The following is a 141018-nucleotide window of genomic DNA, read 5'->3' on the forward strand; positions in this document are numbered from 1 at the left end:
GAAGTGATGTTTGCTTTTATAAAAGAATTTTTTAATCATGTATGGTACAGCTTCCAAAACCCACCATTTACACAAAAAGGGAAACAACAAAGCCTTCTTATGCCATTTTCTCAGTTTCGCCAATATTGAAGAGAGTAGAGAAAACATAGGTACAATTGTTCTCTTCCCTCCTTCTACTCGTAGTTATATTTTTTTACTTGGAATCATTTTCCCTTTTGTCAAAAAGGCGCCCCTGTTGTTCTTATAAATCACCATCAATGATTTAAATTTTCTCTAATTTTTAGATTTGTCTGCATCAAGGTAGAGATTTAAGTTTCAAAGTGATTTAACAAGGTTTGTCTTATTGCATTAAATTTAAGTACTATTATGTGTATGATTTTATGCCTGAAAGAATAAGTGAGATGGTAGCTTTTTGGATTAGGTTATATCTATCTTTTAGATCAAGGATAACACTTACAATTCTTTTCTATACCTGATAGGAAAAAACTCATGCTTATCACTTTGTACAATGAATTTGAACATGATGAAGGAAGCAAAATAGCAAACATGTTTAACACTGCCCCCCTAATCATAGTTATGCACATCAAAGTAACTACATTCAATAGTAAAACTTTCTCTATGCATTATAATTGTTTACTAATAGACTTCTAAATGCTTCATATATTCTCTTACTAAAAATTTTCATGATATCTGTAGTTCTATCCTACTAAAAATTTTCATGATTTCTGCAGTTTTGTCATTCACTGCAAGATAGTCGTCTGATATTCTAATAAATCCTCTACTGCTAGGTGAACTCTTTTTGACGCAATGGTAAATTTAATCTTCTTTTTACTTTTGACTATAAAATATTAATGCACTCCCATGGTGATTTCTCTATCTGTATTCTGACTATAATCATTCAGGTGTACTTTGAACAAGAAAGAAATCAAGAATTTGCTTGTATATGTACAAGCAGAATAGTGAAAAGAAGCCATGGCTTTCTAGAAAGTCCATCTCGAAATGAAAATTTATCAGCAAAAACACCATGCAAACATCCAACAGAGACTACTCAGCAGTCTACTAAAGAAACAGCTCAATAGAACACTCCACCTAGCAATATCCAAGATAGTCCAACAAAGAAAGTTAAAGCCAAGCAGGTCTGAAATTGCCTAATTTTGTACTTTTGTTAAGTCTTCTGTTAACTAGCTGAATGACTGCCTCCATTGCTTAGACAATCTTTTTTGAATTATGTTACGATACGTTATTCTTTTCACTCAAGAAATAATAGATCCCAATATAATTATTAATAGTTTAGTTAGCAATGCAATACTTCCGTAAGCAATGAATCTTACTTAGAGCTGCTACTATGTAGTGGCTAGCACTGAAGTACATGTCCTGCTAAAACATGAATGGCTTGGTTAATGTAATCTATGGTTGTGATTTGCATATGATTTACCCTTTGAACTGACAAATACATTATGAAGTTTGAGCAAATTATCCTCATTATTACAGCAGATACAAACAACAAAAGAGTTAAATAGACAGCAAAAATTTTTTGGCCCACAATTTAGTTATTGATATTACTGGGCAGGCCGGTGCTTGGCACGGCCAGACCCATGCTAGTATATATATATATACACAAACACACAAACCTACAAGTGACATATAAAGGAGTGAGATAATATCAATTGACCCAACAAAAATAAAAAAATGTGGTTGCTTGCATTGGTGGATTTGGTACCATTTTTAGCCGCGGTAGAGATTTTGTCAACCAAGATGAGTCAGGCTGACTGGATTTTAGATTTCCATCTCTACTATTGAAGATTGAAGATCGCAATGAACTAGCATCTCTTAGCTTATCGGCTACCAAAGACCTTGCAAGAGTAGGTGCCATCCACTCACGAGTGGCCGGCCCAAGACCATTATGTCCGAGTCCACGACCCACATTGAAGTGTAAACTCAACCCGCCAGCCGCAACACTGACGTGTACATAAACCCACCGGCTCTTTTCTTTTCTTTAAAAAAAAAAAAAAAGAGATAAGGCCACCTTGAAATTTTCCTTTTCTTTTTTTCCTTTGGCACAATTGTCCCATTAATTAATGTTACTCACGTCATGAGATTTTTTTTTTTTTTTTTTCGTGTTGGTGCATCAGTAACATGATTTCTTCCACAATGGTTTCTCTGATTTATATCTGATTCAGCACTACAGGTTTTAAAGCTTGGGCATTGGATGGATGATGCTTAGCTTAAAAAAGCTTTCCACCTTAAAAGCAAATTAGTAAAACTATACTAGAATGAAAATACACTTCACATCACTGGCACCAATTTCATCAACTAGTAGCCTGTTATTTTTCATTTTCCACCAAAAATATGTTTGAATCAGAAAATTTTCTCACTCAGGGTTTCAGTTGCCCTTCTTGGCTTCTGTGTCCAGGCCATATCCAAATGGGTACAACGGGTCATAATGTCTGTCCCCGACGTTCATGGGCAGTTGATCAACCGTCTTGAACCATGTATGAGGAAGCTTGCCCGTGAAACCATAGTCACCAAATAAAACATCAGCAACCCCTTGGCCCTCAGTTCCTGGAAGCCAAGCAGCTACAAGTGCATCTATTCGATTCACGTATGGCTGAATGACGACAGGCCGGCCGGTGATCAGAACTACAACGCATTTCACAGACCCACAAACGTTAGTAATGGTACTAGGGCCTGGTTCAGGAATTGTCAAGTTTAAGCTGTCCCCGAATGTTTCAGCATATGGTGGCTCTCCCACCACAACAACCGCATAGGAGAACTTGTTGGACTTGACGAATTCTGCATCAGGTTTTTCGCTGTACACAACTTCTGTTGTTGGATCAACTGCATTTCTTATACCAGTCAGGATTGTGGTACCTGTTTACCAGAAAAGAATAAGTTGGAGTCAGTTACCAGTACGAATAAATGCCATCACTGCTACTGCTATCAGCTAAAATGATAACCAAAGAACCTTTTGTGATGTTGCCGCTGAGGCCTTGCCACTCAATTGTCCACCCACCACATTGGTTACCAATATTATCAGCGTGGGTTCCTGCAACTAGAATGCGTTTCGCTTTCTTGGGGAGGGGTAGCAATGGCTTGTCTGCGGATTCACCATTCTTCAACAGCACAAGAGATTTCCTCACTGCTTCTCTTGCCAGGTCTCTGTGCTCCTGTTAACGTTAAAAAAGTGTTTAAACCTGGGGTCAAATGATCTCTCAACTTCTCTTTCATCTTTTCTATTCAATCCGCTCTTTGTAAATCGACACCCACTTACCTGCAAACCAACGTATTTGGTCATGCTATAGTCGGCCAATGGGTGCTCAAAGATGCCCATCGTGAACTTCACCCTCAAAATCCTCTTCACTGCATCATCAATTCGGCTCATTGGAACAAAATTGTTCTTAACCAGGAAGGTTAGACCATCAATGAATTCTGTATAGTTGTATGGAATCATCATCTGCAATATCCGGAAAATAACACAAGTCCTTCAACATTTAGCAGAGTAGATTAATATTATAAGCTTGTTAAGCAAATCAGACTGACCATGTCAATTCCAGCGTTGACACCAGTGACAATTGAGTATGTGTAATTTGCATGAGGAGGAGAGGTAATCCTGTCAATGCCTTCCCAATCTGAGATGACAAATCCCTGAATAATAATTCAGAACTTAATTAATCCTGTGCTTGATTGAAGATGTCGAATGTGGAACTGGAAGCAGGAAGGAGTACTTTTTACTTTCGAAACAGATTAGTTTACCCGAAATCTGAGTGTGTTCTTAAGAAAACCAGTGATCATTTCACGATTAGCATGCATCTTTATTCCATTCCAGCTTGAATAGGAGATCATGACAGTCGATACACCCTTGATAATTGCATTATAATAGCCGGCCATATGGATGCTAAGCAAACCATGCCTGCTGATCACTGTATTATTCTCATTGATGCCTTCAGTCGTTCCTCCATCACCAACAAAGTGCTTAGCACATGCAGCAATGTTCTTTCTGCCAAAAAAAAAAAAAAAGATTAATCAAGAATGCAAACTCCGAAGGTACAGGGTATACAATTTCTGGGAAATTATTATCTATTCCTAGAATAATATTTTAAAAATTATACAGATTTTAGGTCGAATGGAGTAATTTTCATGTATCTTCTAATCGATACCGGGTAGAGCTAAACAACCTCCCAAGTCCAAGTTTTGAAGCTTTGAACGGTCAATTGCACTTTCTAACCTTTTTGTGGGCGTATGGTTAGATATCTTATTTACTAGTAGATGTTCTTTGTTACCCCTGTTTTAAAGTTCAATCTGGTCCACATCAGTTCTTGACAAAAAAAGCAAAAGCTAACATCCAACTGATGTTGCTTTCCCATGAATGCTAGCGTGCAATCTTCCATCAATATATCTCTTTCATCCCCTTGGAACAAGAAGATTTTAGCACCCAAAACTTGAATTGTAAGGATGGCAAATGTTGACTTTGGATTCTTGAAAAGTTTTAGCCCGGCAAGGACAATAAAGGCTCGCGTTCAAGTTGATTTAGATCGTCCAACACGACTTGAATGGCTTGAATAAGACGAAGGATATTTCCAATTATCCACAAAAGGGCAGCTAATTGAAGTTTATGATATATTACTAGTAATTTTCACACTGGATCCAGGATTTATATGTGCTTCAGAAAGAAAGACATCGTTGTTCATTACTTTATGAATGAATCAAGAAAATGATGGAATAAGAGGAATTTGTAATACTTACTGGCCAGCAAGATAAGGAACCCCTAAGCGGCCATTGGACGGGATTTCTCCTTGTAATCCCGGGATAATCTCAGTCATTGCTCTCACAATTTTGGGATCTTCACTATAGCTTTCATAACACCGGCCCCATCTGGGATCTCTGCAGACCTAATCACAGATCGGAAAGGGCACTTATTTTGATTGTTCAATGTACTCTGAGCTGCATAACAATTAATGGTTCATAGAAAGAGTTAAATTACCGCAACGCAAGGTGCAAAAGCATATTGAATGCCTGTAGCCCTCACTTCAAGGGCAGTTGCAGCTCCAATCTTCTTCGCCAGTGCAGGGTCCCTGCTCAAGCCGGTAACTCAAAGAGTTTAATTGCCACATTCAATTAAAGATTCAATATTGAAAAGATAGATATCAAATTATGCCAAAAAGAGCCGTATTCCTGCTAAATCCCTCCCCGTCCTTCCCCCCTAGACAAGAACTTCATCTGCAGCTTTTTCATAAAACAACAAACAAAATGGTGGACTTCAGCTACTACAATACAAGAGTGCGTTTTGGAGTACTGACCAAATTATAAGCAAATAACTCACGTCAAATAATTGTAATGCGAACTACTAGCCTCCTAAATAGTGGTCGTAATCAAAGGAGATGTGGATTAATCATCGTCATCTAGAAACTTAATCACAGCCAAATGGTCGTAATCAAATGAGATGGGGAGGTTGTTAGAATAGCTGGAAAGATCCATATACCGAGAATCTACCACGTACAAACTTACCTGGTGGCCCCAAGACCAATATTATGAGGAAAAACGGTAGCCTTGTAGACGGTGTTGTGGCCATGAACAGCGTCAATCCCATAAATCATTGGTATCCCAAGACGCGTAGACAATGAACCCTTTTGGAAATCGTTTACCATGTCCACCCATGTCTCCGGCGACGCCTGCTTAGCTGGAACACTCCCTCCGCCGCTCAGTACACTCCCTGCAAATAACTAACATTTTAATCCCAAAGAAAAAGAAAAACGACAACACATAACGAGCTCTTCTAATTAACTGTGACTAGTAGATAACAGAATCTAATCGCAAAAATCAGTTTTTTCAAACTGCAGATTATTGATGCATACCAATGTAGTACTTTTTCATGATCTCTCTGGAGGCGACACTACGATCTATCTGTACCATTTGGCCAATTTTCTCCTCTAAGGTCATCCTGCTCAATAAATCCTTAATTCTAGTATTTACGGGCTGTTTGGGATCCTTATAAGGTAAGTACTCTGCTTCTGCTTTCATGGTTGCACAGAAGCAGAACAATGCGATCCCAAAAGCCAGTAAGGAACCTTTCGCCATCTTGAGCCTCAGCATTACCTTCAACAGACAAAAGAGTTCAGAAAACTGTATTAGATTCCAAGCATCCCATCAATAAATCTCACTGATGTAAACCGTGGCTTTGGAAAACGTTTAGATAACTGAAGTACAGGGAAGCAGCATTTTCCCAAATTTTGCTGTTTTAAATCTGGAGATAAACTATTCAAGTATTTGGAAGAGCAATTATTGAACAGGAGAATATCTTGGACAGTGGACACACAAAACATGAAACGTGAACGTGTCCGTGCGTTTGTCTGACGAAATGGACTTGTTAAAAAAGCGAAGACGAGTAAAAATGGAAATCCTGGGAAAGTATAAAAAAATTATCCATGTAACACTATGATAGTTAGGAAAATCAAGAAACACTATCAAGAATCTTGAAAAAGGAACCAAGAAGTCCCTAAAAAAAGAATGGAACCAAAAGTTTTATCTGAACGTATGAGATGCCCAGGAACACAGTCCAATGCTATTATAGAATCAGAGCCTACTGTCACCGATAGCCACTGAGTGGTGGTCTATGGCTGCCGATTCAAGGAAGGGATGGAACTTACAGAGGATGCAGCCAAAATTGCACCCCAGCACACCAACCACTAATATGCTTTTAGTAGTACAGTGTTTCTTTGTCGCTGATATAGAGAGAGAGAGAGAGAGAGAGAGAATACACAGCTGCAGATGAAATGGGATGTAGAGGGATGCCATTTATAGAAAAAGGTTCTGTCATTTAATTGGCTTGGTTACCCATTGATGCGGAGATGCCCTCCATATTGTGCTGTAAAAGTCTGATAGTAAGTTTGATAATAGGGTACTGAAATGCTGGTCCACGTACACGGCAGCCCCAAGTTAAGACAGTAATGGAACTTTGACGTATTTGTAAGGTAGGGGATTTAAACTAGTAATAAATTAATGTAAAAATAATTCAAAACGTATCTCATATTTTATTAAATAAATTTTCTTTCTCAATTTTAATATGTTAATTTTGCATTTTTTATCAATTTAAATTAATAAAATTTAGTTTCAACCTAAATTTTCAATTACCTTTCAGTCTAAATTCATCACGTGATCCACATACAGTTATTTTTATGTACAAAAATGTTAGATCCCATTTTTTATAGCAAAAAAATATAGATTAGCTCATATCTCATTTTTTGAACAAAAAAAATAAATATGATTCAAGTCAAATCCTATTTTTTTGAAGCAAAAGTAAATATTGATTAGGTTATTTGTTTAATTATAAATGAGATCTAATCTTTTTACTCCTTAAAAAATAACTATGTGTGAGTCCTGTGATGAATTCAATATGAAAAATGGTTGAAAACTTAGGTTGGAATCAAATTTTATTGATTGATTCTGTAATGGATGTAAATTTAATATTTTTAAAATAAAAGATGAAAAAAATCATTTGATAAAATGTGAGAAACTATTTAAATAAGTTTTCCATGACTGATTTACTTCTCTCAGTAACTGCTCTATCTTGTACTCTCTCCTTTTTTTTTTTGGGACACATTTTTTTAGCTGATTTCCTTGGTTGTTTGAACAATAACAAAGCGTAATACTTGCGTGATTTTTTTTTTCTTCTTGGGAAATTTGGTCGAACACTCAACACGAATACAAATCAAGCTAACAACTTCTAGAAAGTTGAGATTTTGATTTTCCTAAAAATCAAACTTAAATAATGTACATAGATTGTAATTTTTTGTCAAAAAATATTTATTTATATCACAAACATATTTTTCAACACATTTTTTATTTTTCTAATTACCTTTTTATCTCACATATATCACATCATAAAAAGTATTACAATAATTATTATAAATAATATTTCAAATAGTTTCCTATCCAAACACGCCAAGAACTATTTGCTCTTTTGTTTTCTGTTTCATTAATCATATGTCAGTAGGCAAAACACTCTAAAATTCTCTCAGATCTCATTATTATTGCAATAAATACCAAAATCCAATATCCCAGATTATATTCCTAATATCAATTTGGATTCTTTACTTTGGGCCGAATAAAATTTTGTCAACACCCTAAGTGGTACTCATGTAGTTTTCTTTTTTATTTTCTCAGAGACAAAAAGAGTAGCCCCCAAAAAAAAAGAAGAAGAAAAGAAAAATATATAGTGGTATGAATCAACTCATGTCGGTGGCATTTCTTGTCATTTGAAAAATTAACGCGATATCTTTCGTACTTTTTTGTTTTGTTCTTTTTTTTTTACCAGAGTGGAGACTATGAATAAACTAATGAAGACGATCTCACGCAGCGCTTAAGGTCAAATTCGTACCATTACATTTGTCCAGTCCCATTCCTCCCGCTTAAACAATTGCGGGTAGCTGTTTAGTATTATCTTACGCTTGACGTGGGGATCGGATAAAGTATGAATTGGTCGCGTCGTCACTGTTTCGGTGTTTGCTTCTTAGTTTATTTAAAAAAAAATAAAAATTGGATAAACAGAAAAGCTGCTCTTTTGGAACATTTCTATGGAGTTTTCCTTCCTCCCCTTTATAATCTTTATTCTCTTTCCATTGCGTAAAGTGGACGGCATTTCATCTGGATCTCAGGCCCCGTCTCTTGGTCCAGTTTCACGATGGAGAACATTCTTTTTTAAATTCCTAAATTTGAACGATAAAAAAAATAATTTATAAAAAAATAACAATATGATTTCTAAAATCAAAAATCTACTAAAACAAGATACACAAATTACTTATATATTAGATGAAATCTCAAAGAATCCCACGATTCAATATATTAAATTTAAAAATACATGTCTATTTTATTAATTAATGAAAATTGTATCTTACCTCAAATTCAAATTTTTTATTTTTGAATCCTTTTATTCAAATTCGCGAGGAGCTAGATGAGAAGAAATTCTCACGTCTGGTTCTGTAGTAGAGATGTAATTCAGAAAGAACCATCAACTATAACCCCAAAAGAATCAGATTCCGTAAACAACATAGATGAAGAATGAAAGGAATATCTTATCGAGGGAATCGTATATGTTTCGGTAAATTTGAGCGGTGTTTTACTACAAATCACAAGTTTCATATTAGCCGCAGTATGAATACTGGAAATTATGATCAAGGATTCCTTTATCAACCGGCATCTACTTTTACTTCAGAAATACCTACTGAAACATTTTTCAAATACAAAAGTTCAGTCTCTTCCCATGAATTGGTGAATTAGACAGTATTTCTTTGTACAAAATAAAAAAAATCTTCATAAATTTCATCGTAAAGGTGAAATACTTAATACAAATAAAAATATGGGAGAAATAAAAAAGATGCAGGGTCGTTTGTCTGCTTGGCTAGTCAAGCATGGGGGTTTCCTATAGAAGATAGATATTTTTTCATAATGGTGTTGATGAAAATATAAATATATCAATCAATGATTACCATTTTCTTTTTCTGATTTTGTTTTCTCATTCCCTCTTGTCCGACCAATGAAAACTGTAGAGGCCCCGTCCTGGACCTGTACACGTGGCAGCCCAGGGCGATCCAAGCTGGACTTGGACCCCGGGCCCATGGGGAACCAGCCCCGGTCACGCGGCGGCTAGAGCTCTGTGGGGCTCCCGAGAGCTACCCCGCAGAGGGCGGGGAGAATCCCCCTCAGCGCGGGATTGGGAGCTATCCCCCTCAGCGCGGGGAGAATCCCCCAGTCCCGAAGCGTACGGAGGTCGGACTCCTAAGAAGGCATAAGTAGTAACGCACAATGACTGCGCAAGGTAAGCTCACTATTGGCAACTCACTCCCGACTGCTTTGCTGTTAGTACACTCCCCACTCACCGGAAAACTAACTTGACCGTCGGAGCGCCCTCGGGGACTACCTCGGCGCCCCTGTTAGTTCACTCTCTCGTTTTTCTTTCAGGCTTAGGACGCGCTCTTTCCATCAGCTCGCCGAGCTCATCAGGTCAACTCGGTCCGGGGAAGTTCCGTGCTTCTTCAAAAACTATTTTTTACTCATATCAAGGACATGAGTGACTTAGTACTATTCAGATAACCATTATTTGGCTTCAAATTATTTACTTGCATTACAAACACAATTTTTAACATATTTTTTTATCTTTTCAATCATTTTTTTATATCGTATATATCAAATCACAAAAAATATTACAATAATTATTTAAAATAATATTTAAATAATCACTTATCCAAACACGTATTTTTTGAAATTACGAGTTCGTTTGGATGACATGTTTATTAGGTGTTTATCTAAAATTTTATTATATTTATTTTTTAAAAAATACTGATATATGTCCAAAACACTATTTTTTCCAAATATCCCCCTTTTTACAAATATCCCCCTTTTTACCTCGGGTGCTACTCGCCATCCACCACTGCTACCGGCCTCCAACGTCATTACCATATTTAGCTTCTTTTTTTTTTCATTTTATTAGACCTTGTGGGTATTTTAGTGTATTACTAAATATGCTGTTTTGTAAACTTTTATTTCCTAAAAAGTTACCGAATAGACCCTATGTTTAATTTTATATGTAATCCTATTGGTGGTTCCCAATTCGCTTGAGAACAATTTAATTTAAAATTTTATTTGAATATGTTTGACATTGATCAATGTACACTCTTTGAGAGGAGTCTTATATGGTATTTGTTTGGATCAGTGTATTTGAATTGACTAAGTTTTATATACAAGTGAGTTTGATCCACTTTCACGAGAATGATAGTGTTTCCAAAATTCATTGTTGATGTAAGAACTATGTTGGTAAGCGCTCTGTAAACAAGTTATAGTTTTAAGGATGTACTTTGATATGTGGTTACTTCTTTGATATGTGATAGTAATCGGAATTGAATCCATCAATTTTATTTTAACATTTTACTACCAAAAAATATTATGACTTTGTTTTCTTTACCCAAAAAATATATATATTTTTAAAAAAAAAGACGACAAAGAGACAGAGAGACGGGGAAAAGACTGAACTGAAGAGAGTAGTACTACCTTAGTTAAAAATCGAGTAGCCACTGAAAAACTATACCAAATTTTCGATGATACCATTCATGTGAGTAAGAAACATCGATAATGGTTGGGTAAATTACCAATCACGATGCTTATCCACTTATTCCTCTTACCTCTGCAGTTATAAGTTATAACCAAATCAATATGTAATCAAAACCTTGTCCCTTGTTTTGCTTGAGTTGTCTTCTTTCGGCTCCAGAAATTTTTACTTTTCTCGGTATAACCCAGTATTCAAACAAGCCAGTTGGGCAGATTTTTTTTGGACTTCGGAGAACCAGAGTGCACGTGTTGTCATTAATTATGAGAATAAAATTTGTGCTATAAATCATATTAATTAAAACATATCAATTTTTAATATTTTCGCAACATTATTAATAAGTTTCGAAATGCCAGAAGCCTTATTTAACAATTAATTTAGAAGAAAGATGAATGTCCATTTGAAAAAGACACTCGCCTAACTAGTGTATAGTAACAGTTAATAGCTGTGGCTGAAAGATATAATTGTTTAAAATAAATACAACAAAATTGAAAAGTTGATTAGAAATATGATACACAGAGAATACGAGTCTATGCATGGTTAATAGCAAAGTATGTGAGGTCTAGTTGGAAAGGCCCTTTCTTTAAAAAATAAAAATAAAAATAAAAAAAATTAGACGCAACAAGCCAGAGGCGCCAATTGCCACCGTGCCCGTGAATCCGTTTCACCATCATGCTTATTCGTTTTTGTATCTTTTCTTACCTCGCATTAACTACGATCAACTTAAATTAAAACTCAACGGCTAAAACTTCCCACGTGACGCTGTATATCTTACCACATCATAATTCATTTGCATTATTGTCGAAACGATGCAAAAGCGGACCAATTAATCCGAGTTTTGGTCATAAGATCTTCCTGCTGAAGGACTAATCAATTGAGTTACCACTCTCCTCTTTGCGTCTAATTTAGATATACTAGAAGAGCAAACAATTCTCTCATTATAATATAACTAGGCATTCGACCCCGCGGCTGTCCCGGGGTGCCCATACTATGTAAAAGTCTCTGGAAAATTCGCAGATCATGAATATGAAAGCAAAAAGCATGTGCCTTTTTTATATATAGATGATCGCTATTCAATAGGCAAAGAGATAACAAACATGGTATGCAAAATCAAATAGAACAAAGCAGAATAGACTGAGCAGTAAGCAAAGGAGAAGCAATTAAGCGAATAAAGGATTGCTTTACCTGAATAATAAACGGCTAATAGGATCGCGGAAAACTTGGGCGCACTAAATGAACTGGTATGATCATGGAAAAGGCACACACAGTGAGCATGAGCAAAATACACCAAAATGGAAAAAGTAAGGAGATTTTTTAAATTTGTTAACAGTTTATGGAGTCAGCTAACGTAAAAAAATTCAGAGTTAATGTAGACTAAAAAGCTGCACCAAAGAAAAATGATTCTGCGCGAAGTACTGAGTTTTTTTGCAAAAATCATGGAAACAAAACAGATATTCTTAGGTAATTAATCGGGAGGAAAAAAATGATAGATAACATAAATTCAACCACAAGAAAAAGAAAATAAGTAACTGCAGATTAACTAAGAGCAAACGAGGAAAAGGTCAACCAGGAAATGCAGTAAAGAAAAACAATGACGTATCTGATTAAAGCCGGCGCGAAGCTGAGAATTCGACACAGGGATCAGGGAAAGCTAATAGAAAATAAAGAGCTAACAGAAAGGCGCAAGAGAGAAGAGAAACATCTCTAAAGCATTATAATAGCTGCTAGACTGTAGATGAAGAAAACCAAATGAAAGAAACTGAGAGCGAAAAGGTTAATGCAGACAGAATGCATAACCTTCAACAATACAAAGAGTTTGTGGCCTGGCAGAACGAAGCACGTGCATGCATTAAATGTGACTAACGATTGCAAGTCTACTATGACTGTATGTAATCTGTGAAAGAACCGAATGAAACAAGCATATCTCTAACTTTAAGTACACGACATGAGCTGTACCTACAGGTGTAACTTGTAATCTGTAACCACGTAAAATAAATTTTGCGCCATGTAACCTTTAATAACCAGAGAAGAGCCACGTAAAATTTGATAGCATGCGGTGGCATCATAGAGGAATTGCTATGTATTTTGCTAAACAGACGCAAAAACTTTAAATTAATAATTGAGAAGGTAAAAAATATTTATTAGATAAACAGGAAATTTAAATTTGTGTCCATATGTATACATATATATATAAACATTTATTAGATACAAACAAAATTTAAATTTGTGTCGATATATATACATATATATAAATTTCTGGAAATAAATATTCTTGTCAATATATATTTTTGGCTAAAAATCAGTTATATATAAAAAAAACACAGAAATAATCATCACTTTGCCAATATTAAAACTCAAAAGCTTTAAATCAATAGTATTAGATACATACATAATCTGTCTTGATGTGTACCTTTTTTAAAAAAATCCATATTTTTTTTGACATGTATATTTGGTTCATAATTGATTTATATTTTATATTTCTTAGATATGGAGATATGTTATTTTGCGATTTATATTTATTAGATATAGACATATTAGAAAATAAAACACGATCATAATAGCAAAAGGAAACAATTAACTTGTAACTGGAGCGTGAGGGGAAGCTTTAAACTAATATAATGCAGTATATATATATATTAATATTAAAACCAAATTTGTGGCGGTCACATATTGCGAGCAAAAGACACCTGGAGCTTTACGGGCACATATTGGGAGCAGAAGACATAGTATTCTATATTGGAACACGTGTAAAGATTTGTAATATAATAATTTTTGTAATGTAGTATGGATTTGTCATATTTTGTATTATTTTGAATGATTATGATTTTGATATGTTTTTCTATTGGTAGAGTAAGTAATTGTTTTGCAATTTTTTGGTATTTTTATTGTTTACGGTATATTTATGTTTTCTCTAATTGTGATTTGATTATTGGTTCTAATTAATTTTATGCTAGCGAAAGTTGCAAGAAACTTGTAAAGAGTAATTTGGCAGCCAAAGTTGGTGATTTGTTTGCCTATCTTTTTTTTTTTTTTTTGCTATATATGGATGGATATAGTAGCTATGGATGGATACAGTAGCATTTTTTTTTGTTTATGAAATCCAAACACAATGAACCAACATAATACGGCAGACCATAAAAGATTTCGCAAAAACCATGAGAGGTCCAAGAAATCTGGGCAGGCATATGCAGCAGGCAACGGGCCAACCACTACTTGCAATAAAAAGACGGAAAAGGCCAAAATCTGCAGAGAAACAACAACGAAACCAGTGTAAAAGGGTAAAATTGGAATAAGGCGACCAAAATTTAGAACCTGTGGCCGACAAGCATGAAACAGAGATGATCCCACAATGACTTCCATCACACCTACAAAGACAAATGAAGACAAAATCAACGCTCAAATTACAAAATAACCAGCGGAATCACTGTAGCAGGGCCTTCCGCGCCTTATGTAGTTAGAGATATTCGTCATTTTTATTAGATATGGTGTATTTGTGACATGTCTGGCGCGGCAACCAAACCATCGGCCCGCGGCCAGGACTAAAATTAGGGACATTTTTTTTTAAGGATATCATAACTAGTGCTGCAAACGAATCGAGTTGAATTTTGACTTAGTTTTATTAACCTCAAACTCGAATTCGAACTTGACGAATTGTCAATTCAAAGTTCAAGCTCCAAAAAATTAAAAATTAAAATTTTATTTTTTAAAAAATAAATAAAATAATATTTTTTAATAAATAATAAAATATTATGAATATATATGTAATTTTAGTGTTAAAATAATATATATATATATATATATATATATATATATATATACACACACTCAAGCTCACGAGCGAGCTTAATTTTTTTGAACTCGAATTTGATCAACTCAAACTCAAGTCGAGCTATGACTCAAGCGGGGTTCGATTCGTTTGTAATGCTAACATAACCATCCCAGGGAGGGCTACTTCTACTCCCTAAAATCAGGGATAAAAAGATGATAAGATGAGCTGGGACACATTAGTGGGAGGTGCATTTCTGGATGATGCTACGGGACAATGACAGGGAAATAAGAATCAAGATGGCGGCTAAGGGAACTCAACAACTGCTGCTGCCGCTGGTTATAGTCACTTAGCCAGTGCTATGATGCTGATCTTTGAATGCAACGAATAGCTTTTGGATAACAATTTAAGGCATTTCCACGCCTTCTCATCCCAGTGTCAATGACACATCATATTGATCCACGGCTTGGACTGATGAACTCGTAGTTGGACATAGATAGAAGGTAAACAACAATTCATATTCTGAAATTTGCTTACACAGTAGACAAATACTGCAGTATTTTAGGTTAGCGTTATCTGTATACCTCGCTTTTGCAAACTAATAATTGAATGAAGTTTGTTTGACCAAAAAAATCCCCTATAATAATTAGTAACTTACATGGGTACGGCAGAAGGCTTTCCTAGAATCACGACCCTTTCTATGGAAAATCTCATTGGAATGTAGTGGAAAATTATTTAAATAGACATTAGTACTGTGCTCTGAAGGAAAAAAAAAATCAGAAAAGACAGGAGAATTTATTACTACTTCAACAAATGGAATCGACACGTTAGAGACATATGACTCAAAACCAATCTTGGAGTAGATGTCGGCAGTTCAGAAAATGGAATTGTTTGTTGGAAGCTTCAATATCTTTAATGGTGCCTTTTTTTTTTTTTTTTGAAACGATAAGAATTTTTATTGATGAGTCGAAATGCTGGGCAACGGTTCAAAATGTACATAAGTATATCATGAGTGTATCATGACATTTAAGAAGAGATATAAATTTTCTCCTCATCTATTAGCATGCCCACTGCATGTTCACTAATACTTACGCATAAATTCGTATTAGCGGTATTTACTACACAAAAAGAGCAAAATTGAAATAAGTTAGCTAGGCTATTAATAATATTGTCTTCCAGATGGTGTCATTCGACAATCATTTTATTAATGTCCAATGCATGGAGTCATACGATGAGATTTTAAAATTCGTACTTTCAAGTTTGAACTCTACTATAAACAAGAAACTGATTTGCTTCGGAAAAATCTACTCCATTTGCATCCCTTGATACTCACCACGTGCATCATTTTCTTTATATCCTTTTGCTGCATTTTATTTTTATTTTTTCGTTGTATTTCGTGCGTTGACTTCCTCCCTACTACTATATATAGACTCTTTCCAACGGTCGATTTTTTTCTTCTTATAAACAATTAAAGGCATTTAAAGGAAGAAAATAACGAGTGCAATGAGATAATTATTAACTAAAAAGCTCTAGACAGCCGATCCAGCTAAATCGCATCTCTGCCTAGGACGGCAAACTTTTAATCTCAGATAATCAGCTAACAGTCTTGCAATAAATTGAGATCACGAGGGGCCGGTACTCTTCTTGTCTGATGACAGCCTAGACTAGCAGTCAACACAGAATATTTCTGAACTTCACATCACTCGTTCAACAGCAAAACGGATTAGTAAAATAAATATTCCATATGGGGCGCCGGCGATTTCTAATTTTTATTTTTTTTTGGAAATTTTGTTTTGGGTGGGGGAAGGAGAGTTGCGAAATCTCAGCTACTAGCTACTGAAGACGATCGAGTGAATGCGAACAATAATAATAATTATTTTTTCTTACATATATATATATATATATATATTCTTAATTAACTTAATTTTTTTAAAAAAAAAAAAAAAATTAACACCTAATAACCGACATCTTAAGAAGTACCAACACGAACACTAATTAAATTAGTCCAATAGCAAGCATCGTTTTGGTCGCAAGCCCCAGATTCATCATTCTGAAAACGGTCCGGATAAAGCTACTGTTAATTAGGATTAGCGGCAAAATTGGGTTGTGGTATTAGAATCTGCAACGGAGACCTGCGGCAATTGCGAAAAGTGAAGGTTGAGAAATGGACATTTCAATCAATGGAGGCTACTTGTAAAACAGGTGTGGAAGTGCCGTTTCAAAGCGCGATATGAAGTCCAACCACGACCGAGTAGTATTCATATGGGCTGGCTTGTTAGTTGTCTTGTAGGCCGGGCCCACAGGAGCAGCCTTACTTTTGGTTTTGTTCTTCACATTCAGGGAATTGTATTCCACCCGTCTAAGCGTTCCGCACGACCAGTGGATAGAATTGTGCAGTCCTTGAGTCGTTGTTACTCTATATTATTCTTTGCATGCTCCTATATATATATATAAAACATGTTCGAAAACAAAGTAGACGGAATCAAACAAAGAATCTGAATAATTTGATACTTGAAAACTCGTCAATATGTGAAGCAGTGGTAAGCGGACATGGATTATGGTTTCTCAAGTGGTAACCGGACAAACAAGGAAACAATTTGTCCTTTTTTGCTTTGTTGCAAGTTAACAAAAGGCTCATATGAGTAAGCAATTGACCTTACTCCAAGAGAAAATTTTGGTTTTAATTTTTGTCACGTAACTTGCCCCCTAGGAAACTTTTGGATATAGAGTAGGAATCCGCCGTCCTTTTACATTAAAGATAAGCCCGTTGGGCCTAACGTCAAACTTCAGAGCTTGCACCGCAGACTTTCGGCTCGATCTGCTCTGCTCTAAGGGATACCTTACATATCTGCTGTAACGGATAGGATACTTGTGTTCATCGATCGTTTCCGAAAAAAAAAAGCAAAAAAAAAAAGGATAGGATACTTGTGTGAATTTTTTTTTTTTTTTGGTTGTGCACTGGATGAATCTCACTCCGTGCAATAGGTAGATGTTCCAGAGAGATTCGAATCTGAATTGCTAGGAAGGCACAATACCACCCCTCCTCCTACATCTTCGCCACCTAACCACTCCTTGGACAAGAAGCAGCTTATTGCAATTCAGCTGAAATGAGAATAGACTTAGTGCTGGCATTCAAATTCTTCATTTAATGTAAGAATTTCTTCTCCAATAATTCAACTACTATCATATCCATAATCCAAGCCGTTCAGAATAAGCATGGCCAATTAACATGCCATTTGCCCAAATTAACTAGGTTTTAACAATAATATTATTAAGCTACAGCATGCGATCAGACAGCGAAGGCAGCCTTCTGAAGAAGTTCAAAGCTGGGGAAGGCATTCTGTCCCTGAATATCGGATGCCGCAGGTAATAAAACCCGAAGGCCATCGCTATCATTTTTGATGGCACCAAACACAGTATGAACGACACCCCGAAGCACAGCCCGATGAAGATCCCCGTGGCACGTGGGTCCCGCCACGTCACCAGAGCTTGCAGTCGCTCCCCTTGCGTGGCAAAATCACCCAGTACCGTCTGGACACGTGCCCCCAGCATCCGCAGCTTGTCGTACCTGGCCCGCACCACCTCATTCGCCCTCGCGCACGGCATCACATCGAACTCCTCGTCCACTTCGTCGCGATCGATGGACTCCGCCAGCGAGAGCTTTGGATCAAAATGGGGGAGCGTATCGCGCGATCGAACTCTATAGTTCCATGCACCCACCACGAAAATGTAGAATGCAAATGTTGGGACGATCAAGTCCGGAAACCACACCAGCATCACCAACAACGCATGTACGAGAATGGTGGCCGTCGGATTCTTCCAGGAACGCGTGTCGTCCAGCCATTTCACCACGTCAATCACTCCCGCAATCACGTTGATGATCCTAAACCAGTTTGCGCGCACCTTTCGCATGCTGAATGCATGTGAGTCTGCATCCAGCATGTAGGTCACCACTTCTCGCCGAAGCGGTGGCTCCGACCGGGATAAGTGTGCAGCCACTATCTTCACCGCCGTCGTCCTCAGCACCTCCTGCTGGACCATGCCGAGTGGCTTCATGTGGTGCATCATCGGCAACAATGGCTGAGAGTACACGTGTAAGAAATCCAGCGTGGGCGTTGCACGTGCAAACCTAACCGCCAATTCAATCTCGCCCATCTTCTTCAGGCCCGAATTATTAGACAACAGAAACAGAGGAAATGTGTTCCTGTACACCTTGCCCGTGCCCAAGGTAGATATACGAATGCGAACTTTCCCTATACGAAAATCCGGCCGCATCGACTCTTTGGAGCCATCGGATTCTAGTACTTCCCAGCTGTCAAATACTCCGATAGTCAACACAGTTGACGGATCATAGACTCTCCATGTATACTGCTCATTCCACTTGGGGTCTAGACTATCAGATATGGTACGTGTCCGCACCCATTTGCTGCCATATTTCGCCACCGCATAGGCATCTGTAGACCCCTTGCCCTTGATCGTCTTCATAGGGAGTAGATTTCTGCACCCAATGACTCCTAATTCAACAGTTCCAATAGGGGGCTTCCAAAGCTGCCTGGCGGTTGGACGATAGTCACTGCACACGTGAGCGGCTTCGTCCATCACGTGATACCCACCATCAAAACACAGCTTCAAGTGGACTCTGCCTTTGTAAACCCTTTTTGCTTCTATCGGGTCTTCAAGTGTGAGCCATCTGGAAACCACATTGCGATCATCAACACGTCGCTCTATGGACGCGAGCGGTATGCTAGCGACGCCTAGCATGACTTGCTCCTTAGGTTGCCGGTTTTCTATCAGGGAAAACATCAGAGGGTGCTCCGTGAACGGTTCAGCTGCTACAAATACCAAATCTTCGTTCCATGACGGAGATCCGTTACTGGGGACAGATGATTTCGTTTTCTGGACTTGAAACCCCAGTTGGACTTTAACTTGAAATGATGACTCTTTTGACGACATTAACGGAAAAATGTCTTGTGCTTCTATGATTGTTGATCTCAAATACCACAGCTTGGGGGACTGGTAGACTTTTGACTTGGAATTAGGATTACCTGCGGTGTCGGTCTTCCACGCCTCAGGAAACGACTCGTCAGCTTGTGTGCCAACCCACGTGGCAAGCATGAGGTCCCCCTTGTGGGCTCCGCCTCCTTCCAACCTGTACCATTGTGGGGCTAACGGACTGTCGGGTGGGTCCCGCAGTGGGATCTCACTCACGTCAAAGCAAATCCCACCTAGGAAGTTATGCCCCGCCACGTCAGCCGAGCCGCCTCCTGACATGGCGTGTATTGGGTCCCACACAGAGATCTCCAGGATGGAGGAACAATCTGCTGCGTCCCGACTGAAAGCAAATGTCTGGTCCCACTCGAACAAAGTGGTTTTCCGGGCTGGTTTTGAGATGATATGGCAGCCGGAAACAACAATCTTCACGACCGGCCTTCCCATGGTCGGAAGAGATCTAGCTTTGACTACTCTGACGAAGAGATAATGCATTTTCTCTACAAGATCAAACGAGGACCGTTCGATTGTAGATCTATCAGATGCATCAGACAAGAAACTACTGACTGATGAAACACGGCTGATTGGTTGAGGACCGTTGACATTGTTTATTTTGGCTTCAGGCATGGATCCTGAGGCTACCGATGCCATCATGTGATCAAGGCCATTATCAAGTTGTACTGGTTGCTGAGGACTCAGGTCCACAGGATCCGTCCCTTCTTGGGCGGGTAAATCAGGGGCCACTTCTTGCTTTTCGTGGTCAGCAACGTCCGAACTCACACTAACAGTTTCCGGTGGTGGTGCGGCTTCGGCAGGTGGCACTGGAGGCTGTTCTGTAGCGGGCTTTTCACCGTCAGATGCTGGCACCTTAGAGGGCTCTGGGTTAGTCTCCGATGCCGCATCGGGCTTTTCACACACCGGTTCAGTTGCCTCAGGGGGAGGTGGTGGTGAATCAGAAGCAGGTGCAGCTGCTGCCTCGGGTGAAGCTTCTTCTGCGGCTGCCGGTGTTTGTGGAGTTTGCTCGGGCTTGGCCTCCTCCGGTGGTGGAGTTGGTAAGGCTGGTGGTCCAGGTGGGGGTATAACTTCATCGGCAAAATAAATCTTCAGCCCAATCTCACCTTGAATCCAACTAAACAAAGTCTTCTTCTCCAGCGGATAATAAATCAACGCCTCCTCACCTTTCCTGACGAACTGCCTTGAGCTTAACTTTAATCTACCCAAGAAATTATTCCTGGTGGTAGGTCCGACTTTTCGATCGTGATACATCTCCAGTTCAAGCATGTCACCTAAAACATCGGATGGTTTGCCAACGTTGAACTCGAGAGTTTCGTTCCATGCTGGATTCAAGTCCCGGATCACTGTCCTTGTCTTCTTTCTCTGACCATAAAAATCAAGAATCACGTAAGGACTGCACGTCCCGTGACCGTCTTTTGGTGGAAGGTTACGTGCATCGACCACCTCAACAATGAGTTTCCTAACCGTGCCCATCGTGGAAAAAGAAGGGAGAACGAAGATGAATGAGCTTACTGGTTTAAATTAGCTGTCTGCTAGGTTGCCAGCAACGAGGAATGCTAGTTACATTGTTGCTTCTTGATGGGTTTTCTTTAACTTTTGGGATTGGAGAGAATTAAGGAGATGGGTGAGAGAAAAGAGACACCTGTGTTCATACTGGATGTACTTGATGGAAAAGATGGCGAATTTGGGAGACTGAGAGAAGCAGACTGTAGCAGTGGAAGTCTTAGCTGGATATCTCGAGGAGGAAAAAGTTCATTAGATTGAGGAAATCGGATGGGAAAATATGCTTAACTTCATGTGCAAGCGGCTGCAGCATTAGCCACTTTGCCCAGCATATCCCTACGGTCAAATTCTTCTTTTGCTTCCTTAATTTAACGAGTTTTCTTTTCCTCAGGATTTTGCTTTTACATGTCCCGCAGTGTTTATAAGTGAGTGGTATAAAGTAATTAACTTACCAAAACAAATTGATGTGGCCATCCACGATTCAGGGTTCACTTTTGCCTTCTGTTTTCTTTTGGTTTGGTTGGGCAGGATTAGGATATTGCATTTGCAGAAGATTCTTTGGCTAGCTCCCTTTTTCCGTCAGAGAGTCACAATTAGCCCACACACCTCGGGATGGCAAAGAGATTGAAAGGTAGATGGGGAATTTTGTTGAATAATATGGGCCTTACTGATGACTCAGGATGAGTGATTGGTTCGCTTTTTGACAAAGAGGAGTGCCCTTTTTGGTGGTTTGTTATCATCGCCGACCATGCTTTGGTCGGCCAAGCGCTTTCCACACTTTTGCCCATAGCCTGGAGATTTATCATTTTATTTGACAAATCAATCACTGATGAATCCCCGCTTTCTTTCATTTCTATGAGAATCATTTCTTGTCTCTTTTCCCTTTTCATGTCAAGTAGGAGCTCTGGATCGTTGAGCTATTACCGTGGAGATACATTCTGGCAAAGATTGGTATAGCAAGTTCAACACCAAACTATGAAGAGCATGAAGGGCAAAAAATACGTTCAAGCATATTTGCAGGTCACATCCAAGCGGACTACTAACGTGCATGCATGGTAAAGCAAATTGAAAAGAGTAATGTGAACAAGGTGATATAGCTAGCGCTTTTTGAACCATAATTTAGCGTATTATTATCCGAAATAATAGTGGAGTTATGACCATGCATATTTCCCCAACAATTAAATGACCCCAAAATCAATACATCTTTATGAGAACGTATTGCACTTACCCAATCTTGTGTGGCAAAAATCTAAACGTTTGAAACAATAAATTATAGTGCAGTGAGAATTTTCAACGCTCACAAGATAGGGAGATTTTCCACAAAACCAAAATTCCTTGAGTGACGACATTTGGAGTTAAGGACATTTAAAGGCCATAACTGACCCTTGTGTGTGAGCCTTCCGGTGGGAATATTAGGGTCGAACAGTCTAATTCTACTATAAAGATTTAGAGAACTTTGTTGAGTGGCTCAGATTACCTCCGCATTCCTCATAGCTCACAAGAAGATTGCATCATAGATAGAAAATATTCAATACATAAATACAAGTACAAGTTTTTTTTTTTTTTTAAATAATCACAAGTACATAGAAGAAACTTGAGGAACCAGAAATCTAAAGGTTACCCCTCTCTCTTCCTTTTTTTTTTTTCTTGGGTTTGTTTTGGGTGTCGAGTGATGCTAAAAGAGTGTATGAATCCCTCGTCAAAGCTCAGTAGACATTTCGTTATCTTTGAGACGCCATTTCCTGAAAAAAGGATTGACAATAGATTATAAGAATCAGGGGAATTATCAGGCACTACTACAACATGCTGTATGCATCAGTAATTATTTTCTTTAATTTAGGATGGGCTTATTTTCCTAAACGGGCTAAGGAAATCTGAGCGTATAGGGCAAGCCCATTTCAATTAAACTAGGCAGCACCCCAAAACTGCAGTAAAGTTCTGGGCTGGGTCCGCATGGACGAGGTTGTACCCAACCTAAAAAGCATGCAAGAACTGCAGTAAAGTTCTGGGCTGGGTCCAGATGGACGTGGTTGTACAGATATGCCTTGTTTCTCGTTTGTTGTAAAATGCAGTACGGAAGTAATTGGGCGTGGACACGAGCTGAACAGCTTGTATGGGCTGTACTGGAGTTATTAATGTACGGACTGCAGAAAGCAAGGCATTTGGCACTTGACCCCAACTGGAAAATCCCAATGCTTATAAGTTTTTCATCCAAATTCACTTTTACTTTGGGCAAAAAATTCCTAATGCTCAAGTTTTTCATCCAGATGCACATTTATTTTGGGGAATTTAACGTTTGGGTTGCTATTTTTTGGAGTTTTTTTGAGAAAAATTATTGTAACGATTTGATATATGTGAGGTGTAAAAGTGATTAAAACATGTCTTCACGCGGAGAGTCCAAACATGCTAAGTTTACAGGTGAGCTGCTTCCTAACAGCAAAAGGTTGAGAGAAACAAAACTCGGGTTCAGAACATCTGCAACAGTGCTCTCATTGACAGCAAATCATGGATGAAGTACAGTCAATAATTTCATTGCGGTGCTTACTCCAAAATGTTTATGTTCTAATCCAGACATCACAAGGAACAACAATTCGGTCAGGGCAAGACTCTTAGAACTCTCGCGACTGTCAGGTTTAGAGTTCGAGTCCTAGGTCTAACAATTCGGGATAGAAAGGATGTGAGTTGACAAGACTTTCATCTCAGAATCTAAACTTCGTTTGCGTAAAGGTAAAGGATTCAATTAGAATCTCTAGCATTCCAAGTTTGTTATTTTTTTCAGCTCTTTAAAAAGAAAGGCATAGAGCTATGTATTCTATTCTCCCCTCCGTTACGTACTTCCCACATTAATAATGTAATTGATCCAGACACACGCATTGATAGTTGTCACTTTTATATTTTAAGTAACAAAATTGCTATATTTCATTCACCTGGTATGTAAATCTGGCATCATTCAAAGATGTAACCCTCCAGATATAAACACCACTAGTTTAAGCCAACAACCGTCTAAAATGAAAGCCAATAATGTCTAACCAATAAAGCAATAATACAAAAGAGTCCCATATATATATCTTTTAGTATTTGCCCAAGAGGGGCGGAACACCAACAAATGAAATGCCCCAAGAAGAGCCAACAGGCATTTTGGATGAAATACAAATCATAAGTTCAAGAATGAGCATCAGTCAATGACCCAAGGAATAGTTGATATCTCAAGTTTTATATTAATCTCATGATATAGTTCCTCATAAAGATGCAAAATTCCTATATAGTTATTAACAAACTGGAGATTAGCAAAATACGAAGGCAACATACATAGTTAACACTGATGATTCATAGCTGCGCACTGGTATAGGTTAAAAACGATGCCCGACTACTGACTAAATACCTGCATAAATCTGCAAACTCGCCATCAAATATTACAGTCATTGACACATAAGAAGAACAAATCTGTCCTTGCAAAATTAGGGTACTAGCCTAATTCTTCGTGTTGTCATTTGCATAGCATCTCATCCCAAAATCTGCAAAAGAAAGAAAAAACAAGAAAGTAAAGGAGAAAACCTGAGACACAGAAACAAAGATGCTTAGCATTGCTAACAAGGCTGGTTTTGTCTGTTATGATGCTTCACTATCAAGAATATAAATTATGCTTTCAAAAGCTATTCACTTCTCTTACGTGAGCAGCGTTTATTACTAGTCGATCTGGTTTACACTGTAACTTTTATGTGGTGACTTTTTTTTTTCCGATCATTGCACCATTCTTTTGGGTGTGGGGAAAGGAGAGGGGGGGGCTCGTGGAGATGCGACAACCAACAGAAGGAAAACAAAGCAAACAAAACCCTACTTCTCAGTGAATGAACTGAAGCCACTAATTACGTATTCAATTATCCAAAAACAAGAGGCAATAAAACAAAGACATACTAGACAAAATAACAAGCATATACGTACAGAACTACTTTTATCATCAAAGAGTCCGTGAAAGTGGATTTTTGGTTCCTGGTTAGACCATTTTTTTGCTGAAAATTTTGAGCACTGATCTTGTAACAACTAACTAGTGTGAGTTTTTTGTGATATGAAAGGAAATGACCAATTGGTTACTTTGTTCTTCGTTCACTTTGTGAATCAGAGGGTAGAAGATGATATACCTGCAGTGATGTACCAGCAGTATAAGAGGGTTGTTCCTGACCTGAGGGGTGTGGGGCTGATGGAAACTTGGAAAAGTTGGGCGTGAGGAATGAAGCCTGGTCCGAGATCACTACAGATCGTTGAGCCTTTTATCACAAACTCTAACCTGAGTTGGGATCAAAGAAAAGAAAGGAGATCCTTAATAAGAATAAGTGTAGTAGTAGTAAGTCATCAAATTAAAGGATCTTGGATCAAACTTCATTCCAGACGCCCTCTTTCCCTTTTCCTCCTTCAAGAAATTAATCTGATTCTCTCGGCTTTCTCTCGCTTCTCTCTCTTCATGATTCAACAATGAATGCCTAGCTACCTAGCCACAAGGCTGCAAAATAAAAGCACTCGCAAGCTCTCAATCTTGTGATTCTAGTGTATATAATTCCTACTGCCTAGCCCACCTAACGACATCAAATAGTGGTTGGAGACTTGGAGGAGACTTGCTTATATAAAATAAGGGAAGGAAATACTGCTACATAAATATGTGCATGCACATGTGGACAATCACATGATAGACAGGTCATATTAGGAGTAAAATAATAAAAAGCTGGTTGATTTTGGAGGGATGGTCTTGTCTTATTCTTCTGAGTTCTGAGCCCTTTGTTTTTCTTCATCAAAGAAAGAGTGAAGAGAATGAAGAGAGCCTGATGACTGCGCCACGACATGAGGAGGACTTCCGTTTCTTTTCAATTTTACAGGCTAGCTTTTCTCTCCTCTCTCTGTTCAGTAGTAATATAGAGTAGTGGTAGTAAAAGTTCAGAGCAGTAAGAGTGTAAGCTTAGCACTGAAAATAACGAGGAGTAGATGGGTCATAGGAGAGGACATGGGCCTTCCCCTGTCGCTATTTAAAAAAGAGACAAAAGAGAGAGAAAACACTGTGGCCATAGTGAGGAGGGAGGAGGATTGACACAAGGATCAGGGCTCACAAGTCCTTAAAGTTGTGACAAGAACTCCAGATGAACAGTCCATCATATCCGTCATCATCTAAAAGCGTCACCGCCCATATTATAAAAGCTCCATTCCTATCAACACCACAGTTTTGTGTTTTGTATATTTGCGTGATATTTGCGTGTACTCTGTATTGATATGTGAATGAAAAGGATGGAGCCTGCTGTGATTGGGCAACCATGCATAGAAGATGGAAAGAAAACATAAAAATAAGAAAGAGAGAGAGAGACAGGAAGTAACGGGTTTGCTTGATTTATTTCAGCAGGGCGTTACAACAAAAAATAGTTGTTAATATGGAAATGAGGACATTACGATCCTGATTCTTATCAGTTATCTCCTACTCAAGAAATCTGGAACGAATGGATTATGACAAGCAAAAGGAATTTGATTGAACATCCATCCTGTGTTTTAGTTCTGACAGGGTAAATATCAGTAATTTACCGACTGTTATTCTGAACTTTGTCTTTGTGGAGTACAAGATTTTCTTGATCAATTTTTACGAATTATCCTCAAAAACCATAGCTGTGAGCTTCAAAGCAATCCTTCACTTTTAAGTCCAGTCTAATCAGTAAATTCTGCTTCTCATCAATGTAACTCTTCCTCCCTGTTATGACTGGTCAATTGGAGGGTTAGTGACCATTTATATAGTAATGGCACGATGATGGAAAGCACCCATAATTAATTTGGTTGTGAAATATATCTGGTTAAAATCACGGTTAATTTTGATACACCGTAGCGCATTATTCCCAAAAGTTAAATCTAGATTGATGTTAAATGGATGACATTCTAAAGATATCGTGATAAACTTGGTGGGTACAAACATAGAATGCATTGTTAGAAAAGCATAGTAATTATTTTTAGGGTTTTTCTAACAGGTGCCCTTAGAGCATTTGTTAATACACCTAACATTCACCTAATCTATCATATATATATATATATATATATATATATATATACATACTAATAATTATTATACACCCTTATATTTATGGATTAATCTTATATACAGTATATATACATTATCACCATTAGGTATATGACATGTGCAATATTTGAATTTTAAATTCAAAATTTGTTTATGCATCATCCATTCAACCGTGACAGTGTATATAAAATATACTCTATATCTACATACTTTTCCTATTTAATATTGCTTACTCTCATTTATATTTATTTACTTTCTCTAATTAATCTTATATTTCAAAAAATATAAATCTCAAATATAGCTTAACAAGTGCTATAGGGCACCCGTTAGACAGACCATTATTTTTATCCTAATTTGGGCCCTGTTTGGCACTCAAATTTTTTGCCAATTTTTTCTCTTACAAGTTTTTTTAACAACTTTAACTCAAATAATCTCAAAAAATTCTTGAAAATTTAAAAATATACGCCTTACAATACCCAAAAGACACACAAATCCATTCTTTATGTTCTTCTTTTTCCTCCCCCCGCCACTACCAAAGTCGCCGGCCACAAGCCGCCATTTTTTCTTTTCTCTCTCCTCCCCTCCGCTCTCCCCCTTTCCTCACTCTCCCTGGTACCTCATTGCAGTGACTAGATCGTGTATGAGAGAGGGGAAGGGCGGTAGGGGGAGGAGGTGGTGAGAAGAGTGGAGAGAGGTGGAGGAAGGACGAGAAGAGGGGGAGAGGGAAGGAAGAGAGGGAGGAGGAGAAGGGGAGGAGATGAGAGGGAGAGAGAGAGAAAAAAGAAAAAAAATAGAGAAGGTTGACAGCGCTAGTCGCCGACACTAGAGAAGAAGAATAGTGAGATGGGGGAGAAGGAGAGGAAAAGACAGAAAAAGAGAGAGAAAGAGAAAGAACCGGAAAAAAGGCAAGATTTTTTTTTGTTAAAAAGAAAAATTTTTACACAACTCAAAAAAATTTCCTACAAATTCTAAGTAAATTACACCAAAAAAATTCATTTACCAAACAGGACGTTAGACCTAATGTCTTGATTTTCTTGTTACGAACATGGATCAATATTCATCAATTAGAAAAGGCAAAAGAAAAGAAGATACTCATATTGCTGCTGCTGCTACTAATTATACTGCCTTCATCAATAGAGTCAGAGGAAATGAAAATAAGACAAAAGAGTTCGAGGTTTTAACACAATAGTTACTACTTACAAGGTTGACTGGTGCGTTGTTAGTTAGGGATGGAAATTTTGGGCTGTTACGTGTATGAGTGAGCTCTCCTTCTCATCATGCGAAGAAAAGGAGTTGTTAGTGATTTTTTTTTTTTTCTTGTCAAAGGTCAACTTCTATATAGGAGTTGTTAGTGAATGAGAAGCTAAAGAGTGTCTGTCAGCTACGCGTCAGAAGATCAGATCAATTAAGCTTCAAATAATTGAGATGGCAGCGCAGCGCCAACATTTTACCCCGAACGACTATTGGCATCAAAGTTGAGACCAACCAACCTTTTACTTTTCGTCCTTTCCAAACTCCCTACGATGTTGAATTTTTGATCCCACCACATCACGCCATTTCTAATCTTTTGTTTTTTTTTTTTTAATAAAGAGAGTATTTTAATTTTGTCAGACTAATTTTCCTGTGCCTGTGCATCACATTCCCAAAAATACACAAGCGATAGAGAAGGGATTCGAACACACGACCTCGAAATTTAATTAGACTACCCCGAAACCATTCGAACCAACCCCGAGAGGCAACCAGACTAATCTTTGTTATTTATATAAATTTTATACTGCAACTACTATGAAGAGAGAATCTAAAGAGCTCAAGAGAACTCTACACTAGAAAAAAAAAATTTAAAATTTCTTTGGTGACCAACTACTCTAGGAGTAGTTAGCAGTTGGTTCGCTCCATTTCTAATCGTTTCTTTCTTTTCGCTCCCTGTGCAAATCTTGTACGTAAGCCCCACGACACGACACGACACAACAATCAGGCTCAATGCAAAAGCTGAAAGGAGAAAGGAAAGGGCTTACTGTTTCTGTACTTGCGTCCTGGGGCCGAATTCATACGTTTGTTTTACGAGTCCAAGAATTGGAACTTGGAAGAGTATGTGATTGCTTTGAACGCAATAATTTTGCACCCTACAGCTTGCAATTTCACCAAATTGCTCAAACCTATAGACGACAAAATTCAGTAATTATTTGAACTAAGCAGGAAAAATTATTGGAATTTTGACTTAAGATTGCTACATCCAATATCTGATATGGCACCGTCATGCACAAAAGTCATCATAACATTTGCGAAGTCTGTAGTTAATGAATTCTTCCTCAGCTCAACAACATCAAGATCGTAAATAGGATAAAGAACTGTTAGGTCGAATTACTCCGTCAAATATCATTTTTCTTCGAGGAAGGATTGTGTTGGGTGATAAAATGAAAGATTCTAAATTCAAGATCTTCCATTTTCAAAAGAAAAAAAAAATCCTTTTTCTTCATGTGATTTTGTTTGATTACCTTGCACATGAATCTCGTTCCCCGCCTGGGGCTAAAATTTCAAGTCCTGCTTGATTTTTTCTCCTGCAACTAGTAGATACTTAAAAAAAAAAAAATCTCTTCTCCTGTTTTCAAGATTGGGTCCTAAACGAAAAATCGATTGCTAGATTGCGTTAAATTGGCATCATTCTCGCTTTTGAGGATGACTGATGCTTTATGTTTGCTGATGAATGAGATAAATGGCAATCACGTGCATATCTTAACCCATTTTACAGCTGCATGTTTGGTTGGGAGTCACCCGGTTGAGTTCAAGAGAGAGAGAGAGAGTGTAGAGGAAATGAACTTCTTAGCCCCCACAACGAAAGTGAGGTAGATTTTTAACGTTGCTACAGATAGGTATGTATGCATACCAAAAATTTGCCCAATTGACCGATCCTCCTCCCCCTTCTCTCCTCTCTTCAAGAACTGGAAACTTGCTTAGAATTTTAGAAATTGAAATAGGGGAAAACGAAAGGTTTTAACAGGAGACAACATAGAGATTGAAAAACGCTAAATCTACTTTGGAAGAAATGAAACATCCAAGTGATGATTATTGACTAGTCCTGATCAACAGTTACAAAGAGTTGATCAGCCAGCTTCCGTACTGAAGGAAGATGTATGCCAGGGATGGGGTAATTTGCTGCAATCCCTATGACAAAAACTGCTTCCTTATTCAAGTCAGGTGGTGAAGAAAATACAAAAAGACCACCGTCCATAACGAAGCACCTTGTTATTGCTGTTTTGAGCCTGCTCCGGATTATACTCAGGTTTCCAACAGCAGCAGACGAACCAAATGGGAGTGAGGACTAACCCATCAAAGGCGAACCGACCCATCAAAGGCGAACTGACATTTATAGCTTGAGTTTGAAGAAACCAAAACAATAAAAATGAAGATAAAAAACCATTGGCCAACTAGCAACACTGTTACAATGCCCTAGGTGGAGAATAAAATGATCTGTACAGTTAATTTACATTGAAATCCTGACTAAGAATAGATAAAAGGAATTTACAGTCAGAAAAGACATGATGGTCTTCTCATGATGGGTTCCTCATGATCTTCACGCTGCTGTAGAAGCGCTTAAGGTCTTTCATTGCCTTTTCCTCTATCTGAATCAAGCGAATAGATGAAGGTGTCTCGACCTCCTGCTTGAACCACCTGTTCAGACCACCGGAGTCTGATGGTGAACCTTGGCCACCTGCCACTGAAAAGCCAGTGGTTCTCGTTTTTGGACTGGAAAGAGATTGCTGATGTTTTCCCTGGGTTGAGAAAAACAAATTAACCAACTAAATAAACAAAAGAAGTTATTTGCAATATTGTTGGTCAGGTAGGCTGCTCAAGAAGGGGCTAATAATGGACACACAGTAACTCATTAAGGCACATCAAGATAAGAGAAAGCGTGTGTTCAGAAACCCCATACCTGTTGCAGTTGGATGTCCCTGAGAGACGGACGAGAAAGAGAAGGTGGAGTCCCTGATGCAGCCCAAGGTGGTGTGTTTCTTTCTCCATCAGAAGCTTGAGTCGTCTGTGTTGCAACAACAGGTATCGGATTGGAGGGCAGAAATGAACCTAACCGAATCTTGGTGCCACTGCTTCCATCAGTAATATGTTCCACAAGATCGTTGGACTTTGCGGGCTTTATTGCCTTTATTTTACTCTGCTCATCCTGTATCTCACGCAGAGAGGAGGAACCCTTAGAAATCTTAGCACCACCCCAAGCAGGACCCTCACATTTGAGCACTGATGGAGGAGGTGCAGTACATTTTGGAGCATCATCAAGACCACCACTCAAGAACATAGAAAGCCCGCCTTTTCTGTTCTTCTTCTTTGACACAGAATGCAATGAACGATTATTTCTTTCAACTTCTGCCAAATTTTTCGTAATGCTAGTAGAATCTTCAGGAAATTGTTTATCTGCAAATCCCTCAAGATCTCCACTTTCATCCTAAAAGCGCCAAATACAATGAGTAACAATCATCAAACACTATACTCCAGCTATAAACTGGATTTTCAGAACCCTTAACATATGAGATCAAATAATGAAATGACAAAGCTACAAAATCAGAGACTGCATGTCAACTTTGGCAATAAGAAGTAACATGGTTCATGTTCAAGCTTCACAAAATGCCTATAACCTAACGGGGATTTATCATAATAGAGTCAGAGATACTCAGAAAATTTTGACCAAGCAAAGTGGTAAATTCTGAAGAAAATAATTTAATCAATGAGCAACTGATATAAATAGCTTCCCACGAACATCCCTCGCTAAAACATGCTTCTCTTCTATTTTCACTAAATAAAATTAAAACACACTTTCTTACATATCAAAAATCTAACTACAGCAGAGACTACAAGGTTTTACCTTGTGCTTACTATGAGATGATTCAACTTCCACACAAGTCTTTGTGGGATCCAAGTGATCAATCTTTCCACAATTACCAGATGCCTCTTCAACTTTTCCTGCCCTGTTTTTGCTCTTTCTTCTTTGCTTTTTGGACACTACTTTTTTACAGCCTTTACCATCAACAGAAACAGAAGAAGAAGCTTTTGCCTGAAGAGTCTCCATAGGCACACCAAGTTCATCAAGCGAGCTCTGCAAATCTTTCCTGGTCTGGAGTTTCTTCATTTGCTGGTCATCCAGGGAATGACCTTTCAACAGCTTCTCTTCAAGCATCTCAATCTGCTGTAACTTCTTTTTCAAAGCTCGAACCTGTTTGGAAACTGCTTCCTTGGCATCATCATTACACTGCAAAAAGCCATCTAATCTTACAGCTCTCTCTGCCATGGAGGATGGTCTCTGTATACAGGTGTCACGTTTCCTAAGAAATTCATTGTCACTATCTTCTTCTTCTTCACTATAGATGATGGCAGGGAAGGTGGCTGTCGGGGTTGGAAGCCGACGATAACACCATGATTCAGTTGACTTCAAATCCAGCAGTTTTTCAAGGCTGAGCAATATGTCCAACGAAGTGTTGGTAAAAGTATGCGTTGAGACAGCAAGAATGTAATCAAGGTTGCGAATAGCAATCTCCTGCAGGAAAATAGTTTCATTTTTACAAGATTTCATCAATTAAATAGAAGTAGCAATTTTGGTCCTAGACAAGTACCAAACATCGCGAATACAAGTTTGATGAGTTTAAAGTGAAAGGATAATTACAGAAAATCACTCTCTCGAAATTTACTCAGGTGCTAATCAATCAAACAGGTCCAATGGCAACACACTAGATCAATGAGGGAACATGAAAAAATAGCACATTCCTTTAAAGGCATTCAGCCAGCTGTGGTCAGATAAAAGATATCACCCTGAACAGGAACATATTAACTTGAAAGAAGAAAAAAAATAAGAAAAAGAAACTCCAATTACCCCAAACAAAGAAACACATCGTGTGACAATGCCATTATACTCACAGAACAAAAAATTTCAGCTACTCTTTTGGTTACTATTAGACTGGTGAAGAATGGTTTTTACAAAATAAGAGCCATCCATGGCAATTTGTGGAAACAAAATCAGAATAACTGTTTAGGTGTTCAAGGGACTGACAATGTTTATCAAGTGATCTCTCCCTTCTGAGTTACCCACTTAGGTTACAAGCCAAGAATGCTTAAGCCCCTTAATAAGTTTAACAAAATGGTTGAGGCTAAAAAATCACTTGGATCAATACCATCTTTCATAGCATGGCATGCAACTGCATACTGCAAAACCAAAAAAAGTGCAAGTTGTCTCCCATATGGGGTAACCCAGCTTAAGGTGGCCTGTAAGTTAAACACCCTTTTTCAAGTAAAATTTCATTGCTCACAACCTTGAAAGTGACAGAAAAGAGCAAGTTGATGCCTCATTCACATTTCAAACAACCACAAAAGACAGAAACCAGGTATACCTATTAAGTTAAATCAGAAAAGTCATCAGTTATACCTCAGAATGCTTCCTTAGGTCATCTGCTCCAAGTGAATCTGCAATTTCTAGCAGCTGAATAGCACTTCGTGGCTCCAACAAGTACTCTATTGCGACTTTTTCACACAAAGTTTTTAAGCTTGGCACGGTCTTCACGATGCCTTCCTTTGGGTCAATGGATGAGACATCGTCAGACTCTAGATCATTAAAAATAAAACCTTCATCGAATTCATCTGTTTCAATCTTGACCTTTTGCTTGACCTTCTGAGAACCCTTGACAATTTTAGGATATGTAGGATGATAGAGAGAACTAATAATCAGTAGATGTGTCTCTCCTACTGAAATTGAAGTTGCCTTTTTCACACCATGTAACCTAGTTGCAATAGGTGGTTCATCTTTTCTGTTCTTTCCATCCCACATATAAACATCACCAGTGTCAGTAGCAGCAGCAGTCCAGTACTTCCCAGCTGAGATGCTAACAATGCTTCTCCCACATAGCGAATATAACTATACAACAAAGATGAATATTCAACATTCTTCAAAACAAAAGGTCACAGAGAAGGAGGAAGCAATAATTAGCTCAATTAAGTAAAACCTGCTGGCAACGGAGACTAGGATCTGATGACACCCAATAAAAAAGGGCCCCATCATCAGTTAGAGCCATGCTATGCGTCACCCCAGCAGCTATGGCACCAACATGAAGGCGCTCCTTCCTGTGAAACTTCAGAAGAGTGTTCCCAAGTTTCCTCGTATTTCTAGCAATAACAACACGTCTTGGGGTAACAAGTCGGTAACCCCAAGTGAATACCTGCCAAAGAATATGGAGCTGCAAAATGACTAACATATAACAGAAACTTGAGATCATTAATATCATCACTTTAACATCTTATTCTGTAAATACTATATGAACATCTGCAAGTTAAAGGGAAGTTACCATAAATGTCCAGGTCTCTGATCATTTGAATCAAGTCTATGACAATTAGATTTCGGGACTACCTAGTACAAACTTTGCCGTGTCCTAGTCATCAGCTAAACAACCCAGAATATTGAATATTGAACAATTCTCAGAATATTGAACAACTTCAGACATTACATTCCTGATGAAGAGATAGATTTGTTTCTGATAGGTCACAAGCAAATCAAAAAATGGAGATGGAAGTTGTAAAGATTCTGTGAACCTCAGGAAATCCAGCACAGTATCAAGTTTACTTGTCTTAAATTTAGATTAAGCAAATAAATACATTAGATTTGTCCCACAGAATATAAGATCTTTCATTAGGTGGCAAATAATTATCATTTACCAGCCAATCATAATTAATTATTCCTTGCATGTCAAAGTTAAGCATCACACACGTGCCAGGACATGTTAGGGGGGCAAAAAAAAATAAATCTACTCGTGTAAGCCATGACAATTGCTTAACTTTTCAATCAGGCAGTGTTAAAAAAAAAAGTGGCAACTACAACAAGAGGAAGGGCAGATAATATAAACATACCTCACCATCACTTCCCAAAACAATTGTGTGATACTTGGCAGCAGCAACTGCATTGAAAACCTTGCCCTTCAAGTATTCAACTAATCTTGGAGTGTAGTTTGAAGCAGAGTTAGAGGTGCCATAACCAAGCTGTCCCTCTTTATTGCAGCCCCAAGTGAACACCTCACCAGAATCGGAAATAACAGCAGTGTGCTTGTTTGCTGCGGCAACAGCAACTATTCTTGCCCTTAAAGAACTAACTCTCCTGGGTGTAGGTTGAGTATCAACAGATGTATAGCCAAGTTGACCCTCTGCAAAGTATTAAAGAAAGGTTAAAAGTGTCGAGACCCAAATTCTTCTCGTGTCAATCTAGAAATTTCAAAACTTTGAAGCGCACACACTATTAAAAACATTTGTCATAATCCATCCTTAACCTAATGAAATCTACTAGGGGAACAAAAAGAAATTGAGGAAAAAGAAAAACATCAATAAGGGATGCACAATAATATTATGAACAAAATCAACATAATAGATCTTTATTTTAGAGATAAAACACGGCAATGAAATAGACTGTATCTCAAATTCATAAGAAATATCAATAATTTCACCTCTATTGGAACCCCAAGTAAAAACCTCCCCAGCCTGTGTAGCAGCAACAGTGTGATGCTTAGCTGCAGAAATTGTTTTAACTCGGCGTGCCCCTAAACCGGAGCTCACTTGCCGAGGAGTAATAACTGCAGCTTGACCACTGTGCAAAAAAAAAAATCATGTAAATTATGTGCAGAATTTCAGATATCTTGAACAAAAGCACGAGAAAAAAAATCAAGAAATCTGACAGTAAGTGCTATCTTAACTGTTTCTCAAACAACTTAATAGGTAGACGATTATCTTCAAACAAATTATATTATGATTGAAAACAGCAAAAAGAAAAGAAGGAACAACCAGCTTTCACAGTAAAACATTGGTCAACAAACACATCAGCATGCATCAAATAACCCCACAAACCCATCGGTGAACAGAGACAGATGGACAACAAAGAACAATAATACAACATTCAAAGTGAAAAAGGCAGACTATAAAATCTAAAAGGTGCTAAAACTAAATAGAAGTACTTTTAGAATTAGAAAGACCTGAAATTATATGGAATTAGTTCAAAAGAGTGAAAACTATAATAAATCAAGTATCAATACTGGATTCTTGAACCTGCAAGGGGAAAAAGGGGGGGAGGGGCACGGGTTGAAGTTATTCTAGTTATTTACCTGTGTATATCAAATTCAGGATGCCCAAGACGGCCACCTCTCCCGAATCCCCAGCTATAGACTTCACCTCGATCAGTAACTGCTACACTATGGAATTTTGCAGCAGAAACCAATTTAACATAAGAACCATAGAGTGTGTCAACTTTGCATGGTAGCTTCTGAATATGTGCATTTCCAGTCCCCAGCTGATAATTCACACCACTCCCCCAGCTAAAGACCTCTGTAGCAACTATAACATACACAACAAACAAACCATATCAGCGTAAATATCATTTCCTATTGCTTAACATTCATCAGCATGAGACCTTCTATGTAATATGTTCCAAAACATTGCGTACCTAAATCGTCTCCATCCCCAACAACCTGAAGCACAGGTCCGGATACAAGATCTATAGGCGTTCGGGATTTAGAGTCCTCCAATGTGATAGAAGCACCAGACTGAAGAAGCACACTAGCAACTGTGAGGTGGCCGAAATGCATAGCTCTATGAAGGCTACTCCATCCTGATTCACTATCCTGAGAAGTAAAAGCTACACTTAGGTAATGATAGTAAACAAATTAGTTTGCTCTTTAACAGCTTAGACTTTCAAGTCAAGTGATAACTCAACATGGAGTCATGCAAATACTCTGAGTTCACGTGGCATTGCATCCAAATATTTCCTCTTTATTCTCATAGCCATTTATTTTAAACTGGCATGAAGATAGAAAGTAATATAACTCATTCTAATTGCATAACTCAATAGCAAGACGAGGCATTTAGAACAACATGCATGAAGAGAAATGTAGCAGCCATGTCATTTGTAATACTAAACAGGCATCAAAATTAAATTCCAACCTACAATACAAGCTACAAGCAACAGATTTGTAAAACTAATAATTTCTCTTAAAATATAACAGGTATAGCATATCAGACAAAAAATAATCATGTAGGATATCGATCATTAGTCAAAAAACATATCAAACGTCTTCCCCCTCCCACTAAGGAAAAAGGCAGCAACATACAAGAAATTTACTAATTTTTGAAAATTCACCTGGTTTTCTTCATAACAAATTCCTTGTCATCCAGACATTTACTTCAAGGATAACCAGATAGAAAACTGAACCCAAAAAAAATTATCTTCACAGCATGTGGTCCCTATTGAAAAATTTATTCCCAATTTGGATTCCTTCTTTTGCAACTGATCTTCACAAGCACTAAGACAGAGACATAGCCCAGTGCCTTGTCAACTTACCTTTTGATTTGCTGACTAACATTTTAATAAGCAACAAGTGATCATGCATAACATTACAAATTCTGGAAGATCTAAAGGATCAATAGATAAACACACCCTAGCATTAGGGTCTGCACCAGCTGCAAGTAGCCTTCTAACAATAGGAACGTGGTTTCTCCAGGTTGCAATATGAAGAGGTGTGAGGCCAAACGAATTCCTTGCATTGACATTTCCACCACTCTTCTTAAGCCATGCCAATGCCAAATCTACATCAGATAAAGATCCCTCCCTCGCCACAAGCCACAGATCTTTAGACAATCCACTAGGTAACCTTTTTCGAACAGGAGTTTGCATATTCTTCTTCTGACAAAAATGTGGTACCACTTCGTGCATCAGTATGTATCAAATCTGCTACGCCAGAACAGTAAACTTCAAATTTCCACAAAAAAAGCCCTTATCACAAAATGATGTAAACTTCAGCAAGAATATCTGTCACACCCTGCAGGGGTCCTCATAGCAAAGCATCAAGTCAAGCACCAATTTCCTAATTGATCATCCTGCAACTTCGACATCTTCATTTTACCATCTCAAAAGCAATAAAACTGAAGCAGCCACCTAAAGAGCCAATGACACATAAAAGGCAAACATAATCATCAAAAAAAGTGCAAGAACACTGCATTCCATTTTTTATCAGAAGAAGACCTTTCACATAATTGTTTGATCATTTCTAGAATGCAAGTGTGTAACTAAAACAAATAGATAAAAGACATGTATATCACATTTGGCTATACATATTTATTTTCACAACAAATATGCAATACTTCATAACAGGATGGAATGAATGTAATTTTCAGTAAAAGCCCTAGCCATCCCAAAACTATTGCTGAGGATTCAAAAAGCTACATCCCACTAACTTAGCTCTATCTACTGGTCAAGCTTCTTTTGCCTTCTTTTCTTAATTCCCAATTTCTACAATAAATGCCACAGATGTTGCTGAGTGAAACGACTTCATGCCTCCTATTCTTCACCTTCCACCTCCTGTCCCTAAGTTGTATTGTCATTTGACTAATTTCTTGCCCTTTTAAATTCCCAACCACCTAAATGGGTTCAAGTCCACGATTTCTCTATTACGGTGATGCTTTAACATCTAAGAAATGTGGTAATTGCCCATCTATTGCTTCTTATATCTCCATTGGTTCCTTCTCTGCTGCATCAATAAAAATGATGAGATGCTGCATGACTGGTCAAGGTTGAGCTATTAAGCTATTCTCATCTAATAAGATTTTTATTTGATCCTAATATTATATAATAATCAGCAAGTAACTTATGCCCCAATACATATCAATTGGACAAATAAACTAAAATATGTAGATTTCAGAACTCTTATCAAAAAGCTTTCATGTAGAAGAATGAGCCCATAATATTGTAAGTAACACTCTCACACCAAGCAAAACATAATAAATTGAAATATAAAATGAACTTATGAAAGAAGTATCTTCTTTTTCTTTTTCTTATTTTCATGTGGCCCCTTGGGAGAGGGATAAGTAGAGTAAGTACAATCCCAGCTAAGCAAGTCTAACATACATGTTTAAGAGGAAGAACCAAAAAGAACAAACGCAAACAAAAATAGTCCATGGAAGCAGGCCACCAAAGTAAACAACCATAAGAATTTGGAAAACAACGCAAATTTGTAACTTCTAACCAGCATAATTGGGACGCAATTGAGAAGCCAAAGAACATCGCACTCAGAAAATGAAGCGATGAACCTATAAGAATCAAAGTTCCACAAGACTCCGCACATTGGATCTTGTGATTTATCCAAGAGAGGGAAAAAATGCAACTGAAACGTCAAATTTAGTTAACAACACATGAAAATCACAGTCAATTACTTCAACGCTTAACCAATTCGACACACTTTGTCATAAAAAGACTACTTTTTGAAGAAACATGGAGCAGTCCACTCTCCAACGTGAAGGTTTACAAAATAAAAATCAAATTTTTAATCATCCAATGTCCTAACTCAGACTAGTAAAGATCAACCTAAAAGAAAGAAAAACGCTAAAAAATCATACCAAATTGGATCAAAATCAAGCAGCGCAGTTACAACTAATCACAGAGAAATAATGGGTGTTTAAAGAAAAAAAATTGTTATATACAGAAAGAAGAAAACGACCCACCCACCTAAAATCACCAATAAACCAGTTGAAAGAGCAGCACCCCAGATAATTAATGCTCAACAAAATTACATCACTTTCAATCTCAGAAAAAAAAAAATGGGGAAAAAATAAGGAGAAGCTATAGTAGAAGAAACCCAAAAAAGAATGAGAATCAAAAGGAGTAAATACATCACCTTGGAATCAACGAAAAAGTAGTAAAAGGAAGAACCCAATCTAGCAACTCTTCTAATCCCTCTCTATCTCTCTTGTTAAATGGTTTTTAATATCACGCAACAGGGGTGAGGAGTATTAAGTATGGAGGTTTTAAAGAGACGGAGAAAGCGGAGTTTGAGAATATACCCCCATAAGATGCAGTACTGAAGAGAGAGAAAGTGACTTGCAGAGAACTGGATGCCTCGATGGACATCTAAGGGCAATTTGGGAAATTCGTACCATACAGAAAACTTCCACGTACGTCGACGATGATACACGGTACAACGAAATGGCAATTTTTCATTCTAGCTCCAGTGGCATACTAATTTCTTAATTAGTGCCATCTCATGTCCCACACATACGTTATACATATAAAAAAATAAGTGCTATAATTAATATTTTTAAAAAAAATTTCCAAAAAAAAAGGTGTTTCAACCATACACGTGGCACGCCGTACTGGTGCTACATCACTTTCCTTTTCCTACCTGTTGGGATGTTTTAGAAAATTTTTTGGCCTTCCTTCCTTCTTGTTATATTTTGGGACGTCGTCCGGTAAAGAATTAATGGCATTGAACTGCTGGCTCATCTTATTTGGGCTTTTTCATTTATCAAATTCCAATGTCAGCCCAATCGTTTTGAAGAAGTGTTCATATTTGGTCATAGATTAGATTCAAGGTCTTTTCAATTGAAAAAAAAAAAAAAAAAAATCGTACTTGGTCAATTGATTGAAGATTCTACATAGGCTAATAAAACATGGCCGGTAGCACCCATAATATTGACTTTCGCCTGGTAATATCTTTAGATGTTTCAATTTCAAGAAACAATTTCTTTTTTGCAGTTACATTAGACTACGTACCACGCCTTGCTAGAACCTTGATTGTGAGAAGAGTCAAAGGTAAAATACGATTAAGAAAAAAAAAGAAAAAGAAAAGAACAGATAAGCACCATTAGTTTGCTCCAAAAGTGAGATCGTTGTTCCTTTCCTTGTCAACACTCAATACAATCCTACATCAACTGGAGATAGAAACAGCTACGACATTATCTAGAATGACCCATCATCTACATTAGAATAATAAATTATGAATTTAATTTTTATATACGCTAACATTATATGTTATGTCATCGTTAGATATATGATGCGTACACAAAATTTGAATTTCAAATTAACTACCGTGCATTCAATTGTCATAATATATTTGATAAAAGATTAATTTATAAGCTATTATTACATAATTTTAAAATATTTTCCAGTTGAAGAGTACGGAATTTGAACCCATAGTGCATGTTAATAGGCATTTTAAATTCCCCATCTCAAATCTTGGGGTTGGACTTGTGGTACAATCCATCCACGTAATTGATCCAATGGAGAGATAACTCGTCAGAAAGGAGCTCACAGCGAGACCATTAGCTGGAAGGTACTGACGGTTGACCCACTATTTATGACGGCCCGTATCTAAGAATGGCCCTGCGGTCCACCAGGCACCAACTAGGTCTGTCAAGTTTGTCTTTTTGAAACCAACAGCCACTTGAGATCCCTTTTTGAACTTGCATCTTTTGTTAGAATTGTTTGAGAGAGATTTATGGCCAAATATGTGAAGAAATTTGAGAGTAATTAAAAAAAAATTAAAAAAGGAAAATAAAAAAGGTAAAAAAGAAAAAGATGAAAAAAATCTGATTCTAAGCGGTTCTTTCGATTTTCGACTAAACCCAATCAAAAATTGGGTTTGATCGAGTTTTTGTTTGACGATTTTTTAGAACAAGTCGGACTGAATGCTTGTCTAGTTCCCAATTCAATCGATTGAACTGGTTAGTCTGATAGTCCGGTCCAAGTCTCAAAACACAGTTAGGACTTGGGACGACTAATGCCTTGAGATGATAAAAAAAAACATCGCAATTGCTTGCATTAAGCGCCGCTGCCCTGCTGCTGCTACTATATTTTTATTTAAGGTGAGAAAATAGAAAAGGAGGCCTCAAAGATATCTTTTACGTGAAATTTTTTAAACAAGAGGCCTTGGTCCACTTACAATTCCTTTCATCTCACCGCGATAAAAAAGCACTGCATAAAGCCATCCCTCGGCGTCTATCAGTTTTTACCTGATTTTATTGCCATACTGACTTTCTGCCAAAGATTAGGTAACATTCAATGGTCCAATAACACTGCCTATTAAACGGGAGGGCAGGACACCAACAAACAGGAACCCAAAACACAACCCATGACAACCTACACGGAGCATAGCAATTGCCCAAGTTTTTTGGACCACGCCTTACATTTTATATTAGTACCTTGGGAGTTTTTTTGGCTCGGCGGCGATTCGCTTGCCAAAGGAAAAACATAATAGTTAAAAAAGATGACAGTTCAAAGCCGGAGGAATGGAGATGCATAAAAGCGGAGAGGCCTAATTACCATTTGGATTCGCTTGAACATAACGTCTGTTTCAGAAGACTTTTTCCCGGATACGCGCAAGGCAAGGAGGTTTCTTAAGTTTCGGCGTAATTTACAGACAAAATCAATTTCAGTGCCTGGAGATTTTAAGGTATGCACTACGCACAGGACAGCCTCCAATGGCACATGGGAGCAGCTCGAAAAGAAATGTGTCAAGGAGGGCCGTCAAAGGGGCCAACGCTATTACGCTAGAATCTCTTACCGGGTTGGTCCAAATGTACTGGAGCCAAAGAGGTTGGAGACTAACACTTCTTAGCCAACGGAAATTGGAATACCACTGTACAGACTACACAGATTCGCATTTTGTTAACCTGCTAGTGTATTATATTCTGTTAAATCATCACTCCTTGTCACCTGTAATTTGTTTAATGGAAAAATGCACGTTCTTTCTGCTCAAACTCCTTGTAATTTTGTTCATGGTCAGTTGCTGTTGGATCCGGATTCTCGCCTGCAACTGCAGAGAATGGGGAATGAGTCTCGAGTCTACCAGCCAGGCGGACTAAACGTACCCATAAACAAAACAAGACCCACCATCACCCATAACATTTCAAATTGAACTAACTGGTGAAATTGACCGGAAAAGCGCCCGAGTTAGAATTTGTTAACTTTGACATTTCTTAAGTAAACGTTGACCTTAAAAACTCATTTCGATTGAATTATGCTTGTAGCCATACTTCCACATGGATAACTACAATTGGTGGCCGTAGAGGACGCCGAAACTTGTAACTTGCAAACGACTGCGAATTTATTTATATCCTATACTAATAATTATGCATCCTTTACAACCGCTGAGTGGTGTTATGGCTCTCATCTTCTTCTGTCAGTGCATTTGTACTCTGAAACCCAGCAGGGTCAGCTAAATGACAACATAGAATCAAAACACGATTTAGAATTTTTCCACCCTTGCCAAATGAACACTCTGTGCAAAAGCATTTGGCGTCTTAAGATAGATCTTCTTTGATGGGAGGGTTTGATTGAAAGCGCCCAGATTGGACAGAGCTGGTGGACAAAATGCTACTTGAAATAATTAGTTGTAATTTGTAAATGTGTTCGACTAAGACCGCGAGCTGTGCAAAAATGCTATGCGAATTTTCCTCGCACGTTATATCTAATATAAAGAATTGGGATGCTGAAGAATTATGAACGCATAACTCAGACGGCACCATCTGACACAATAGAGTACCACATAAACTAAGATGGATTACATTGCTAATGGCAAAATACCTCGACTCAAACGATATACCAATGAAAAAATGCACAAATTGCACACCAGGTTCGTATTCCTAGATCTCAGACCACATATACTTCTGAAGATCAAGATACCATCATCAAATGAAGAATCATAAAAGAACTCAGCAACCCTTCTTGCAACTCCAAGCAGATGAATTACGCAACAATAGCAGGATCCTGCAATCAAGCAAATAGAAAGAGAAGCTTGAATCTTTCCTTCCCATCATCCACAAGGAACTGAACTTGCAAAATGCAACTTAATCCATTTTATCTTATGTTTGTACAAGCCAAGTTTGTGCAGAAGAACATACACATCTTGTGTTTGTGTTTGCATTGACAGAAATCCAGTACCACAAATTCCAGATCTTGCCATAGCTTAATCTGTTGGATATTAGCCTTTTTAAGAAAGTGGAGGGTAGATAAATGCTTAACAAAATTTTGGATAAACCCAAGTGGGCTTGAAATAGCTTCCCAAATCCTTTCTGGAAAATTTTGTAACAGCATTCTTGTTAGCTTTAGCTTATATGAACTTCACCCTTTAGCATCCGTCATCCTATTTAGACCCAAGAACTTTAAAAATAGAAGCACCAAAAGTACAGATAGAAATTGCACATACACGGCAGGTGGGAGGGGGTGGTGGGCGGATGGGGAAGTGGTAATATTCTGGAAGTTTTTTCATGGCAATTTTTAAGAATCTTCAGCTTTAAAGCTTCTCCCTCTCTCCAGGATTTCACATTAGACATTCTGCAGCCTTACAAATCACACAAGGCATAATGAGTAACGAGGAAGAAACTACATGCACCTTTGCAGTCAAATTTGACAATGCAACGTTCCACTTCTCTCTAGTTTTTGTACCAGCAACTTGCCCTGCCCTTGCTACTTTACTGAAGGCACCATTCAGCCAAGTCGTTCCAGCTGTAACATACCTGATCACCTCAAAAAGAGTCAACTACAAATTTTCCTGCCTGTGATTATGGAATCATACAAATAGCATAAAATGGCAACTGAAGTTGATATCTTTGCACCAATTATAATCACAGCAGCCAATTTCAGCAAGTACAATAACCAGCACGCTTAATGGAACAAGAGTGCAATAGCCACCCAAGGGCCAAAGGAATGTGGAAATATTGTTAAATAAGGGTCTGTTTGATAACATAAAAAAGTGTTGAATCTGAATTTTTTCAGACATTCAGATGTCTTGAGTGTTTGATAAATGAAAATCTATTTGCTGAACTTGTTAAGTAATGCTGAACCTGTGTGTATTTTTTTTAGCACAAGAATCCTAACTGAATGCTTAATTCTGATAAGAATCACTAGAATTACTTCAGTTACCTTATCTTATCTACCAAATCTACCCTTGTTTGTTAATTATATTCAAAATTCTTATCTAATTAAACAACATAATATTCTCTATCTAACGATTTTTAGTTTTTCTTTTCTCCCTTTTTAATGACTTTCACATATTCTCCATACTTCTCATATAATATATTTCATATTTTATATTAATTTGATTTAAAAATAAATATTGTCATTTTCATACCTAACAATTTTAAACTAATTAAATCATAGATTCTATTTCTTTTTTGAATGAAATGATATAAGGGCAAAATTGTCAAATTAAACTTATTAAGCATTCAGCTATAAATATTTATCAAACAGTATAAATAGGTTTAGCATTAAAATTCAGACATTCATATATTTTTTTCAGTGCTTAAAATTCAGCAAATTAATTGTTTCAGTATTCAGATTTTAGAATTCAGACTTCAGAATTCAGATTCAGTTTTATCAAACGGAACCTAAGTCTAACACACATGAAATGCACCAAGTGCATGGTAATTCCTTTGAAACAGAACAGAGAAACCATTCAAAATAGGAATTTTGTTACCTGCTTGACTTGACAGCTGATCCTGTGTTATTTAGTTTTCTCTCTGCTGCCAATATTGCTGCCATTGTTTTATCAGAAACCTGCAGCCTCTGGTCCACAGATTTAACTTTCTCATTCACCACAGAAATTCCAACTGTGAATTTTTCGGATAACCCAACTCTCTTATCAAAGGAAGCAACTCTTGCAGATGCATTGGCTCTTAACTTGTGTTTCTCATCAAATGCCTTGGCCTTATTTAGAGCATCCTGTCCTATCGCTGAACCCTTTGCAAGCACACTTGAGACAACATCTTGTGCTCTATTAACATACACTTTTCCACTCCTAGGAGAGCTATTTTTGGTCTGCCATGAGACAGATAATCCAGAGTTAAGAAGTCAACAGTCATGAATCAAAATTTGTACAACCATATTTTCTATCATCTCCTCCAAAGAAGGACTGCAGTTATATTATCCGAGGCAGCACTTGTTATTATGATTTTAAGCCATCACGAGCTAGCGACCAAGCATCATAAAACATTTAATAGATTCTTCACTGCAGTCATCCACAAAATACTTTAAAAGGCACAGATTCACAATCAGACACCCATTTTAACCTATAGATATCATGTTGAAGATGTATATATCTCACAGAATATCAACTATGATTTGAATACACACCCAGCATTTCATCTCAATCTTTCCTACTCCTCTTCTGAGTACAATAATTCTTCCGAGTGCCAGAAACATATGTAACTTTGTCAAACAAAAGATGCTTGAAATGAATTATAGTTAGCCAAAAAGGTCTGAGTCATTATTACCTCAGCAACAGGTGACGTATTGTCCTGAGACATGTCCACAGCATTCTCAACTATTCTTACTTCCTGAATGCAGTGATGTCAATATTAGCTCAAAGACTAATTAGGATGAAACAAATTCAGATATGAAGATAGGTCTACCCTGATGTCATATTGTGGTACATAGTTTTCTGCAGGAGTTATTGTAACTATCCGGTCAACAATTGTTGCTCCCTGCAATGCAAACAATTCCCAGGCTTTTCAGTCACAAAAATTACGACTTTCCAAAAACTATTCTAACAAGTTTGATAGTATGATGCACATGATATTAATGAACCAGACATAAAAAAAGTTACGAGTCATGTGTTCAAGAAGCAATCATGCAATTCAGGACACAAGTATGTTAGACCTTGAGACCATAAATGATCACAGAATAAGCTCCCCCCAACCAACCCCCAACCCTCCCCAAAACAACCAGGCCATCTTCAGCAATATGTGTCTGAGCACCTTTTAAGACATTGTCTGGTGCAATAATTACTGTTTTAACTTTCTGTTTCAATTTCTTTCTTATAAGCTAAAGCCCTTTTAAGTGTATTAGAGTTCATTCATCCACGAATGCGTAAATTCTGGTATGGTGACAGCAGTTGTTGCCATTAAATACTGGTCACCTTAAAATGATGTTCTAAAAAATCAATAAGGAAAACATAAGTTGTCAAATACACAAGTGCAAGCCTTAACACACGGTTAGTTGTGACTGGGCACGACCAACCAAGAGTGGGCCATTGAGATCGAATGCATAGCCTGTCTATGATTCCACACCTTTCAGACCATTAACTAGAGGGTATTAGTAGAAAATGAACTTTGCAGTGAAGTACCTATATTGACTTCAACACATAAGATAGATGACCTAGACAACGTGAAAAGGTAGCCAATTTTCTAGAATTGAAGTGTTTACAAGTTAGAAACTAAAATGTAACAATCGCAAAAAGTGAAGTTGTCCATATAACTTACTTTTGCTGCCAATAAAACCTTTTCAACATCTGGCACAAATTCAACCAAGACAACACGCTTTTTCTTTTGCAAATGTTAAACATGTTACAGACATTGGTCAAAGAAAAAAAAAACATGCGTCTGAACTAGAAAAAGCATCTTGAGGTAAATGCCAAACAAAAGGAAAAAAAAAAGAAGAAGAGCCACATTGTCCTAAACTTAATAATCGCAAAATCCTCCAATGATACTGGGCATGTTACTAATACTCTTGGGAAGCATCTTATGAATAATTTCCAACTTTTCCAAAAAAATGGTCCCAAAAACAATAAGGCTCTAACGGAGCTCTTACGAGAATTGACCCTTAATAAATCAACATGCTGTATAAAGATAAATTAGCAGAAAAAAGTAACGGAACAACTATAAAGAAAAAAAAACTCGAGGATGAGAAAGGAGCTAGTAGTTTATACAGATAATAATAAAGCGATTTCGAGCGCTTTTGGGTCCTTGAAGGTAACAAAGGCTATCCTGGACTGCGGCGAGTCACGGCGGATCTCAATGTGTTCAATTTCACCCGAAAAGGAGAAGAACTCGTGAATTTCTCTCTCTCTCGCTAGATCTGATAATTGCTTTACTTGTACTGTTCTTGCCGCCTGCTTCAAAAATAGTACACCATTCTTAAATTCGAAAAATCAGAAAATATTCCAGGAACAAGAACAATAATCGAAGAAACCTCACCTGCATTGTACCCGCTATGTCTCCCAATTATATGTTTATACAGGAATGTGACTTTCTTATATTCCCTGTTTGGGAGGGGGAAGAAGGAGAATGGAGAGGTGGGTGGAGAGGTCAAGTTTTAGAAAGGGGGAGGAGGAGGAGAACGTGCTGCTGCTTAATTGCTGATGCTGATGCGCGAGAGAGAGGAAAAGCGTCCCCAAAGAGAGAAATTAGTCGCGGTAGAAATAGAGAAGTAAAATTTGATTACTGTTGGACTGGTATTAGTTCTACTAATTAATATTAAAAACTTAGGTTAAGCTGATAGATAAAACGGAGAGCGAGAGATAATCATGACATTATTCTTCTTCATTCTGCTTTCTCCATAAATTTCGGTTTTATCGTTGATAAACAACGCTTTTTTGGTTGCTTATTGGAGTTGATGAAGAAGATTCTTTCCCATGTATGTTCCTGTAGCTTAGCGAGTGAGAATAATCTAATGTACAAGACGACAACTCCGTGGAAGAGAATTTTGCGCTTTAAAATACTCGATTGAAATGACAAAACAAAAAAAAACTATGGGGGTAGAGAAAGTAGACAAGTACGTAGATGCTGCTGGCATTTATCTCCTGAAAAACCTTTGGGGAGAACTGCTAAACGGGTTTTGCACGTACAAATATTTAAAGTCCCATCTTTCTGGTTCTTGCACTCATAAAACAAGTCTCCGACCCTCCGGAGATGCAAAATGCTACTAGTAGTTAGTATAAAATCAGCTATAAAAAGTAAAAATTTGAGAATCATGTGGACCATATTATGTGTAGTCATTATTGACTGTAATTGGATGAATTAACAGCTTCATTTTGCTTCTTTGAACTTTAATTTGAATTTGGGCTTGCTTTAGCTTGTTTTGATTTTGTAGAGTATCTAGAAAAGAGTAACAAAAGTGAGTGATGCTTCCAATAATTTTTCGTTTATTGATATAGGTTAAAAATTACGCATGGCTAAGCATTGTTATAAAGGAGACTAAGGATTAAAAGTTCTTGAGACCAATAGTGGTTGAATCAAATAGCAAGTAACTTGATATTTCTTAAACAAGCTTTTAAGGGTTCGAGTTATGTGGATGGAAACCGGAAAGAGTAATGTAAGAGAGTCATTCCTTGAGGTGAATCTGATAATGTTTGACTCTAAATTAGTTAAATCTCAATACAATCATCGAATACTTGGGAGTTTATAGCCAAAAAAAAAAACGGAGAGTTTATGAGGCCAGACCAATGGGATGGTCACGCTATTTCGCTCTCGCAAATTTTCTTTTAGCTAAAAATATAATCATTGTGAATGATCTTCTTGCAGGATTTTCGTTAAAATTGAAATGTTCATTCATTCATTTCCAAACGCGACATGGACTGAAATTAAGCTATAATAATGATATGAATTTGTTTGAATAGTTGCTTATTTACAAAAATTTATGTATTTATATTTTTAATATTTTTTTTATTATTATTTTATCTCACATACGTCACATTATTAAAAAAAAAAACAAGAAGAAGACAGCTGCCGTGGCAAGGCAATCCGGTTCAAAAGCTCAAAGCGGGATTATTTTTCTCGGTCAATGTGTGCCTGCTTTATCTGGTATTTTTTATATATATGCATGCATATGGAGTATATTTTGTCAAGGTTGGAGTGCGTACAAGACGACCTTAGTTGGACTTTGGGCACCTTTCTGTTCCCTGCTGCCGCTGCCCCCGCGCATGAGTTGGCACTTTTTGTTTACCCAAACTTTAGCACTTTTCGCCTGCGTTGAACTGTTGATAATTTTGACTAATGACACCATTAATCAGGCCAAAACACATTACTACACATGCTAATATATATGACAATTCCATGCCTCCACGAGAGAATTGAGATGGGCCCAAAACTTGAAAAAGTCGCGCATGGTTATTTTGATCAGGCTGTTATTCTCTTGTCGGTAGTCATATGCTCCGATTTTTCTTTGTGTTTTGGCATAATGGTGCTCTGGTATTACAGGAGATTTTTCTCTTCAATGGATATGCAACTTACGAGTTAAAAAAAAATCTGACGATGTCCCAGTGATTTAAACACACGATTACTGAAGAGACAAGGAGTCACCTGTTCTCGACGTTGAATTATGTGTGGTTAATGAAGATAACAAGCCATGTTTCATCGTACTTTCTTTGTTTTTGACTGTTGCAGAGGATATCCAGACTTTCAATCCCACTAAATTTCTTGCGAGCCGAAAGGAGAGGCTCCGTCCTCCCGAAAACGGTAGACCCCGAACTCGAAACGTGACACTCGACCCAAGGGGGTAATGGGCGGCCAGGCGAGCTACCCTGGGAAGGGTTGGTTCATCGTACTTTCATTGTCAATACTTCAAAGCAGTGCGGTAGATTTTGGGGAACATTTTATATCCATTGATAGTTGCAAAAAACTTACTCCCTCCCTTTTTTTATAATTGACGTTTAAGAAATTTGCTCTAGTGTACTTTTATCTGTCGTTTTATTATCCCATATAGTATTAATTATTTTTTCACAATTTTACCCTTTTATCTCTCTTTTTCAATACAGGGTTCTTAATTACTATTCCTAGTAATTATTGCTTCTCTCTTTGTAACAATCCCAGTAATTATCTGCCCCTCCGTATTTTTTCTTCTTTTCTCGCAGTAGTACTCTAGTGAGAGAAAATATGGGTGAATTGGACAATTAATGAGGATACAAAAGGAAAGTAGTTTACAGATTTAAACAATGAAAAACTTTTCTTAATTGGTGTGCAAAATCTTAAACGTGAGTTATAAAAAAAGAGAGGGAGTACTTAACAAATACACACAATAACTACTTGGAGCGAGCTATACCTCGAGTTTCAACAGAGCCCTCGCAATCATTCTGATTCTCTGAGAAATTATGCAGCCTCTGGTGCATTCTGTTCTGCCAACTGCCAAGTCCGACATTTGAACACCTATGTCCAACAAGACAATAGTTTGACTAGCTATTCATCAAAAAGAGATTTAAAATTCTATTTGAAAATAGATTAAGAGATTAATTTTTTTTACCAACATTTTAAAATCTAAACTTTCTTGAAAATAGGCATCTGTTCGGACTGGTGATGATTCAGATCCCTTCGAATTTTTTTTTTGGATCTCTTCAGGTATCTCCCTCATTGGTACAGAGTAAATGTAGGTCTATTCTATTAGCAAAAAAAAAAAAAAAAAAGTACAGGGCAATACTTTGACATGACAACCATTGAGTTTGGCTCAGTGATCATCATGGAGGGTGGCATTAAATCCTTCCTTTGATTGTAGATAAGGATTCAAATTCAACTTGCAGCGAAAAAAAATCCAAAAAATTGTGCCAAAGTAGCCCTTTGATATGCTTCCCCACTTCCTTTACCAACCCCTCCCAAGGAAAACCACAGCGCCAAAAAAAGAAGGTAAAAAAGTGGAAAGGACTACACTTTTCCGATTTGAAATAAACAAAATTAAAGAGTAAATAATTTGAATGACTTCTAACACAATCATTTACAGTCTTCTTCATGTATGCTACTGTAATTATCTCCTCTGAAAATATACGGACTAAGAAAATCTCCACCAAGGTTTTGTACGTTTTTGACTTTAATCTTTAGTGAGTAGACGGATCTATTTAGGGATCCAAAATTTTTTTTTCCAAAAGTACTGAAACAGGACTGACATTTGAATTACAATCACAATAGATAATCAAAGTTTATTACTTGAGAAGAGTTAACTTGAATGATAAGGTAAAAAGAATTACAAAAAAGAGATTTTAAATTCAAATTCTCTTACTTTATCTACCAACTAGATAAGAGAACAATTGGAGTTCTCAATTGAATGCCAAGTGTCACTATATTGTTAGAGAAAGGAGTTTTTTTCCTGGTTTTTTCTACCAAAAAGTGAGAAATGTCTATTTCAGGCATGGTCTTCAAATTCAATGTCTTAATAGTTCCTTACTATTTAGGGGCTAATTGGTAACAATGGTTTAGTTATTTGCATTTGTTCCTTTTGTTTGGTTTTTAATTGATGTGAAAGGTCAATTGAATGCTTTTATGAAAACTAACTCATTAAATAGTTGCTAACTATTTAGGGTTATTTTTGTATTTTTGAAAATATTTCTTTTATAATTTTCTGATCAAGTGCAAATAATTGTAAACTATTTGTGGGCCCTTTTATCACATGGGCTGTTTTGAATTAGATTATATGATTCATTATATAATTAATATAAATTAATGGAGTTATGCCCGTTAGAAGTAATGTGCTTAGCCGTTAGTATATGACTGATGACTGATGTTGAAGTTAGTCAACAGCACCTTAATTGTCTTATTACTTAGGGTAAACAACAAAAAAGCCCCCTGTGGTTAAGCAATCATACATAAAAGCCCCCTGTGGTTTCATATCATACCAGTCGATACCCCGTGGTTTGAATTAACCTGAAAAGTGGACGGAAATCGGCAAAACAGACGGAGCTGAGTGAATAGACGAAAATACCCTTTTGAAGAACGCAGCTTGCATGTAAATTTTTTTTTTTTTTAAGTAATTTGTTAAATAGCCTGCCTGAAACCCGCTTGCGGGTTTCCTGAGTGAATAGACGAAAATACCCTTTTGAAGAATGCAACTTGCATGTAAAATTTTTTTTTTTAAAGTAATTTGTTAAATAGCCTGCCTGAAACCCGCTTGCGGGTTTCCCCCTTATGTAAAATGACTAAAAGCTGCTTTTCTGTTCTATTTATATCAAACACATACTCTCAAACCCTCACCTGAAGGGTGAGGATGAGAGGGGAGGTTTGCTGGGCATCCTAGGGCCCTCCGATGGGCATATGCAACTCAACGCAGCTTGCATGTAAAAAAATTTTTTTTTTTTTAAGTAATTTGTTAAATAGCCTGAAACCCGCTTGCGGGTTTCCCCCTTTTTTTTTTAAAAATAAATTCTATGCTAAAATGACTTAAAACAAAAATAAAAGACTAAAAGTAAATAAAAACTAGCATGAAAAATAAAAATAACAGTAAATAAAAATACACTAAAAATTTGGTGTCTACAGTAGTTACTGAATAATCTGGAAACAGATTGAATGAAGACTCAGAAGAAACGGAAGCTGGTCTCTTATTATTAAAGAGTGAAGGCTAAAATAGGCATATCAGGTGAAAGTTTGTGGTGGAAATCTGTTTTTCGCATATGCACGCGCCTTTGCAGTTCGTTTAAGACACACGCCGAATATTTGACGATTTCCGTCCACTTTTCAGGTTAATTCAAACCACGGGGTATCGACTGGTATGATATGAAACCACAAGGGGTTTTTATGAATGATTGCCTAACCACAGGGGGCTTTTTTGTTGTTTACCCTATTACTTATTGAACTTCCTTCTTTCTTCATTTACCCAGAATTCCCTTCCCCTTCTTTTCTGTCGAATAGCCTTTTTCTTTCTCTCGATCGAATAGGCCGCTATACTATATCGGCCTGCAAAATTTTCAGTTTCTTACCGAATCCTTCAACAACTAATTGTCCTTCAATTTGATTTCGACCCAGAAAATCCTCCACACGCACGTGAATTTTTGGCCTGCCCCAAAAATTAGGTCAGTAAAATTCCTTTTCCCCAAAATCTACGGCCCTGCAAAATCTTCGATTTTCTGTCAATTCCTCGAGCAATTAACTGTACTTCCTTTCGATTGTCTCTAAAAAAGTCGCCCAATTGACGTCAATTCTTCTTTTGCCCCAAAAAACAGTTCACTGATATCTCTTTTTCCCCAAAATCAGCTCATTTTAGGGATGCCTGTTCTACCGACGTATGCTATGATGCAGCTTTCAAAATTTACTATTCCCAGTCCTATATATACTTTTGTTCCTCAGTTTTGCCGGTCTTCAGCAGACGACCGAAGAAAATCTAGGTATTTTCTATTCTGTGTCTTTTTATTTCAACCTGCAATTTTTTAGTTTGATGAATGTTCTTACCTTCTGTTCATTTATTGCCTTCCGTTAATTAAAGACTGCCATGTCTTTTATTTTATGCATAAAAGAATAATTATGATGCTAATTTTTCGATTAGCTTACGTTTACTTTTTCCTCTGTTTTTATATTAATTTCAAATGCTGCCGGACTTTTGCAAACATTCAGGCGAGCAAAGAAAATATAGGTATGTTTCTGTTTTCTCACCTTCTGATTTGAACTGCAATTTTTTCCCATTGTTGTTGCCTCTGTTTATTGCTTTCTTTTAATTATTATAAGAAATGCGATGTGTTTGATGTTATGCTATGATGGTTTACTTTTGCCTCTGTTTTTAATTTCAAATGTTGCATGATGCTGTTAGCTGTTTATCTATTCAATAATTACATCATTTAGTATCATTGTACTTCGGGTTATTAAGGATGTCATTTTATATATATTAGTTAGTTTTAGCTATTCTAGGATGCTTTGATTCTATCATTTTGTGTACCTTTGGTTTAGTATCTTGCTTTATTTATAGTAAAATTAGATTTTGATCTTCTGTGTTTCAAAATGAAGAAAAAAAGAAAATTTAGTTCAGGTTTTAGATTGATAGATGAGATGTTTGATGATTCCCTTGATTTAGCAATGTTGGAAAGAAACAAAAGGAGAAACTTAAATATGCTGACTGAGCATATGAAGTTTACTCTTGATTCTTCTGTTTCTCAACCATATTCTCCTATTGTAATCAACTGTGAGAATGACATCCGTGAAAAGCACTCTGTTGAAACATGTGCTTCACAAAATCACATCGATAGGAATGTAATTCTGCCAAATCACTGCAGAGGTAAAAATGTTTACTTTCCTCCAAAAAATACTGGAGAAGTTCATTATACCTCTGATTCTACTGACAAGCATTGTTTGCCTACAATGAATTCATCTTTAATCAACCTCTGTGGTGTTGAACCTGCTACTTTGTCACAAGTGAACTGCAATGAGGAACCATTTGTTATAGAAAATCAGTTTCAGAGTGAACAAGTTGCAAACGTTAAAGAAAAAATTAGCTATTCTGAAATATCAAATCTAGATATGGAACTAGCTAATTATATTCCTCCCCTTTCTGTGAATAGCCATATACCTATAATAGGTAGTACATCTGTTATATCTTATGATAAGAGCCCTCTTGACTATTCTGAAATATATCATGATAAGAGCCCTCTTGACTATTCTGAAATATATCATGAAGGGGTGATAAATAAGAAAGAATATAGGAGGCAGGCCTACTTTAGATGGAAACAGAAAAAATTGAGAGGAAAATCTAGATCAATTGGTCCTTATGATAAGAGCCCTCTTGAATATTCTGAAATATATCATGGAGAGGTAATAAATAAGAAAGAATATAGGAGACTGGCCTACTTTAGATGGAAAAACAAAAGATTGAGAGCAAAATCTAAATCTATTGCTTCTACAAATATAATTGAAAATCGAACAAGCATCACGATTGTGAATGAGTGTTCCTCAGCTGTTGATGTTCAGTGTACTTCTCGATCTCGTTCGAAACATCGCAGATCATCTCTGAAAAAAACTCAGCCAGGTCTATAGTTAATATTTTTAAGTTTTCTAATATCTGTTTTTAAACTAGCATTAAAATCAATTGAATGATTTGACTACTAAGTGCTCTAAAATAATTATATTTTAGGAAGAGGATACAAAACAGGAAGAGCTTTGTTGGATATAATTCCTGACAAAGCTGATATCCTACCACGCCAACTAGATTGTCCTCATTGTGGAGCGAAGAAGTTTTTTTCTGAGACAGCGTATTTTTGTTGCCAAGATGGTGAAGTTATTTTAGCTCAAAATAAAATTCCAGATATCTTTAAAGAGCTATTGACTTCATCTTCACAAGAGGCACAATCTTTTAGAGCTCTTATTAGAACGTATAATAATCATTTTGGATTCACTTCCTTCGGTGTTAAAGCTGATCTGACTCTCTCAAAAAGGAATAAAGGAATTTACACTTTTAGAATTCAAGGACAAATATATCATTTTCTGAATGATTTCAATTCAAGCAATGATCATAGTAATAATTTACAGTTATATTTCAATGATTTTGAAACTGAAGTAAGCAATCGATTAGCAGCTTGTCCTAGACTATCTGAAAGTGTGATTAGAAAAATTATGCAAGTTCTTGAGTCTAATCCATATGCAAAATTTTTTAGAAATTTGAGAGAGGTACCTAATTTAGATAACTACTACATTGTGTTAAAAACTCTGCCCGGTGTTGATCAAAGAGTTTATAATAGACCGACAACTTCACAAGTTGCTGGTTTGTGGGTTGAGGGGCAAGAAAATGGAGAAACCGGCAGGCGTGATATTAGAGTTCATACCCATAGTGGTGCTTCAAAAAATATACAGTACTATTATGGATGTTATGATCCACTCCAATATCCAATACTTTTTCCTTTTGGTGATCTTGGCTGGCACCAAGGAATACCAAAGAAAGGAGCAAAAGTATATGGAAGAAAGAGGAAAAAAAAACAACCTGTAGCAGATTTGATTTCCCCTGCAAATGCTGCTACAGCAGAACAATTAATACAAAATGAAGAACATGGTTAGTATAATAACTATATACCATGATATTTCATTTTACCTATTTAATATTTATGATTACACATTTAATAATGTACTATTATTTTTTCCACAGCAATGGAAAACATACATGAAGATCCAAATTTTGTGTCCCTTCGAGAATACTATTGTTATAAACTTCAGATTAGAGACAATGATGAATCTTGGCTATTACATTTTGCTCGCCTCCTACAACAATATATTGTTGATCAATATGTGAAGCTTGAGACACAAAGACTTGACTTCTATAGATTACAACAAGAGGAAATTAGGAGAGAGTTCTTGAAAGGCATAATAGATGCTTTAGGATCAGGTGAGAGTCAAGCATCTAATGTTGGCCAACGTATCATATTACCGCCATCATTTATTGGAGGGCCGAGAAATTTGAGACGTAAATACATGGATGCAATGACATTAGTACAGAAGTATGGTAAACCGGATATATTTCTGACCATGACTTGCAATCCTAATTGGCCAGAAATAAAAGAACACTTAATAGACAAAGAAGAGGCACAAAACAGACCAGATTTGCTTGCTAGAGTATTTCATGCTAAGTTAGAACAGCTTAAAGATGAACTTTTGAAAAAATGCATCTTCGGTGAAGTGGCAGCTTACACTTATGTCATTGAATACCAAAAACGTGGACTGCCACATGCACATTTCTTGCTAATTTTAAAGTCAAAATTCAAGATGTATACCCCTGAAGAATATGATAAAATTGTCTGTGCTGAGATACCAAATAAAGAGAAAAATGAACATCTATATAATTTGGTCATTAAACATATGCTTCATGCACCATGTGGTTCACTTGATCCAACAAATGTATGCATGAGAAAAAATGGAACTTGCAAGAATAATTTTCCTAAAAATTTCTGTGAGGAAACTATCCAAACTCTTAATGCATATCCTGAATATCGAAGAAGAGATGATGGAGTTCAAATTAAGATTAAATCAGCTCTTTTAGATAACAGATGGGTTGTACCATACAATCCATATCTTTTGGCTAAATTTGATTGCCATCTTAATGTTGAAATATGCTCTACAATTAAAGCAGTCAAATACATTTACAAGTATATCTATAAAGGTCATGATAGAACTAGCTTCTCTGTAGTGAATAATAAATCTGATTCAGAAATTGATGAAATTAAACAATATGTATCAGCTAGGTGGGTTTCTCCACCTGAGGCAGCATGGAGAATTTTTAGATTCTGTATGAGTGAAATAAAGCCACCTATTATTCATTTACAATTACATTTGGAGAATTATCAGCCAATGAGTTTCAAAAAAACAGCTAATCTTCAAAATGTTGTCGATAACTATCATTTGAAAAAAACAATGCTCACTGAATTTTTTTACATGAATAGGACAGATAAAGCAGCTCAGGATCTAAATTGTACTTATGTAGAGTTTCCTGATCATTTTGTCTGGTTACCTAAGCAAAAATACTGGAAATTGAGAGAAAGAGGTGAATCAATAGGTCGAATAATGACTGCTCATCCTTCCGAAGGAGAACGATACTACTTGAGATTACTCTTATCAAAGGTTCGATGTCCAATTTCATTTGATGACCTAAGAACCTTTAATGGAGTTCAAGTAGAAACGTTCCAAGAAGCAGCATTAATTCGAGGCTTGTTACAAAATGATAACAGCCAAGAAATTTGTTTACAAGAAGCCTCACTTTTTCATATGCCCTATGAAATGAGGAGACTCTTTGCAACACTTTTGGTTTATTCTTGCCCTAATGACCCAAAGGCATTGTGGCAAAATTTTGAATCTTCTATGTCAGAAGATTTTGCCAAATGTTCAGCAATGACATCTACACAAGTGAAAAGAAATGTCTTGCAACAAATTGATGGATTTTTGCAATCGATGGGAAAAAGTATACATTCATATAATTTGATTCCCATTGGATTCTCTTATGAAAATATAGACAATGAAACTCGAGAATTAAGAGCAGAAAGAAACATTGTCATTTCAGAAATTGACTTAAATTCAATTGAGCTACTCAATGAAAAACAGAAAAAAGCATTCGTAGTCATATCTGAGAGAATTTACTCAGATAGACCTGGTGTTTTTTTCATTGACGGTCCAGGTGGTACTGGAAAAACATTTCTCTATAGAGCTTTGTTAGCTGATGTTAGATCTAAAGGCTATCTTGCTCTTGCTACAGCTACATCAGGAATTGCAGCTTCCATTTTACCAGGTGGAAGGACTGCACATTCCAGATTTAAAATTCCAATAGATATCTTTGATGGTGCAACATGTCGGGTCAGTAAACAAACTTCTTTAGCTGCAATGATCAAAGAAGCAAAACTCATAATCTGGGATGAAGCACCAATGGCTAAAAAAGCAGCAATTGAAGCTTTAGATGATCTCTTAAGAGATTTAATGAATTCAGAAGAAATATTTGGGGGAAAGGTAGTTGTACTTGGTGGAGATTTTAGACAAACGTTGCCAGTTGTTAGAAAAGGAACAAAAGCTGAAATGATAAATGCATGTTTGATAAATTCTCCATTATGGCACAAATTAGAGAAATTGCAATTAATAGAGAACATGAGAGCAAAATTAGATCCTTCATTCACGCAGTTTCTTTTAAGAATTGGAGATGGGACACAAGAAACAAATGAGAATGACATAGTAAAACTTCCATCTTCAATTATAGTTAACTATAATAATGAGACTGATGCAATTGAAAAGCTAATCAATATTGTGTATCCTGAATTTAAAGATCCTTCAAACAAACTGTATTGCTCACAAAATAGAGCAATTCTAACTACAAAGAATAACTTTGTAGATGAAATAAATGATCAATTGATCAAAAAATTTCCAGGAGATTTGACTGAGTACCTAAGCTATGATGAAACACTGAATGAAAATCATCAATCTGAATATATTGATCTTTTGAATACTCTTACGCCAAGCAATTTACCTCCACATAGGTTACTCTTAAAATCCAATGCCCCAATAATTCTTTTAAGAAATCTTGATCCTGCTGAAGGATTATGCAATGGAACTAGACTCATAATAAAGAGTTTGAGCAAGAATGTTATTTGTGCTAAAATTGCAGTGGGTGATTTTTGTGGCAAAGAAGTTTTTATACATAGAATTTCCTTGCAGCCACCAAGTGATGAACAATATCCAGTTCCATATAAGAGAACACAATTTCCAATTCGTTTGTGCTTTGCAATGACAATAAATAAAGCACAAGGCCAAACTTTAGATTTTGTTGGTATTTATTTGAAAGAACCTGTGTTTTCACATGGCCAATTATATGTTGCACTTTCAAGAGCCAAAACAGCTTCGGCTGTAAAAGTACTTATTAGGCCAGCTTATTTTGATGAATCATGCACTGATCATACTAAAAATATAGTATATAAAGAAGTTCTTGAAGCTTCCCAGATTACATTATCAGGTTTTAATATTCATGGCTTTTTTTTCAACTTTATTATTTTGTTTAATTCACTATCTAATTTCTCTACAAATACAGCCCATCATGCCTAGACATATATCTTCGGTACTAAACATTCAGAAAGGAGCAGAAAAGTGGACTGTTCTAGCACAAGTTGTTCACAAAGGCCACAGTCAATTAACTCGTGAAGTTCCACCTAGGCGAATTATGCGGTTTCTGCTCACAGATACTGAGGTCAGCAATTCTTTCCTATCTCTCTGGTCATTAATTAAATTCATAGATGAGAACATTTTAGATTCTGTATACGAACATTTTATGATTTGCCTCTTCATTACCACATGGTTGAAAACTTGCTGAAGCTGAGAATAAGGATGATTAGCACCACTTTTGACATAGTAATCAGTGAATTTAGACCTCTGATATCTTACTTATATCAACCTGCTCCTGAAGGGAATCTTGCTGTTCATTAAGTTTTTCTATCCAGCTAGCAAGTAGGCTTTGTTGGTCTAGAAGAAAAAGAAGAATGTTCTCAATCTGTGACATCAAAAAAAAAAAGAGTGAATGAGAACTCAATTTTCAAACTTATACCAAAAAATTTTACCTTATACCGAAGTTATTCTTGCATTACAAACCTTTGTTATGAGCATATCACAAACATATACATATGCAATTCCAGTTTACCCTGTTATATTATTGCTTATTACATCTCACAAAAAACACACACACTAAACAGATAATCGAATTGTAGAAGCTTAAGGGGAGAAAAAATTGCATATTTCTGCTGGTCATCAAGACACGCTGTACCAGACAGCATGTGGGAGTATAATATGTTAATTCTCTAAATTTGCACAGGACTAATGAACTGGAACAATTGATATACTTATGGCAGTTAACCTTTTCATCTATACAACCATAGTTTCATCTACTGATATCAAAACTATAGTTTCATTACAAGTGAATACTTGCCTAACTATTAAAGTATGCATTCCTATAATTTTAATTTCTGTGTCATAAATATAGTGTTAGCCATCAACATTATAGTTATAGCTACAACTCATAATATATATATAACTAACTTTTCCTAATCCTAATCAGGGAACAAAAGTTTCTGTTGTGACTTATGAACAACACATCAAGACCTTCAGCAAATTTCTGCAGCCTTATCAAAGATATTATGTTTCTAATGCAATTGTGGTTCCTGCTGACCCAACATACAGAGTTGGGACTTATGAATGCTCCTGGATTTTGAACTACAAGACTTTGATTGAAAATTATGCTGAACCTGTGCCACCTATGCTGCCTTGCATATTTGAGCTGACAAACTTCTCTGATCTGCACAAATATGCTGATTCAGATAACCTTTGCAGTAATTTTTGTTACATTATTTTTTAATTTACTTGACAGTCATTTGACATTTTATTGATTTCTTACATTCATATCAACACTTTTGTTTCAGATATTAGAGGCTTTGTCATTCACGCATTCCCAATAAAACAGCCAGATCCGGCTTCTATTTCTAGAGACATTATAATAGTGAATGAAGAGTAATCAAACCTGAATACTACCATTTTATTAACTCATTTTAGATTAATGGCAGTAGTTATAATTTATTTGTTATACCTGACAGGAAGAAACTGATGCTTATGACTCTCTGGAATGAATTTGAACATGATGAAGGGAGCAAAATAGCAGACATGATTAGCACTGCCCCTCTAATCATAGCTCTCCGTGTTAAAGTTACCACATTCAATAGTAAATTTTTCATTATGCATTATGATTTCTTTATTGTGTGTCTTTTAAGTACTTGATGTTATAATTACTAAACCATTTCATCATTTTTACAGCTTTGTCATTCACTACAAGGTATTCATCTGGAATTCTGATTAGTCCTCCACTTCCAGATGACCTATCTTTGAGGCAATGGTAAGTATAATTTTCTTTTTAGTTTTTTCCATAAATTATCAACTTATTTTACTGATAAATTTTGTATTTGTGCTCTAAACATAATCATTCAGGTTCAGCTTGAACAAGGAAGAAATCAGGAATTTGCTTGATGCTAAAACATACAATGATGCAAACTGTTTACTTCCTCCTCCAAATGAAGAAGATATCAAAGCAATCAGCAATTTTCAGGCATCATTTCCAGTTGTAAGTACCATATTGTTATTCTACAATTTTGGTTAAATATAACTATTTTCTGTCTAATTCACATTCAAATACCATTCATGGTTGCCTGCCTCAGCAAAAGGCAGCTTGGGTGCAAGGAACTGTCAAACTTGCATATGGATTCAGCAAATATTGGACTACAGCTTGTGCGAATTGTCACAAAATTGTGAATGCTGACATTGACTGGATCATCCACTGTCCTTCATGCAAACAGCAAAGTGAAGTTGAACTCAGGTTAGATCATTAACTTATGCTTCTAAATTAAATATTATTCGCATTTGTTACCATATATTAATCTTAATTCCTCCACTCAATTAAAGGGCTCGCATTCCAATTATTATAACTGATGCTTCGAGCTCAATACATTGCATTATATCTGGAGAAGATGCTGAAAAATTGATTGAGTTCACTCCATTGCAGCTTAAACAAGCACAAGAAGATGTAAGTATGAATTTTCTGTCTTATATTCAGGCATAAATACAGATATACATAGAAAGGAATTCGCTGAACCTAACTAAAAAAATTTTCTGGTGCAGGGCTTTCAAATAGATACTGAACTTAATGATGCCTTGAAAAAGTACACAGTGGTCTGTTTTCTGAAATCCTATGAGACTCCTTTCCAAGGTCAACTGCAGAAAAAGAATACTGTCATCAAGGCTTATACTGCAGCTGAACTATCAGACCGTCCCCTTCCTCTGGAACTTCCAGAAAACACTCAAGTTTCTTCTGCACTTGGCAGTTCATCAGCAAGGCATGCAGAAACATCATCAAAGGATCAATTGTTCACACCAAGCACAAAGTTGCTACTTGAAGAAATTGCTGGAGCCAGTTCTTACAAAGACAGCCAGACATCTGCAACCAGTGGAGCAAAAAGAAGCCTTGAATTTCCAGAAGATTTACCAGCAGACACAGATCCTAAACAACCAACAAAGGCTCCTGAAGAGTTTGCCAAAGAACCTGCAAAACCGTATGGTCCACCTGCAAATATCAAAGACAGTCCAGCCAAGAAACCTAAAGCAAAGGAAGACTGATATGCCTGATTTCTGCACTTTTGTTATATCTTTTGTTCATTGCCTTGATGACTATCTTGATTGCTTAGACAATGCCTTTTGAATTATATTATGATCCATTATTCTTTTGACTTAGAAAGTAATGGATCCTAATATATCTATGAATGGTTTAACCATCAATGTTGTAACTCAATAGGCAATGAAGCCTATTTAAACCCCCTAATATGTAACTGTGGGTTGAACTGAAGTGTGTGTTTTGCTAAGACATGAATGTTTGAGTTTATGTAATCTATGGTTGTGATTTGCATATTCATTATTTACCTCTTCATTTTTCAGTTGGTCATATCATATATATACATATATGGTCCTGATTGCCCAGGTGTGATTAAGTTGTTTGATCATATCAGTGGGTAGGCCGTGCAATGCACGGCCAGAATCATGCTAGTATATATATATATAAAAGGTCTATTACCTTGGCGAAGGGACTATGACGTGCCCTTAATTGGACTGCGTGGCTGGAAGCTTGTACGGACTTAATTCGTGGACTTTAGCTATCCTGGAACCGGGCCTAATCAGAGGGTATAAAATCGTCTTCAGACTAGCTAGTGCAAGAGTAATACAATACGTTTTGGATTGGGCCTCCATGCATTTGACAAAGTCTGTCACAACTCTTTTTTTTTTAAATAATTTCCTTTTTAACAAGAGGGGTGAAATTTAAGAAATAAAAAAGAGAAGGAGATATTTAAATAAAAAACCTTTCATTTCTAACTTATTAACTTTAGTCATTAAACTAAAGCCTTCTCGGCAGTCAGCCACAACTCATCTATCCTTGCTTGAGAGAGAGAGAGAAAATTTTCATATATTTGCTTTTTATGGTGTCAGGATTTTTATTTTTTATTTTTTTTGAGGGAGTATCAGGATTGGTTTTGCAAGTCTTGCAGAAGTAATCTCGTCTGTATGGCAAGGGTTACTAGTTACCACTTGCTTGGCGTCATGGTTTTAAGCATATGGAGTGAGATCCGATTGGATTTAGGCATGCGTGTGGGAGCAATCGGATCATGTTCATCGTGTAAATTGTTAGGAAAATCCGATATCTCTAGCTAATGTTGGGTTTGAAAATTAAGGCCCCGTTTTAATTGTTATTTTTAGAATTTTTTATAAAAAAATACATTATAGCGTCGATGTATATTATAAATAATTAAAAAATATGTACATGAAGAATATAATTTTTTTTTTGACGAAAAATTACAATCCGAACAAAACCTAAATCATTTCTTCTGTTAGGAGAACATTTGTGCTAACAAAGATCAATTTGACAATATAGTCAGGGGTATTGAGTACCGATGCTATTGAATCCTCCTGATGAGTTTAGATACATTTGTCAAATGTATCAAATGTGTTTAAATATTGTTACATTGGATATTGAATTTATTTTGTCCAAACTTTAGGTACTGGAATGAATTAACGGTCAAAGTTTAAGTACAAATTTTGTATTTTATTCAATACCTAATCTAGTGTAACTGTCTATCACTTCAAAGCAAAAAGGTTTCTCAAATGCGCCAAACAAACAAGTGCTAGACTAATGACTTCCAAAGTCATCATCGACTTCCAAAGACGCTTTACAACTCAACCCAGTGTCCGTGCAAGCATTTCCTCATAGCACAAACTATCCAAGTCATAAAGTTGCACCGACCTGCAAACAAAACTTAACCCCTTTCCTTTTACTTTCTGGCTTGCTTTTCCACCTCACCAGCACCAACACTGCTACTACGAAGTCCAGTCTTGTGGAAGTAAAACCATTGGCAAAACAAGCTCAAGAATCTACCTTTTCCCCCTTCATCGCTATCACTTCTGCCATGGTGCTTCCTTTCCTAAGAAAAAAAAGTATTATGGTATCATAAAATATTCCCTTCCCATGTGACTCTACGCTCTGGTCTAAGGCTTATATGTTCAAACTTTTCTGAATCAAAATCAGTACTATTTTTTTTCACCAGAGTACATGCACATGTATGTTCCATGGGCATAAAACATGCCAAAAAAAAAGGGGGGGACACAGAAAGAGGGAAAGGCGACGGTGGTCTTCAAAAAGTTGGCTAAAGGAGAAATCAGACTGGAGAGCTCAGGCCTCAGAGTCATTGTCCAGTGTCCACTAAGAAGCAATCAAGCCTTTCATCACAAAACAAATGTAACTGAGGACGCTTGCAAGGCAGTGCAAACTCGTTAGACATCGCTTTCTTGCTTTATGGCTTTATCTTCCACTCTCACTCACGCCACCACCATCTACTAACCAGGGACACCTTCCCATTCGCCCCACCTCCCAAAAAAGAGAAAAAAAGAAAAAAAACCACCATTTTTCTTTACAACTTATGACAAACCCTTTTCTTGATCTCCAAGCATTTTCCTAATATAAATATTCGTATAGTTTTATATGTGCGTTTTATTGTTTTCTTGCAATGTTGTTCGCATAGCGGAAAGAGTTATGGCGTGGTCAAGCTGCAACGGTGAGAGTATCTGTAAGGAGATTCATGATTCTTGGGGACAGCCTGCTCATTTGATTCAACATCTGGCTGGCCTGAGTCTACTCGAATGCAGGAAAACTAGAGAGACGTATGTGAAGATTTATGGGGAGGACCCTGCTCAGCTTCTGCTTCAGAGTTCGGAATCCTCTAGCCAAGGAACCGGAGTTTCTCAGAGGACATCTGCGGCTTTGTCAATGTTGATGCTCAATCCGCATGAACGTGACGCAATTGTGGCTAGAGAGGCATTTGAGCAGAATGATACGGTGAATTACAAGGCTCTGATTGAAATATTTACTTGCCGGAAATCAAGTCATGTTCTTCTCATACAAGCAGCGTATCATGCAAAATATAAGAGGCAATTAGATCAAGACATTATCAGCATCGAACCTTCCCAACCCTATCAAAGGGTACCCCTTTCTATTGCTTTCTAATTTGTAAATTTCGTTGATAATTAGCGATGTGAGGTGGATTCAGAAGCATAACAAGTTTGCGGGAACTTTGTCTGTTTTCCGTTTTTGCAGATTTTGATGGCATTGTCTGCATCACACAAAGCACACCAAGCTGATGCCAGCCAACACATTGCCAGGTGCGATGCAATGAGGCTTTACCAAGCAGGGGAGGGAAAGCCGGGGGCAGTTGATGAAGCAGTTCTGCTAGAAATTCTCAGTAAAAGGAGCATTCTTCAACTGAGGCTGACATTTTCCGCCTATAAGCACATCTTTGGTCATACTTACACGGCTGTAAGTTATTTCGTTCTTAAGATTTCATAACTTTTACGGTGTACTCTTCTTACACATCCTAGCCGTAATTAATCCAGTAAAACAAATTAAGACTCGAGTTATAGGTGCTTGAGTTGGTTTTTGTGCAGTTTAATTTTTGGTTTTCCTTGACAACTTTTCAGTCCCTCAAGAATGAAAAATCAGGAGAATTCGAAGATGCCCTGAGAGTGGTGGTGACATGCATATGCAACCCGCCAAAATATTATGCAGAGGTAATTGTTTTCTCCACCTTGATACTTTGGACTGTGCCATGGTATGATTTCCCTTTATGGGCCACGTGTGCAGCCTGCCAAGGCCATGATTTGTTCAAGTGAAAGCGAAAAGAGGGCCAATGAGCAAGTGAAGCAGATGAACGAACAAAAGTGAAGAGTTATAAAAAATTTGTTGGCCCCATCTTACTATGAGATCTATCCAGAAATTGGGAAAGTACAAGACAATAATGGTTTTTCTTTTCCATTACACTAGTACATATATTTGTTGCATCACATGCTTAATTTGTTGCAGACATTGTATGCATGCGTAAAAGGGACAGCAACAGATAAAGGAGCTTTGGTCCGAGTTATCATGAGCAGAGCAGAGGTGGACATGAATGAAATACAAAAGGTTTTCAAGAAGAAATATGGGGTAGAACTTAAAATTGCTATGAGTGAAAGTCTTCCATCTGGGGATTATGGAGAGTTAGTTCTTGCCCTTGCAACAAAGACATGTAAAGTACCTGATGGCTCCGTCTAAAACAGTTCATTTATGTTGCCCGGCAGGCATAGTATTTCTAGTAGTGATATCAAGTCTTAACAAGCAGCACTGTTTGGGATCTAATTAATCCATTAGTTTTAGCTAATACTAGTATGTTGCAGTAACTTGGTTAACTTATCTGTTTCGGGAGCTGATATTAGCAATTTCACGAAGAGGATGTTCGTTCAGAATCTGTCTCAGCAGGAATTAGTGCCCACGTTCTTGAGTTCTGATAAATTATTATTATTGGCAGCCGTCTCATTTTTCTTCTTCTGTTTTAGGGCACACACTTGATTAGCTGCAACAATTACTTCAACTTTCATAATGATTCATTAATGACTCGTATAATCATGCGCTGACAAATGTTGATTTTAATGCGTGAATTGAAAAAAAAAACACACAATCCAGCCAAATGTTTTCTAGCACAATATTGGAAAAAAAACCTCTGACACAGAAAGGTATCAATGGTATCATAAATCGGACAAGGTATATTACGTAATGACTGAAAGAAGATATCAGCACAAAATTTGCCAAAGGCATAAGCAAGTCATAGCCCTCCAAAGCCAAGAAGGAATATTCCCTTGTGTTGCAGGAAACCCTGAAGGAACCTCTTTGGACACCCTTCGTCTAAGGCCTAATCTTCTTCCATATATATATATATATATATATAAAGTACACAGACAGGACCGCCTTCATCTTCATCGCTTAGCAGACAGCAGTTGTAAATTGTGGTTACCAATATTTCTAATAATACGAGTAAAGGACAGCTGATAATGGAAGCCAAAACTGGATCTACTGCCCGCCTTTCTTACGAAGAATTCGAACCTTTCTGTAGATGGCAACGCGAAGAAGCCCGTGACACTCTGCTAGTCCATCTCCCAGGTAATATTGGAATGACACACAGGTGCCTTTTTCTGTTCTACTTCTTCTTCTTCTTCTTTTAAAAAATCTCGGGAATGTGTATCTTGTGATATTCAAGATAATTTCCTATTGGAAATCATGATCTTAAATAAGAACAGACTTTCATATATATTACTAGTCTGGCATTAAATTTCAATGATTTGGCGAGAAAAGCTATTGATTCCATAATGAACATAGATGTCATTTCGCTTCTCTCTTTCGTTCCTTGACCTGTTTACCAGACTTCAAAAAAGAACAGCTCAGGGTGCACATCAACAGTCGTGGAACCCTGAAAATTTCCGGGGAACGTAAATTGAGTTCAACAAAAGGGAGCAAATTTTACAAGGAAGTTGTGGTTGCTAGGAACTGCAATACCAATGCAATTCAAGCCAAATTTTCGGCCGGCCAGCTGTGCATCATAATGCTTAAAAACGTTAATGCAGCTGCGGTCCCAGAACAGAAAGTCATCAGCACTCCTGATCCAACCGCAAAACCACAAGCAGGTCCAGAAGAAGGTCAAGCCACGCAACCTCCTCAAAAACCTGGCGAGGAAAAGGATAGCATCATCGTGCCGTCCGGAACTCCCATTGCTACTGCGTCAGGAAAGAGCAACGGGAATGTTACAGAAGGGGAAAAAACAACAGTTTCGAGAGGAAAGCAACTCGCAAATATTGCTTTGAATGTTGGAATGCCGGTGGCTTTGCTGGCTGCTCTCGTGGCTTTCGTTCTATATATGTACAAATCTACCATTGTTGAAGATTAAAAAAAAAAAAAAAAAAAAAAACCTCGTCGATGACATGTTTATTGCTCCTAGATAGTAAGAAATTCGTTATTGCAGTAAATGCTTGAGATTTGTTCCCTACAATGGTTATCCAAAATACTTGCTAGTATCTTACTGTTTGTTCTTTTACCTTGTGTGCTAATACAGCAATTAATATTAGTTTGTAACGTAATGTACCTTGTTCCTGAGACTTGGCGCAGTGGTGGGTTCCTATTTTCTGAGCTACAATAATTTATTCACTGAATTCTAATTGGAAAAGACAAAAAAAAAAAAAAAAATCTAGTAGAAGTTTTGCAGGGTTAGGATCCTGGATTTCTCCCCATCGATCTTTCCTTATATTTATATCTAAATTACTATATGATTTTATAAAATCACCCAATCGTGTCATTACTTTTCTTTTCATCTGTGTACTAAAAAAATGACATAGTATTCTTTTGAGAATATTCTGTCTTTCAATTTACACGAAACATTTAAAAGATAAAAATGAATATCAAATTTGTAAACAATTTTATAATGATTAACTAGACTACAAAACTAGTTAATTTCATACAAAATTTTAGGTATATTTATACCAAGTGGTGAAATGTGTTATGAAACAATGTTGATTTTCGAAAATAATTTATTAAGTGCGTAATGGAGAAAAATTGTCTCACCTCATACACACTTTTTTACCATGTAATAATGTTTTATCTCATGCCACATTATTGTTTTACGTGGCAATCCACATATTTAAAGCATCAATTAAAATTTTTGCTTTGGCATTTATTAATGTCATCATTGAGACAACATATCTATGAAATTATCCTGCCAAATTTTATGACCGTGCTTAGCTGGACGCAAACGTATTACTCTAGTAGATTATTTTGTCCTTCTTAAGCTCTATCGTTCGTGCCGCTTCAAATCCCCGAAATTACCTTCTGTCCCTGCACGCTCGTATGTCTTCACCGATTTTGCTGATGTGTCATGCGTCCTCAGTCGTCACCACCGCATTTTCTACAGCTTCTTCTGATATCTGCTCTGCACTAAAGCTCTCTTTCATCGGCGTTACTCCTGGAAGACTGACCAGGACGACGTCGTACGAATGGCTTCCAATTCTTTGCCACCCCGGCGAACCCTTAAGAAGAAGACCACCTCTTGTGAAAGCGTCCCCTCCAAATGCGCGTCAACCCTTAAACCTTCTCTCTCAGCTTCGTCCCATGACTCCCTTGATTATCCTCCGCTTCTCTCCGCCGGCGCCGCCATTGCCACATCATCCCCAGGATTACATCTAAACGACGCCAACCCGAAACTAGAAAAATCATCGACCTCGGCAAGCTCTCGTTCTAATTTAGATGCGGAACCCCAGGGAGAAGTGTTGGCTATGTCGTCGGCAAAAAAAATTGCTGTCGAAGATAAAGCTCAGGAGAGCAATAGAGCGAATTCAGTCTCTTCGGTGGCCGGGATAAGCAGTTGTAGTAAGGCTGATGAGGAAGGAGGGGTAGTTGGAAGTTGTGGGGATGAAATGAGGGGTGACGCTGGAACTGGAAGGGAAGGGAAAGGTGGAAATGAAGCCTCTGAGGTTGACGAGGCGGCAATGGGAGCTGATGAGGTAAGGAAGGAGGCCGAAAGTAGGACTAGGAAAGTGAAGAAGAAAGTGAGGATTGTGAAGAAGATCGTGAAGAGGAGAGTGCCCAAAAGGGTTGTTAAGGGTGGTGTGGTGAATGAGGAAGTCGGGGGAGTGCAAAATGTCGGCAATTGGAACGAGCGAAATGAAGTTACGGGGTGTGAAAAGCTTGATCCTTTGGCCACTGCTTCTACGGACACAGAAAATTCTAAGCTTGATGAGAATGTTGGATTGGAAGTTGAGAATGAAAACTTGAAAGAAATGCAACTGCAACCAACGAAAAGTATCAAGACTAGTCCTAATATTGAGAAGGAAATCAAACCAATGGATAATGTTGGCAATTCGAGCAAGAATGAGTTGGGAATAACGGAGGTGGAAATGATTGATCTTGGTGAAACTCTCTCTGTGCAGACTGAGACGTATAAAGCTGATGCTTCTGTTGCATCGGAAGTTAAGAGTGAGGACTTGAAAGAAGTAAAAGTGGAAGCAATTGACTGTATCAACAAGACTAGTCCTTCTTTTAAGAGTAGTGTAAAAGGTGAAGATGAGGAGGAGTTATGCGTTTCTAGTGGCAAACACGTATCAGAAGTTTTGGTTGCTGGCCAAAATGCTGGAAAGGAAAGTCAAGGGATTCAAGGCGAGTTTAAAAATCAGGATGTAAAATTTGTCAAAATGGAAAGTGGAGGCTTGGTCGCGGACCTGAACACAGGGTTTGTCAAAGAGAGACAGGGAGAGGGAGAAGAGCTGGTTTCGGAACTGGTCGAGAACAATGATGTTGGGTTGAATGGAGGAGTTGCATCAAGTTTGGAAACGGAGGCATTAGGGGGAGAGGGTGGGGAGGTAGTGAAGGAAGTAGTTGAAAACAATGATGTTGGGTTGAATGGAGGAGTTGCATCAAGTTTGGAAACGGAGGCACTAGGGGGTGAGGGTGGGGAGGTAGTGAAGGAAGTAGTTGAAAACAATGATGTTGGGTTGAATGGAGGAGTACCATTGAGCGAGGAAATGGAGGCCTTGGAGCGGAAGAAGAGGCGTAGAACTGAAGTTTTTCTTGGTGGGTTGGACAAGGATACGAGGGAGGAGGATATAAGGAAAGTATTTGAACAGGTTGGTCAGGTTACAGAAGTGAGGCTGGTGATGAATGGTAATACGGGAAAAAACAAGGGCTTTGCTTTCTTACGCTTTGCTTCAGCTGCTGATGCCAAGAAGGCTTTGGAAAAATATTCTGCAATCAAAGTAATCCTAGTTTATACCTTATACATTTATTACTTTACATTTGAAATTAGCATCTAGATTAAATCATCTTGACATAAGGATAAACTATTTCTTCTCCGGTACTGCTTTATTAGTTCCCATGCTATAGGAAGTTGAATTTTCAATGTGATTCCGAGCTAGAGTTACTAAGGACACATATATAGTGATTAGAGAGGAAAATTTCACTATTTATTGATATATATATATATCCTGCACTCCAGGATTTGAACTTTGAAAATGTTGACCAACTAAATTTTTTGGAAATGCTGAATGCAAGCATACATTTTACTTGTGGGAAGTGAACCATATATCTGTAGTTCTAATTTTGAAAGGCTGAGTGCTGTATTTAGCAGCTGGCGTTTTCTTTCGAATAAAGAATGAGGCTTATACTTGTTTTAGGATTATTATATGCAACGTCATATAGGGAAGAGTTAAATGAAATATTGTATGGTCCTTTATGCAATGACTTGGGATAGAGAGGCTGAAAGATTTGTTGTGTTCTAATCCATAGCTGGACAGATTGAGAAGTTATTTTAATGTCGACTCATTGAGTTACTGCATGATATTTTTGCTTATGATGTGCTGCAAATTCCTTGTAACTCTCGAAGGTTGTGACTATCATATGACTAAAATTTCCCCTCTGGATCACATCAATGTGATCATGACTGTTTTCTGAGATGAGAAGTTGTCAGTTGTCTTTGCTTGGTCTGTAAAGTCTTGGTTATGTTGTTATCCTGTGGAAATCTCCTTGTAAGTGACTTTATACAATTTTGTGAGAATATTAGATTTGTGGGAAGCAGTGCGGTGTACGACCTGTAGCGGGGAATGACACAATATATCTTGGGAATATCAACAAGATGTGGAATAATGAAGATGTAAGCTACTGTGTTTCCTTCTAATCATGTAAACTCCTTTATGCGAGAGTGACAAAATCTGAAAGAGATTTTTTGGCAGGTGGTTAAACTGTTGAAGGATGCCAGGATTGAGAAAATTGACAAAGTTACAGTTATGACTGATCCCAGTAACTTTGAGCAAAATCGTGGCTTTGCATTTATTGAATTTGAGACCAGTAAAGATGCTCAAATTGCTTTAAGTAAACTCCAAAAGCATGATGTTTTTATTAATCAGATGAAGATGAAAGTTGCATGGGCACAACCTTTAGTAGAGCCAAAAGAAGAAGACATGCTAAAGGTCAGTTTTGTTGGAATAACTTATGTGCCCCATGTATGATTCCTATCTCAATATCCAATTGTGAATGATGTTAACAGTTTTGATATTGATAATGTCAATGGGATCTTACAAAATTAATCCTGAATATTAAGCCTCTAGAGAATGAATTGATCTTAATATGCTTCCTATTTGTTTGTTCAATAGTAATTCATATCTGCAACCAAATCTATGTACTAATACCATGATATTATATTAATGTGGACTTAATTTATCTCTGTTTAGGTGAAATCAATTTATGCTGAATATCTGCCATCCTCGTGGGATGAAGAGAAAGTCATGGGCTTCTTCAGAAGATTTGGTGAAATTGAGAGCATTTCTCTTGCTAAGAATCTCCCTTCCTCTAAGAGGAAAGATTTTGCATTTGTCAATTATGCAATGCGGGAGGCTGCTCTTGCATGTGTTCAGGCATTTAGCCGTGGGCAATTGGATGATGAAGGCTCTGAGGTTTCTGGCTGTATATTCAGTATACAATATGCAGACACTTGCATACTTTCTTAGAATTAATCTCTCTGTACATTCACATGTTTCAGTTAAGGGTGAAAGTATCTCTTGCAAAACCCAATCTGAAAGGCATGCAAAAGAAGCACGTCTCTGGTACAACTGGAAAGGAGCTTAATGAAAAGCGAAAGGCTTCTGAATGTAAGTGGTTTAATCATTTTTTCATGCCCATTTCTTTGTTTGTGCAGACTTGTTTATGATGAAATTAATGTGTTTTATTTAGGGTTTTAGTTCTTGGTTACCATGCATATCAAGTTTGAAAGGTAATTATGTAGCATTTAATTCTATAAATACTGGTTACCCTTATGAACTTGATTCAAGATACAATTGTCTTTAATGTTCATCATCAAGATATCTAGCTTTGCTAGTTGATCTATGATGTCATAAGAAGAATGGTTGATTGGTGTACCTTATTTTTGATAGCATCTCTTTTAATTTTCTAAAACTTATGCTTGGCTGCATAGTTTGATGACATTTATACTCAAGAGGATTGTTTGGAAAAGAATGCAGTGATATACACTAGGGTGCATTTTTAATGTTAATTTAGACTGAACCTATGAAAGATATATTAGAGGGGTAGGTTATTGGACCTATATCTTTGCAGGTTGAAGTGAGATTTCTTGTCATTTTCGTTTACGTTCATTTGTGGAACTTGTATGGTATGAGCTGTCTTAGAGGCTTTTAGTCAGCTTTAATTTTGTTTTCCTCTCCATCCTCCATACATGTTTTACCTTCTCAGACTTGGGTATGCAAGTATACATCTTTAGTTGCCTAAGACTTTGTAAAGACCTGATCAATTCTATAATGCAGAACAGTGTTGCATTTTTTTAAAAATTAAATTTAGAACCATGCAAGTTACTTGACATTGTTGGTTGGATTTAGTAATCAAGTAATTTTGTCTGAGATCCTGATACGTTCTTTCTAAATTTGTGCTTAAAAATCACAAAGTAGCGAATCAGAAATGGTAACATTATTGTTCTTAAGGACACAGTACCTTCTATTCTCAAAGAGAATGGACTGAAGTAAGACAATTTTTCCCGAAAATTCCATCTACCATGGTGTAGTCATGATTACCTATTGTACAGACCTAGTTTATTGCATATCCACAAATTTTATGGGTTCTCCAATATCTTTGGGTCTGTCATTGTGTGTGTGAGAGTAAGTGATTTTGTGTGTGAGAGGGAGAGAGAGAGGGAGGGAGGGAGGGAGGGAGAGAGAGAGTAGTGTGGAATGATAATTGGCAAAAGGGTGGAATGTTGTAGGTTTTCATTTTGCATTATCTTACTAGAGAGAGTATGTTATAGTGAGATATTAAAAAGAACAAAAGAAAGATGTTAAAAGATTGATTACTGGTCTGATTGTAGAAAATCAACTAAAGAGACATTTGTTTTTAGAGGATTCCAACTGAAGGTTTGTCATTCAAAAAGGTTAAAGCTGTAACTTATTTATCGTGACACACATTGTTTAAGGCATCACATACAATAAGGGAGCAGGTTAAGGAAATTAATATCTGGAAAGTCATCTGAAGGCAATCAGTATGTCATAGAATTATTGCATTGGTGAACTTGGATCTTTTGGTAACATGCTTGCCTGCTTATACTGGAAAATGGAGCATGTGTATTTGATCCTTCATCACCAGCAGGAATTTGAATGAGAAGAGCCTTTCTTTAAGTTGCTAGTTTGGAAATTTGGTTGGTTTGTGGTAAAAACTTTCAGAACTTATTTTGGAGGGAAGTTATTTATGATAGAGAACAGCTCAACCTCAGAGGACCTTTGATCCTTTTTGTGTGTGCGCAAGGAAGTTGGGCTGAAAGTATGATTTACAAGTGACCCGCCTTCGAACAACCGAACATCATGCTGTGCTTATTTTTCTGCTATCCTTTTGATTCTGCTAATTTTCCTTTTCATATTTTTTTATATTCATTTCCTCTAATGTAAAGTTTGGAGTTCCTTGGTATAATATAAATGGTGCTAGCCCCAAAAGTGAACTATCACTGCATGGAACACTTTTTTCAACATTGAACTATCACTTTCTGGGATCTATATTTTTCAGTTTGCTAAGCACCTTTTAAAGACCATTGCTTATGTGACTGTTTTATTTACATTTCAATGCAGAGCAGGAAAAGCTCTTGCATTGTATGATACGAGACTCCTTATATTTATAACATCTGTTTAACAGTTTCTTGTTACTTTTGGCTTTCTTTGCTATAGCCATCATAAAAGTTCGTGAACCAAGAAAAAAGGGAAAACCTGCCACCAGTAATCTTGAAGGTACTAGAGTTAATAGGACTGCTTCTGCTACTGATGAACTGTTACAGCTCCTAAGACAGCAAGCCTTAGCAGGACAGAGACAACGAGGTATGAGCATTGCTATTTCACGATGTTGTGTTTTTAAGTTTGTTGCCATACTACTTTTCTTTTGTATTGTTTTGAGGGTCAACCTGTTTCACTTGTATGCTAAATTATAAATGTACATGAGGCCCATTTTAATTTAATGCTGTAACACTGATGATGCTAAACATACAAAGGGCTATGTGTGATATTATATGGGGAGGTTTCTAAATTTCCATAACCTATTACGTTTCCATTGATTTGATTTGTGATTTTTATCTGTTTGCTATTGTTTTGGTGCTTTCCGGGTTTAGATACTTCTATTATCTGTTTTAGTAGTTTTTCCATCTCATGCAATATGAAAAAGTGCACTTCATTTCCTTCTTTTTTTGCCCCTAACCTTTCTGAAGTTGTATAATATAGCTTCTGCAGGATCGTCTAACCTGAATTATCAGTATGCTCTTCCTGGAGGCGAGGGACCACTTTCTGCTTTGGTATATTCCCTGAATGCCATATATTGCACATATGATGCCCTTTTCGAAAACCGTTTGTATGAGGATGTTGTTGCTTTGGTTTATGTCTTATATGGTCAAATTACACATGCAGGGAAGTCGCGTCCTTCCTTCAGATCCCAGAGGGTTCCCTCACACATATATGGACACTCCTCATTTGTCTAGAAGTCCAAGGTATACTTGGCCAGATTCAATTTTTCTCCCCAGTTGATGTGATACTCAAAGTATTGTTCAAGTATTCCTGTGAAATTGCTTTGCTTTTTTTGCTGCTTCTTGAGGGCAAGCTGTATCGTTGATTTCTCTTTGGATGATGATCTATCTTTTCCTATGATCTCCAGTGCTGTTTCCCATCGTGTTGGTTTGGTATCTTTGCCGTACTCCCAGCAGCCACGGGCCCGTCATATACTTGGTAAGCTAAAATGTGTTGTTTGATAAGGTTTTGTCCTCCAGGAAAGACTATACCGTTTTGACATTATACTCTTTTTGCTTAATTTGTTCCAGAACCAGAAACATCCTATGGGTTTGAAGATAATCCTCATGTCGTGGTATAAAACCCTTCTTGCTCTCTCATTTATTGTTGCATTAATAATGAAGATTTTGCGTAGATTGTATTATCTTCTTTGCCATCTAAATTGAATATTAAAATCTTAAGAAGAGTGTTGTGAGGGAGTGCAGTGACTGGTTTGTGCTCATTTTTGTCAAGAAGTCTCGTTCTTAAATTGTTTTGACTTTTAAAGCTTGTCTTGGAGAGAACAAAGAACAAGAATGTATTGTAGTTTGATCTAGTTTGACATGATTTTCTCAGATGCATGTTATTCCGGGAGAGTTAGCTGACTAATGCATTGCATATGATTGCAAGATATGTTGATAGAACTCTTGATACATGGCCATGTCAAAACAAAAAAAGGGTGGACCTGTTCTTTGTTGGAAAAATTTACGTATTCTATTCGGGTTTATAACTTAAATGTCTTTAGTTCCCTTTTACTTTGATTTTATGTAGTTAAATCGTATGACATAGTTCCACTAAAGCTCTTTAGTGATGAATCCCAACAGAAAAATTGTTTAAGCGAGATTTTTATTAGAAAAACTAATTTCCTGATGAATCTCTGACTGTCGTTGCAGATGAGGCAACAAGCTAACTACTTTGGGCATAGTGGCATGTACAGAAGATGTAGGTTAAGTCAGCCTTTTTCATTGTTGGAATAATTTTCTTTTATAGTAGCATGGTATAAAGTATCGGTTCATTTGGTCAGTTAACTGGTGGATGCCTGGATGGTAGTCGTACTGATTCTTCTTTGAAGAGCAGTTTGTTGATAGATCATATACTCATCGCTTTGTTTGTCCTCCTCGATTTTTATGCAGATTGAAGGAGGTATTTATGAGGTAAATCTGATGGTGGTCTGCTGGTAACAGTAAAAGACACAATTTCAAGAATTTTGTAAAGAGGAACCATTTCATGTTGTAAAACTTTACACCATAACTACGATATTGTAAATAGTTTCATGTAAATGAACCCGAATGCTTCGAATTTTTGTTTGTCAAGTTTAATTTGATATAATAGTCTCTTTCTTTTCTAAGCTGTGGAAATCGTGTGAATTCTTTTGAGGGCATATCTTATTCAACATTCCCTTTTTTTTTTGGTCATTACTCTTTGAATTAATCTTTTCGTATACCATCAGTGAAACTTTTTATGAGTGGAAATTTTTTTTCAAAGTTTGGACGAAGTTATGTGTTAAGATTTCCAGGTACTGGTTCACCTTCGACCCCAGTAATGGCAAGCTCTTGGTTATTGTCGGAGCGATGTTTTGGAAAACCACAAAGGGCAAATCGCCAATTTGGTCCCTAAACTTTTTCACTTAAACCAATTTAGTCCTTCACGGTTTTTTTTCACCAATTTAGTCCTCAAACAATTTTATCAAGTCCAATGTAGGACTTTTTGGACGGCGCCACCACATTTTATGTATTTTTTACGGCGGACCAGGGGTATAATTGGAATGACAGGTATAATTGTCTAAACACCTTGACTAGAATGGCAGCTCTGTCACGATTAGCAAAAGAAACTCCTGCAAATCGACTTCTTCAGAGCTCATAGGAATTAGGGCAGAAACTTCGACAAGCAGAACTGAGGGAGAGACTTCGACAAGCAGGTGAAATGCAATCAAGCAGAAATTTCGACAACTCCGCCTCAAGTTTATGTAGCAGCCAACACTCAAATCTGGATAGCCGAGTAAGTGGGCATTCGACAAGGGTGAAGGGAGAGAGGGTAGAATTCTACAATGGGAATGAAGCAGTAATTTGCCATTGCCGTGAAGAATGTAGAATTGTAACTTCATGGACAGTGACGAACCCAGGCAGAAGATTTCATGGATGCATAAATTATGGGGTAATTTTTACAATTAATCACGACATATAACTTGTATATTTTGATGTATTATATAATTTACTACAACTAATAGCTGAAATTAATGGTCATTGTAGACCCCAAAAGCCTGCAATTATTTTCTGTGGTATGATCCACCTATGCAACAGATGACAAAAAATATGATGGCGAGAATTTTGAAGAATTTGAGGAAAGCTGAGGAAGAAAATAATTTCATGAAAATTGAAATGTGTAAGCTTGAAGAAGAGAACAAGGCGCTCAAAAGTGAAATTAGGAAGTTGAAAGCAGCAAGGAAGTGGCTAATGCTGGTCGTGGTTTGCATATGTATTATGGTTATTGCTGTACTATTACCCAGTGGCAATGAAAGGAATGTCAACTTAAAAATGCTACATTAGATGTTCCTGTATGAAGTTAGAAGTTGAGTAATTGCTTCATGTAATTTGAATGCTGTAATGTTGGAATGTAGACATGGGTGTATGGAACATGTTTATGCATTAAAATGGAACATTGTCTCGAATGATGTTTTTGTAAATTAATCGAGAGATTTTGTCAGTTGTTGGGCATATTACCTTGAAAGATGCCTTTGTTAAAATTTAACAGAGATTCACCTCAAGTTGTATAAAAAATTTGACAGCATTTCATCCTAAATTTCGATAATCCTTACTCGCACAAATACCCCATATAAACTGCTAAACAACAAGAAGAAAGTCAAAGTAAATGGTATAGGAAGAGTGCGAATAGAAGTTCATAGTCATCAACATAGGTGCGACATTGCCAATATAGCAGGCTGCATTTTACTTCAGCATTGAATTCGTTTTAGACAAAATGCAGCCACATCAAATGTACAAAACAGAATCGTATTGTTAATCCAATTAGTATCCATTGACAAAACAGAAGCTCTTAATGTACAAAACAGAGCATATCCCACAAAATAGAAGTCTGCTGTATTCCCAAGCTCCATTAACTTGACTGGGCAACAATATCATCTTCTTCATCCAACAGCCTATGTGCCTACACAAATAAAGGCACATGTCAAAAGCCATAAACAGTCTTGTTTTAAGTCATGCCAAAATCATTGTCCAGCAAATGTGCAAGACATGCTGTTTGTTTCTGTTTTAATTACTTGAACTTACTTTCTCCTTTTTCCTAGTCATTTTTCCCTTTGATGGAGGGAATGGACCAAAAACAGTCATAGCAGCCTTTCTTTTTCTCCATGCTTGAGCTTGCCAGGTTGCACATGTTTGCCGGTTATGTCCTAAGCCATGACAGAAGGAACACTTGGTGAATTTCTTTTGCACTTCAGGTAGTTCTTCTTGACCCGATGGTTGTAAATCAATAACCTCTTGTTCATCTATAACAGCCTGTGCTTTATCACCTGACCATGAAATAAAGTTAAAACAAGTAACAAGTACAAGAATAAAATTATCATGAGTTACATGGAAAAATCCTAAATTGCTGACCACTTGGAACATCTGGCATTGAGCTAGATTCCAGAGGTACTTCAGTCGGCTCCTTCCCGAACACTTGATCTGTACATGTCAAAGCATCATTAGTTAAGTATTACACCATAAATCAGTGGATGAGGGATAGGTCAAATTACCAGATTTTTGTGGACAAGTTCTCTTGTTATGGCCAAGTGCCTTGCATTTGCTACACTTGTTGGAGTTGGACGGTGGTGGCCTTTTATTGGTAGATGCACCAAGCTCATTAGAAGGTACCAGCAGTGGACACTTTCTCACTGTATGCCCCTTTTGATAGCATTTTGTACATGTCATTCTAACAAGGCCAGATCTAGAAAGTTTGGTAACCCCCTTCGAATTAGGCCTAGGCTCTTCTGGTTCCCTTCTTCTTACTTTCTTTGGCCGACCAGGTAACTTCAACTTCAAGGGTGGTAAGACAGGATCTTTATCCGATTGCACCCAAACATTTGGACCACTCAAAGGAGCAATTGCTGGCTCATAAGCCTTCAAGTAACTTTCTCGCAAGTAGTAATGGTGAACAAGACTTTCTGGCTCTTGACCTATTAAAGAAATACAACAAATCACATGGCAGCATGGCAATCCAGTCAACTCCCATCTCCTGCAGCTACAAGTCTGCTGCTTTAAGTCCACCACATGTTTGCCTCCATACATATGTGTAACCTCAAATTTATCTTGATCAGACCATCTCGCGATGTTTGCAGCTGCTTCTGTTTTTGCCTTCTCCAGTTTCTTTTGAATTTTTGGGCAGATCTTATCACTCCTCTTCTTCATCCACTCCCTTTTTGTACGAAGCCTTTCCATTAGATAGATTCTAATAGTCTCAAGCATTCCAAGGATTGGCTTTTCCCTTGCATCCATTATGACCGAATTAAAGCTTTCACATAAATTATTAAGGAGAATGTCACACTTGGCAGCCACTCGAAAGTGTGATCTTGACCAGTGATAGGGAGAGGTGTTGTCACTTAACCACTTCCAAGCAGCTACATCATAATCCCTTAAACACTCCATATGATTTTCGAACATCCTCATGTACGATGACCTTGCACATGTCCAAAATCTTTCCTTCAATGCTTCACCCGGATGATTTTTTTTGAAGTTGTTGTGCAAGTGCCTTACACAATGTCTGTGCTCAACATCTGGAATGACTTCCTGAATTGCAGATCCTAAACCCTGCAAAATAGACAAATGCAAGTTTAGCACAATCAGTAAGCATTCATATATATGTAATAAACATATATAAACAATGTAAGTTGATCTTATTCACCTTCTGTCTATCACTTATGAAGCTCCAATTTCTTTGATCATTGATAGATAGGTCATATTTCAAGAATTCAATAAACCACTTCCACGACCTCTTATTTTCTGCTTCAACTACTGCATATGCAACTGGATAAACACAGTCATTTGGATCTATCCCAACTGCAGTTAATAACACACCCGGATGTGGACCTCTCAAGTGGCAACCATCAACTCCAATTATCTTCCTACAACCAGATTTAAATCCTCTCTTCAGTGCCTCGAAGCAAATGTAAAGTCTTTGAAATCTTTGTTTTCCAGAATCTTTATCTAATGTAGTTTCCATATACACTGTAGAACCAGGATTTGCCTTCATTAGTTCCTCACAATAATCCCACAATCTGTTGTACTGATCTTTGTAGCTCCCATGGATCAAAATTTTTGCCTTCATGAATGTCTTATAAACTTGAGGTTTAGTAATGTTTACATTCAGCTCTGCATGTACCTTATCCTTGAACTCAGAAACTGTTATTCTCTTGTTCATCCTTAGGAAGTCCACATATTTTCTTGCTAAGAAACCTGAGGTAGCTCTCTTGTGGTAAAAGGTCCTGCCACATGTGTGTGCTGGACCCATTGTCTTGATTGCAATGGAATCATCACCTTCATCAATTTTAGAAGCAAACAACATCCACTTACAATGTTCAGCTTTGCATTTCACCCTCATTCTATGCTTATCATGCTTCACCCACTTTATATCCTTCCCCCATTTGACTGCATAATTGTCAACTGCCATCTTGAATAGCTGCTTATCATCAAATTGTTGACCAACATTAAATTTTGGATCATTCATGTCCATTTCTGGTCGGAATCTGACCAGTTTGGGCTTCTTCCTTGTGCTATCTTCATCGGAGGAATCAGTCACACTATTTAGCTCATCTGACACCATCGAATCAGATTCCTCATGAACTGGAATCTGATCTCCTTCATCAACGTGTAGGTGTGAATTAGAAGTTGCTTTGACTCTGATTTTTTTTTATTGGGTGCTGCTGCATGTCTTGCTTCTTTCTTTGCCGTTCTGTTTCTACTTTGACAATTTCCTGTTGGCAATTTATCCATTGCAGCACCTAACTCCTGATATGGAGCCACAACAGAAGTTCGAAAAATGACATCATCATCATCTTCACTGAAATCATAGTCACTATCATGGAACTTTTCACCCTCCATTGAGTCTGAGTTTACAGCATCATTAGCCTCATCCGCATCACCTTGTTCTACTTCAGCAGCCTGACAAGTTTCCTGGTTCTTCTTCTCAAGCTCTTTTATTTTCTCCACATGAACAGGAATTTCCTCTATGTCAGCAACATCAACATCCTCAAATGTTATGTCTACAAAGAAGTCATCTTCTTCTTCTATTTCTGTAGCATTACAACTGTTTGATGCAACTGCACTCTCACATTTACTATCTATCAATCTAATGTGAAACTCAGAAACAACATAAACTTCTGCTTCTCCATTTTGCTTGCCTATACAAGCCATGTCAGTTGCTGCATCATCAGAATCTATTTTTCTCAACACAAGTGCACCACCTTCAGTTGGAATTCTATACATCATTGTTACATTTGCAGGATATCCAAGATAATAGCAAAAGTCAGATACAATTGCTCTATTCACTCTCATGGCAATGACACCTTCAAAACTTTCCATGCTGCCCCCCAAATATTGCTCTACGGGTTCTTTAACATATACACCCCCATGATAGATTTTCAAAGTAAAAAATTCAACCTCTTGTCCTGCATTTTTTTAAACCACAAAAAAGACTTAATTAATAACAACATCCTCCTGGTATGTTATAACCACATCTGGGACCACATCAGAAAATTCAACCGCAAAAGTCAGATCTGGGACCACATCAGAACATTCAAGTGTGCTGTTGTTTTCCTACTACTTTGTCTCGCTTTTTAGAACATGAAAACAACAGCACACTACATTTTAGAACTACAGGGACCACATCACCATTAAAAAAATTCAGCTTTAAATATGGCATATTTCACCATCCCCAGATCTGCATATGACCCACGCAGAAGACATTTTTAAAAAAACACGTCAACCCCACAATGTACCATATTCCACTAATTAATCGCCCACATGCTTAACACTGTCATTAAACAGAGAAGAAAATGTTGGACTACTTCAGCCCCACATACAACGACAAAGTACAAACACATTAGCTTTAACATTCTGATGAAAAGGTTAAACTAACATGCAGCTGCTCAAACATCAATGAAAAGGTTAAACTAACATGCAGCTGCTCAAACATCAAACAAGCATAGCAGAAAATGGAGAAGCTAAGTAAGATCTGGTTAAAGCTTACTGGATAGTGTTGCTGCAACTGCTTCCTTTTCACCATCCTTGTCGCCATCGACAACTTCCATCATCGAAGACACGGATCTGCTCATCTTCTGTTGGCAATCACATTTTCTTACATTTTGATCAGAATGCCTAATTCCTATGAGCTCTGAAGAAGTCGATTTGCAGGGGTTTCTTTTGCTAATCGTGACAGAGCTGCCATTCTAGTCAAGGTGTTTAGACAATTATACCTGTCATTCCAATTATACCCCTGGTCCGCCGTGAAAAATACATAAAATGTGGTGGCGCCGCCCAAAAAGTCCTACATTGGACTTGATAAAATTGTTTGAGAACTAAATTGGTGAAAAAAAACCGTGAAGGACTAAATTGGTTTAAGTGAAAAAGTTTAGGGACCAAATTGGCGATTTGCCCAACCACAAATGTACCCTTTTTTTTGGGTCCCTGGAGAAGCCAATATGCTCACATCACATGGTGACCAGATATCGTTTGCCTGGCCCTGGCGGAACAATGCAGTCCTCCTTATAGTCACAGTTTGATTCGCATCGTACACGTCGTGGGCATGTCTAAAAACTGCAACAAGCAAACTGCATACTCTCTCTCTATTAATCGTTCTTTCTTCTTCCACGCATAATTGGCAGCAGGATTAAGTGGTTACTGCAGCAAGAAAAATTGCAATAAATAATAGCAGCAAATACAAGGACGATGATGTTTCCTGAAGCCATTTCCTACGTAAATATTGAACACCAATGAGGAGTCTGTTTCCACTTATAAATACTAATGTCTTCGACGGAGTACGTAATTGATCATCAAAGGCTTTTTAAACTCCTAAAACCTAGGAAAAGACAGAATTTCTAGAATTGAAGTAATTCCCTTGCCGACTCTGAGAACGACGACAGGTAGTAGGAAACTAACTTAGAACAAGGTACGAAATTTGTCGTTTTGTGATTAGGACTTTGAGGGCCATCACATGAGATGAGATATGAAACCGGAAATGCTGGGCAATCGACTCCATATCTCCAATTCCTTTTGTTACGAATGCCTGTTTCCTTTTGTTTGGTCGATTTCATACTTGCGATTCGAAAACTTGAATTAATTGTTTGTTGACCAATCCAGTTAAACGTTTTATGATGAAATTTTGATTTTGTTTATTTAATAAGTTTGAGATTGTAGTTGAGTTTGATTTGACTGTCTCAGGAAACTCTATATCAAATCAAGATTTGATTGTTTTAAGAAGCTTTATATCAAATCGAGGTTGTCATTTTTTTATCATCATCGTCATTGTTATTATTATTATCAACTAGAGCCATTTTTTTTGGTAGGTGAGAAAATTTGAAACCAAGGCCTTTCACTTATAATTGAAACTTAAGTACTACTTATCCAAAAAAATTTAAAAAAAAAAAAAAAAAGAGCAGAACTATAAGCGAGCAGGCTGGCTTGCAGTTGCCAGTTAGTAACTCGATTGGTCTTTGGAGTCTCGCGAAGTAAATAGACAAACATACAGAGGTCGTGAGACAGAAGGTTTTGTCTGAGCACGTTTTTCTCGTATATAGCGCACCATGAGTCACGTTTCCGATAGCGGCTTAGAGAGTCAGAGAATCCTGGTACGGGGCCTATGAAGTATGAACTTTTGGGCCTCGGCTCCTCATTGGGTTCTCGTCCGTCACCAGGCTCCGTTCACCGCCCCAGCCCCAACGCGACGCTCGCAAAACCCTAGCTTAAACCCTAATCCCGATTAACCAACTTCAAAGTAACACCAGTATATCTTCATTGCAAGCTACGATCTCCCTTTCTCACCAGTGCCTGTTTGGATTAATATTCTTCTGAATCTCTTCATAGGCGGTGGCATCTGAAATTAAAGATAAATTTCATACGACGTGATGACTAATTGCCACCTGATTAATAATAATTTCTATATATTTATTTTAAGGAAATCCCAATCTTTTGTTGAGCTAGCATTTTTGCGATTCTAGTTGAATAATTTGAATTTCTCTTTCTTTGCATTGAGTTTGAGTGGCGAAGCATAAAATTCTTCGAAAAGAGGGGAAAAATATTTTTGAATGGGTAAATCTTTATTTATTTTTGTTTCTAGTAGTATTATTTAGATTGTAATGATCGGAGAAGCATTTGCTTCTCATGCAAAATATTTTAATAGCTTTTATTGTAATTTTGTGCTTTTGACTCTCTGCTGCAGAAAAAACTTCTGGAGAAAAGCCCCGGAGGGAGCGTAGGAAGGAAGCTCGGTTAGCAAAAAACAAGAGGAAGTTTGATTCATGGGTCCAACATAAAGTAATTTACCAAAAAAAAAATAAAGGAGGGAGAGAGAGAGAGTATTTGTTTGTTTGAATTATATTTCATTTGTTTTCTGCCTCTTATGTGCATTTTCAGTTAGTGCTGCTTATTCATGCTGTTTCTGTGTCTGTAGCAATCCTCCAAATCAAGGAAAGCTTCGTTGGATTTGAAGCCCACATTTGGGAGGAAACTGGAAAATGATAACGAGCATTCGCAGAATAAAGACAATATACTAATGGTCTCGGATGCTGGAATGGACGGTGACTTTGAGGCGCCTTCAGTGGCTAGAAAGAAGATAGGGAAAAGTAGAAATTCAAAAACCAAGTTTTCCGAGTATCTTCAGATGGAAACGGGAAGTAGTGGTATGTCAGCAGAGAAAGATTTGATATTGGAAAGAAAACTCGCAAAGAAGCTCAAAGTGAAAAATGGAAAATTGGGGGGACTAGATGATGAGATTAATTTGTTGCTTGACGGTATTCCTTCAATTTTTGATTCTATTAAGGGGGGCGATAGAGAGATAAAAAGCCTCGAGAATGGTGGTGCATCGTTTAAGCCAGATAAATGGAACATGTCGGCAGAAGTGGTAGAAAGTGAAATAGAATATGGCAGTGAAGAAATAGAAAATGAAACAGAATCTGTCAGCGAAGAAATCTCTCAGTCAAACAGTGAGGAGGAGGATAATGCACTGGAGCTAATTCCATCAAAAGATTCAAGGAAGGAGAAGAAGAGGACTAGGAAAACGAAATTTGAAGAATATCTTGACATGGAGGAAAAGCAAAAGGGTGTTCTCTCAGCAAACGAGGACGTAGAATTAGAAAGAAAGCTTTCCAAAAAACTCAAGGTCAAAGATGGGAAATTACGTGGAGATGATGATGACTTGAATAACTTATTTGAGGGTATTTCTTCTGCTCTTGATTATTCTGCAGATGTAGTAAGCCAGGGCAATCGTGCTAAGGTCCTTGATAATAGCTCTTTATCAAATAGAAGTGGAATGATGAAGTCAGCAAAGCAAGAACAAGCTAAAAGCATGATTGGGATGTCTCTTGAAGCATCTGAGCGAGTGAAGAATGATGGCTTGGATGTAGTGGCAGAAAGAGTGCCTACAGCGTCTCATGCATTAGGGTTGAATACAAAATATGTGGCTCCCCACCTGAGATCTCGTGCGCGGGATGAATCAGAAGAGTATGCTCAAATTCGTAGACGTGTACGAGGTATAAAATTGGGAAACAGCAGTTCTCTTTGCAATTTAAAGATGGTGTGTGTGTGTGTGAGAGAGAGAGAGAGAGAGAGAGATTTATGATCTTGTGATGCTAATGGCTGATGTCCTAAATGGGTTTCAACTTGTTTTCCAGGTCTCCTAAATAGGCTGTCTGAATCTAATGTGGAATCAATCACAGGGGAAGTATCCACAATTGTCCAGGTAATGCTCTGAACTTTCTTGTTTGCCTTTTGCCTTCTCAAAATGTTGTCTTGGCTGCAAAATTAAGTTTCAACTTTGATATGCATTTCTTTTTTATAGGTTAGTAAGAGAGGACCACGAAATTTATATTTTGTATGAAATTTTGTGGCCAATTGGTTGGCAATATGCAGTGTGTTAATGGAAACTACTTTACTACTTCAGCCTAATATCACGTATGGGTTTTGTTGATCTTGTGATTGCTAGATCGGAAGGTGGTGGGTATAAAATGCGCATTTTTTGGCAACCATTTAGTGAATAGCCTTCAGCTCATCTAGTCTGGCATGTTTTACTTTGTACTTTGCTCTAGATGTTTGAAATGTGACTTTTAAATGTATAGATGCAGTTCGCTGCTGTTATTTCACAAGTGTTAGGGCATACCTAGGTGAAAGGTTTGCTGTCATGTCATGCAACTGCTGTTTTGAGTATGTTAAACTACAGAGTTACATGTATATTTTTGAAATTCAATGTGAGTTGTGTATAATTACCATTAGTGCATATATGCTACTTTTGTTCTGAGATTCTATTGGGGTGCCTTGCTTAAATTTGCCATGACAACTTTCTTGTTTACCTTTAATTGCAGTCCGTTGGTCGAAGTGTTGGATCTCAGATTATTATTGAAGAAGTTCTGGAATCATGTTCTGGTGGTCCTCGTGGCAATGAACAGTTACGTATTTGCGAATATTTGTCCTTAACTTTCTGATGTTTTCTCTTGCCTTAGGTTTTCTCTCTCGTACTGTATGTGCAAGAGACATTTTCTGGCTGCTTGCTTTTCTTTTTTGTTTGTTTTGCAACTTTCATGAACATTTTTTTTGGTAGAAAGCTCCAAAAAACTATCAGGTTCGCCTAAAAAATGTTATAGATATATATAACGTGTTGGTGGCCAATACAGGGAAAATATGAGTAATTATTTCTTCCCTTGATTGAGGGCCAAAAAGCTCAATGCTTCAAGTGATTGGAGATGAGTTGAACCTTTTAACTGAGGAAACTGGCAATGTGCTATTCACAGCATGACTTGTGTATTTAAGTAGAGGGAAGAATATGTCCTGGTTACTGACCTGCATGAAGTGTTTGAATTTTCCTAAATTCATCTCTCTCTCTCTCTCACATGAGCGCATGCGCACACAGTTAGACAACACACGGGCACTGCACTATGTCACTCTTAATTGAAGGATTCACTCAGTGACTTGCATCGCTCACTAGATGTTACCAGTTGCGAGAAGTTTAGATTTAGTTAGATTGGCTCTTAACCCGAAAACCAGAATAATGGAGTTTTCAACAATGCCAGCAGCCTCTAAAACATGATTTGTTTGAGCTGTTGAAGAAATATGTAGTTGGTTGACACAGGGTTTGGTTTTTATCTTAGTATCATCATTTTCCATATTCCTGTGTCCAGGTATGCTGCTACTTTTGCGGCTTTCAGTGCTGGCATGGCCTGTTTGGTTGGGATTGATTTTGGTGCAAAGCTTCTTGCCTCATTGGCCAAATGTTTTGAGGTGAATGACTTGCTCTGAACTTCTTAAGCTGTTGTGTGTTACTAGTATTCAGTTTTTGTCTAATCAACCTTTGGAAAGTCATCAAAGAAAGTCTTTGGTTAGCAACAATATCATCAAAGAAATAACTGACTGAATATATAGAATGTGAAGAGAAAGAAGAGATTACCATTGTAGTGATTAAGATCTAGGGCACCAATTGAGCACGTATAAACAATTAGGCTTTTTGCTTGCTTTTACCACTTATATGTATCTGTAGAATATTTTGGTTTGTATTTCTGCACTTTCAAGAAAATTTTCTTAATTTTTATGTCTGTATCCAGATGGAGTACCTGGAAGAAGACAATCTGTCCTTGAGGAATCTGACTCTTCTGCTTTCCTATCTGTACATATTTGGGGTTTGCACAAGGTCGGGTACTTGCAAAAGCCAAATATTCCACTCTCCCTTGAACCTCTTCTCCGTCATGCTTTACCTGCTTAGAAATAATTGATATTTTCCACTATCTGGTGCTTTTAGGTTATTCCTGTGATTGCCACGGGTCAACAACCAAATTGCAACACACAATCCAGCATGAAATTCTGCTGATTAAAGCTACTGTGTGTGGTTTTTTATTTACTTTTTTATTTATTTATTCTTTTAACTTCTTAATTTTTCTCTGGTGGAAAACAAGAATGTATATCTAGTTAAAAAGGGAAAACAAATCACTTTTGTGTGGAACTACTATGCCCTACACCTTCTAGGGTAATAATTCAAAGCAGAGTTTTTGCCAAATTCTAGTTCCTGCAAATTGCTGAATCTGCTACATTCTGGCCGTCACCATTAGGACTAACACTTTCTTTGTGGTTGAAGGAATTGGTCAAGAATATTAATTTAGTGGATAGCATGTTTCTTTGTTTCATCTTTTTTATTGTATTGATCTCTTGAAGTAACTTTTGTCTTGTTATGTTTCAGTGACTTGGTATATGATTTTATGATAATGCTGAGCAAGCGATTGACAGAGGTTGATGTTTCTACAATCTTGACCATCCTGCAATGTATGCCATCTTCCAGCATATAGTCCTTTAGAAGTAATGCTGTCTAGGTTTGCATTTGATGCTTTAAGAAGTACTAATTGTTTATTAGTAAGATTTTTTTAGGAGCCAGTGTTCCTCTGCCTCGGAGCTGAAGAGAGAGCTAACTTGCATATCTTTGTCCTTACTATGACTGGCTTTTCAACTACAATTATTATTATAATCATTATTACTATGTTAACATGTAATTTAACTTTTGATCTGAGAAACAAAAAAACTATTACCTGCAGGCTTTATTCAAATAATTCTGTTCTTTACAATATGTCAACCCATTGTTACTGAATCCTGAGGTTTTTTAACTTGGCCTTTCAAATTGAGATCTCATTATTTCTTCTTGTCATTGCAAGCAGCTTGTGGGATGAAACTGAGGGCTGATGATCCTGTTGGCATGAAGACCTTTATCCAGAGTGTTCAGCAAAGAGCAAATGAGTTGAAGGCTTCATCTGGAAATGGGCAATCAAATATGAGCGGGAAAAGAGTACTCTTATTATAACCATAAAGAGTGCAGTTGCCTTTAATTTTTACCTCTTTTTTTTTCAATACTTAAACTCTGTCATTGTTGCAGATGGAGTTCATGCTTGAAACTTTGTGTGATATAAAAAACAACAAGAAAAGGCCGAAGGAGGAAACAGTACAGCATACTCGAGTAAAGAAATGGCTGCAGAAGGTATATGCTTAATGACATTTCTGTCCTTTATGGATGGTTGTTCACAAGTATAGCAGTTCTGTGAAATCTGCTCTATACAGTATATCTTTGATCCATCTGAAGAGGTACTTTAGACAAAATGATCATGTTCTTCAACAGGGGCAATAATCACCAGTTTGCTGCCATTTAATACAAGCTATCTGAAGCTTTGATCTGTGTTTCATTCTTTAAAACCTGAACATTTATCACAGTATCTCTTTTGATATACTCATGTGTCATTTGGTACTTGAAAGGTTGAGTTTGTGAACATAGATATATTTTCTTGGTCTTGGCAACTATGTTATCCGCATTCGGGAACGGAGAAGGAGAAGAAGAAGATTGCCTGTTTTCTCATTGTATAGGGATTCTAATTGAGAAGGGCATATTTAATGAGGGTTGCGGGTTTAACAATCTAGTGCTTGTGATTGTGCCGTTAAAATTAAGTCTTCTGTTTTATATATTCACTATAAAGCTTAATTGATTGTTTCAAAAATCATTAAATTCTTGATGCAGGTGAGAGTGGGTGATATACTGATTGGAGGTCTAAAATGGAGCAAGCTTCTTGATCCTGAGAAGAAAGGTCAATGGTGGTTGTCGGGTGATATTGGTTCCACAAGTGACAAAATTGAAGAGGTTGCCAGCAAAATTGACAGGGAAGCTCCAGAGGCCCAGAGAATGCTGCAGCTTGCTGCTGCTCAAAGGATGAACACAGATGCTAGAAGGGCAATTTTTTGTGTAATAATGAGTGGGGAAGACTTCAGAGATGCTTTTGCAAAACTTTTGAGTTTGGATTTACATGGAAAGCAGGTTAGCATCACTTTGTGTTCTTCATTCAATCATACACTGCTCAAGTGATTGGGCAACTTACTCTCCTCTGTCTATGTTTCCAGGATAGAGAGATAATCCGCGTTCTTCTAGAGTGTTGTTTGCAGGAGAAAGTGTTTAATAAGTATTATACTGTTCTTGCTCATAAGTTGTGTAAGCGTGACAAAAACCACAAGTTCACTTTACAGGTAATTAATTTTCCCTTTAGGTCAACAGTGTTGTCTTGCTTAGTTTGCAATTATGAGCTAGGGTGTGGCTGTGTGTAAAATTACCAGTTTTACTTCAATGTTGATTTTTTTAACTGATAATTTCTCATTTCTTTTTTTTTTTTGGCCAATTTTATGGGAAATCAAACTGGGAAACATAAGTAGCAGTTCTTTGCCCGCTACACGTTGAGAATCTCAGGGGACAGAACCCCCCCCCCCCCTTTTTCCCCTTTTTTCAGAAAAAATAAAACCTGTGGGTCCCCACCAGTTCAGAAATAGCTCGAGCAATCTTTATCAGTTATGTGAGCCATAAGACGCATCAATCACATGAAATCTGTCCTCCAAACTAGTTTTGTTGATCATTTGTGATAGTGGCTGCAATTTTGAAGATCATGTCATGACAACTGAAAAGTGGTGTCTTACAAATTCTAGGTGTAATTATTGCAAGCATACATGGTGAACATGCATTTCATCCGTATGTTAAATTTATCGTTTGATTTTGGATTTACTTACCTCGTTTTTGATATTGCTCACAGTACTGCCTCTGGGACCATTTCAAAGAACTTGAAACAATGCCACTGATCAGATCAATGCATCTAGCAAAATTTACTGCTGAGCTGGTCGCCTCTTATAGCCTCTCACTTGCAGTATTAAAAGCAGTGGATCTGAGTGATGCTGTGCAATTAACTCCAAAAAGAATCATGCATTTCCGGATGCTATTTGAGGCCATTTTTGAGTTTTCTGATGCACTAGTTTGGAATGCATTTTCGCGTATTGCTGGTACTTCAGAGTATGAATCCCTTCGCACGGGAATCAAATTTTTCATCAGCAAGTACGTTATTAGTAGCCGAAAACCCCTGGAACAGAAATTTAAGATTGCAAAGAAGGCTTTAAAAAATGTGAAAGGGCTTCTTTTGTAAATCTTGGAATTTTGCTTCCTTGCAGCTGAAATTTGTTACAAATGTAATTATGCGGAGTAAATTTGTGCAATTCAGGCGCATGTAGTTCTGGTCTGCTTTGAGTGATGCAGGACAGGATAGCGTCATGCTTACTCGATTTTCTATATTCGCATCTTTCCGCTGTTATCCTCTCATTGGCTTAGATTACTTGGGGGTTAACAAAGCATTTGCCAGTATTAGTAGTATCCTGATGGTGAGGATGCATTAGAATTGGCTTCCCTTGTTCCCTCAAAGGAAGAAGAAATAAGTCCTTTGCTTTCTTCCCTCGATCGGGTGTCCGTTGACAGTGTCTTAACAGCAATTTATATGAAATATTTATAATACCATCCCTCTGTCTAGGAAGTAGGAACCCCGAGCATTAAGACGACCAGGGAGCTCTAGAACTACGTGAACCAAAGGGTGAGGTCCATCTTATACACAAAATGGAGCGTGAAAAAAGCTTCGCCTCCTTTAACAAGCTAAGAGAAGCTAGCAAAGATAAATGTGGAACGGTAATATATAGTGGGCAATGGATGCAGCAAATGACTGACAAGCAATATAATTCCATCTCAGGGCTTAAAAATTCAGTTTGTAAACTAGCATCCACCTTGACATTAACAGGACATGGGAGGTTAAGGTAGACTTTCCTCGAAGAGAACTAATAAACTGAAAAACATTGGGCAGACACAATTCCGTCCAATATTCTCACAATAGAAGATCAAGAGCAATGGTGCATTACTAAGACTGCTGATTTTGATTCAACTCCACTTTCACTGCCACCCACTTGTCATCACTGTAGGGCAATATGGAGGCACCCTCAGGAATTTCCATGGGTGATCCACGGGGAAAAACTAAAATCTTGGTGCGACGGGTATTACCTCCAGCTGGTTTTGCAGCATCAGATTCCGCAGACACAGAAGGCATAGAACATGAAGATGGGGTATTGAGTGATGCAGAGGAAGGATAGGATATTTCAGGCCGAGATTCATGCATGTTTTCTGTTGGAGAACATCTGTACCTTTTAGCATTTGTCTCTTCCCCTGGAGAAAGAATAGCAGCTAACATAATGATCAATGAACATTTTAAGCATCAAGCTAATTGCTAGATAATTCTGCTACCTCACTGCATTCTAGAACAAAAGAAAATCCAAGATTCTACCATATAATAAATTTTAAATTTCAAAATGATGCAAATGAGAGTGATTGTTCAATCTACTACCCAAATACTCAAAAGTCCTTTTTCAAGGAGTAACAGGTCTAGGAATTGCAAGGGATTGGAAGGGGGTATAGTCGAGGCATGCAGGCCACAAGAGCAGGAAAGAAGAGAGGCTGCTCTAGAAGTTGTTCTAGATATCAGACAGCCAAAGCTGTGGTAGACCAAAGCCAAGCAAGCTTATTGCTATAGAATTGCAAAAGTTCTATAGGATATATAGACCAGGCAAAATGTTTTAGACTCCGCCAATTTTCATTCATAGGTATGCCATGTAATGAGGTGAGTCACTCATCAGCAAAGTTTTCTTCTAGCTTAGTTGGGGATCTAGAGTGGGAAGTTAAACTTCCCCCTGAGGCTTAGGAAGTTAGCACAGGCAGATGTACGGGGCATTTGCACTGTTATATAATTTATCTTGTGAGACCAAATTTTTGATATATGTGCGCATGTGTGTGTGAATGACAGTTACCATTTTGACCCAAAAAAAAAAAGTATCAAGGAGCTGCAAATTCTCTAGGCTTAAACACACATTTAACAGATAAAAAGGACAAATAAGCAATAGCAAAACACATCTAATTATACACCTTGTGGACTGACTTGGAGATGGTCAAGAACATAGGACAAAAATCCTTCAAAAAGCAGGCTAGACACCAATGCACTTAAAACCTCCATCAGCTATCAAAGGTGAAAAGCCACAAAGGAGAGAATAGACATGCATTTAATTTAATTAACCCTGAGTCTACAAGTCTCAAACAATGGGGGCAACCCCATCTTATTCCTCGTGCTTTCTGAAGCTAAATTTTACTCTGTTAAAGGAAATTAACTTTCTTAAACATTGCTACAGACTGTTTCTGACTTCATTGACAATTCCATCATTTTCTGTCAAAATTGGCTGCGGTTGAATTTCATTATGTGCCTAATTTTTTATTTTATTCAGAATAATATTGCCTTTATTTCGAATGATTTATTGACTTATTTATTCAATTGAGTTCTACTTCCATTAGACGAGAATCTGTAGCAATATTGAGGTAATGTTTTAGGACCATAACCATCGAAAAAATTAATGTATGAAAAGTGCTTCAAAATAAAGAATGTTCTTGCAGGACGGCTACTAAGTTTTATATCACGCATATACTGTTTGATTGACAAAATAGAAGAAGTGAACTCCCAACATTACCAATCCAGCAAAATGTTTACCCAAAGAAGTGGTGGAAATATAGTATCAAAAGTCATAGAAAGTCACCTTTAACTGCAGCATCCAAGTTCTCCTTAACTGTAGGTATGGGCTTCGGCTGGATATTCTGCTGCAAATCATTACCAACAACAGAGTCCACACTCGAATCAAATAACTCTGAGTATTCCTTCCTTTCACTACCAGATGTAACTACACTAGATTTTCCATCCATTTTGCCTGAAAAGAGGGATAAGTCATTAATGTCAAAAAGTTAAGTACAGAATACCTCATGTTTAAAGAGTAATAGGGAACAGAACATAACACTATACATCTAATACAGAGATGGAACAAATCAAGCAATATTAAGAAGACCATCACTGTCTCACCAACTGCTACTCCCATGTGATATTCTTCAGTGGTTTCTGCTCCTATGTTTGGCTGGCACTTGTCATTAATGGCAGGTTCCAAGCTAAGAGAGGGGACCTCCAAAATATCCTTTGTGCTGCAACCAAGTGGGAGATTATTAACTGTTGTACCTGCAATCAAATGTAAAAGATAAACTAATTTAAAAAACAATGAATGACTTAATGGCTGTGCAACAACACCTAAATGTCGAATGCACTGGTTTCACGGAACGTTGGATTGGTTGCACAGTCTAACATGGCACTTCATTCCTGTATCTACTTCCTCATAAATCAACAGGCTAGGGCTCTTCCATGCACTATGTTTTTTGCTAATAATATTAACTTAGCTATATAAGAGAACAAATTACAGAATACTTAATAGAGTTTATCAGATGTGATTCCCAAACCCTAATTGTAATGAGTCACGTGGTCTAAATTTGATGCCTAGAACTTGTACTACTCTTTTCATTTCTGCTTTACCTTTTTCATTTCTAAATATTGTTCTACACAACAGCTTGATTCAGAGCATCAAATAAGAACCTTGTTAAAACCCAATTATTCTGACGTTCTTAAAAAGTCAGAAATTGCAGTGCCAACTTTTCCATCCATTTGTTAATGAAAGACAAACTATTAGGCCCATAATTTTTTTCCCCTCTGCTGTCCAATTGCAAGTTCCAAGATAACTTTACCTTTAGAAATTGGCAAAGCAAGACACCAGGAATCTCCTACAACCCATGTGTATCCATTAGCATAATTATAGTGCTTCTTTGGACATATAGGTATATTGACAAACTAAAAAGGGTGATGTCTTTATATCATTGTGATTTTATCAAAGCAAAATAAAATAGCGATAGAGCTCGCTATCTTTTTCCCGTAAAAAATTACAAAGCTCAAATATATTAGGCACATAGTAGCAATTTTTTATTTCTTTGCACTGTAACTCAAGAATTGCTGAACACCAAGTCCATTAAATGCTTTAGAAGTACTCAAATCAATTGCTCTCTATCAATTGACAATAAAGTTCCTTACGCTCCATAAGACTGTTGTAAGCCACCTTAGCAGCACTCATCTCTGACTGCTTCTTGGTTTTGCATTCTCGACCTTGATAAGTTTCACCTCCAACTTCAACGGTGGATACAAAAGTCGGCATGTGAGATGGACCAGTTTTTACTGTGCAATATGATGGAAAGTAAAATCCCTCTTTTTGGGCCAATTCTTGTAATAAAGTCTTGTATAGGCCTTCATCCTGTGATCATTTTAGAAACATATGACCACATTAGGCAAGAACATGACAAAGAAAGCACCAAAAAATGTGATGAAGAAAACATTCTTACAAATTTAGAAAGGCTATTAGCAGACTAACCTCCTGAATTTCACCAAGAGATAATGACTCCAAAGCAACTTTTGCAGCTGCATGTTCAGCATCTTTCAATGTAGGATAACATTCTAGAGTTCGGTAAGTTCTTCCATCAATCGTCACGCTAGCCCTAAATAGACGTGCATGAGGAGGACCATCAAACTCAAGAGAATACTCAGGAAGAGCAAGACTTTTCTTCTGTGCATAATGCTGCAACCGACTCTTGTAGACATGCAGCAAGTCTGAAAGAGATGATGATAGCCATCAACAGGAAGATCATACGCACATGAGTAACTTATCATGGATTTCCAGAGAAGATGAATCTACAAGCCAAAGAAGACAGACATGACACAACTACACATGGACTAAGCACCGTTGCAATAAGTATACTACAACACCATTGAGGATATGACAACATAAACTAGTCATCATGGGCATACAGAAAACAATGCCTCCATATCACTTTTTAGCAGCTCTAGGATATAATCTTGTTTAGTTAAGCTGTTCAAAATAGGCATCATAAAGAACATTAAAGTAAGGAATAAATCCAACATATTTGCTGACCTTTGGCCCTACTTTCATCCTTGTGAGCCAGGGGTGTTTCATTGACCGGACTCATTGCAACATTTCCTCCAACCTTTTGATGCAAGTTATCATTCTTTGCATGTCTAACATCCACAATACTGCTGGATGCCGCAAAACCTGTGGAATTCAATATAAAATCCGTGAAACATATCTAGTTCCAATACTGAAGCTGAAACTACTTATATTCCCTTGAAAATGCATCTCAATTTCTTACTTGAATTTGACTAATAAAAGTGTTAATTGACTATGTTTAAGGCTGTGTGCAATAACAACATAGAGCTAAGAGCAAGACAACAAAGAAATGCTGTCATTTTTTGAGCAGATAACAAAGTAATAAAGAGTTACACACAAATCATTTAAATATATTATGTTAGTAACAAGCAATTACAAGATAAAGTATGTCATGTCATGAGTTTCCATAACTTAAATCAAAACACAAAACAAGCAAATTATTTACTAGTACCAAATTTAAGGTAGATGTATTCTAATAATTAGAAGTATAATTTATTATTGCCCAAAAACTTCAGAACTTGGAGGATTCGTGTATTTAACTGAAATAAAAAAAAAAAATCAGGCTGACTTGCTCGGAGAGTTACTAGCAGTTATACGTAGAATTCAATTAGTTTGAGCTGAATTGAGACTTCTAGCAGTGGTTCTGTATACACCGAGTTGGCACAAAAATCTACGACGTACCAGAATATAATCATACACCACAATCTTAACACCCTATGTGGACGCGTAAATCACAGCGCCAGTTAGACGGTTATATGCATGCCCTGGAAAATTTTTAAAAAAAAAATTTTTTGGCCGTAAAAAAGCAACCAAATTTAAGATGCAACAACTAAAGCTGAAAGTACAAACGGAAAATGCATCCGCAAAACTAGTGAATCAAATGAAGATTAATATAATTCAACATCAAAAGATGTATAAAAAGGGGACACATTTGGGTAAACTTTTGTGAAATTGAGGATGAAAGAGAAGAAAAACATCGTATCGTACCCGGAGAAAGAGAAAGAGAAAGAGGAGGAGGAGGAGGAGGAGAGGTGACGGAGATAGGGGAGGCAGAGAAGTGGTCGTAAGCAAGCTTGGCAGCGACATTTTGAGAGTCTTTTGATGATTTGCACTGATTGAGGGGCGATTCGAAGGACATTCCGGCGACGGTGACAGTGGTGGTGAAGCGAGGGCAGTGATCGGGTCCATCCTTCACCGTTGTATAAACTGGTAATTCCCAAGCATGCTGGTGGCAAAGTTCTTGTAACTTCGACTTAAACATCTCTCTTTCTTTCTTTTTTTTCGGTTTAATTTCTGTTCCTCTGTGAGGTTGTTCTGTAAATGAATCTTTTTTTTTTTTTTCCTTATTAAGTTTTGGTACAGAGTAGGAGGAGGAGGAGCGAGGCTGAGGAAATCCGAAGCAGAGTTTAGTCGAGAAGCAGACAAAGGAGAATCGCGCTCTGTTTGTTTTTGAGTGTTAGTTCGGGGTTTATTTCATGGAAGCGTTGTCTTTTTTTTCTTTTTTTTTTGTGGGGGGGGGGGGGGGGTGTAACGTAAATTGCGTTTGGCTGAAGGAGGAGGGATTTTGGAGGGGATTCTAGAGACACCTGATTTTATTTATTTATTTATTTATTGAAGCCACAAGATACATCTGATCAGTGATCTGTACCGGTATATATGGATCCCTAACCTATCCTACCCGCTGACTTATTATTTTTTATTTTTTGGGTACTAATGACGCCGTGTCATGCAAATATAATATAAGAAAAAGGTGGATTGCAGTCTAAGATTGTGTTTAGATTGTATTTTTCGTCATTTTTTATGAAAAAATTACTGTAGCGATTTGATATATGTGAAGGAAAAAGGTGATAGAAAATGTGATCACGAAAAACGATAATATTTTCCGACGGAAACAAACAATCCAAACCTGGCCTAAAATTTGTATTGATAGGGAAGGGTGGAAAGGTATCCCCGTCACGAGACGGAGTTAGCTTGTGGCGCCGGAGATCAGATGCCATCTAAGTATTTAACGGGAACGTGACATGTGGAATTTTTGTTATCTGTCATGGGGTACAGCAGGATTTTAGCATTTACTACTAGTAGAAAAGAAAAGAAAAGATTACAACTGTCTTGTCTTCCTCTTCCCTCGAAACTTTTTCCATCTCCTCGACATCAGATTAAGAATTTGATTCGGTTCCCTTTTGCATGAACACTTTACACCCGTCAAATACACAGCAGTAGTAGTCAGTAGTATTTTCCGATTTTTACTTCTCAACCGCTTCTACCCCCAACTCAACTCAGAGACGACCAGATGCACCGTCAACGTCATTACTACATTGCCATTTCCTCTCTCGAAAAATCTGTCGGGTACTAGTAGAATAGTTCAGTCGCTACGCTTTTTCGTTGACGCAAATTTGGTGTTTGTAAGCAAAATACATAAAATTGGACCATTTTTCTTTCTCTTTTTTTTTTAATGCCTCAGCTAGCCGTGCCAAGGGGTTACCCACGCATTAGCAATGAGTCAGTTAACCATTAGTACAAGGAAACGACAAAAGGACGGCTATGGCATAGACTGGTGCGGTGCAACTAGGATGAGTCAAGCTCCACTCGAGCTTGATCAATATCGAGTTGATTCGAGTCGAAATCAATCTCGAATTCGAGTTTAAAATATTAAACTCGTTAACTCGCGAGCTCGAGTATATATATATATATATATATATATATTTTTTTTAATTATATTTTTTTTATTTTAAGTATATATATATTTTATATTTTTTAATTTTAATTTTAATAGTAAAATTATATATATTCTTAATATTTTATTATTTATTAAGAAAAAAATATTATTTTATTTATTTTTTAAAATATAAAATAATTATTTTTTATTTTTTTTGAACTCAAACTTGAAATTGTCAGCTCGTCAGCTCGAATTCGAGTTCAATGAAATTATGTCGAAACTCGGTTCGATTAGATTAAAATTCGATTCGGCTCATTTGCAACTCTAGGTGCAACCATTTCTAATCAAAGAAGAGGATAAGATGATGGAACAAACATACAACCGTGACCACGAAACCAATTAATTACTCCCTCCCTTTTTTTATAACTGACGTTTAAGGTTTTGCACACCAATTAAGAAAAAATTAATTTTCATTGCTTAAATCTGTACACTACTTTTCTTTTATACCCTCATTAATTGTCCAATTCACCCATATTTTCTCTCACCAGAGTACTAAATGGTACTGTATTGAAAAAGAGAGATAAAAGGGTAAAATTATGAAAAAATAATTAATACTATATGAGAATAATAAAACGACAGATAAAAGTACACTAGAGCAAATTTCTTAAACATCAGTTATAAAAAAAGGAAGAGAGTATAGAGCATTTCATTTCGTGACGTACATTAATCCTTCTAAAAGGCATCAACATACACAGGTTTAAAACATGGGATGAAACGAGATCCACAAGAGAAAGAAGCAAAATGCCCCAGTAGGGCCAACTACACCTACTTTGCGAATATTCAGCAAAAGACCCCAAAAGTGTAATTAAACAAAACACGATTTTTTTCCAAAAAAAAAATAATAACAATAATTTGCATGAGAAAAATGAATCAGTGATTGAGGTCCTGCATCCCCCAGGTCTTTCATTTGGCACTGGCAAGCTGGGTGCGGATTTGCTTGGCGGCGGCAACCATGTTTTGGAGGGCTGGCTTCACCTCAGCGTACTTGCGGGTCTTGAGACCACAATCAGGGTTGACCCACAAGATGTTCGTATCGAGCACTGCAAGCATCTTGTTAACTCTGTCAGCAATCTCTTCTGTCGATGGTATTCTTGGAGAGTGAATGTCATAGACGCCCGGACCAATTCCAGCACCGTACTTGACTCCCTCGCGGAAAACAGAAAGGAGCTTCTCATCAGATCGGGAGTTCTCAATGGTGATCACATCAGCATCCATGTCGATGATGGAGTGGATGATATCATTGAAGTTGGAGTAGCACATGTGAGTGTGAATCTGTCCAATGCAAAAGATAATCAATTAGTATAAATCTCAAGGACGCAAAGAGCAAATTTTATTTTTGAACCGTTCAATTTGAAGAAAAAGGGCTGAAGAAAGAACCTGAGTTGTGTCCTGGACACCGCAGTTAGTGATTCTGAACGAGTGAACAGCCCAGTCCAAATAGAACGCATGTTCAGCCTTCCTGAGAGGCAAACCTTCTCTCAAAGCAGCTTCATCAATTTGAATAACATTGATGCCTGCCTTCTCAAGATCTTCTACTTCGTCCTTAATGGCCAAAGCGATCTGATAGCATGTTTCAAATCTGGGAACAGAAAAAACAGCGCGTAAGCAGCATAGTCTACAACCTAACAAAGCTTGATACACTTCATATATAAATAATTCTTCCACCACAAGTAAGGGAAAGAAGAGGGGAAAGCTTCTATTTTGTTACCTTGGTTGGTCATTACGAACAAAAGACCAGTTGAGGATGGTAACAGGGCCAGTAAGCATTCCCTTCATTGGGCGCTTGGTCATGCTCTGAGCTGTTGAGGACCAGAAAACAGTCATTGGGTTGGGGCGGCTCACATCACCATAAATGATAGGGGGCTTCACACAGCGAGATCCATAAGATTGCACCCAGCCATTTGCTGTAAAGGCAAAACCAGACAGCTGCTCGCCAAAGTACTCAACCATATCATTCCTCTACGAAATGCAACCTCCAGTGTCAGTAAAGGTGACAAATCACTCTTAATATGTCAAATATCCGCCGACAAAGCTGGCAATTTAGCCCTTAGCAGCAGAAACTGACCAAATTGTAAGAGTATGAACTTGCTTACCTCTGGCTCACCATGAACCAGGACATCAATATCAAGTTCTTCCTGGAGCTTCACCACTTTGTTGATTTCCTCCTTAATTGCCTTGACATAATCATCCTCAGATATCCTAGAGCAAAAGGATGTTAGAACAAAGGAACAGATAACAGATCATACAAGATTACAAGATTAAGTAAAAGTCACTCACTTCTTGGCCTTGTATTCACGACGTACTCTCCTAAGTTCCAATGTCTGAGGGAAAGACCCAATGGTGGTGGTGGGAAGAATAGGAAGATTAAGCTTCTTTTGCTGAGCATCAAGTCTGGAACTAACATTTGTGGCACGGCGGTGGTCAGAGCCCCTCAGAGCAGCAGCCTACAAACCAAAAAATTTTACTAGCAAGTCCACAGAAAACCTCTGTAATGAATGAAACAGATTCTCAAGGAAAAGACATGGCTGCATCACTTACAGCCTTTTGAACAGCTTCATTTGTAACCCTTGGAGAGGACTTTCTAGAAGCCTGAGCTGCAGCATTAGCAGAGAAAAATGCCTACACCAAAACATGAGAGCCCGGTGGAATCCAATTAATAAAATTTCCAAGAGAGAATAAATGCACCATTGCAGAAAATACCCCATGTAAAGAATGGGAACTCTGGAGCAAAACCTACCTCATCCTTGGCACCACTTAATGCCTTGGCCAAGGCATCAACCTCTACAACTTTCTGAGCAGCAAAAGCAAGCCAGGACTTGATTTCTTTGTCCAGTTTAGGCTCATTAACTAGATCAACGGCAGTGTGGAGAAGTGAGGAGGATGTGGAGACAACAAGCTTGTCTGCATGAGGGTATCACAAGGAATCAGGACCTGTACAACCAGAATTCATGACAAGTACAAAATCAACCTTTGGCCTGTTTTACCTTTTCCAACAATGCCCTCAAGAGCCTGCAAGGTGGTTAAAGATGCAGCAAGATCATTAGCCCAGATGTTCCTTCCATCAACCACTCCAGCAAACAAGTATTTACCAGCAGGGAATCCGCCCTTGATCAAGTCAAGAGTTTTAGCTCCACGAACAAGATCAAAGCCAATGGCTGAAACTCCACTCAAAGAAGTGACAGCTTTAAATGCCCCTTCAGGAACATCAGCAAAGTAGGTCTCAATCAGAACATTAAGGCCAGAAAATGATGACTCCAACTCGGAGTAGGCCTTGGTGAATGCTTGCAATTGGTGAGATTCAAGATCCATCACAAGGATTGGCTCATCAAACTGAATCCATGAAGCACCAGCTGCCTTTAGATCAGCAATTACTTCCCTGCAAAAGGGTTCAATTTATTAACACCAAGCTGGAGACACCGAATTAAAGGTAGAAAAGGTGGCATTTCTTACTTGTAGATTGGAAGGATTTTGTCAAGGAGGCTAAGTTTATTGAAAGTCTTCTCAACACCCTTAGCAGGTTTGGATAGACTCAAGAAAGTGAAGGGCCCAACAAGGACTGGAACAGTATCTACACCAAGCTGCATGGTGAAAGTTCCACCAATAATTAGTTTCTACTTTGTAATGAAGCAAAGAAATCAAATAGGAAGAATGACAAGATAATTGACTCTCATGGCAAATGGTTGCTAAGAAGTCCAAACAATAGCAAGTAAATTGAACCGGAAAAGTAATAAGGTTCCACAGTAACATACCGCCTTAGCCTCCTTGTATTCATTTACTGCCTTGTGGGAAGCATAAGAAAACTTCACATCAGGTCCCAACTCAGGAACAATGAAGTGGCTGGATTGGGGGGGAATAAGATTTACTTTAATTAGAGAATATAGACATTATATTATGAAAGGGCTCAAAGAATAAACTTGTCACTTACTAGTTGGTGTCAAACCACTTGGTCATTTCCATAGCAGGTACAGAGGCATTTCCTCTGGCCATGGAAAAGTAAGTGTCGAAACCAATCTCCCCACCACTCCAGTTGTATCTAGGTGGAACAGCGCCAAGCAATGCAATAGTATCAAGAACCTGATCATAGTAGGAGAAGGTGTTGCTTGGGATGTACTTGATCCCAGCATCAGCCATCTGTTTCCAGATGGATGCCCTGAGATCAGCAGCCACCTTTTCCAACTCTTCAGCACTGCTCTTCTTATCCCAGAAGGATTCCAGAGCAAATTTAAGTTCTCTCTTGGGACCCATTCGGGGATATCCAACAATGTGAGATGCCATTATTCTGGATCAACATAGAAACAAGACAAATTTCATTCCCCAATCAAACAAAATCACTTGTCATTCTCAATTATATCCTCATTTCACAGTAGCACTCGTTAACACAGTATGCATATGATCCAGTAGAAGAACCAAATAAGTGCAAACAACGAAATGGCAATGACCAAAATACTAATCCTTATACAGAGATTAGGGACTAGCTAGAACAAGCATTTCTTCTTTCATGTTTGTCCCACTGTTATCTAAAAGAAGAAAATGAAGGACTAGAACCCAATTCTAACACAAAAAAGCAAGATCCTAGGCCACACCCCTTACCGGATGAAGCATTTCTTTATTACTATAATCATCCAGTTTCAAATGTGCTTCCAAAACAATAAATAACTAAAGAAGTCATTCAAGAAACAAGTATCTAGCATTGAAAAGGACATGGACAAATTTGTTTTCAAGTTGTAAAACTAGATTAGCAATCGCCTAATGCTGCTAGTTGTGATCCAACACCAAGAGAAGTACCGAGCTAATTAATATAAGCTGAGAAAGCATACGATAACCAATCCAAAAGATTTGTTTAATCAGATCTACCAACTTTTTTCCAGATCTATGACGATACGAGGCCGAGTGCATATACATCACATGCAGTCGAACAGAAATGCTGGCTGGTTTTACAGTATTCACCGCCACCATTAGCAACTTCATATCAGATCTATTAACCAGAAACGACCCGAATCCAGATCCCCACGACCCACTTCCCCAAACCACTAGATCTACAAGAATTCAATACTAAATTCACGCCCCCCTATTAAAAAAAAAAAAAGTTTACAACTTACCCGCCACCCTTCCGCCGCCCTAAAATAACAATCCCACACTAACACAAAATCCATTTTTAAGTCGCCATGTCATCACTTAACACGGTAAAAATTTAACGAGTTACCATTTGAGCAAAACAAACATGAATGCGTTAAAACTGGGGATTTACACATTTACCAGTATGGATCGAAGAGAAACGAGTAGATCAAATTAAGTTTGGAAGGAATAACTAAAAATCTAAGAACACAAGAACTGTGTAACAAAATGAAAATGGGATAGAAAAGTGTAGACAAAATTTAGCAATACAAATACACAAGAAACAATGGGTGGTACGAAGAAGAACAAGACGAAGCGAATGAGAGAGCGAACCTTTCGGACGAGGTAAGACCGGGGATGGTAGTTCAAGACTTATTCTCTCTTTTTTTTGAGAGATTGGTTTGTTGATACAGAGCAACGGAGAGAAGATAGAAGGGGCTGACGCGAGTTTTGAGCTGGGAGTTGAGTGTCGTATATATAGAGGGAGATGTGTGGGAGTGGGTGGGTAGATCCGGGGTGTAGGAAGTTTAACGAGTTACAATTTTTATTTTTTAGTGTTTATTTCAGTAAATTTCTTTTTTCCTTTTCCGATGTTTTTCGTTTCCTGGTTTTCGTAAATAGTTGGTGATGGTCTGCCGCGCGGGATTGGAGCGCGTGGCTTTGATGACGGTTACCTACTACGGCCGGTCAATGTGGAGGGACCATGGATATTGTAGTGGTTGCGTCTAGGCATTTTTGCGAACCAAAAAAGAATTTTTCAGAATTACATTGGATGCGCTTCTGTTTTAGGGATGTTTTATAAAAACACTCTAAAATATCCATCCACAAGTTTTAGAAAGATAACAAAAAAATATATATATGTTAAACAAAGCACTGATGGCAGAGGTGGATAGAAATTGCAGGTGGCGAAAGTTGTGAATGGAAGGAAGGGAAAAAAAGAAGAAGAAGAAGAAGAGGAGGTGGCAGGTAGGGGCGATAGTAGCAATAGTTGAAGTGGGAATGGTGGAAAGGCCAGAAGGGTGGTGGTGGAGGAGGTTAAGAAAGTGTGTGTGTTTTTTGGTTTGAGAAATTAGGGTTTGGGTAAAAATAGATTTGTGAAAAAATGGTGGATTATGTGAGAATTTGGTTCAATATTAAGTCAGTTGTCAGATTTATCTTTTAAATATTGACCACGTAAAGTGTTCGTGATTTATTTCAGTAAAAATTTTATTGAAAATGATACTAAGGATAAAATAATCGTTTATTATTTGTTAGGAACTAAAAACCATTCATTTTGATTTTGAGAGGTTGCAATATATCATGAGCAACAAAATATTACTACTGTTTTTTAGCAGGCGACAACATGAAGTATTATGTTTTGTTGCTAATTACAATAAAAACACACACACACACACACACACAAATTATTGTTTCTATTTTTCCAAGTGATCCTGATCAATGTCCTCAACTCCTAAAATAAAGTGCAAGCTCGTTAGTTTTTAATGTTCTAAAAAAAAATTCACATTGTGTCCAATAAAATGTAACAGTAAAAGAAGAATTGAATTGTCTTTTTCTTTTAATTTTTAGTTCGCTTCTTGCATATTAATCAATACTGTGAAAACTAGTATAGTATTATTTTATAACATGAAATATCAGCAATGCCTATTCTATCTGCGAATCATTTTTTGTTTTCCAAAATATATTATTATAGTTTACCTCATATAATTTATTTCAGTCGAGTTGAGTGAAAAACAAGTTACTAAAATTTAGTAGGAATGGCTTCTAAATCTTGAAGTCATTAGTCATTTGATGTACGTAAGAACAAAATTTTAGAGATTTTTCTAACATGAGTTCAATTGATATTTGTTGATGATACCCAATTTAATTATCATTCAACTAGTTGTTGCATTTATTGTCCTTATCATTTTACACACCTTCTAGTGAGAAAATACATACATTGAAATTTGAATGCGACGCAGGTGGTATAGCACATTAGAAGTAGTTACCTGTGTGGATCAAATTGTTGTTTTATAGCTATTTAAGGCCATCTACAAGTTCCAACTATTGCCTTACTCGTACAGACCACCGATCCATGAGTTGTTGTTATATGGATTTGTTTGAATGTGAAATTTTTTTAAATATTATTTTGCTTATATTACAAATATGTTTTTGAATTACCTTTGTGGTTTTTTAATTATTTTTTTATTTTACGCATATCACATCAGAAAATATACTGCGGTGATTATTGCAAAAGATTTGTCATTCCTAAATCCGAACAAATGGAGGAAAAGGCGACATCGGACAAAACCACAATTTGTTAGATTATTGCGGTTCTATTTATATTAAAACTCTCAAGGATTTAATCAAATTGGGCCACATTGACCACGTGGTTAATCTATGAAAAAATCAAACACCTTTTTATATTTTGTTTCTTGTTTCATTCTTTGCTTGTATGCTAATTCAATGCTGTATCTACTGGACATCTGGTTTTCCATTTAGATTTGATACGGAGAAGGTAGAGGCATATGACGATTTGATGCTCATGGGAATTTGTAGCAAGAAAATAACATGCAAAATGAAAAAATTATGTTGCCAATTTGGTTAACAAAAATCAGGAAGCAAATTAATTCTAAGATATTAGAGTTTAATTTTATAAAATTTTTTCACCTTAATCTAGTAAGAATTAAAAGATAATCGATCAAAACCTTATGTTAGTGTAAAGGAAAATCTTGGAAAAAAATAAATTGAGATTTTTTTTAATGAATTGAGATTTACAGACGAAGAGAAAGCAAAACGGTCAATAAGTTATGACCAGATGAATGAGATTTCTAATTCATAACCGATAATGAATTACACATAAAAAAAATTATTGTGTTCAACACAATATAGAAATCTATATTTAAACACAACGAATCCTAATTCAAAGTGATTTTCGCAGAACATTCTTCATCGTGCTAACTCAATTAGGTATCAATGAAAAATCACCTTGTGTTTTGTTTTCCCTTCTTTGCTGCATTGGCGTTAATAAATTTTTGCTTCTTCAAGAGAAATGTACGATCTGCCGAAGACATAAAAAGTGTTTGTACGGGGACGAAATCCTATGCCAGGGTCCATGGGACGTGGTGATACGCGCTTGCTATACGTCTAAGTTCAATACGTATCAGATTAAACTAAAACATTGGTAATTTTGGCAATTTTTTTTTTGTGGTAGTTGGGGGGGTGAAGATGGTGTGGAAATTGTGCTGGAGAAATAAAGTAAAAAGAGTTGGTGGATATGGCTGGTAAACGCAGGGCAGTGTGGTAGGCCAGGTTGGGCCACTATTTCCTACTTATCGAAGCGGAAGCTTACTTGTCAGCGCATTAAATACTTTTCCGAAAGTACCCTTTGATTGATTATCACCAAATGACTGCAGCCAATCACACTACAAACAGGCCGTTAGGTGAGCCGGTGAACTGGGGCCAACTCAGTTATTAATATTTTTTTTAAAACTTTTTTTTTTTCCAATACAGAAGGCGAGATTTAAGGGGTCAAGAGGCAAAAGAAAATTTTAAATTTAAAACCTCTAGTAGGCTGTAAATCGAAATATATGATTCGGATTTTCATAAGTTCACGTTCAACTCATTTAATTTATAATATTTTCGAATTTTAGGCCGTGAGTTTCGGATTAATAAATGTGATGATCATATTAAATTCACAAAATATTGAAGTTTTAAACTTTATTCGGATTTAGTCCAGATTCACTTACTACTCCTCAATTTTCTTAATATAATTACTATAACTATCGAGTTGTAAAGTTAATTTAACATTCACAGGACAACAACATTAAAACTAAATATAAACAAATAATAGGTCTTAAAAGTATATGAATCAAGAATTTTTCAATAATAGTTATATCTAATTCGTTCAAAATACATAAAAAATAGTAATAAAACATGCGGTTATAAACCAGTATATCTTCAAATGTTGGAATTTCTTCATAATTTTGTGACTTGAATCCAAACATGTTTGATGATTTATGTTTCCAGATAAAAAAGAAATCAACCATTATTATGCCAACACAAAAATTTATTCAACCAATAAGAAAAGTTAAAGTTTCAGTTATGCATTACCAATATTGGCTCTCAAGAAAACTAGTAGAAGAGTCTCCAAATGTATTTTTATGTTTTATAATTTGTATATATATAATTATATATAATATCAAAATATAAATATTATATATATATCATTATATATACAGGTAATTTAAGAGTCGGGTTTATATTGGATTTGAGTTTAATGAGACTCAAACTCGGCTCATATTTAGTTTGGACCTAATTTTTAGGCTCAAACTCATATCAACTCATTAAAAGGTCGGATTCATCAGACTTTTTTTCGGGTTGAATGAGCCTAACTCTAGTTAGCTCAGCCCCATTGATAGTCCTAACATCTAGTAATCTTTATTGGAATCTCAGTTTTAGTCACAAAATTAAGACCTTATCTTTTCTTTTTTAATCCCTCAACTCCTTCCCAACCGCTCTCCCACCCGAAGGGCTTTGATTCCCTTCCTCTGCCCGCCAGCCTAAGAGGTGTTGGTTATGAAGACCTTATCAATATTCATGTGTTATTTTTTTTTATTTGATTATCTCTTGTAATGGCTAGACTGACCATAACATGATACAATATTAAGTTTGTCCATTATGGGGCAGTGGTTGTTGAAATGTGTATTAGGTGTTAATTTTTGAAAAATAATTTGTTAAGTGCAGTAGGATAATACACGCAAGTATCTGTATTTAAATGACAAAATTATATACAAATTAAGTATATTAATCAATGCCTGTCAAGCATCAATTAGGAAAATCCATTTTTAAATCGTAATCACTTGCTAGACCCAAATAGAGGTAGGGGCACTACTTGCGTGATTAGATGCCTCAAAAAAATGGGCTTAGGAAAGTTCACTTTGATACGCAATCACTTGCCAGACCCAAATAGAGGTGAGGCAGCACTTACGCGATTAGATACCTCGAGAATTGGCTTTCGATTCAAACTGGTCATGGGGCGTCGAAAACTTGTTTACTTGACCCCTTACTAGAAGAGTTTTTCTTCTTAATTATCCTGTATATCTGATGAATATTGTAAACCTCAACGTACGAGCTGTTCATCGGGGTTGTTGCGATGCACAAAATATTCGGAATTTAGATGGAATCATGAATGAAAAAAATAAAATACAACTACTGTATATACACAGTGAGGTTAGGTTGTGCATATAACATGGGACATGGGATTTTGAAATGGACATGCTCTGTCCCCATTTATCGGTTGACTTCATGGAGTGATAACAGGCCGACAATACGTTCATTAAGAGAGAGGGAGATACAAGTAGGTCAGTTCCTCTCCTCATAAAAAAAAATCATATGTTTGAATCTTGCTATCAACGTGAGAATTGGATTGAAAGATTGTATTGATACGTAATTTGTAAGAATTCATATCAGTGATCTATAATTTTCGAGATATATTCTGACTGAAGTTGAAGTCATGGTTTTGAAGGCATATTCTAACTTGTAATGATAATCAGAATCGAATTCATTGAAACTTTTTTTTAGAAAAGAAGGGGGGAGGGAGGAGAGGAACCAAAAAAAGAAGAGAGAGAAAAAAAAGGCACACCCAGTAGCTAGTTTGGATTGCTGCTATTTATAAAAATATACTATAATAATTTGATTTATAGTATATGAAGTAAAAAATTAATTAAAAATATATTAACAAAAAAAACTTAATAAATTTTGTGCGAAAAACTACCAATCCAAACAAGGCCGTACAAGACCTTATCATAAGCATCTTTAATGGGATACATTACTTAATTCCCCGACAGCCCGAATGAGACCACTTTACAGAATGGGCATCATTATTTTTATTTAGTAGGGGGCAAGCAGGCAGGCTTATTTTTGAAGAAAATAAGGCACTTTTCTTGTCTCCACGAATTAACCTCGGCCAACATGATGGTTTACACTCTACATTAATTGATTATGGAAGACCAAAAGCATTCTAATACTCATCATCATGCACTCAACCATACTCACAACTATTTTCTTCGAAATAAAAGTTCTTTCTTTCTCTCTCTTTTTTTTTTTTTAAAAAAAATGAATTATTGCGCTCATTTTTCTAAATTTTGAAATGATACTCCAATCGTAGCTTGCATTTGCAAATGACAAAAATCCCTACCTCAGTATCTCCAAGATAATTTAGGAAACATTTAAGAATTTTATGCCAATAAAACAGAGTAGTTTATTGTTCAGCAAGAAAAATAAGAAAGATTACCCTAGAATGTAGTAGTATATTAGTACTAACTAATTCGCCCCCACGGGTAGTTCGGACGGTGTGCTCCCCCTCTTTAGGGTATGACCACTTACCTAGTAATCAGGGTTTGAGTCCCGTTGTTTACGTCTTCGGTGTGGAGTGGGGCCTCCTCTCCCGGAGCGCAGGGGGATTAGTCGGGCTCCGTAAGGATTGACCCGTACACCCCCTGTGTCGACAAAAAAAAAAAAGAAAGTACTAACTAATTCTCTAAAAACGTGCTACTAATCTTAATCGTGCTGAAGTTTTTGTCAAGATAACTGATATCATTAGAGATTATTAAAGTCCAAATTGCCCGATTAAGATTAGTTTCATTTTCGTCATGGGTCATTAGCATGTTTGTGGATGAGTCATGGATCACGAGCAAAAGAAAAAGCAACAAGTTACGAATAGAAAAATAGAGCAATGGGCACAAGTCTGAAAATCCAATACCCTATGTTCCTACTTTCAAAAAAGGCAAACTCAAAATCAAAGTCAAAATGATCACCACTCACAACCATAAAGAATTTATGCTCAAGAACCGTAGCACGGCATCATTTATATTTTAGGTGGTAACCCTGTAAACTAGATAATCCATGCAAATGTTCGGCCTTTCCCTAGTAGATGTATACTATAAGGTGGTTTTTTTTAAGGTTGAAAAAGAAATTTGAACAAAGAAATTTGAATATAAGTGTGTTTGGATTGCATTTTTCATGATTTTTCATGGAAAAATTACTGTAGCGATTTGATGTATGTGAGGGAAAAAGGTAATAGGGAAATGTGATCACGGAAAATGGTGTAATTTTCCGACGAAAAATCGCAATCCAAACAAGGCCTTAGGGGAAAAAAAACAAGTGTTCTAGTTAATTTTTTTTGATTGACTTCTTATGCAATTGACATGGAATCTGTTCAGTTTCTTTTTGCCCAAAAAAAAAAAAAAGAGACAAAATACAACACCATGTAAGAATGAGGGGGAAAAATATGATGAAGTGCCTGTGGTCACCCTTAAAATTAATTACAACTTCCTCATCCCACTTCTCAAGTCCTATCTTTCCCGTGCTTGGAAAATAATTTTTTTTAAAAAAAACAGTATATATAGAGATACAAAAGGACTTGGTGAATTTAGTAAAATTTACTTGGTAAATTAATGAAGCAGTATGTTTTTTTTTTTCCCTTGCACCTGATTTTACATGTATATATAGAGATACAAAAGGACTAACATGTCTGTACATCTATGTAACTACAGAAATGTATGCCTCGTACTAACAGTTTCATGTACAATTGTGGGAACAAATCACAAAATGAACTGCATAGGTCCTTTTTTTTTCCTGGCTAATATATTTTAGGTCCTTAGGCCCTCAGTTCTGGTGCCATAGATAACCTTCACGCTTCAAGTACCAGAGCGCCCCTTCAGCAGCGCTCTGTTCAGCATCCTTCTTTCTTGGCCGGGGCTCCCCACAACATTCCACTACTTGATTCAAGGCGTCATCAATTTCCACCACCACCTTGAACGTGTATCTGTAAATATAGCCAAACTCAATATTTCGACGCGATTGAAATTGACCCAAAAATTATCTAACTTGGGATTTGGTATGCGAACTTCAAAGGTGTCATGATTAATGCATAAAAACCTATATGAATGCTTCCTGTCCCGAGAAACAAAAAACAAGAAAAATAAAGTTGATTGATTAACAGGAAATATCAAACTAAAGAAACTATAATAGCAACTCCTATTTTGGTACAAGGGAAGAACCAGAAGGCAGGGGAAAGGTGCAGGCTTCTGGAGCGCTACAAGTGGCTATTCGTCTACCCTTGTCGTTGGTCTCATAATTAGTACCAAGACTACGGCTTTTTAGCTTCTAACTATGTTGTCTTTCCAAAAATGGCACATCTCCAGCCTCCGGTCTCTTAACAGAAGAAAGCCCCTCCCCTGCTAAATCCCAAGACAAACAAAACGCACGTCTCTTTAAAATTTGCCCCATAACTCTGAAAGCTTATAGCTACATTTGCTGATGGCATAAAATCATATATGAAGTGAGACAGAGGGAGCACTCACATTATTTGACGTAACTTTAATCCAAACTACTTCATCCATTATTTTACCATCCAGATTTCTTACTATTACTCAATGCAAACCTTCTCTAAAACTGAGGTAATAAAAAGGTTCACTTACTCTTTCAGGTGGCTCGGCCCATTCTCCTTCAAGCATTCGAATATAGGCGATCCCCAATAGTTGGTGGCACAAATTTCATACAAGCGTGACTTGGGTGATCCAGTACTCATACCACCTACATTTTTTATTCAAGTGAGCCAACAGATGAAAACTGTTTATTGTGGAAGCAGAAGATTTCGCATTAGTACCTGCTTCCCGTGAATCAGGATTGCATATTAGACTTTTAGTGGCCCCTGTAGGCCGCCATCGTGAAGCATTGTATGGAGCCACAATCTGCCTTATGTGCTTGTGGCTTGAGTTATAGTCGTTTCCAGGATCTTCATTCAGGGGATACACCTTCAAGCCATTTTCAGTTTCAGAAACTTCTTGCACCCTGAAGTCGTAAAATTTACCATTAACAACCGAAGGCTTCTCATCAAATCCAATCAATTGGGCTTCCATCTTTTCAGTTTCTTTTAGCACTTCGTCTAATGACTTCGACTTGGCAGTGTAACCTACAGCCTGCATATTTGATAATCACTGAGCACTATTATGACCTTGTAGAAAGGCTCAAAAGCTCAAAACTAGCCAAAATCCTGATTGATAAAAGATTTATGAACTTCAAAAAGGAAGGAAGAACCACCACAACTAACATATACAAGTAAACCTTGGCTCCTTTAGAGCAAGCTAGTCCTGAATCGATGCTAAAAAGATCCATCAACCATGAAGTGTAACCTAAATTTAAATCAAGAAGTCATATCCTCTACTGCAAACTAGTCTGGAATCACTGATTGAGCTCGCCAAGTGCGAATCAGACACGAAATTAGGCCAGTTAAAACATTGAAGCAAGAAAGATGTTTGTACTGAGCCCTCCAACCACTAGACAGACACACCACGCTGAAGAGCAGAACAAGAAACAAGCTCTTCAAAGCCAGACTTCAAGCACCTACAAGGAACTCCACAACAGCCACATTTTACTCATAGGATTTAAATTACATAAACCACTTTCAGTTCACCTGACATCCAGGAATTCCATTGTGATATTTTTAAACCTAGAGTATCATATTCAGAAAAAATCAAGTATTTTTGGATCACAATTCAATCTGCATTGATAATCTTATAGTTCAATCCAGTATATAAATAAAACTGTAAAGACATTTCTCAAATATGCCAGTACTTAAGATGGACACATCAAAGACTTTGATGACTAACCTTGCTAACATTGGTGGCTCCAATGCTTTTAACCTTTATTAAATTAGACTCATAATAGAGTTAATAGAAGCTTCTCTAAGGACTGGCAAGAGCATATCTATGATGCTACTACAATCTAGGCTGAAATATCTAGTTCACACCTACATATAGTTGTACCAAGCCTAACAACTAAAAAGTATATACTTATTATCATGCCCTATTTGCTCTAATGTTTAGTTTTCCTGACAAATTTCACAATGGTGAGGCATAGTAAAATAGGTATGAAAGTTGCCATGGGAATGAAACCCCAAAAGAAAAGAGAGAGAGAGAGAACCAAAACCACAGGATAGTGACCTTTTAGTAGCATAAAAACCAAAGTTCACTAGATAAAGTACCTTTAAACGTGAATATAGTTGTTTTGCAGCCATTCTTTTGGCAGCCTTTTTGCTGATGTTAGTTGCAGAATCATTCATAATCAAATCTCCTGAAGTCACTTTTGATTGAACAGTATATATTCCACTCTTCCTTGACGCTGAAAACTGCAAATCCATGCCATGACACTGGCAAAGTTCCTGAAGATCCCTAATAGGATTAATCCACAACTTGGAAGAGCTCATGGTAGGGTTTAACAAGGAAAGCATTATCTTCCAGACACAATTTAAGTTGAACCCTGTGTCAAGAAGAATGGCACCCATGCAAGACTCAACCAAGTCACCCAGGGCCTGAAAGAACACGGTGATCCAGAGTGAGGTCAAGTGTGGAGACTGCAAATATAGAGAGGCAATTTAATACTTTAAGCTATTTCCCACCACAAAATCATTTCTTCACATACTACTTGGCAACCACAAAGTACTCACAGCCTCAAAATGCTGAGAAAATCACATAAATAATTTTCATCCATCACTGCTTGGATGAAGCAAGTGTTTGTTTTCATATTCATTCCGAATTTGCTTTCTGGCAATAAGGAAAACTGAAAGAACAATAATCTCAAGGGGTTGTTCAGGTGGGTAATAAGCAAGGAAAATTGCTTCAATAGCACGAGGTTGAAGGTTCTGCTCCCACAAGGAGCAACTCCTTGGGGCCCATCACAAAGCTTAAGTTGGGCAACCAGGGTTATGGGTCTTCTGGAGTGGTCTAAGCACCTGGAAGTAGCTGACAGATTTGCGGGTGTGCCCTTCCATTATACAAAGACAAGAAATAAAAAGAAGAGGAAGAAAGAACACTAATATATTAGAAGTCAGCCATATATCCTTTCAACTTCCAAGCATCAAGGTTTTGATCCTTATTCCAATCATATTTAAGGTTTTGAGAAGTCAAAATTTCCCATGCAGGAAACTACTAGACTTAAAACTGCACTGAATGTGCAAAAAGAAAAGAATTCCGATATTGGTCATAAGTCCTAATTGCAATACAAAGTATGTCAATACAATTTTCAATCTACTTAATTTGATTGCTCCTCTACTAAAGAAAAGCATGGGCCAGAGTAGTGCACAGAAAGGCTGGTTTTCCAGAATAGTGAGGAATAGCAAAGAGAGTCGAGAAATTTCAGCGGTTAAAATGTGGATAAAAAAGACACATTTGAAATTTTCAATGATTGCACACAACTATAAGAAATTTAATATTCACACTATCTTAGAAGAAAAGGTATCACAAAGAAATAAGTTATGCAAATTCAGAACATTCATTAAAGCTTAAAGTTAATATGCAACAGTTAAGTACCTCAGTTTACCACAGTATAATAAGCCTAAAAAGGACAGTTGAAAGTCCCTATGACTGCACTTTAAGATCACAGGGTCTTCAGCATTTATATATATTTTTTAAAAAACAGATGTTAAAAGAAAAAGGAGCTCCCCTTATGCTTCATGGATGTGGTACATATTTCTTTACAAATTAATTATTAAAGTATCAATTTGACAATCTGACTATAGAACATGAGCAGTGGTCCCTAATCAGATCCTAATCTTTTGTTTTTCTTGATCAGTACATAGTCTCCTGATTCCTTTTTGACTTCTTTGTTTATCTTTTTTCCATCTGATTTAAAACATTTCTTCTAAAATCTAAATAGTCATGGTTGCTATAGCCACTCTCCATTAAAATGTCAATAAATTTCCAACAAATACTAGAAAAAATTTTAAATGATTTATACAGAAGCCATGTGCGGCGAATTGACTTTACAATGCATGAAATAATGACGTTTAGCATCACCTTTGGACAAGTTGGCTCGTCAATCTGTCCTCTTTCTGTTGTTTGAGTGAAGCTGACATATTGCTCCATAGACTTGGAGAGTGCACTAGAATCACAAATGATAAATTCGTGGAAGGAGCAATGAATAGCAATGTCAGCAAATGAAGTATTATTCACAGATGCAGATCTCAAATCTGTCAGTTGACCAGGCTTCAATTTGGGATACACTGAGTATAAATAGGATGTAATCAGATAATCCAACATGGCATCTCCAAGAAACTCAAGTCTCTGGGTCAAACAACTTATTAGTATCAAAACATGTCAGACAGTAGTTAACAGATATGATTAAACAACAGGTAACCAAAGTTGATAAAATTGTAATACTTACTTGGTAGCAACCTCCCAAGTGGTTGTTGTAGGAAGGGTGGACAAATGCCTGAATGAGCAAACCTTTATGCCTAAACTTATACCCTAGTAGATTCTCAAGGGCAGTTATATTTATCTGATTGGCTAAAGGGAGAAAGTTTTTGCTTTCATTGAAGATGTTAAGAAGTTGTGACTCTTCAAAATCAATTTGTATGCCAATCCACTTGAGGAAAGCAGTTGCGCCTCCAAAGCCAGAATCAACTAAAAATGCACCAATAAGAGCCTCAACCACATCAGCAATGGTTTTCTTGTACAACCAATGATGACATTTGCTGCATCGAACCTCAGTATTTACATCATTCACCGAACTTGCATGAGAGTGTATTGCATTTTCTGTTTGCTTGCTGCAAATTACAGGACAAGGACGACCCAGAGCGAAGAATTGGTTGGGTTCAAATGATTGATCACGTATATATACCTGAAATATGCACAGACATCAAAAGCAATTATGAAGAATAATCCAAATGAAGAACTTGTTATTTTGAGAAAGCAATAATTTGTTAAAGTAAGCTCCTCCTATCTCAAATGCAATAAATAGGTATAAAAGAAGGTTAAATTATCTGTTTCGCTAAAGCAATGCCCAATGCTAAGTATTTCAGCTTCAAACTTATAAAAAGCTAGACGAGGCAATAGTTACTAGTAAATTTTATATTTCTTCAAGTTTTCTGCCTTGAAAATGGTAAAATACAGATCAGAAGAATATGAAAAATAAATAAATAAATAAAGCAAGATAGGATTGTTCAATTTGTAAAACCAGTAGGTTACAGAATAGTTACAATCTTATGCTTCATAAATACATGATCAGACTTGGATATATAATGATGCATGCTTAATTCTAAAAACCAAATTAACCCATGACTGGTGTTTGCTCCGTTCTTAACTGTAAGTCAGTCACATTCAAATTTTAGGTGAGAATGAAAACAAGAACCTCTTCATAAACTTCAATTTCACACTTCCAAGCGAGCAACTATAGGACACATTCTGATTGACCAACACAGACATCTTTTTCTCCTTCCCGTAATGTTATTAGTTGACACACACGATTTCACGACTTTATATGCTGTATGCACCTATCTCATGTTCCGACATAATCAGCCAAGGTTGGTTAGTGGTACACAAGTTTCACTCACAACAATTCCCCTAAGCAGCTGTTCCCATGTAATGCTTAGGTGATTATGTGGTATTCGAGCTTGGCTACCACTCACATACTCCATGGAAGGCAGAGATTTTTGCACTATACCAGAGGAAATGCCACAAGTACTTTCCACCATATCAATTAACGAACAAAGCAGGACATAGATGCACAAAGTAACCAGTCAGACTCAAGATTCAGTAGAAATTAATAGAGTGCATCATTTTCCCTCTTCTTTGGTATATGACTGGATAACTCGTTCCCCTCTGTTCCTCTTTTGACCCCTAAGTGACTACCAGTAGAATGAAGGCAAAAAGACCTAAACATGGTCCAATCTTAACATTCACTGCCCACTATCAGATTGAAGCCACGACTTAAAAGATCATCAAATGACCTAGCACCATTATACTTTAATAAAGAGTGCATGTTTGGAAAACACAGCCATAATTTGTGCACATAACTGTCAGCTTCCAATTCCAGTATCAACTACACAGAGAAGCCTTCTTTCTTTTCATTCTATTTTTTTATTTCCTTTTGGATAATTTCCTTCAACAAATACAATCTTATATCTTAAAGTCTATTCAATATAATCAATCACCTGCAAATTCTTTCTCATAGCCAGGTTGAGTAAATTGGAATTGTTGACAATGTTAGACCGCTTTTTTGTCAGCTGTCCTTCATCTAGGGAGTTGTGCAAAAGAAATAGACGTCTACCAACTGCAAACTTGAGGAATGCATCACCAAGCACCTCCAGCCTTTCAAGAGAAAAGAGCTCATTGCACTTCTCTGTTGTAAGAGCTTCAAGAACCTGCAGTTCCAAAGTACCCATCACCAAAGCACATTCTTTTATCATGTTCATGCTGTATCTAGCTTATTATAAATTAGCCATCGTGGAGAAGGTGACATGAGTGCTAGATGTGATGAACACAACCCTTCACTAACAGTAAGAGAGACAACAGCCATACACGCTGAACAGTAACTTCTGCTCCTTGGGGAAATGAAGCAGATAATTTGTTCTTCAGCTCAATTGCCACAAGCAAGCTTTCCAGACGGTGCATAATTGAAGGTAACAATGACAATGAACTCCCAATATCTTTTGAAAACCCAACTATCTTCAACTGGCAAATCTCAGGAGGTAACTCAATGAAGTGCTCCTCTTTCTCACGTACTTCTGCTCATAAAACATTGATAAACAACAATCCAGAATCTCAGAATAGGTCACTTTTAACATTCCATTTTCTCATCAATCTTTCTTCTTTCTTTTCTTCTTGTCGGGGGTCCTGTTCTTTTTTTTTTTTTGGGGGGGGGGGGGTGTGGGTGGGAAGGGCAAGCTGGGAAGTGGTGCAGGGAGTTCAAGAAGGCTAGCTATCCTATATATATAGCAGTTGAACAGTTATAAGATAGTTGTAGAAATGTACAAAGAAAATAAGTAGGAGAAATAAATGAGACACTCATAATGTCTTTCAATTATATCAAATCTTTATACGGAGAAGATAAGGACAAAAAAGGCCAAGCAACATTCTTATATCAAGGACAATAACCTACCTAAAAATAACATATTATGACCCCTCTTTACATCTATAGGTTAGCTGCAATAACACTGCATTCCGAAGATCAACAGAAATTTGTAATTGAATCAATTAAATCTCCCATTGCTTTAATTGCAGAATGTTGTGAAATTTGTAACAGGAACGACGTCTAAGGAGTTCATATGCTTGCTCACCAAGTTCTATGTTAAGCTAATTCTAGTTGATGGCTAGATTGGACAATCAAAAGTGGTTCATTTACTTGCGTAAAAAGCATAAAACCATATCAGGCAGAAAGTTTTTAACGGCCATAATATATCAGCTTTGCACCTTGGATTGCTGAGTTCTGATTATACATCTTTGTGTTTACCATATATGAACATTTCCTTTAAGTGCAGTTTTAGTCTAGATAGACACGTGTAAGGAATGGGATCAAAATTTCTATGGAATGACGTGGAAATGAGAATGAAGGGGAAACAGAAAGTGTTTAGAAATTAAAAACTTTAAACTAATACAAAGAAGGGTCTCACAAAGTATCAGTATGTAAACACAAGAAAGCAAGCAAATAAAAGCAAGCAAATGTGCAACAGAACAAAGATCAACAGGAAAGAACAAAACAGAGACTTCTTAGCCTGATCAAATCCCCGTTCTGAAAGATAAACTGTTTACATAAGTTTTGCAAGCTGACAACAGAATGACACAAGAAGAAGAATTAGATTATTAGTTCAATCTCAAAAGTCATTATCAAGACGACGTAAACTAGGACAACTCCTAACACCAGTAAAGCCCAATCAAGGATGTCAATTACATACAGTAAAAAGTCAGCTGCAAAGAAGTACATGATCTAGTCATCATTTAGCAATAGTGTGATAATTTACCTTGTAAAGACAGAAAACAGTATGTAATGAAGTCCAGAAGTAGTAGTTCAATTTTTTATTTCTCTCGGGGTTCATTCACCAATCATTTTTTAATTACAACATTATTGTTCATAATGAAGCCATCTTAGATTTTGTCATGACAGCAGACGAGGTCAGCCATGTTTATCGAGCAGCAAGAATTGCACCCCTATGCTTACTGGTCTTTAGAAAATTTTCCACAATTTTAGCACATGTAGTAGATTAAAAACCATATCAACAGGCAGCTAAAGATAAAATCATCAAAATCTAATCTAATCTATAGCCTAAAATGTAAAAGAGCCCTGATTGGTGCATTCCTTACATACCTATTTATTCTGGTTCATTATCTGCAGCATCTTACCAAAAGGAACCAACAAATTGAAGTGGAGACGTCTTGATGAAGGCTATGATGTCGGAGATTTAAAATTTGCAAATGGAAACAGGAAGAGAGAAGCACACTCTAGAAACATTCACATCGCGTTTGGAACATTGGGCATGAGTATCCAAGAGGATGGAAGGAGGTACATGCTGTGAATATTTCTAGTACTGCAAGGAAGGCAAATCAAAAATGGAGGAAGGAGAGAGATATGGCAGCTAAATTTCCACCAGCAAAGGTTTGGCTTAGGTGACACTAACTTTGAGATTGTGCAAGGACTTCACCAGAATGTGGTGGTTTGCTTATACGTGTCCAGCCGAAAAACAACTCTGTGCAGCTAGGACCTTGCCAAGGATCATTTTGCCACCTCAGATCAAGCATCCCCTGAGATTCATAGTTGCCATACTAATGGCTCTATAGTTTGTAGACAGCAGATGAGGCATCCATGTCCTTTATATTTTCTGAAGTTTGTTCCAACAGATATAAACATCCCTACCCACTCACATCAATGCTACAGGCATCTTATCCCACACGCATAGACTCTTGACACGGAGACAAACCATGTGAAAGACTTCCCATTATTAAAGCATAAGAAGGCTAGAATTCATGACTTCCACCATCGTCAAGGTGAGACTAGTGCTGAGAAATAGAACAGCTCACTCCGAACTCGTAAGGTTGTGAAACATAAATGGGTATGACTTAACTGCTACCAACTTGCAAGTGATTGGTGAGTGGTAAAACGACTGTAGGTTAGCAGCATGTCAAAATTGCTCATCAATAATAACTCATTTCTGGTTCAAATAGGACCATTCAAGAAAAGATGTTAGTGGTTATGACATAGAAATGCTCAGGAAAAGTCTACATAAATCTCAAGGCCAGCCTTCCGATACAAAACTGCAAAACTACAACAAGCTGAAACAAGAGATAGTCACAATTCACTGATAACAGAGAAGATTTAATTACTGGAGTTGCACCACTGAACTTGATTCGCGTGAATAATTCAATTAGGAAACTGAAATGATAACTACCTGAATACCCTTTCTTCCGCAGTAAGTTGTCCAAACAGAATACTTGTTTTGCTTTCAAAAGTGGTTGATGAGGATAACAAAGATGAATGCTAAACCTATCACAATAATCAATAACTGAAATGAGAAAATAGTTGGGAAATAAATTACAGGACATTGTAAAGGCCAGAGAATATGAACAGATGATGGCATGAAGAAACCATTTCGAGCATAAAGATTTTAAGTGGGTACCAGTCAAATTCTTACATGTATTCTTAGTAAAAGACAGACAGTCGCATACTCATGAAGCATATAGTAAAAGACAATGCAAACTTTTACACAAACTTTTAAGCAAAAGTCAACAACTTGTCATGATGCCAATAAATTTCAGATTGAGATCCTTGATATATTCACCCTCTGTGATAGGTGATTAGCCATGCACAAGTTCATTAACAATCAAACTAACCTCCCTGGTATTTTAGTTGTACTAACATTCCTCTCCTTAACATTCACAAGAAAAATACTGAATTACAGATCAACTTTGTTTTACATACAGCAATATATATGCAGCCCTATGTAACATTATAAGAATTTTACAGGAAGTTCCCATATTCTCAAAAGAATAAAAGATGCTGCTTACTTTTCCATGTAGAGGTCTAGATGATTCTTGGAATCCTTGATTAAGCTATATCCATTCTTGTAATAAACAATGTCAGAAACAAAAAAGAATGTGTCCTTGCACGGTACATATACCAAACTGTTTACAACTTCCTCTGCACTCTTGATTCCTTTTGCAAGATGCAACTGTCTTTTGTCCTGAGAACTTTCATCATGTCCAGCACATTTTGGAGCACCAAAGATTGATGAGGATAAACATTTCTCAACAAGTTTCCAATCCACAGAAACCTTGTTGTTATTGTTAAGAAGTATAGGAAGGAACAGGTAAGATGTTGACGAGATTGGATCGCCAGTTTTATTTTCCAGTGATACAAATTCAGAAGTAAACTCTGATCGATCGAGAATCACCTTGAGGAACATTCTTTGGAATTTCTCTGCTTGCACCAGCTAATAATTTAAATTTAAACAAGTGAATAAGCCTCTAAATTTCGACTTCTAGATGGAAAAACAAGAACAACGAGATAATAAATTTTACCTCATCTTTAGTGAATTTTACTACTCCATATGGAACAAGCTCAGTCAAGACAGATCTACCACGATCCAAATGAAGATCAAGTTTCATTTTCTCAGCCTCTTTTGGCAGAGGTGATTTGACAAAAAGAGCAAACTCCCTGTAAAGTCTATCTATGGGATTAGGACAAAACTTAAAATGGTACGTGCAAAGGGAAACAGAATTTTTCAGCTCAGTCCAGGGTTCTTTAAGGGCTGCAGGAATCAGCATCTCATGCAGTTCTCTCCGCAAATCATCATCTGCAAGAAAATTCCAATTACTAGGATTTTTAAACTGTGTTGTAAACAAAACATCACATGACAAAATAACTTCACTATGCCAATGTCCCCTAACCATCACAGTTCTCTGTATCAGAGAAATTATCGTCTGTTTCCTCACTGCCACTATCTTGTTCTGGCAGGAGATAGTCAGTTAGAGCTCCAACTTCGTGCAGAGTCTTGCATGCTTTCAAACATGCATCTTTTTTAGCTGCTTCGAATGAAACTTCTGAAGCACTCACAATCTCGTGGATTGGAGCATTTGATGGTAGAATTATAAGGCAAACCATTCCATCTGCCTCATCCAAATAAAAGAACTGTGGTCTTGGGTTGAAATATCTGCAATTGAGCAGATAGAGTCAATTGATAAATTCAGTGCAGAATTTCATATTTACTCTCACGATCGAAGAGAAAGTGTTGCTGCATTACAAGCAAAGCATTCAGAGCATACTCATCATGTGGAAGCTTTGAACAGTAGTGATGAAGCAATGATATACTAGATGCTGAACTGATAGTGGCACCAGTCAAATCCACCTGATATGTTTTTTCTTCAAAATCAGTCATTGTTACTTGAGATTTCCTTGACGAAATGTCTTGATGCATCTTGAGTTCATCTTTTACAAAATGTTTTATCAAGTTTATCTCCTTTTCATTGCCGCTGCAATAACAAAATTATTGTGATGAACGTTCTATAGAAAATCACTTTGCTAATGGCGCATATTTCAAAAGAGCACCTGTTGACCAAAAAGGCATATTCGGACTCCGGCATTCTTGCACGACCTCGAGATTGTATGAAACTGGCCACAGTTTCTGGAAGATCGAACCTTATTACGAGGCAGCAAGTCTGTATATCAAGTCCTTCCTCACCCACCTTAGTTGCAATTAATAAATTAAGCTGCCAAATAGAAAATATGTACATTTATCCACACATCAAATCACCTACTTTACTTGATGTAAAAGTGATCGACTTTAGCTTTGAAATTACAAAGTAACCGCCAATGCACAAATCAAACTATAAACAGAAGGAAACTCTAGCACGCTTCTAAAACACTTTCTGTGACAATAAAATTAGAGTATATTACCTCACCAGATCGAAACTTCTCAAGAATAGCATTTGTAGTCTTTCGAGACATACTTTTCAGTCCAGAGTGGACTCCTATAAGGAAATGACACTTCCAAGAAGACAAGAATTTAAGGTTCTTAAGTATATATGACAAGGACCGGGCAGTCACAATCCTGTTGACAAACACTATGCATTTCATGTTTGGCTGTAACCTGAAAAGCCACAATGAGAGTTCTAAGGCTGACAAACATCACAGATCAAATCAGTAAAGATGAAATAGGTAAGTAAATTTGCATTTATTCTTTTAATTACAACAGACAATTAGATGAATAACAAAAAAATGACCATAAAAAAATAGATGTATGTTTTTACTATGTCCTTTTCTTTTCCTTATTTCTTCTCCTTTTCTATTTTTGAAAGAGAAGTGCTTTTTGCTGTCCAGAAAGGATACACTAAACCAGTTACTGAATAATGTTGACCAATAATGTTGCAATTCAAAGTATCAATATACAGGGCTAATGTACTGTTTGTGGATGATATTATGCCATTTAATCACTATGCATCACAAGCTGACCCTAATGTTTGACTCCATTATTTCTCATTCAATAGAAATTTGTAAACTTTGCAACAATTGATTTCTCAATATGACACGGTAAGACTGCTTACCAACCTGAAGGTGCGAAGAATTCCAATAAGTCGTAAGAGCTTTCTTGAAAAAAAGGGCTCCTTCAGGACCTCCACCAGGGATAAATCAGGTGCGACATCATCTGCATGAAGGAAGCAAGACCCCATCAATATTATCGAACAGATTCAGCTTATCCAAACAAAATGATATCATAATTATATCTCAAAGCATTAAAGGTGAAAAGGCAAAAGTTTCTTTTGTACTCAACAACATTATCCAGTGACATAGTTATTAAGCATAGAAAAACAATGTAAATCAACTAGCCATGAATGTTAGAGTGATAAGCGAGAATGACATAGATGTCACTGAGCAAACTGTTGAAGTACCTTTCCTACAGGCAGAAGCAAGAACAGAGTAAGCTTCAGTTAAGTATCTGTCACATAAGGAGTTATCGGCAGAACTCTCTTCTGCATCTGTCCCTTCATTTTGCTCATAGTGATCACCCTTCGAAAGGATACAACTTGCCTTTGAAAAGTAGCACAAGATAGAGTTAATGCCTTCATGTCAAAATTTTCAATAGCTTCAGCATGTGATTTGAAACAAATAGAAGCAATCACAAAAAGATATGCATAAACATTATAGGGAACTACATAAAGAATGATACAATACATGAAGAAAATAACATCATTTGGAACATCATGATAGTGTACCTGTAAAGATCCCCAAAGACCAAGGTTTTCCAAACTAAACATGATATTACCATGCAGCCTCTGTAGCATCTTTTTGGTAATCCTAAGAGTATTATGATCACCAGTTTTCCGGGTTAGATCAGCCACACACTGCCAAACCACCAATATTTTGTAATCATAAGTTTTTTTCAAGAAAAAAAAGAGGGAGACAGAAGAAGAAGACAACAATTACAAACTTAAAATGTTAAAGTGGAATACCTGGTGCTTTATCATCTCAAGTTGCTCATGGTAGCTTATACGAGCACAAGAAGAGCCAATTATAGTAGGATCATAATAATATATCCTAAGCTTAGGTGAAGCAACAAATTGCTCAAGTTCATCAACATCTTCAACAGAATAAACCTATGAATCAAAAAGGAAGACAATGAAAAGCTGAAGAATATGCAGAATGTTGAGTACAAAAGGGTATATAAACACAGCTGTATGGCTAATGCTAGAGACATAAAACCATATTTGCAAAAATATGCAGCTAATCGTACAACTTACTTTAGCACGTAGTAAGGTTTCAAGACCATCAACAGAAGCACCTAAATGTTATGAGATCCAAAAGATCAGCATAAGAAACTTCAGTTAGTTGAACAAAAAAAGTGCAAATGCATATTCTAATTCAATTACTCTTAGATCTTTAATAATTGCAGCTTTCAAATCAACATCAAATCTTCTTCTAAATCTTTCACTAGATGATGCTTTTGGATCAGTAATTTGCATTTCCAGCTTAAAAAAATACAAATTAGTGACCTAAGAAGACCATAAATTTCTAACAATTCTTCCTTCTGATCCCGGTGCACTCCCCAATATCATACCAAGGCCAACTAGAAGAATAAGTCCAAGTTGCAATGAGTATCCATAGAAACACTAGACAGAGTTCAAAATCGTTCCAACTTTGACATCATACTATCATTTTACACTAAGGTTAGTACAAACAGGAGCAATTTCTTTAGTCAAACAAGTACAGAAAGCTTTCAAATACCTCACTATGATCACATGCATGACAGACTCCCTTGTGCATAGTTCACCAATTGCACAGCCAATCAAATTTTCTTTGCAATATGATCAAGAAAATGTAAAACTTTAATATGTACAACATGTTCCATAGTTATTTCTACTAAACCAATTCTTACTTGAGGTAGTTGCTGAATATCCTAAGGTAGAGAAGGTAATTCACAAAAAGACATTGTATTCTTGTAAAGAAGTAGGCATACCACTTCAAAGTTCAAACATCAGCAGACATATGGTGGAAGCATCAAAATATAAGTTTTGCAAGGTACATCTCACAATTATAACTAATACATATTTCATGGAAAAACATGAAAGACAGAACGAATTAGTAGGAAATATTCAGCAAACAAAAATTTATGGGAAGCATAATATTAAAAGGAGAAAAAATAAGTAAGAGTACATTATTTCCTCAAATTTAAACAGTCACAGGATCCTGAAATGTCAAGATTCCAAATCTTGGATTTTAAACTAAGAGTCTAAATTCTCTTGAAGTTTGCAAAGCAAATGCATGGAAAATAATTGTAGAAATTCAGATAAAGTTGTACAGACAAATATGTAACCATGAAAATTTCAGATGAAAACTTCTTTAGGATGTTATCGAAATCACGCAGATGAAGGAATTTGCGAATCTACTGCAATTTCAATTTCACAAAAAATTGAATAAAAGAACATGTAGACATGCAGATCATGAGAATTTCATGTCCGAATTCATATTGTTAATTTACTCCTTAAAGAACACGATAACAGTTGAGCATTTCTTTAACTAGAATATGATTTGCATTCATATGAGCTAACACAACGAAATTGAGTAATTATTATTAACACTTTCAGATTTACAAACTTCATAGTACTAGATGCAACAGGTATGAATTAGATATGAAAGGTGTTCCCAAATAAGGTCTGATAAGTTTTGCTGATAAACAAAGTTATTTGGTACAAAAGGCTGCAGCTATATCTCAGTGCAGAACCAGTGTAAAGTAACAGAAGCTGAAACTATGCGCTAATTCATCTTTTCCTAACTGTCACTCCAACAAACCTCGTCGACTTAGCAGATCAAATATCAACAGCTGTTCCACGTCACATGACAAAGAAATATTACTTACCTTCAGATAGACAAACTATAAAACTATACATGACAACCAAATGATTATTAGAAATACAATTGCCACTAAGGATATTCCCAAAATTCAATGCATGGATGTGCTTTCATGACATCTTTAGGAACCTAAGCATGCTTGAAAAGGCCAATAACGTGATTATTTACCTTTCCCTAGTATTGGAGATGCGGTCATGCCAAATATACGGGGAAGTTCTGCTACATTTGATTTATAGAAGATCTGAAACATTATGATAGACCATACACAAGTAATAAGGCAAAAATACAGGGAGAGAAGGCTGCTGATAATAATAACCAATTTGAAAAAGTAGAGAGTAAGTTCCATTTGGATTGCATTTTTGAAGAATTGTTAGAAAACTAATTGTAGCACTTTTTGGAATGTGATGTATGTGACAAGCAAATGTAGTTGGAAAATGCGTTAGGGGAATATTTCCAAAAAAACCAAAAAAATTAAAAAATTAACAATCCAAACAACCTATAAGCATATTTAGAGTACATTACCTTCATAATTTCAGCATAAGGATGATTGCTTTCAATTTGGGCATAATGACATTCATCAAATATTAGAAGTGCTATCAGCTCAATTTTGATGAAGCAGTGGGACAAATTATGTAACAAAATCTGAGGGGTCATAACAAGGATCTGCATAATAGCAGTACAAAATGAGGACGATGTGGACAAATTTTAGTCATTTAGCAAGAAGAACAGGCTAAGGACCCAAGATAAGATAAATCAACCACCCTTGCCATGCTTGCAGCAGCATAGGCTGGTGGTAACCCCCCCCCCCCCCCCCCCCAACAACAACCAAAAAAAATAAAAAAGAAACCAAAAAAAAAAAACTGAGAAAAAAGGCAACCACTTTTAAAGTGGTATATAACAAGCAATGAAGACAAAAAGAGTCACAAGAAGGATAATCAAGATTTTCCTTATCCAATGACTGAAACATAGAGCTCACCAAGAAGTTCTAGCAGCCACAAGAGTTAAAATCATGTAAGACACCTGCTGCAATATTCAGAAATGTACCTCATGACATAATCAACTAACCTCATGCTCTTCCAGTTCTCTTTCCCATTCCTGATGACTCCTTAAACGCTTAGAATTTCCACAGTAGATTCCAACTTTAAAGTCTATGGAGTCTTCAATGACCTTAGCTTGCTTCAAATTACAAAAATCATGAAGAAAAAAAATTGGTAAGAAACTACATATAAAATAGTGAACAATCCTCAATCAAAGAAAAGTGGTAAAAATTAACGCCAAATATTGAATAAATTTCATAGAACAAACTGATCATGCTTACAATAAACTATTAAAAGTGAAGAGTGATAGATTGCACATCAGGAAATGACAAGAAATTTCAAAACCAGCACAGACTTAACCCAATTGAGTGCATTAAAAGTATTGATCATTTTCCATTCTTAGCTTGTGCTCCATCAAGCAGCCTTGTTTTAAGAAGTTTGGGTTTTCAGAAAGAAGGTGTGTACAAGTAAGTAATATCAATTAGATAAAGCAATAACCTGACCAAAATGCTCTTAAAACTGCAAGATATCTTACATAATAGGCATCACCACTAGTTTCAAATGAGTCTCATTGTTTTAATAATAGTCAGTTCCATGTAGCCGATATTAGGACTACTAATTGTATAATCTGCTAGAAGTATTTAGACCAAACTAAATACAAACAACAGAAGTCAACATTCAATCACATTACAATGGATTTCCCAAAAGTTTTGCAAAGCTGCCAACCAGTACCAAGAACAAACAGCATCATAATGAAATAAAACTATCATGTGAAAGGCAATGAGAATAGAAAATAACCTGTTGAACCAACGCCACTGTAGGTGCAAGGAATATGCAAATTCTTTTCTGTGGCTTTTTTATTAAGTGACCCATCTCATAGATTAGCAATGTAGCAATATGGGTTTTCCCACAACCTGTTCCAAGATATACAATAACATTTTCCTCCAAGGCTTTCTGACAAAGATCCAACTGATACCTGTGAAAGCAAATAAATAAACAACCGTTTTAAATTTTTTTGTTCGTAAATTCAATAGGACCTGATATTCTTAAGGTGTCATTTTGGTTCTTGCAGGATATAGACGTACTTTTACCCTCCCCCCATAGACTAGTGATTATGCCAAGACATTTTCTCTGATCTCAAAGATCATGAGAGGTCTTTTGCTTCCCATGCCAGGCTTCAATGACAAACAAAATTGCTAACACTATATAGGGCTCCACAGAAAGGTGAAGTTAAAAAAAAACCTTGTGTAACATCGTAACGATTGTTACCAACATGCACTTAAGAAAAAAGAAAATGTTATAACCAGCCCTTCGCAGAGTGTGTAAGACATTATAATTCTTAAGAGAAACATGTGGAAAAAAGTGGATCATAGATGTGCCAAATCTCAGACTGCTGAAGAAGCTTTTAGAAGATGACGTGTCTAACCTCTTCATATCACCAGAACATGAAGTTTTTGCAAAAATGTGGAAATCAGGACAAGAGTTTTGCCAGTACAATGTGAATGGAAAACAAAATGTACAGAATTAGGTAGCAGACAAGTACAAAAATGCAATTTTCTGGAGCCAATTGTTTGCAAATAGATCATAAGCAGAACACACGACAATGCCATAAGGTACACTCTAACCCAAAATTGCATACTCCGAATTTACTGTTCAGGATGCATCTGGCTAAAACAAAAGAATCGACCTTTTTCACAAATAAGAAATCTCAAGTTCTGGAAATCAGACAGGATTGGCAGGGTGAGGCTAGCTCAGTTAGTTCCTCAGACTTAATCTCTTCTAGCTCTATGTTTGTTCAAGCCTTCGTGGTTTTCAATTTGATTCATGCAGTAAAAGAGATGCCCGCAGATGAAGATTTTTACACTTGCACTAGAAAAGCATAGGCAGAGTAAAAACAGAGATTTGAGCACATAAGTCAAATAACTCAGATAGTATGAAAACAAAAAATGCACTGAATCCTACATATCACTTTTCTGTTTCTAGCCGAAGTAGGAAAGCAAAGGAGTCGACAGGCAGAATTCTTGTTCTGAGCAGCAAAACTAAGACCCTATGCACTGGCCTGTGCATCTTCCTTGGAAATTTTCACTTCTTCTTTAGATTGGTGACAAACAACATAAGATATTCCCTCTTAAACTATTGTCCACTTGTCATCTTATTTCATGAGCACAGGCTCAAACACTAATAGAATGAGACTACGGAAAAGCAAAATCGTATTGACACCACAAACAGGAATAAGAAGGAGAAGAAAACCCGAATAAATGTGGTCTCTCCAACTATCTCAAGTCCTAACGACATGCAAAGAGAAAAGATGACTTAATGGTATCAAAGGAAGCAATAAGAAATGTAAATGCAGACACCTGAACCCAATTCTCAACAGAAAATCGTAAGAGTAACCTCTATATTTACCATTTTTCTCGGTAGTCCCACAAAACAATGAAGCAAACACAAATAATGGATCAAAGAAGATACTCGAGGGAAAGAGAACAAAGAAACACAAAACAAAATAGAATAAAACACATCATGCAAGAGAAATTTCTTCAAGAAAAAGGAAACCCACGGAGCAAAATGCAGTAACATGCAACACAAAGCAGAGAAAAAGGCTGTACTTTCTGGCAATCTTTCTGGGGTCTTTCTCTGGTTTGTCTTGAGGCTGAACGGAGAAGTCTCCTCCATCATCACCGAGAGACAGACTTGACAAGTGCTCCGTGGTCACTGAAATTGTCTCGGCAGTCCCATTGGCTACAAAAGGGGCCGCAAAATTTCTCACTGCAGCGGCGGAACCATTCACATTAGTGGACTCGCAGCCGTCCATGGCGGCGATCAGGGTGGTGTGGCAAGAATTGCTGCACAGAGTAGAATGAGTACAAAAAGGCCTTGACTTCTCTTGACTTTCCCACCACTCCCACCCCCAGCTCCCTTTTTAGAAGTCTTTCCTTCCCCCCTTCATTTTTTTTCCTTCCAGAAACGTCAAGTCTTTCCTTCCTTCTTAAGTAGTCTGTATACTAACAAGCAAGTGTTCTGCGTATTTTTTTATATATATAAATTTATTATTTCGCGCTCTGTAGCCAAGAGCTCGTGAGCCTTGAGAGAAAATGGGGACAGAAAAAGAGACAGTAAAATTTAGAAGAGAATCTCTCTGGTTGGTAAAGTAGAGGAATGGAAGTGGAGCCCGGGTTAAAGAATCTCTGCTGTGTCAATGACTTGTCCACGTCGTCTACGGCTTTTGATGTACAGACTTGGGGACTTTCCGTGTTTTCCGTATTTATATGCGTATAAAACCCGAAAATTATTGGCGGTTTCAATTATTTTTTATTCCCCCTTGATAAGAGAAAGTTTTAAGGGATTAACCTAGACAGGGTGTGAAAATGCTGGTAATTTTTGCATTACTTTTATATTTATTACTTACCGGAGAAATATTTGCATAATTAGTGATCTGTCTTATTCAATATGATTTCGGTTAATCCACTTTTGGAAATATTTTTGTTTCATCAATAATGCTTGTACATTTGAGGCATGTGGGATTGGCCAGATGCAGATTAATAGTTGGAATAAATCGCTTTGAATTATGTATCGCTTTATTTACGAACTTAAAATTATAATGGTTGTAATAGTTCACACGTCACATTAATTAATGTATCGCTTTGTTTAAAAACTTTAACTTAGAACTTGATTATAATGCTCGTAATAGATTATACGTTACATTAACTGACGTAACGCTCTTTTTAAAAACTTTAACATTAAACGGCATGCATATATTCTAATACAGTTATCTAATTTATGTGATGGGTTAGTATACTTAAAACAAGTTAATAGACGAAATTAAGAATTATGGCTATTTGGCCGTGGATGTTTTAATCGTGAATGATTAGCTGTGATGGAAAAAATGTCGTTGACTAATATTGTCTAGATAACTTATTATTGTGTATGTTGTTGAAATTAAAACCATGTAATTGCATACACCCTTTCGTGGCATTAAGAATCCATCGCAATAATTGCCCATCAAATTCCCCCCCCCCCCCCGGGAAGTAATTAATGGAATGTCATTAAGAATGATTTTCATTTGTTCATCTGGAAGATAGATATTGGTAGGAAATAAACTGGAAATATATTAACGTTAGGCTATGGCAATGGAAAGTTGCAGTAGTCCAAAACGGAACAAAGGGCCTGTTTGGAAGTGAGTTTTTTGGCCAAGTTTTTTAGCTACAAGTTTTTTAACAACTTTAGCTACAGGAATCCAAAAAAACTTATCAAATTTTTTAACCTACACACTTCAAAATATCTAATACACAAAAAACTTCTATCTTTTTTCTTCTTTCTCCCCCACCCCATCCACCATACCTTCATCGTCGGCCACCACCTCTGCTGCCGTTTCCAGCGCCGGCATTCCCAAATTTTTTTTTCCTTCCTTTCTCCCTCCCTCTCTCCTTCCTTCCCCTCTACCCCTCCCTTCCCTGGCCAAACTCCCTCGACCTATGCAGCAGCAGCAGTTACTTTCCTCCTGCTCTGGTTTTTATTTCTCCCTCCAGTCACGCCAACACTACGGCTGACGGGGGAACAGGGGAGGGGGGTGGCGGGGCAGAGGGGAGGGGGAAGGGGCAGGGCAGAGGGACTAGCGGGGCAGCGGGGAAAGGGCTGGCGGGGGAAATGCAGAGGAAAGGAGAAGGGGAAAGGGAGGGGGTGAAGGAAGAAGAAGAAGAAGAAAGAGAGGAAAGAAAAGAAAAAGAAAAGAAAGAAAGAAAGAAAAAAAGAAAAAAAAGAAAAGGAAAAAAAAATTCACCATACAAAATTTTTTATCTTACAAAAAACTTTTACAAAAAAATTTTTCACCTTACAAAAACTTCTACAAAATTTTTTCAAAAACTTCTACAGTGCACTACAGTAAAGTTTTAGACAAACTCCCAAAAAACTCAGGTTCCAAACAGGTCCAAAATCCTGCCAAAAAAAATTGAAGGGGAAGAATACTAATTAAAAAATAACTACATAATATAAACTCGTAAGATAAAGGGAAAGAACGAAATAAATTTCCTGTTTGGAAGGTGAGTTTTTTGGGAGTTTGTCTAAAACTTTACTGTAGTTTACTGTAAAAGTTTTTAAAATTTTTTTTGAAATGTGTAGGTTTTTGAATATTTTGAAGTGTATAATTTAAAAATTTTGAGAAATTTTTTGAGGCTACTGTTGCTAAAGTTTTTTAAAAACTTGTAATAGATAAACTTGGCAAAAAACTTGAGTTTCAAACAAGGCATGGCATGTATTGCCTGTTAGTCTATGACGATATGACTGAATTTTAATAGGTTATTGCGCTGAATTTTGTACATGCAATTTTGTTGGTCAAGCATTACATGAGGCAAGAAAACAGGACATCACATCCATTCCATTTTGATACCTAACATAAAGAGTTTGCCCATTTATGGGCAAAACGCCCACGTCTTTCCAAGGAAAACATGTGTGAAAATTGGGTTGAATGAATCCATACTGCATGTGCTGGGTTGCCTACAAGATCCATAATATTAAAGTTTTAACCCCAAGCGGTTTCAAAAGGGACCCAAGGACCCAATTTCAGGCAGAAGTCGAGCAACTTGTCCACCAGTTATTTCTAAATCCTGGTGGGCTCAAGGCCCAGTCCTCATAACTCGACCCCCTCAAAGGCCTGGCAAGATAACTGCAATCAGTTGACTTCCTTGAGTGTCATAAATCAGGCAGAACCCAATTCATTGGAGGCCATAAAGATATTAATTTGTTTGAATAAAGTATTATTTAAAATAATTACTGTAGTACTTTTTATAAAATAATGTATGTTGGATTAAAAGGGTGTTTAGGAATATAAAAAAATGAGTTGAGAAATGTGTTTATAATAGGGATAATTTCAGAAACCTCCCCTGAGGTTTCTGACACTTTCACTGACATCCCCTGAGGTTCTCAAAATTTCACTTACCTCCCTTGCTTTTGATTTTGTGGTAACAATCCAGTCCAAATCAGATTAAAATATTATTTTCATGTGTGAGAAGGTATTTTTATTCCATAGCTACCCTTTGCAGAAGTTGTATTAGTAGAAGATTCAAAGAAGAATAAATGATTTGGACTAATTAGTAAAGTTGAGGGGGGGTAAGTGCAATACAAAAAATTGCATGCACCAGATGTGCCATGCAACAGTTATTTGGCAGATTTTGCAACGGCTAGCTGCAAATTGCAACGGCCAGAAGGTTTGCTGTTTCAATAGCAATAGCATATAAAGCAAAGCAACTTAACTACCTCTGAGGTTTCAAGCTATTAACATTCTTTGCTACTAATTTGGAGTGATAACAAGTGCATTTGCTGTGCTACAATTAGAGCTCTGAGTAAAAAGTTTTAGCTGCAACCATGGCCTCTTCAAGCCATAGGGGAGAATCATGGAATTCACCTACATCTTTCTCCATTAAAAACAGGTTTTGCCGCTGTAATCGCAAAGCAACCGTAATGATATCAGAGAGTGAAAGGAATCCAGACAAGTTGTATTTCTATTGAGAAATTTCCAACTTTGTGATGAATTTTAAAAAAATTCTACAAAAGGGGTGATTTTGGGTTTAATTTCCGTCAGGGGGGTCTTCGCATTTGTGAATTTCACAAATGCGAGCTTACAAGAGCTCGCATTCGTGGAATGCGAGCTCTGGTTATTGAGCTCGCATTCCACGAATGCGAGCTCTTCTCAATTTTTTTTTTTCCTTTTTTAAGAGCTAGGGAATTATTTCTAGGAAGCAAATGCGAGCTCTTATCTTTTTTATTTTGGTATTTTTTGAGAGGTAGGGAATTATTTGCAGAAAGCTTCTAATTTTTGTTTTAAAAAATGTTGCAAATATTTAAAATTTTGCAAATAGCTCGCATTTGTTAAATTTGACCTGCAAAAATTGTATTTAACTTTTTTGTTAGATTTCGCATTTATAAGTATGACTTGTAGAAAATTAGATTCAAATTTAGATGTATTAGGGTTTTAAAAATATTATATAAGTGATAAAAATTTTATAAATTGTAAAAATAAAATCAAACTGCTTGGATAATTAAATGTTATATTTGCATAAGAAATAATACAATAATCATAATAATGATAATACAATAATATTGGTGTAATAAAACTGCCATTAATTTAAATATTTACTTATAATGCCCAAAGAGCCTAATTACCAATTTTTTCTTCTCGCGCTCAAATATAACATTAACCCGCATGCGAGCTAACCTTGAAATAGAAAAAACACAGAATCCCGCTTGCGGGTTTCAGGAGTATTCGGATATTCTCATATGCACCTATGCAAATCGAACCAACCGGATATCTTATCCGTATCCCATTTTTTTAAATAAAAATCTTATAAATTTGAAAAATAAAATCAAATTTAGATGTATTAGGGTTTTAAAAATATTATATAAGTGATAAAAATTTTATAAATTGTAAAAATAAAATCAAATTTAAATAATTAAATGTTATATTTGCATAAGAAATAATACAATAATCATAATAATGATAATACAATAATATTGGTGTAATAAAACTGCCATTAATTTAAATATTTACTTATAATGCCCAAAGAGCCTAATTACCAATTTTTTCTTCTCGCGCTCAAATATAACATTAACCCGCATGCGAGCTAACTTTGAAATAGAAAAAACACATAATCCCGCTTGCGGGTTTCAACGTTATTCTGCGCTTCGTGTGTTTGCTTTTGTCTTTTTTTTTCGAAATGGAGGGTTGGCGGTGGAGCTTAGTACGAGAGCTCACTGAACTCTAATAGGTTTCTAATTAGGTTTCTAATAAAGACTTCGTTCGATATGTGATATTTCAGCCGAACTTCGAATCCATGGCACTTATTACGCGCTTAAGCCACCTGTCCACATTAGCAATCAAATGGCTTGATATCAAGAATTCCACAAAGGTAAATTACCTAATAACCTTGCAAAATATGCTATCCATCTTCCTTGAGTTCATATAAAAACATTATCCTAAATACCAAAAAGGACAAGCTTGAATTCCCAATCCCACCTGTGTACATAAATTGTTCTTATTTGATTGAACTTCTTGTCTTGTAACAAATGACTCCACAGACATTTTCTTGCAAAGTACGTAATTTGAAGTCAGGCGTGTAATCTTGCATGACAAGAATAGGTACGTAAAGAATAAGAAAATTCATTATGTAACTTAAACATAAACGGTAGTAATTAACCCCAACTACTTGGGATATATCTGTAATTTTGGCCCTGATGACGTCAGAAAAGGGGCCCAATTTTTTATCAAGGGAGGTAAGTGAAATTTTGAGAACCTCAGGGGATGTCAGTGAAAGTGTCAGAAACCTCAGGGGAGGTTTCTGAAATTATCCCTTTATAATATAAGCAAAATATTATCTATTTTGTGCTGTCTTTCTCTTCAATAAAGAACTATATATCTACTATTTGGGCTACACGGTTGATGATATGATGGTTTAATCTTGATCACATATATTTATAGGTGGAAAATCGAAATTCAATTGGTATTTCGGGTCTATCTAGTCTAGCTGTGTTTATCAAAGGCGTGGAGGTTAACCTTACGACATTACACCGCCTTTATCTGCACTAGGCATTAGTTACAAAGGCGTAGAATAGAGCATCTCCTCTCAGTTGGCTTTCGACTGTGATAATAATATTAATACCCCCCAAGTCCACATTCCAACCACATGAATAGAAAGCTGGAAAAAGGCAGAATCAGAACTCAGAAGACAAGGAGCAAGAAATACAACAAAACCGACATAAACAGAAAGCGGAAAAAAGCAGAATCAGAACTCAGAAGACAAGTTGCAAGAAAGGCAGCAAAACTGAGGCTAAATATCATAAGAAGCCAAACTACACGTCCACATTCATACACCTCTTTTTACACCGGGGGGGGGGGGGGGGGGGAATATAAATAGTACTGTACTACTTAACCAGGCGAAAACTATCAACCACATTAAAGGCAACTGCAAAATTTTCAGCTTAACATGTTACTACTTACAGATATCTGGTCACATTTATTGACTAGATTATCTTGATGCTTCGGCCTCCTCTCCGAAGAGGTCGCTATGACCTTTGGTGTTTCAAACCCGATAAAAGCTTTAATGCATTCTCCATTGACGGCCTATCTGATATTCTACTTGTGCAGCGCAAAGCCACGTCAAAGACCAACTTTATTTCTTCTTGCATAGAACTGGAGGGACTAATCTCATTCTTATCGAGAATGTCTCTTAAAAGAACCTCTTTTGAAGTGCTCCTCGGCCCTCCATTTGTTAAGATCTCCAGAATTATGTCTCCAAAGTTGTATACATCCTTGTAAAGCTGGTCCTTTGTGCTTGGGGTAACTTCACCTGTTTAGCGAGTTCAAAACAGTCTTAAAGAGCCCTAATTAACTCCTAAGAAGGGCAAAATATTTAGGCTGTCATTGCCAAGATTCAATCTTGTTTTACACTTGTATGGGGAGGGGGGATGAGGTGGTCCTACCATTTCAAGGTAGACATAAGTAGACATATGAAATATCTGGAATAACGTTATCAGACAAAGGAGGAAGAATTAATTGAGGAATAACGTTAACAGAGGAAAAGCATATTCGCCGACGCAAAAGACTATTGATGCTGCGCTTTTTCATTCATCTATTCTTAGGAGAAACAGAAACATTTTATGTCTTGAATCCTGGAGAATTATTTTGTCAGAGGAAATTTACTGGAAACTATATAATGTAATGTAGAAGTGGTATTGCGTACCTGCTTCTGGGTTAGTTGTCGCTGGTAATTCGATATTCTTTAATTGATACAATGAACTGAGTCCATATTCTTCCAATTGAGGCTCCATAGTTTCATCAAACACTATCTTACTAGCCTTTAAATCCCCATGTGGAATTGCGGGAAAGCAATCATGATGAAGAAAGCTGAGTCCCCTTGCGACTCCAATTATAATCTTGTACTTGGTTTCCCAATCTCTTTTCATCTTGATCTTTTCGGCTAGACTTCCATTAGGAGAGTAATCATACAACAGGTATGCCATATGCTTGTTGTAGACAAATCCCAGGAGCCTAGTCAAGTTCTTGTGCCTAGCATTGCCCATTCTGTTTATGAAGCGTGACATGGTGTCCACCCTCTTTTGTTCCCATTCAATCTTCTTGACAGAAACAGTTATCCCAGTAGGCAGAACCGCTTTGCAAACTGAATGGGGAAATGATGGCACCGCATCTGCGGCTTCTGCAGCATTGAAACTCCTCAAAACATCATTTGCAGTAAATCCAGGAAGCCCACTGAAAGAAACTATTTTCCATTCACCTTTAGTTCCTTTTCTAAAATGAAGCATCCCGAAAATTATCATGACGATAAGTAAGACAATGACCGCGCAGCTTATGAGAACCCAAGCAAACTTCTGCGTTCTCCTGCTTCCCAATTCAAGACCACTGGGCATTCCCTTCCCATGACAAGTTCTCAATGGTACACCACAAAGCCTGGGGTTTCCCATAAATGCACTGCTATCCATCATTCTGAAGGCCTTCTCGAGAGGTATGGAACCAGATATATCATTGAATGACACATTTAGGAGTTTTAGGCTTGAAGAATTCCCAAACTGCATGGGTATTGGACCACTAAAGCTATTGTGCGACATATCTAGGACACTAATAGCAGGAAGAGTAGCCAGCTGAACTGGTATATGACCTGATAAATTATTAATGGACAAGTCCATTGCCAGAAGACCCTTACAATTGGATATACTTTCAGGAACAGTCCCAGATAAATTGTTTTTGCTTAAATCAACAACCATCATAGATTTGCAGATATCAAATGATGGAATATTTCCTGAAATACTGCAAGAGGCTGCAGAAAAGTTCTGGAGCGATGGCAGAGACCATAATTTTTCTGGAATTACTCCTCCTAGTTGCGGATTATTAGACACGTTCAAGTATTGAAGACTGGAGGCTTCGGTTATATCAACAGTAATCCCTCCTACAAACTTATTTCTAGACAAGTCCATATATATTACTTCCGAGAGATTACTAAATATCACAGACAGCTCACCTGAGAATGAATTATCTTCAACTCGAAGACGAACAAGAGTGGAACAATTGGAAAGAGATGGATGCAGCCCACCTGTAAAATTATTTGAGAAGAGAATCAACTTCATCAGCATCCCTCCTGCACATATGCCTGGGGGTATTTCACCAACAAATTCGTTTGTTGAAACATCCACGTATTTGAGCTTTGAGTACCTGCCCAAGTTTTCTGGGAGTGGCCCTGAAAAGAAGTTGTTCCATATGAGCAAGGTATCAAGTTGTGGAAGCTTAGCAATACCTTCAGGAACAGTGCCGCTCAAGTCATTGTACATAAGACTGAGCAGCCTGAGATTTTTCAACTCCGAAAGACTATCAGGAATAGTTCCAGAA

At 37.0% G+C, this 141018-nt stretch overlaps 13 protein-coding genes and 1 long non-coding RNA gene across 19 annotated transcripts in view; 4 read left to right on the plus strand and 10 right to left on the minus strand.

The window, feature by feature from the left end:
• Positions 1-6720, minus strand: part of LOC113775763 (beta-glucosidase BoGH3B-like) — an 18055-nt gene extending 11335 nt beyond the window's left edge. Inside the window, exon 1 of the mRNA XM_027320768.1 lies at positions 6645-6720. The gene's annotated coding sequence lies outside the window, so the exon portion shown is untranslated. The remainder of the gene's footprint in view (positions 1-6644) is intronic.
• LOC113775767 (beta-glucosidase BoGH3B-like) lies at positions 2244-6729 on the minus strand. The gene is made up of 10 exons (XM_027320772.1): positions 6645-6729; positions 5853-6093; positions 5506-5710; positions 4982-5072; positions 4744-4889; positions 3754-3997; positions 3541-3645; positions 3272-3454; positions 2966-3167; positions 2244-2871 (listed from the first exon to the last, which is right to left on the minus strand). Exons 2-10 carry the CDS (start codon positions 6088-6090, stop codon positions 2384-2386), a joined length of 1902 nt encoding a protein of 633 aa, XP_027176573.1. The 5' UTR covers positions 6091-6093; positions 6645-6729; the 3' UTR covers positions 2244-2383.
• An 11276-nt stretch (positions 6730-18005) lies between these two features.
• On the minus strand, positions 18006-22133 carry LOC113776522 (FT-interacting protein 7). The gene has a single exon (XM_027321705.1). The coding sequence runs from the start codon at positions 21336-21338 to the stop codon at positions 18138-18140; it is 3201 nt and encodes a 1066-aa protein (XP_027177506.1). The 5' UTR covers positions 21339-22133; the 3' UTR covers positions 18006-18137.
• Positions 22134-24403: 2270 nt separating this feature from the next.
• Positions 24404-26189, minus strand: LOC113775521. The gene is made up of 2 exons (XR_003468893.1): positions 25508-26189; positions 24404-24883 (listed from the first exon to the last, which is right to left on the minus strand). It is a non-coding gene; the product is annotated as an uncharacterized LOC113775521 (long non-coding RNA).
• A 4600-nt stretch (positions 26190-30789) lies between these two features.
• LOC113774998 lies at positions 30790-40260 on the minus strand. Its single transcript, XM_027319681.1, has 11 exons — positions 40107-40260; positions 37874-38371; positions 36884-37061; positions 36546-36774; positions 35895-36034; positions 35308-35597; positions 34410-34622; positions 33836-34321; positions 32285-32953; positions 31343-31867; positions 30790-31181 (listed from the first exon to the last, which is right to left on the minus strand). The coding sequence occupies exons 2-11, from the start codon at positions 38147-38149 to the stop codon at positions 30960-30962; spliced, it is 3228 nt and encodes a 1075-aa protein (XP_027175482.1). The 5' UTR covers positions 38150-38371; positions 40107-40260; the 3' UTR covers positions 30790-30959.
• Positions 40261-43636: 3376 nt separating this feature from the next.
• LOC113775123 (binding partner of ACD11 1) lies at positions 43637-48469 on the minus strand. The gene is made up of 7 exons (XM_027319870.1): positions 48181-48469; positions 47913-48095; positions 46618-46689; positions 46480-46542; positions 45684-46024; positions 44601-44724; positions 43637-43975 (listed from the first exon to the last, which is right to left on the minus strand). Exons 1-7 carry the CDS (start codon positions 48184-48186, stop codon positions 43955-43957), a joined length of 810 nt encoding a protein of 269 aa, XP_027175671.1. The 5' UTR covers positions 48187-48469; the 3' UTR covers positions 43637-43954.
• Positions 48470-65666: 17197 nt separating this feature from the next.
• LOC113775317 (annexin D8-like) lies at positions 65667-67612 on the plus strand. The gene is made up of 4 exons (XM_027320139.1): positions 65667-66235; positions 66350-66568; positions 66730-66819; positions 67112-67612. The coding sequence occupies exons 1-4, from the start codon at positions 65738-65740 to the stop codon at positions 67337-67339; spliced, it is 1035 nt and encodes a 344-aa protein (XP_027175940.1). The 5' UTR covers positions 65667-65737; the 3' UTR covers positions 67340-67612.
• A 424-nt stretch (positions 67613-68036) lies between these two features.
• Positions 68037-69149, plus strand: LOC113775921 (inactive protein RESTRICTED TEV MOVEMENT 2-like). The gene is made up of 2 exons (XM_027320974.1): positions 68037-68221; positions 68482-69149. The coding sequence occupies exons 1-2, from the start codon at positions 68113-68115 to the stop codon at positions 69000-69002; spliced, it is 630 nt and encodes a 209-aa protein (XP_027176775.1). The 5' UTR covers positions 68037-68112; the 3' UTR covers positions 69003-69149.
• A 787-nt stretch (positions 69150-69936) lies between these two features.
• On the plus strand, positions 69937-78045 carry LOC113776464. Of its 2 annotated transcripts, none has more exons than XM_027321636.1 (12): positions 69937-71856; positions 72660-72749; positions 72829-73065; positions 73327-73548; positions 73635-73743; positions 75814-75960; positions 76357-76427; positions 76540-76619; positions 76784-76854; positions 76947-76990; positions 77568-77616; positions 77808-78045. In XM_027321636.1, exons 1-12 carry the CDS (start codon positions 70102-70104, stop codon positions 77810-77812), a joined length of 2880 nt encoding a protein of 959 aa, XP_027177437.1. In that variant the 5' UTR covers positions 69937-70101; the 3' UTR covers positions 77813-78045. The 2 variants fall into 2 exon arrangements, with proteins under 2 accessions (XP_027177437.1, XP_027177438.1); XM_027321637.1 differs by having other exon boundaries at positions 76366-76427.
• A 7427-nt stretch (positions 78046-85472) lies between these two features.
• Positions 85473-93079, plus strand: LOC113776430 (nucleolar MIF4G domain-containing protein 1). The gene is made up of 13 exons (XM_027321581.1): positions 85473-85970; positions 86101-86195; positions 86332-87409; positions 87551-87618; positions 88238-88320; positions 89051-89150; positions 89471-89556; positions 90100-90182; positions 90569-90696; positions 90784-90885; positions 91417-91710; positions 91794-91916; positions 92471-93079. The coding sequence occupies exons 1-13, from the start codon at positions 85967-85969 to the stop codon at positions 92852-92854; spliced, it is 2628 nt and encodes an 875-aa protein (XP_027177382.1). The 5' UTR covers positions 85473-85966; the 3' UTR covers positions 92855-93079.
• Positions 93080-93388: 309 nt separating this feature from the next.
• Positions 93389-99061, minus strand: LOC113775502 (double-stranded RNA-binding protein 1-like). Of its 2 annotated transcripts, none has more exons than XM_027320408.1 (7): positions 98601-99061; positions 97581-97718; positions 97023-97258; positions 96689-96905; positions 95642-95791; positions 95325-95492; positions 93389-93930 (listed from the first exon to the last, which is right to left on the minus strand). In XM_027320408.1, the coding sequence occupies exons 1-7, from the start codon at positions 98872-98874 to the stop codon at positions 93611-93613; spliced, it is 1503 nt and encodes a 500-aa protein (XP_027176209.1). In that variant the 5' UTR covers positions 98875-99061; the 3' UTR covers positions 93389-93610. The 2 variants fall into 2 exon arrangements, with proteins under 2 accessions (XP_027176209.1, XP_027176210.1); XM_027320409.1 differs by having other exon boundaries at positions 93389-93912; positions 98601-99059.
• Positions 99062-100920: 1859 nt separating this feature from the next.
• Positions 100921-105886, minus strand: LOC113774683 (5-methyltetrahydropteroyltriglutamate--homocysteine methyltransferase). Its single transcript, XM_027319283.1, has 12 exons — positions 105778-105886; positions 104255-104608; positions 104079-104166; positions 103780-103907; positions 103314-103705; positions 103067-103230; positions 102868-102948; positions 102607-102773; positions 102423-102528; positions 102038-102288; positions 101707-101908; positions 100921-101601 (listed from the first exon to the last, which is right to left on the minus strand). The coding sequence occupies exons 2-12, from the start codon at positions 104602-104604 to the stop codon at positions 101233-101235; spliced, it is 2298 nt and encodes a 765-aa protein (XP_027175084.1). The 5' UTR covers positions 104605-104608; positions 105778-105886; the 3' UTR covers positions 100921-101232.
• A 6985-nt stretch (positions 105887-112871) lies between these two features.
• On the minus strand, positions 112872-132536 carry LOC113775342 (dicer-like protein 4). 3 transcript variants are annotated; one of them, XM_027320174.1, is made up of 26 exons: positions 132239-132536; positions 130431-130608; positions 129661-129771; positions 129118-129258; positions 128764-128836; positions 126987-127027; positions 126699-126842; positions 126462-126590; positions 126138-126276; positions 125797-125893; positions 125146-125338; positions 124798-124958; positions 124515-124721; positions 124140-124402; positions 123771-124045; positions 123258-123682; positions 122642-122736; positions 119781-119986; positions 119414-119623; positions 117646-118101; positions 117279-117545; positions 115469-115837; positions 114092-114404; positions 113904-114018; positions 113068-113248; positions 112872-113035 (listed from the first exon to the last, which is right to left on the minus strand). In XM_027320174.1, exons 1-25 carry the CDS (start codon positions 132442-132444, stop codon positions 113089-113091), a joined length of 4974 nt encoding a protein of 1657 aa, XP_027175975.1. In that variant the 5' UTR covers positions 132445-132536; the 3' UTR covers positions 112872-113035; positions 113068-113088. The 3 variants fall into 3 exon arrangements, with proteins under 3 accessions (XP_027175975.1, XP_027175976.1, XP_027175974.1); XM_027320175.1 differs by having other exon boundaries at positions 112872-113248; positions 115469-115795; XM_027320173.1 differs by having other exon boundaries at positions 112872-113248.
• A 5974-nt stretch (positions 132537-138510) lies between these two features.
• The window catches only part of LOC113775599 (leucine-rich repeat receptor-like protein kinase TDR), a 3660-nt gene continuing 1152 nt past the window's right edge, over positions 138511-141018 (minus strand). The window contains exons 1-2 of one of the 2 annotated variants that reach the window (XM_027320552.1): positions 139361-141018; positions 138511-138967 (exon numbers count right to left, since the gene is read on the minus strand). The exon at positions 139361-141018 is cut by the window's right edge and continues 1152 nt beyond it. In XM_027320552.1, the coding sequence (XP_027176353.1) occupies positions 138684-138967; positions 139361-141018 (1942 nt within the window). In that variant the 3' untranslated portion in view covers positions 138511-138683. The other variant, XM_027320553.1, reaches the window with a different exon arrangement.

This window comes from Coffea eugenioides, chromosome 6 (genome assembly GCF_003713205.1).
Source record: "Coffea eugenioides isolate CCC68of chromosome 6, Ceug_1.0, whole genome shotgun sequence".
Lineage (NCBI taxonomy): Eukaryota > Viridiplantae > Streptophyta > Magnoliopsida > Gentianales > Rubiaceae > Coffea > Coffea eugenioides.

What these genes read in the sequence shown, in the direction of transcription:
- LOC113775921 (XM_027320974.1), top strand. Translation starts at nt 68,113, where the DNA reads ATGGAAGCCAAAACTGGATCTACTGCCCGCCTTTCTTACGAAGAATTC. An exon ending in TCTGCTAGTCCATCTCCCAG is followed by an intron (nt 68,222 to 68,481) that starts GTAATATTGGAA and finishes CCTGTTTACCAG; the next exon opens with ACTTCAAAAAAGAACAGCTC.
- LOC113776522 (XM_027321705.1), bottom strand. Translation starts at nt 21,338, where the DNA reads ATGGGCACGGTTAGGAAACTCATTGTTGAGGTGGTCGATGCACGTAAC.
- LOC113775123 (XM_027319870.1), bottom strand. An exon ending in TACCACAATATGACATCAGG is followed by an intron (nt 46,543 to 46,617) that starts GTAGACCTATCT and finishes CACTGCATTCAG; the next exon opens with GAAGTAAGAATAGTTGAGAA. An exon ending in TGTCAAATTTGACTGCAAAG is followed by an intron (nt 43,976 to 44,600) that starts GTGCATGTAGTT and finishes GCTTGATTGCAG; the next exon opens with GATCCTGCTATTGTTGCGTA.
- LOC113774998 (XM_027319681.1), bottom strand. Translation starts at nt 38,149, where the DNA reads ATGCACGAAGTGGTACCACATTTTTGTCAGAAGAAGAATATGCAAACT. An exon ending in TGGGGATGGAGACGATTTAG is followed by an intron (nt 36,775 to 36,883) that starts GTACGCAATGTT and finishes TGTATGTTATAG; the next exon opens with TTGCTACAGAGGTCTTTAGC. An exon ending in TACTTGGGGTTCCAATAGAG is followed by an intron (nt 35,598 to 35,894) that starts GTGAAATTATTG and finishes AATACTTTGCAG; the next exon opens with AGGGTCAACTTGGCTATACA.
- LOC113775502 (XM_027320408.1), bottom strand. Translation starts at nt 98,874, where the DNA reads ATGTTTAAGTCGAAGTTACAAGAACTTTGCCACCAGCATGCTTGGGAA. An exon ending in GGATGAAAGTAGGGCCAAAG is followed by an intron (nt 97,259 to 97,580) that starts GTCAGCAAATAT and finishes CATCTCTTTCAG; the next exon opens with ACTTGCTGCATGTCTACAAG. An exon ending in TTACAACAGTCTTATGGAGC is followed by an intron (nt 95,792 to 96,688) that starts GTAAGGAACTTT and finishes ATTTGATTGCAG; the next exon opens with GTACAACAGTTAATAATCTC.
- LOC113776464 (XM_027321636.1), top strand. Translation starts at nt 70,102, where the DNA reads ATGGCTTCCAATTCTTTGCCACCCCGGCGAACCCTTAAGAAGAAGACC. An exon ending in TGGATGATGAAGGCTCTGAG is followed by an intron (nt 73,549 to 73,634) that starts GTTTCTGGCTGT and finishes CACATGTTTCAG; the next exon opens with TTAAGGGTGAAAGTATCTCT. An exon ending in CATTTGTCTAGAAGTCCAAG is followed by an intron (nt 76,620 to 76,783) that starts GTATACTTGGCC and finishes TATGATCTCCAG; the next exon opens with TGCTGTTTCCCATCGTGTTG.
- LOC113776430 (XM_027321581.1), top strand. An exon ending in AAGTATCCACAATTGTCCAG is followed by an intron (nt 87,619 to 88,237) that starts GTAATGCTCTGA and finishes CTTTAATTGCAG; the next exon opens with TCCGTTGGTCGAAGTGTTGG. An exon ending in ACCACAAGTTCACTTTACAG is followed by an intron (nt 91,917 to 92,470) that starts GTAATTAATTTT and finishes TATTGCTCACAG; the next exon opens with TACTGCCTCTGGGACCATTT.
- LOC113775767 (XM_027320772.1), bottom strand. Translation starts at nt 6,090, where the DNA reads ATGCTGAGGCTCAAGATGGCGAAAGGTTCCTTACTGGCTTTTGGGATC. An exon ending in ATTGGTCTTGGGGCCACCAG is followed by an intron (nt 5,073 to 5,505) that starts GTAAGTTTGTAC and finishes CGGCTTGAGCAG; the next exon opens with GGACCCTGCACTGGCGAAGA. An exon ending in CAGCGGCAACATCACAAAAG is followed by an intron (nt 2,872 to 2,965) that starts GTTCTTTGGTTA and finishes TCTGGTAAACAG; the next exon opens with GTACCACAATCCTGACTGGT.
- LOC113775342 (XM_027320174.1), bottom strand. Translation starts at nt 132,444, where the DNA reads ATGGACGGCTGCGAGTCCACTAATGTGAATGGTTCCGCCGCTGCAGTG. An exon ending in TGCTTCTGCCTGTAGGAAAG is followed by an intron (nt 125,894 to 126,137) that starts GTACTTCAACAG and finishes TCCTTCATGCAG; the next exon opens with ATGATGTCGCACCTGATTTA. An exon ending in AACTATATTCACGTTTAAAG is followed by an intron (nt 114,405 to 115,468) that starts GTACTTTATCTA and finishes TCAAATATGCAG; the next exon opens with GCTGTAGGTTACACTGCCAA.
- LOC113774683 (XM_027319283.1), bottom strand. Translation starts at nt 104,604, where the DNA reads ATGGCATCTCACATTGTTGGATATCCCCGAATGGGTCCCAAGAGAGAA. An exon ending in AATACAAGGAGGCTAAGGCG is followed by an intron (nt 103,908 to 104,078) that starts GTATGTTACTGT and finishes TTCACCATGCAG; the next exon opens with CTTGGTGTAGATACTGTTCC. An exon ending in TAAGTGGTGCCAAGGATGAG is followed by an intron (nt 102,949 to 103,066) that starts GTAGGTTTTGCT and finishes GTTTTGGTGTAG; the next exon opens with GCATTTTTCTCTGCTAATGC.
- LOC113775317 (XM_027320139.1), top strand. Translation starts at nt 65,738, where the DNA reads ATGTGCGTTTTATTGTTTTCTTGCAATGTTGTTCGCATAGCGGAAAGA. An exon ending in TTGGTCATACTTACACGGCT is followed by an intron (nt 66,569 to 66,729) that starts GTAAGTTATTTC and finishes ACAACTTTTCAG; the next exon opens with TCCCTCAAGAATGAAAAATC. An exon ending in CGCCAAAATATTATGCAGAG is followed by an intron (nt 66,820 to 67,111) that starts GTAATTGTTTTC and finishes AATTTGTTGCAG; the next exon opens with ACATTGTATGCATGCGTAAA.